Raw genomic sequence first — 139,602 nt, forward strand, 5'->3', positions numbered from 1 at the left:
TGGAGTCTCCTCTCACAGTCTGACCTTGACCATGAGTTCTTAAACCAAGGCCATGGGGACATTAACCACCCAGTGTAGCACTTGCTAAACCATTGTACACTAACTCTGCGCCCCTTGGGTCTTCCATAGACACCAGTCACCATGCCACGGAGAAGTCAAGTAAACATGGAGAGTTCCTGTGGAGAGACGACAGAACTGCCTGTGGTACCCACCTCAAGTGTGTTATCCATCCATCCCATCAGTGGTTCTCAACCTTCCTACTGCTCAGACCCTTTTACACGGTTCCTCGTATTGTGCTGACCCCAACCATAAAATTTTTGTTACTGCTTCAGAAGTAACTTTGCTACTGTCAGGAGTTTTAATATAAATATCCATATTTTCCAACGGTCTTAGGCGATCCCTGTGAAAGGGTCGTTTGACTCCCACTTCTCCCGCTCAGGGGTCACGGTCCACAGGTTGAGAACCACTGGTCTAGACCATCTGTACTATCCTTTTCAGCTTTGGTCGTGGTCCTGGTTGCAGTGTTCTTCCCGCCGTGGTACCCATCCTACTTGTGGTGTTCATGATGGCACCGGTACTCAAAAAGCTGTGGTACCCATCTTTATTGATGTTTTCATATTTTATAATTACAATGATCCTCCCAGCTGTGGTACCCATCCCAGCTGCAGGGCTCATCCCAGATGAGATGCTCATGCCAACTATGGTACTATCTCAGATGCGGTACCCATTCCATCTTTGGTATCCTTCCCACTGTGGTTCCATCTCAGATGTGGTACCCATCCCATCCATAGTATCCTTTCCATCTGTGGTACCATCTCAGATGTGGTACTCATCAAGGTGTGAAAACCAACCCGGCAGTAGTACCCATCCCTACTGTGGTCCAGAACTGGGTGACCTCTACAAGGTCCAGGAAGACAGACTGTGCTGAGCTGCCCACAGTTCCTCTGGTTTTTAAATATCTGCCAAGAGGGTCTGCATGCCTTCCTGACTCTTCATTCAGTATGTTGGGAGTAACAAATACTCTGCTGCATGTCCAGCTCAGAAAGGTGTTTACCAGGCAACATCTCACACCTGTACTTTGCCATCCATCTCACTGGCCCAAACTGAGCCGCGTGCCCACGTCTGAACCAATCACTTTGTGCATATGGGAGAATCATAAGATCTACTCCTGGGTTAGACGAGGTGGATGATGTGGCCAATTCCTCTGAAGTCTGTGGGTTCATGTGAGAGGAATAAACATCTAGAAACAGGTAAAATCAGCTGGGGGCCACATGAAGGGTATAACTTAACAGTAGAGGACCTGTGACCCAGGGCACACTGGCTCAACTGCCCCAACTCTTCCTGAGGTCACAGAGGAAGGCATGAGGAGGGGGTCCTGGAATCCTAGCTGCTCAGAGCATCTGCCTTCCCCAGCTGAAGTTCCTCCAGACCCACTCATGGGTTCCCATCCCAGCGCAGAGAGAAGCAGCACACGGGCAGGGCTCCGACCGGGCCTTTCTTTATTGGCAGCACTCTCCTTGAGCTTCCTTCCAGTGTCCTGTCAACTACTTGTTCTTGGATTTGCTCCTTTCCCCATATTTCTCTTCCAGCGCTTTCTGCAAGTTCATATTCATAGCATTTTTCCGGTGCCACCGTCCTGCAAGGAGCAGAGGAGGAACCATCGTTGGGGACAGTAGCTTCTAGGAGGTCCAGCCCCCAGTGTCTGTAGACCCATGCCTCTTCAAGTCCACCCCCAGGACCCCACCTCCGGCTCTGCACCTTGCAGCCATCTCCCCTGCCCATGGAGGAGAGGGTCGCCCCCTCAGCCTAGCTCCCACTTACCCAGCTCATCCGTCTTCCTGCCATGCCAGTGTTCTACATCCCTCACTGATTTCTCAATCACCTCTGGTGTGTAGGAAGCCTTCATGAGGCTCTTCGTCTCCTGGGGTGGGCCTGTAGACACCATGGAGAAATCCCCAAGTCACTGAAGGTACGGCACCCTATGCTGTATCTCAGTGTCAGTTTCCTCTGTGGGTGGTAGGGATGGAAGAGACAGAGAGTGGGAGGGCCTAGTGTGGCTTGTGTTTAACCTCTCTGAGCTTCGGATTATTTACCCACATGAGGGGATAGGGTCTTCTTTCAGCTTTGGGAGGGTTAAGCCCATTTTTAAACTCAACTTCCCACAAAGTCTCAGGACATGGACAAAATGTAGACACATTCTTTGTCAGACTCTGGCACAAATGGCCTTTAGCCCAATTCCCAAAGAATCCTTGTTCCCTCCTGAACACACCAGAACAGTCCACTGTTCACATCTTCATTGGTGGTGTTGGCCCCTCAGCTCCTTCGAGAATCACCCTTTAGTTGAGCTCATAGTTCTCTGGGATGTCTCTAGTTCAAAACTCCTAACTTTTCCAAATTCCTCCCACAAACTAGTTTCAGAATTCCATGCTCAGGTTTAGTCACAGCAAGGAGCTCACATCTCTGGAACCAGTCTCCATGTCGACCAGTTTCTGTGTCACTGTGACAAAATACCTGAGCCAAAAAACTGAAGGGAGCAAAGAGGGTGTTTTTGGCCCATGGTTCCAGAGGTTTCAGTTCAAGGTATCCAGAAGGGTGTGAGAGGAAATGAGCTCACACCATGGTAGCCAGGAAACACAGAAGGTACCACCCTCCACACACACCCCTCCACCCTATCCCCACACCCCTCCACCCTACCCCCACACCCCTTCCTACCTCCACACCCCTCCACCCTACTTCCACACTCCTCCACTCCTCCACCCCTCCCCTACATCCCTCCCCCCTCCCTCCACACCCTGACACACACTAAGTTGATAACTCTGGAAACTGCCTCCCAGACACACCCCAGAGGCCTGTTTACTAATCTTCTTGACCTCAGTCCAATCAATGTGACAGAAAAGAACAGCACCTACCACACTAGGTCAGAGTTCTACACTGAGCCACATCCCCAACTTGCTGTGTGTGAAGATTTCCCAGGAGCTAAGGATAATTCTAGGTGCTTCCTAGGAACTTGCTCATTGAATCAGCCCTGCTGGAGCACAGACTGAGGCAGAGTGTACAAAACCCCACAGCTACAAGGTTAAAGGGCTCAGCCAGGGGAGCCGCAACCTTTTCACTTTACAACAGGTGGACATTGCCCTGAGCTCTAGAGGCAAGGAGAGTGAAAACAGCCTTCTATTGTCCTGAGACGGCTGAGGATACCTCATGCCTTCCCATGAGGACTTGTCCGCGATGCACCTGAAAATGTCAAAAATAAGTAGAAAATGAAGAGGAACTGTGGAAAAGGACACACCCCCTGCAAAAAAAAAAAAAATTCTTAAGCTGAAGAAAAACACAAATCAAAAACACAAAGAAAGCATGGGTCAACCCAAATACACCGGCAACAGAAATAAGAACTGACTACACTCACTGGTTACAGAGAACAGATTGTCAGAGTAATCATTTCCAAACCTATATTATTTAAAGCATACATTAAAAAAAGACACCCCCACGCCCAAGGAGAGGATAAAGATACATCAGACAAATGTCAGCTGAGCACACGCTGGCCCGGCTACACTTATATCAGACAAAATACCCTGTAAGTCAACAGCAGTAGGAAAAATAAAAATACTGGGGCTGGCACTATAGCACAGCAGGTAAAGGTGCTTGCCGTCAAGTCCATGGCCTGAGTTCAATCCCTGGGACTCATATAGTAAAAGCAGAAAGCAGACTCTTGCAAGTTGTCCTCTGACCTCCACAGGCATGCCATAATGTGTGTGTGTGTGTGTGTCCCACCCCTTCATATACACATTAAAAAATGCTTTTTAAGATATATATGTGTGTGTGTATATATATAGAGAGAGAGCTAATCCTTTGAGCTAGCGCCATGATGCTAAGCTTGCTTATTGCAAGCATCTGAATAGACACAGCAAGATCAAAAGAGAAGAGCCTGCTACCATCGGGAAGGACTTAGAGATCCGTCATTCACTAATCAATAGATCAAGCAAAGAGTAATAATAAAGAACGACAGGGTTTGTGCAGAAGTCATCAACAGGCCTCTCCTATTAGGCAAACACCGAGCCTCTAGGCAAAAGAAGATCCGCAAGCTTGTGAGGAAGCCTGCAAAAGCAGCGGTGGTCTGGTCTGTGAAGCAGGTCCCAGCAACATCCGTGGACCTGCCAAGTTCCTGCAGGCCATATTCTCTGAGGATGAGGCCACCAAGCTAGAAATCACTCTGCAAAGCACATTTGCAAGTTTGGTGTTTACAGCTTGCAAGGTTTACCTAAGAAAGTGAATTAGAGATTTGGTCGAAGTCCTCAGTCCTGATGACAATTGGGGATCAAAGCTACCACACAGAAGTCTCTGGACAGAACCTGCAAGCAGGCCCTAGGTGAGGCTGTAAAATGATCAGATGTATGGTGGCTGGCATCGTCTAAAAGGCTTTGGCTTTTTAGATTCCCGAGGCAGAGATAAAGCCACCTTCTCACCTCTCAGAATAAATCTAATTAGATGAGATTAGGGCTTAACTTACTTCAGGAGCTTATGGCTCACCTCAGAGTCTGGGGGACCCCATGACAGAACAACAGACGTCAGCCTGAGCTGATGGGTCAGAGCACATGTGGGCCAGCTGTGCCTCCAGTACAGGGAACCCCATGCTTCTGTGAACCAGCCACAGGCAGTAGAGTGGGCTGCAACCCCAAGACCCTGATGAGTCTTACCCCCATGCTCTCAGAGGGTGCATGCTCAAGTACCAACAGGAGAAGCACCAAGAACACCCCCAAACACCAGACAGCAGGGGTGGGGCACGAGGTGACAGCAGGACTTGGCTTCAAACCCCTGCCACACTTCATTCAGCCCCTAGCAGCAAAGTCAGTGATTGTACTGTTGCGGGACCATGCCCCTCCTCCTCATGAATCCTGTCCTTGGGGGCTGAGGTGCTTGCCAGTCCAAGCCAAAGCCAGACCCAGACTCAGGTACTCTCCCTTGCTCTGGAGCCTCCATCTGTGGTAGCTACACAATTCCAATTGAGCTGGGATGTCTGTGTGTATGCATGTGTGGGTGTGCAGCTGTGTGTGTATGTACGTGTGTGGGGGCTTGCACATGTGTTTGTATATACTTGGAGGCCAGAGGGCCATCTTGGCTGTCATTCCTCCATCACCATCCATCTTATTATTTTGAGACAGTGTCTCTCACCCGCCAGGAGCTTGCAAGAAAGCAAGTCTGGCTTAACATGAGAAAAACCAGTTCGTGTGATTTGCTGCATATATAAGTGAATGAGAAAAGAACCTGGGGGCTCATCAGTCAGCAGTGCAGGTCGTTAACTAACTCAACATCTGTTCAGAATTTAAAGGGGGAAACAAACTAGGAATAAAGGGGTCCTCCTAAACCCAATAAAAAGCACCTTCAAAATTCCCTTACCAGAATGCTAGGCCCAGAACTGTCATCCCAGCTCCCCAGGAAACTAGAGTAGAAAGATCATAAGTCCAAGGCCCACCTGGACAGGAGTGGACTCAAGGCTGGTTTGAGTAATTAGCAGGGCCTTGTCTCCAAGGAAAAAGAAGGCTCAGATCGAGTATTTATCTAGTGTTCATGAAGCTACTACCCAACCTCCAGTAACAAAATTTTATATACATATAAATGATAGATAGATAGATAGATAGATAGATAGATAGATAGATAGATACAAATATATTGACGCTTATGAATATGTGTGGTCATCTGACTATAATTATTATTCAAAAAGATCTATAATTATTGGAATTAATACATGAGCTTCTAGGTATGGTTAATATACAAAAGAAATGATTGGGCCAGTAATATAGCTCAGTGGGATAGTATTTACCTAGCTGGGTTTGAACCCCAGCACTATAAATAGATAAATAGGCAAATGGATAAAATAACTGGTGCATAGACCATTGCATAGTAAAGTAATCCTGGAGACTGAGCCTAGGCCCTCAAACACCCTGAGCAAATGCTTTGCCGCTTGGCTGTATCCCCAGCCCCAGGCAATACCTTCTACAACACCTTCTACAACAGAGACGGTGGTTTATGCCCCAAGCACTTGAGAAGCTGAGGTAGGAAGGTCATCTTGAGTTCTGGGCTAGCCTAGGTTACATAATGAAATCCTTTCTCAGAACAAAAACAAAGAAAAAAATCCATCTGCAATAAGCGGCAAAATGAGATATCTTACCCCAAATTACAAAATACGGAAGGAAGATTCAAATCGAAGGATCTGTATAGTGCATTGATAAATTAGAAAATGATTTAGTACCACACTGACAATTGCCCCTGAACTGATCCACTGAGTCAATGTGTCCCAATCAAAAACCCAAAGAGGATTTTCATGGAAATTATCTGAGTGATCCTAAAAGTGGTATGAAACAGTGAAGGACCTAGAAACCCAGGACCTTAGTGGTGGCGGTGTTGGGGGTGAGAAGGTATGTGTTCCCAGACACCTTACAATATCTCAGTGACCACAGTGAAATACCAGTTGGATAGAGAAGAGAACCAGAGTGTTGTAAAATATTAGTTGAAGGTGTGTTGCATTTGTTTATGCTGTAGAATATTTGTTTAATGATGCAAAGATGTGTTGCATTCTTTTATGTTGCCTTTGTTTAACTCTGAAGCTGTGTTACTGTGCCTGTCTAAAACACCTGACTGATCTAATAAAAAGTTGAACAGCCAATAGCTAGGCAGGAGAGAAAAATAGGTGGGGCTGCCAGGCAGGGAGAATAAACAGAAAAGGGAGGATTGAGGAAAGGAGAGGAGGATGCCAGGAAGGAAAGAAAGGTATGTAGAATAAAGAAAAGTAAAAGCCCAGGGACAAAAGATAGATGGGAGAATTTTTAAAAAGTTGTCTAGAAACAAGCCAAGCTAAGGCCAGGCATTCATAAGTAAGAATAAGTTTCTGTGTAATTTATTTGGGAGCTGGTGATAGGTCCCCAAAGAGTAAAGAAAAGTCAACAACACCAGAGCCTCTTGCATGTGGGAACTGGAGGGCAGACACCTGCGTGTCCCTGGGGGAAGATGGAACTCTTGGAGAGATAAATACTCCACGCAAGGGAATCAGAAAGGAATCTTCTCACTGCCAACAGAACTGGACTTGAAGTGGATTAAGGGCTTAAAGCAAGCCTGGGAAAGCAGACAGGATTATGTCCATGACTCAGCGTAGCCTGAGCTCTGCTTCGCTCTACCCGGAAGGCTCCAGCTCCACATCCAGGCAGCTATTCCTCAGGCTGCTCCGGTCAATTGCTTTGAAATAAACCTTAATCCTATTGTCACACCCAAGTCCATTCCTTAGCCTGCTCTGTCTGATCCACTGCTCCCCCACCTTTACACAAATGCCCAGACTCCTGTGCCTGGGGCTGTGACCTTCGTCCTCCTGAGCTGCCACCACATGGCACACAGTGCCATCCAGATGTGCACTGCACCAGCACAACAACTGGACCTGAAATGTCTTCCAAAGGCCAATGTCCAATGCTTAATGCCCAGTTTGCACTATTGGGAAGGTAGAAACCAAGGTAGGGTCTCCTGGGCGACTTCAGGTCACTGGGTGGTGAGGGGGACCTCGATGGGATAATGAGACCTGCCTTCTTTATCTTTCTTTTCACTTCTCAGTCATGAGGTAAAGGGCTTTGCTCCATCACACACTCCCCGCCATGATGTTGTGCCTCACCACAGCACCCCCCAAAAGACAAGAAGCCACTCATCATAGCCCAGGTGACCTCCAAATGCACGAGCCTCGAAAAAGTTTCCCTCTGTTTTTGGTTTTTATTTGTTTTTGCTTGTTTGAAAACGTGTTTTATTCTCATCACCAAGGCTAACCTAGAACTCACCAGGTAGTCTTGGCTGTCCTTGAACTCACAGTAATCCCCCTGCCTCTGCCTCCTGAGTGCTGGGATTATGGACATGTACCACACCCAGTTAACCTTTTTTTGTTTGTTTTTGCTTTTGTTTTTCAATACACAGTTTCTCTGTAGCTCTGTAGACCAGGCTGGCCTTGAACTCACAGAGATCCACCTGCCTCTGCCTCCCGAGTGCTGGGATTACAGGCGTACACCACCACCACCCGGCTTGTGGTTAACCTTTTAATAAGTTGATTATATTGGGCACTCCTGTTACAATAACAGAAGGCTAATAAACATACCAGGCCACCATCATGGGTCCCCTCCTGGATGTTTACAGTCCTTTCTCACTGCTGTCCCTGTGTCTGCCCTATCCGGTCCCACAGCTCCTTCACACGGCACTGGAGCAATCCTTCCTCCAAGTCCAGCAAGCCCATTCCTCTGTCTCCCATACTCACTTAGTCTCCTACACCACCCTTGGAAAAGACTTTCTAAAATCCATGACTCATACTGGCTTCTCTCCCCTGCCCCAATGCAGCCTCACCTCACCACCTCCATCCACAAGTGCCAGGGTGAATCCCTCCCTGTAGGGGGCCCTTGACATGGACACTGACCACTGACAGTCACATGCTTAGAGTACTTACTGCAGGTCAAAGCCCTCATTTTGGTGCCAGACGACTCCCACTTAGTTTGAAGATACCATTTATATGCCAGTCACTTCAGGAAAATCCAACAATGGCCCCCTGTGAGCCTAGCTTCGAGAGCTGGCAGAAGCTGGTTCCTGCTCACCCTTAGCACACTTCCTCTGCCTGGGCTGAGCGAGGGGGACATGGATTCTTAAGAACAGTATTCTTGTATACTCGTGTACACATTTTATAACGCTGTAGGTAAGAAGTCTACGGTGACCAATTTCAAAGAGAAAACGCAGAATCCCAGGCTCCGAAAGAGAGAGCAATTTGATCTGATCTAGCCCCCCTCCTCCCGCACCACCTCTTCCTCAAGCTCAAAGAAAAACCCAGAGAGCCTTCCAAAGTGTGTCTGGTTCCTTAGGTGACAGGGACCCACGCCAGGAAAAAGAGGCCTGCCAGACCCTGGGAGCATTGGAGACAGCTGAAAGGAGGGGGGCCATTAAAGTGAGCCCAGCTGAGAGGACCCCTGCCTGCTCACTGTACCCCATCTAAGCAATCGAGAAGAGGCCTGGGGATCCTGTTACCCCCTAGGGACCGTATTTGTGAGACCCACTTCTCTCCACAAGACAGGTCTTGAGTACTTGGCTGCAAGCCCAACTGTGACATGAAGCTCATGGCACCCCAGAGCTCAACAGGATCAGACAGGCCAAATCATCCTTCTAGAAATGGCACCCCTCCAACCCACCTGTCCTTTTCTCTAGGTGATGCCACCACCAGGTTCCAGAAAAAAATTAATGAATGGCCCGTCACCCTGACTCCCATCCTGGAATCCTGTCCAAGGCAATAAGGGCCACGCACTGTCTTTATCAACCTGGTTGTACAAGGAGGAGGCTATGGCTCAGAGAGGTGAAGGCTCCTTGTTCATAGTCATCCCTAGCCAGGGAGTGGCCAAGCTGACCTTTGAACCCAAGAAAGCTGATACTGCCACTATCACCAAAGGTGTCAGATCAGGGGTACCCAGGCCTCCCCCTTGTAGGCTAGAGAAGCAGAGGTGTCCAGTGGGGGGACTTTACTGCCAAGAGAGGCTGCATCACCTGCACAGTAAAGACACACCTGCCCGGAACTAGCTGGTCCTGGCATCCTCATAGGACAAGACAGCATGAAGGATGCCTTTGGTGCTTGTGAAGTGAGTGTCTGTGGGGTTATGCATTTGGGCCTTAAGGTCCAGGACACCCCAAAGGCCTTCTGTCTCCAATGTTCTCTAGACCACACATGCTCACAGCCCCACCTTTGCCTTTTAATCTGACCTTGAAACAAATTGGACCGCATGTGGTAGCCCAGGTCATAGTAGTCTGCGAAGATGGAGGAGATTTGTACAGGGCTCTGGGTCCTGCTGGGCCATGAGCTTGACCTCTTCTGGCCCTCAAAGATTTCACCAATGGCCCTTCGAGCCTGACAGAGGAGGCAAGTACAAGAGACAAGTGATGGGCAGGAAAGGGTACGTCCTCTCCCTCCTACCCTGCCTTCCTCTGCAGACTGAATCCCCCAGGGCTAACTGTGCACCTCCCCGTTCATTTCCTCCTCCCAGCAAGCAAAGCCTTAAGTGATAGCAATGATTCTGCACATATTGAGCTCTTACTGTGTACACCATCAGGGCAATGATTCTACACAGATTGAGCTCTTACTGTATACACCATCAGGAAGAGCATCTTCATAGGGTGAGCCTGTCCCCACCATTTTAGAAATGAGGAAACAGGACTTTGAGAGGTCAGACTCCCCCAGTTCACACAGCTGGGGAACCCCAGGCCCCCAACTTGTGACTTACTACCAAGGCATCCCACAAGCCAAACTTCTCAGTTTACACTGCGGCCAACTTCTTCCTCACGTCAAGAAGGAAACTGGGGCCCCAAGGAGCAAGTCTGGGCCTGTGAGTCATGAGCTCATGACACCTGAATATGTGCCCCAATTCTGACAAAGCACCTGGTGACTTTGGCAGATCTTAGAGCCTCAGTTTCTCGGCTTGTAAAACAGTGGGGTGGGGGGAGGCAAACCAGAGGGCCTGCAAGTAGCTTTCAGCTCAGACGCTTCCCACTTTGGTGGCACCAGGGACCTGTGCCTGGAAACGGCGATGCAGAGGCCAATGGTGGCTAAACAGAGCTGCATGAGCGACCACACCCATCTCCAGTGGAACAAGTCCCTCCAAGTAGGGAGGGACACTTGAGATTGTGACCAAGCCCTGAGAGTATCTGATGGGTGGGGTTGTTGTACCTTGAAATGACATGTGAAGGCAAGCCCAGAAGGCCCTGACCCTTAGTCTTTTTTTTTTTTTTGCATTGATCTACTGGCCTTGTAGAAGAGTCCACACAACACACACAACACTTCTCCTGGTCCCAGTTACCCTCTGCTTAAAAGGAAGCAATAACCACTGCCCCCCTGACCACAGACTGCAGTTGCTACAAGAATTGAAATGGTGGCCTTAACATATGTCTCAGAATACCGGAGTAGGAAGAGAGCTTACCCTTTGACTAAAAATGGCAGGTGAATCAATTGCCAGTTGATAGGTAATGGCTGTCTAGAGTAATAGAGCAGGTAGGAAAGAGTGCCAGGATTGATTTATCATGTCTGCCATGAATCGCGCTAGACTTGTGGTATGCATGCCATGGATTTATCAGCCTGAACAGTTTGGGTGCAGATCTAGAGACCGAAGGATAGAACCAGCAATTTAACAAGAATCACCTGGCCTTTGGAAATAGAGCCACTGGGGAAATAGATCCAAATCTGGGTCTCTGATACCCAGTAAGTGCAGTCCTTCCACAGATGCTGACCCCCTTAGGAGATGTGTCCGGATCAAAAATGTCTAATGCAAGCAACAGACTTGTAGCTGAAAACTCAGTAGCAGCCAGGGCTCTAGAACCCGCTCTAGATCCTCATCCCATGCGGCTGGGTAGATGTGGCTCACTTGCTTAGCCCCTCTTGCCTTGGACTTCATGGGAAATGGTGGCAATGCCTCTTTCCTCATAGCCATCATACACGAAGGGTTGAGAGCACACAGAGCCCCATGCACAACAGGTCTCAGTAAACGCTGCTAACAGTATGGGGACCATTTCCAGGAATGGGTGTTGAACCCTCATTAAGTCTCCAAGACAACCCTCTCCCACCCTTAGTCTCCCACCTCTCTGCTTTGTCACCTGTTCCTCAGAGACCAGATGGTCCACCACCTTGCTCCCAAACTTGTGGCGGATGTTTTCAGGAATGACACTGTCCTTCTGGCTCAGAGGCACTGTCCTCTGTTCTGAGCTCTCCCTGGCTTCTCTCGAGCTGGATCTAGATGCCCCCTTCTTCAGGTCCTCAGGCTGTGAGCCCATGGCCAGAGAAGTCCTGCTGGCAGGAGATGGCGGCGGAGGTGGCATCTCCAAGTGGCCCTGGCTCAGGGGGCTGTCTCGGGGGCTCTGGGAGAGCCCTGGATGGTGCTTGAATGTGGAGCTGTCCAAGTTGCCAAGGGCCGCTCTCGACAAGTCCGTGTCCTGCCGGCCCTCCTTGTTGTTTGGGTGGGTCCTTGTCAAAGTGGTCGTACCTGAGCAGGGGGAAGAGGGGCGGAGAGAGACAGGAAGGCACAAGATGGGTGTGAGAAGCAGAAGCAGGAAAGGGAAACCAGTGGGAGGTTAAGTAGACAAAAGCCAGACAGCCAGAGACAGACAAGGGCATGGGGCGAAGACATCACAGGATGCCAAGGCAAGGTGAGAAGAGAGAGAAAAGGCAGAGGGAAGTCAGTGAGATGATTTCCACAGAGCAGGGTTGTCTCCATAATGCTATGACCACAGGGGCTCTGACTCAGGCCTGTCCAGCCTTAATTAGACCTAACAGCATGGCCTTAAGCCTGAGATCTGGCCTTGGTGTCCCCTGGCTCACTTTGGTAAGTTCCCTTCCTCCCTTTGAACCCCAACAAACCCTTATGACTCCAATAGGCCTGGGGGTGGCAGAGATGACTCTTGGCCAAATTTCAGGTCTGCAAAGTGCCAGAATGGGGTCGGGAGCCTCGGTCCTTGCTCCCCATCCCCCACCTCTTCTGCCATCCATCCCAGCCGCCTCCAGGATCTCAGGGACACGAATGGCTCCCTCTCCTCGTGCCCACTTGCATTACTCCAAACCTCCTTGTATCAGCAGGACTGCTAACCTCATCCTGTGGACCCCCTCTCCTCTCTTCCCTGGCTCAGAAACAGGACAGTTGCCTCCCTACCTGCACACCCTGAGACACTCCATCTCTCAGCCTCAGCCAGGGTGCTCCACTACCTGTTGGGGAAATCCTTTTTTTTTTTTTTTTAATTGTTTTTAACCTTTATTTTTATTTTTATGCATATGGGTGTTCATTTTATGAATATGGGGGTTTTATGCATACTGCCTGCATGTACATGTATGTTGATGTACCACATGCATACAGTGCCCACAGAGGCCAGAAGAGAGTGTTAGATTCCCAAGTACTAGAGTCACAGACAGTTGTGAGCTGCCATGTGGGTACTGGGAATAGAACCTGGGTCTTCTGGATGAGCAACTATGGCACTATGGCTCTTAACTGCTGAGCCATCTTTCCACTGCCCACCATCCTTTCTTCAAAGTCAAATCAGACCCTTCCTTCAAGTACACACATATGCGCAAACACACACACACACACACACACACACACACACACACACACACACACACCCTGTCACTGGCCCCATGCTGGTTGTACCAGTTCTGCTCAACACCTGACAATGCCCACAGTCCATCCTCACAGCCCTGGGTTTTTCCTTTCTGCCTCACTATGACTTCCATGACACCTCCTTTCTCCTCCTAGATAAGGGGAGAGGGTCTCACAGGTGAAGTCCATGTAGGGGGCCAGCCTCAGGCCTTCCACAATAACCCAAGGTACCCAGAACATGTGAGTCCTTTAGTAAGGGAGAAGACAAGTGGCTGGCTGTAGAGTCTGACCATGAGAAACACCAACACCTCATCCAAGCAAAGACACCTTTCTCCTCTCGTTCTGACTACAGGAGTCCTCATGCCCATCATGGCCTGCCCCCATCCTCAGCCCCAGGAGCCAGCTAGAAATGTTTGGTTAGCTTCCCCCTCCTAAGTATTCCAGAAGAGTCTTCCAGCCTACAACAGACAGTTTGTTTGGCTTTTGTGTATAAATGAAATCCAACTTCATGCTGCATTCAAACTTGCTGTTTAAAAAACATCCCTGCAACTCAGAGACCCAGTCCACACCGTAGAGAGGGAGGAAATGGTCTTTTCTACTTCACAGACCCTGGCTGCTACCCTGCTGCTCAGCGGCCACCAGGCAGGTTTTTAGGGCAGGCTGGTACAAACATCAGGCTTCACTGTTGTGACTTTCTTGCCCCTTTGAGAACCCCTCTCCCCCCACCATCCCCAGGGAGAGGGCACAGAGAAAACTAGGCTCTCTACCCATTTCTCCCCACTTCCTCCTGCCTATCTTCCTCCACTCTTTGTCCCCACCCTTTTATCACCCACAAAAGGCAAAGGGAGAAACTGTCTCCTAGAGCCAGATGGCCCTCCCTCCCCACTTCTGGGTTCTGCCCAAAGCAGCCAGCAGCCAGGCAGTGGGGCCTTCAGGGACAACTCAGGCTGCAAGAGCAGGAGTCCGAGGTGAATACACAGCACCTGCCTGGTCGGCTGAAGTTTCACCTGCCCCCAGGAAGACAAAGCCAGTGCAGGGCTGAACTCCACCCAGACCCCTTTCCAATCCAAGGTTCAGGGATCCGAGTCCCCAGCCTGCCCTCCTGGTTGCCTCCTCTGCTGAGCCATTATGAAGTAACAATAACAGCCTAGTCTTCTGCCTCCCTTCAGAGCTAGTAAGTAGCACTTCAGGCCTGGGTGTGTCCTGTGTTCTTGGACTCAGCAGAGATCCATTTGTCCACTGTGTGTTTTTCTACTCTGTGTCTGGCAGTGGAGCAGGCTCTAGGGTGACAAGAGGGAAAAGAGTCAGCCAGTTCCTGAGCTCCAAGAACAGAGTTCTTGGATGGATGGATGGATGGATGGGATGGATGGATGAATGGATAGATGGGTGGGTGGTGGATGGATGGATGGATAGATGAATGGATAGATGGGTGGGTGGGTGAATGGATGGATGGATGGGTGGGTGGGTGAATGGATGGATGGATGGGTGGGTGGGTGAATGGATGGATGGATGGGTGGGTGGGTGAATGGATGGGATGGGTGGGTGGGTGATGGATGGATGGATGGATGGATGGGTGGGTGGGTGAATGGACGGATGGATGGATGGATAAATGGATGGATGGATGGGATGGATGGATGGGTGGGTGGGTGAATGGATGGATGGATGGATAAATGGATGGATGGATGGGATGGATGGATGAATGGATGGGATGAGATGAATGGGATGGATGGATGAATGAAGAGGATGGTTGGATGAATGGGATAGTGTGGTAGTTTGAATGTAATTGGCTCCCATAAACTCATAGGAAGTAGCATCATTAGGAGTAGTAGTTTTGTTGAAGTTGGTATGGACTTGTTGGAGGAAGTGTGTCACTGTGGGGATGGGCTTTGAGGTTGCCTATGCTCAAGCTATGCCCAGTGTCATAGTTTACTTCCTGTTGCCTAAGGATCAAGATGTAGAACTCTCAGCTCCTTTCTCCAGCACCATGTCTGCCTGCATGCTGCCATGTCCCACCATGATGATAATTGTCTGAAACTTTGAAACTATAAGCAGGCCACCCCAATTAAATGTTTTCCTTTATTAGAGTTGTTGTCGGGGGCTGGAGAGATGGCTCAGCGGTTAAGAGCACTGGCTGCTCTTCCAGAGGTCTTGAGTTCAATTCCCAGCAATCACATGGTGGCTCACAACCATCTATAGAGGGATCTGATGTCATCTTCTGGCATAAAGGTGTACATACAGATATAGCATTCAATCATGAAAAAAAAATCTTTAGGGACTGGAGAGACAGCACAGTGGTTAAGAGCACTGGTTATTCTTCCAGAGGGCCCCAGTTCAATTCCCAGCACCCACATGCAGCTCACAACTGTCTGTAACTCCAGTTCCAGGGGGATTTGACATTCTCACACAAATGCACATAAAATAATTTTTTTAATGCCATAGTCATGGTATCTCTTTATAGCAATAAGAAACCCTCACTAAGACGGATGGATGGATGGATGGATGGATGGATGGATGGATGGATGGACAGATGGATGGATTAATGGATGTCTGCATCTGGCCTTCCTAAAATCCCATTGCACCTCTGATCATTCATTCATCAGTCAGATGGACAGAATAAGGAAGCCCTGCTTTGTTTACTACCATGAGCATGGAAGGATTGTGAACAGAATTTTCTAACTCTAGCCTTTTTATCAAAATGCCCCTCACACTCACTAAGAATACAGATTCCTGAATCAGAATGCCCCAGCAAAGGTCCAGAACCCAAGGATTTAAAATAGCAACTGGAGTGACTGGGGTCACTGGGAAGCTGGAGGCAGATGATGCTCCTGATGTACTTTCCCTCACCCACTTGCCATCCCTGCCTATGTTGGGTGTTGGAGCCCACCTAGGTTTCCTAGTGGCTTTGCCCAGCAGGTCTGCATAAAGAGGATGATTGGACCATGGTCCTGAATATCAGGTGTTTGGAAGGGTCTACACTTGGCTGAATTGAGCAAGGGGGAGGTCTTTGCTCCTCCCCTTGATATTGTTATAAAAAGCCCTTTGGAATAAAGTTCAGGGTTGGCGGGTTCGGACCCAGGCCCTCCCGAGGCTGTCCTGTGTTTCTGTCTTTCCTCTCGTCATCTAGGTTTCTCTTTCTAGCTAATATTTCCCACTTCTCCCTGCTCAAGAGTTCCCTGGGTCATAAAAGTGGCGGCTGGTCCTCCACACTTGGAGGAGCCTTCCCAGAGCTGATCTGGTTCTGTAACACCTGCATAAGGCTCCTTTCCCCTTCGAAGCTGGCATCTCTGTCCCCAATACCCAGAGCATAGATGCACACCCTCTCTGCCACCAACTCCAGCCCACATACATCATCCCTGCCCATATTCTCACAGCCCTGCACTTTGGGTGCATAGAAGTGACTGCCAAGTTCTCCAACAACCCCATCTTAACCCAGAGAAGCTCCAAAGCTCTTCCAGCTTCTTCTGTGCTTAGAGTATCCTGGGTCAGTGAGGCCATTCCATCTGGAGGCCTCAGCAAGACCAAGGGAGATAAGGGAGTCCCTCACCTCCACCCACCCCCCCCCCCCCCCGAAGCCTGGCTCGGCAGGTAGTGTTCCCATCCTACCTGGTCGGTGGCCCAGCTCCATGGATTCTGGCTCTGAGACCCACAGTTTCTGAGCTTGGCCCTGTAGACAAAGCAACCCACACTGAGTGGCTTCAGGTGACAGTTTCCATAAGGGATAACAGCTGAGAACTGATCGGGGAGACCCCAGAGATCCAGCTACACTGCAGCCGCCACTGCTGTTTCAGCATCCATTACACCCCAGGTCCCATAACCTCCTGCCAATCACCGATGCTTCTGGTTAGCCAGGGCCACCACCTGAGTTCCCATGGCCTTTCTCACAGAGCCACGGAACTGGGATTCTCTTACTCTTTCCTAATCTCCTCCCATCTCTTCCTCCTCTCTTCCACCAGCTCCAGGAGGCCCTGGCTGTGGGACCACTGCCTCAACCTTCATTGTCATTTGTCATCACAAGAGGTACCTGCCTCTACTAAACACTGCCACACAGTCCTTCACAGATGCTGGGATGAAGGGTCTGCACTCCTGAGCTGCCTGTTTCTCCCACATGGCCCCTGCATAAGACAGCTTAAAACATGGCATCTTGAGGTGAGGGGAGCATGAAACCCAGGGGACTCATGGTAGAGCCTCACCCCAAGCCCATTTTACCCACCGAAGGAGAGGGAAGTTCACTAGGAGATCCTGGAAAGGGACCCAGGACCCAAGGGTATCAGCTCTGCATCTTTTGCCCCTGTGTCTTGTTCTCCTAAGGGATCATTTCCTTATTTCTATTTCCTTCCTTTGAGCACATAGGGAGCTCCCTACGTTTCCTCCAGTTTCTACGAAGGTAGTAATGTCGGGACAGAGAAGACTGGCCTGATGGCATCTTCCAAATAAGGGAGGGGCAGAACAGAAGCAACAAGGGAGAGCCGAAGAATGACCTTGCTGTGTTTAATTTCTGTTGCTGTGATGAAACACCCTGACAAAGGCAATTAGGGAAAAGAGCATTTCTTTTAGTCCACAAGTCTATGCTACAGTCCATCCTTGAAGGAAAGAGTCACTGTGGCAGGGGCTGAAAACAGCCACTCACATCCCGCCCACGGTCAAGAGCAGAGAGATATGAATGCCCGTGTGCTTACTACTCAGCTGGCTCACTTTCTCCACTGTTATATGGTCCAGAACCCAAGCCCAGGGAATGGTACCACCCACAGTGGGCTGGGCCTTCCCACATCAATGAACATAATCAAGACCATCTCCCACAGACATGCCCAAAGGCCAGTCTGAGCTAAATAAAGAACCTCTCAGTGAGATTCTCTTCCCAGGTGATTCTAGATATATCAAGTTGACAAAACTAGCCATCAAAGGGTCTCTGAAGGCTGAGACAGAGAGAGAGAGAGAGAGAGAGAGAGAGAGAGAGAGAGAGGAGAGACTGTGTCTGTCTCTGTGTCTGTCTCTGTCTCTCTCTGTCTCTCTGTCTCTCTGTCTCTGTCTCTCTCTCTCTCTCTCTCTCTGTGTGTGTGTGTGTGTGTGTGTGTGTGTGTGTGTGTGTGTGTGTGTGTGTAACTGGTCTTAGATCACCCAGCAAACTGATTGGCTGATAACTGCAAATCAGGTAGGAACCAGACCAATTTTATCCCCTTGCAAAGTTATTAGTCAAAACTCCTTACTAATTTTGACTAAATTACATGGGCCAAGGCTCAGTTGGAGAACACTTGCCTAGAATGCATGAGGCCCTGGGTCAATCCTCAGCACCACAAAATAAAAATTATCATTTGTAATTGCGTATTTTCTGATATGATGAACCCTATCCCTAGGGCTCACAGGCCGGTCAGTCCTCGAGTATGGACTGGACCCAGCAACTTGTTTCTTGATCAAAATGATGTCATGAAAGTGGTGTTTCTTTCTAATCCTGACACTTCCAGGATTAGGTCCATGACAGTTGCCTTACTGGTATTCTCCCTGGCTCTCTCCAGCTGGCTTGCTCTGACCTGCCATTTGAAAAGCCGACCCATGCAGAAGCAGGATTGAGGCAGCCTCTGGCCAGCAGTTCCTGAGGAGCACAGACCCCAGGTCCCAGTGTCCTCAAAGAACCAAGTGAGCCTTGTCCCTGGAAGAACTTGTACTCTCTTCCAGCCAACCCTGAAAATTCGGTCCATGTGACACGTTACATCCACAGGACCTGACCCACGGTGCAGCAGGCTGTGGCCATCAGTGGCCCTGTGCTGTGGCCATCAGTGGCCCTGTGCTGTGGCCATCAGTGGCCCTGTGCTGTGGCCATCAGTGGCCCTGTGCTGTGGCCATCAGTGGCCCTGTGCTGTGGCCATCAGTGGCCCTGTGCTGTGGCCATCAGTGGCCCTGTGCTGTGGCCATCAGTGGCCCTGTGCTGTGGCCATCAGTGGCCCTGTGCTGTGGCCATGCCATCAGTGGCCCTGTGCTGTGGCCATCAGTGGCCCTGTGCTGTGGCCATCAGTGGCCCTGTGCTGTGGCCATCAGTGGCCCTGTGCTGTGGCCATCAGTGGCCCTGTGCTGTGGCCATCAGTGGCCCTGTGCTGTGGCCATCAGTGGCCCTGTGCTGTGGCCATCAGTGGCCCTGTGCTGTGGCCATCAGTGGCCCTGTGCTGTGGCCATCAGTGGCCCTGTGCTGTGGCCATCAGTGGCCCTGTGCTGCCCACACTGTGTCTCCTACTCTCACTTTTCATGTCTATGCTCTGGCCAGAAAACTTGCTGACTGGAATACCCTGACCTCAGACAAAAGGATGCCATCCATGAGGAATAGCCCCCTGCTTCTGGTGCGTGGCTGGGGCTCCTAGGCAAAGTGTTCTGAATGCAGACAGTAACTGGACCACATACCAACAACTTCCTCTTCCCGGAAGCCCTGGAAGATGCTTCTTAAGACATTTCATGTCTGGTTTCCTCCAGGTCATTCAATAAGCCCACATTCTTTCTCCTCAACACATCTCTTCGACACGAGTTTTTCTACATGAGACCTTCCTAATTGGTGTCTTCATAGCCATAGAAACTGTGGGACCATAACTTGGGACCTCTGAAAACACTTTGGGGAAAAAAAAAACTAGGACTTTTGAAAATTTGAAGCCACTATGCTTTCTTGGTGTGTTGTACGGCAATCTCTCACCAACACGCATTTTGATACTAAGATTTGGATGTTGCCAGGACAAACAAATGAGACTATTATGGAGAGGTACTGGACCAAGCGGTGAGTACATCCAGGAGGAAGTTGGGCTGCAGAGTATTAAAATCCTCCATTGCCTTAAGTACCAGATGAGCAGGAACCAAGAGATGGATGTTGCTATCAAGGGCACACTGGGCAGGGAGACACCATCAGGAGGATTTAGGGGAAAAGGTTCCTTGACAGACAGCGGCAGAAACTTGGTCACCATTGCCTGCAGTGACATGGAGGGAGACGCTGAAGCCGCAAACCGAGGGATGTGATAGACAAGCCAGCCATGCCTGGACTCGGTACAGCTTCATCCTTCCTGCTGCTTGTAGGGAAAGACCATGAAACACAAAGGATCCAGGCTTTGAAAGTTCTCATACTTGGGCCAGCAAGTTGGCTCAGCAGGTAAAGGAGCTTGCCAACAAACATGACCTGCGTTCAATCCCTGAAACCCACATGATGGAAGAAGTGAACGGATTCCTACAAGTTGTCTTCTGGCTTCCACTATGCACCTTAGTGCACACATACGTGTGTGTGTGTGTGTGTGTGTGTGTGTGTGTGTGTGTGTGTGTGTACAATAAATAAAATGACATTTCTTTTAAAGAAAAATATATTTATTCTTTACACATGCCAAAAGATGTACAACTAAGAAACGGTTCCGGGGACTAGGGAGACAGTATAGTTGGTAGCACGCTTGCTATAAGCATGAAAGGCCTGAGTTCATACCCAGCGCCTATATAAAATGCCAGGTATGGTGGCACATGGTTGTCATCCAAGAGTCAGGGAGGTAGAGGTAGGAAGAGTCTTGGGGCTCCCTGGCCAGTTGGCCTAGTCTCCTTGGTGATCTACCAGTCAGGGGAGGAAAAAAATGGTGGGTGGCCCCTGAGATAAGGCTCCTGGAGGCTGACTTCCGGCTTCCACACATAGATGCATAGATATGCACACACACACACACACACACACACACACACACACACACACACACATGAAAAGATTCAAAGTGCTTTCAGGAGAAGGCCAACAGTGAAATGTACAACCTGTTAACACTGTGGGAAGATAAGGAGATAAGAACATTTTTTTTTTCAGCTATACAAAGGACTCTTTAAGGCAGTGTTTCTCAACCTGTGGGTCATGAAGCCCTTGCAGGCCAAATGACCCTTTCACAGGGGTCGCCTAAGACTGTCCTGCACATCAGATGTTTGCATTATGATTCACAACAGTAGCAAAATCACAGTTACGAAGTAGCAACAAAAATAATTTTGTGTTTGAGGATCACCATAGCGTGCAGAACTGCAGTAAAGGGTCACCGCATTAGGAAGGCTGAGAACCACTGGGTGGGCATGAAGGGCACACCTCACAGATGCTCTTCCTGGAGCTTCCTCGGATAAAGAAGACAGAGCCTCTGTCTGTCCAGAGTGACTCACGGGCTGTACAGCGTGTTACCGAACTGTCAGCAAAGCCCTGTGTGGATGCAGACTGTGTGGAATGAGCAGACACCATGGAGCAAAGGTTTAAGGCATCACTTAGCCTGGAAGTGAGTTCACAGCGCAGGACTATGAGCGAGGGAGAATCATTCCCTGCTTTGAAGCCAGTTCAAGGACTATCTGATGTCTATGGGACTCAGCATCACTGGGGACCCGCGACATTGTGTGTCTCCTTTGTCCTCTTTTCTGAACAGGAGCGTCTGCAGAATCCCTTGTGCCTGGTACTTCCCAGAAGCTGGTGACTTCAGGAAGATCACTGGTGGTGGACTCTGTGAAGAGCTGCACCGGAGCCCCACCCATGCCTGGACGCCAATTCGCCCACTCTCCAGTTCTCTGTCATCACTCCTCATCAGGTGAGCTGACAGAGATCTCAAGACGTGTGCAAGTGTGATCCATGTGAGAGGGACACGTGTTGCTGTGGACAGGCCCAAAGGCTCCCAGGGAATCTCTGCTTCGAGGTGTCGTCCACGCCCCTTGAAGCAGGCAGGACCTAGTGGTCTGTTCAAATCAGCAGACTGCGGTGGGAACTGAGGAATGTCACCTCCATGTTTTGAAGGACGAGCTTCTGTCTTTGTTCACATGCTCACTCAAGCTCTTCTTGCCTCCCTGGCTCTGATAGAGGCCAGTAACCACATAGAAAGGCATCGTGTAGAGAAATTAGCCTCTGCCCAACAGTTTATGAGGAGCTCATTCTTCTATGTAAGAGGCCTTGGGGAAGGATCCTTGAGACCAAAGTCTCAGTCCATAACTGCAGCCTGGGAGAGACACCGAGACAGGACCCACCACTACTGTCCCTGTATTCCCAACCCACTGTGAGACCAGAAACAGCAGCATTCTAAGATGCTAAATGCTGGGGTGCGGTTTGTTACACCCCAGCAAGAGCTGACCGCTACAACTCATATTAGCGCTCTGTGGTGGTTTGAACAGGAATGGCCCCCTCAGATTCATGTATCTGAATGCTTCCTCATTAGGGAGTGGCTCTACTTGACAGGAATTAGGAGGTGTGGCCTTGTTGGAATAAGTATGGCCTTGTTGGAGGAAGTGTGTCTCTGGGGTGGACTTTGGGGTTTCAGAAACCCAAGACAAAGACAAACCCAATCTCTCTCTCTCTCTCTCTCTCTCTCTCTCTCTCTCTCTCTCTCTCTCTCCCTGCTGCCTTCAGCCCAGATATAGGACTCTCAGCTACTCTCTAGCACCATGTCTGCCTGCACGCTGCCATGCTTCCTGTCTTGATGGCAATGGACTGAACCTTTAAACTATAAGGCAGCCCCCAGTTAAGTGTTTTCCTTTATAACAGTTGCCATGGTCACGGTGTCTTTTCACAGCAATAAAACACTAAGACAGAAGTTGGTACCAGGCACCAGGTACAGCCATAACAGGCCTGACCTTGCTGGTTTGTTGACAGAATGTGGACTTTGGGACCTTGGATTAGGAAAGCAGTGGAGTGTTTTAAGTAGGGCATAATGCGCCATACTAGAAGGAGCATGGAAGACAGTGTCACTGAATAAGAACACTGTAGATTATGACAGCTCAAGAGGTTCCAGAGAAAAAGATTATTAGTAAATTGCCTAGAGATTGTTCTTGTGATACTTTGGCAAAGAATGTGGCTGCCTATTGCCCTTGTCTGAAAGGTCTGCCTGAGGCTAAATTGAAGAGTTTTGGATTATTGGTGTTGGCAGAGATTTCAAAATAGTCTAGTACACAAGAGCCCTGTCTGCAAGATGTGTGTGCATCTTCCATCATTGTAAACATGCTCTGAACACTGAATCCTGTCATCAGGCAGAATCCAACTAGGGCAAAGGCAGGCCCTGTGCAGACTAAAAACACAAAAGATCGTGTTTCAAATGTACCAAGAGTACTGCAGACAAGCTGAGTAACACTCCACCAGCATGGAGAGCCCAGAGTGGGAAGAAAGAAAAGTGTCCCCGAGTGAACCAACATGAAGTCTAGGATGACCAAATTCTTAATCTACGCACAGAACTCTGACAAAGACAGGCAGAAAAGACAGCAAGTATGTTATGTGAAGAGATTAGAAACAGCTTGTGTTAGCTTTAGAAGATAGTACTAGCTGTTGGTAGTCAAGACCTTTCCTAACAGTCCACGCCCTTTTGACTTCTTAGAAGGTAAGGGTGCCTTAAGTCTACAAGCTCTGTGAATTTTCACTTGGATTTATATAGATAGAAAAGATGTTCTCCCTACATGCACCATATTGTCATCACCCCACCCACCAAAAGTTATGTCAACAAAACTGCCAGTCTAGCAACCATGAGGCTCAATGTAGTCCATCAAGTTGTTCACAAACCTAAAAGTGAACCAGATGGGATCACATGCTTATAATCCCGAAGCCTATAAGGCTGAGGCAAGAGGATTCTAAATTCATATCCATCCTGGGCCTGAAGTAGCAAAACCCTTCTTCAAATCCTCCTCCTCCTCCTCCTCCTCCTCCTCCTCCTCCTCCTCCTCCTCCTCTTCCTCATCCTTCTCCTTCTGGCACTATACTGTATGTACACCTTCCTTGCAGGCAGATGGGAACCACATCTTCTGGGGAAGCACTACCCACACCATAACTATCTTGATTGTCAGGGCAGGGATCTCAGACTCCGTGCTCTCTGTCTGGTTAACCCTGCCACCAGCATCCAGCTTAGTTGGATATTGGTCCTGCCATTTGAAATTGAGACGAAAGCATCCTGCCTCTTTCATGTAGTGTTTTCTCCTTTTTTCTAATCCATGATTTCAAAATTTTATTTAATAAATATGTTTTATATTAAAATGTAATATTTAAGCAATGCTACAAGTATCAAAAAAACCAGTCTAGTTTTGACTGTGTTTCATGATTATTAGTGACCAGTCTTAGATAGATCTACAATGACAAGGAGCAAACTGAACAAGACAAAATACAAAATGTACAGATTAAGGAGAAAGGGGACACCAGGAAGTGGAATGACGCAGCTTTGGCCACGTGATTCTGGCTTTAGAGTCAAGGATGGAAGAAAGGGGATGTGGGATCTCCCTCCATGGTTAAGGAAAGCCACTGAAGCCAGATGTGTGTCAGGGGTGTCCCTGCATGGAGGTGCAGAAAGGCCATTCCATGAAGTGGTGAAGGTGGAGCCAGGAATGCCTTGGAGACCTGAAGATGTTGGAGATGCCAGAGTCATGGGATACCTGCCAAGGAGAGCTGCTAACAGAGAGTGGAACCAGCCCAAGAGAAAGAAGTGTGTTTCAGTCCACAGAGCTGAACAGAGTTGGAGATCTGAAGAGCACTTTGACATCAGACATAGAGATACAGAATTTGGAGTTTGTCCAGCTGGTTTTTGTTCTTGCTTTGTTCTAGTATTTCCTCACTATGCTTCCTTCCCTTCTAGAAGAATAATTTATGTCCTGTGCCATTGTGTGTTCAAAGTATGTGATCTGTTTTTTTATTTTTATTTTTACAGGAGTTACAGTTAAGAGATTGCCATGAGTCTCCAAAGAGACTTTGAGCATTGGACTTTTAAACTATGTTGAGACTATGATAGACTATGGGGACTTTTGAAGTTGGACTGAATGCATTTTTTGCATTATGCTATGGCTACAAACCTTTGCGGTCCAGGGAGTGGAATGTGGTGGTTTGAATAGAAATGCCCCCCAAAGACTCATATATTTGAATGCATGGTCATCAGGGAATGGTTCTACTTGACATGGCTTAGGAGGTATGGCCTTGATGGAAGAATTGTGTCACTGGGGTGGGCTTTGGGATTTCAGAGGCCCAAGCCAGTCCCAATCTCTCTCTCTCTCTCTCTCTCTCTCTCTCTCTCTCTCTCTCTCTCTCTCTCCTGCCTGTGGGTCCGGATGTAGAACTCTCAGCTACTCTCCAGCACATATCTGTCTAAATGCCACCATGCTTCCCGTCACAATGGCCACGGTCTAAAGCCCAATGCTTTCCTTTACAAGAGTTGCCATTGGTCATGGTGTCTCTTCACAGCAATAGAACATTGGCTAAGACACACTCCCATAGCCAGCAGATTAGTGTGTTTTCAGAAGGACCCACAGAGACATTGAGAGTCTCTGGGAGCTTACCCTCTGTCATGAAGGAGAAGATAGGAGTCAGAGAGGAAGCAGGATTGAGGTGAGACTAAATAGGAAAGTGAGTGTCCAGCATGTGATAGGCCCTGTGATCCATCTTAAAGTCAAAATGAAGTTCAAGTCCGTGCTTTCAGATTAACTTCCTGGTCATAGCTGGTCTCCCATCCCCAATCACAACCTGACATGCCCCTATGGCTACCCCTTAGCCTAGAGGTACAGCCAGTCAGAGCAGTCTTCGCTGGCTGACACAGAAGGTGGGTTCACAACCAGTCACTGACCTGGAGAGGAAGGTCCTAGGAGGCACTGGCCAAGGAGGCGGGAAGATGCGTGCAGCTGCAGCCTGGGCACCTGGCACTCACAAGCAACTCTGCATGGGGAAAAGGAAAATGTAACTTCAGGAGGCGATGGAGGCCCCAACCACCTCACAGCTACCTCTGCCTCACCTCCCCAGGTGAACCACTCTGGAGGGTCAGATAGAGTAACACTGATACCCTAGAGGACCAGTGGGTTACTAAGGAGCAGGCTTCCAAGCTGATCATTGGAGTTGCCATGGTGACACTGTACACTGGCCTTTGTTACCTCAGAGGCTGGTAGGTTCACCCTACCTCAGTGAAGGACCAAGACTGAGAGGACAGGAGAGGTTTCATGTGTTACTTCCCAACACATCCTCTCAGAAATGCTCATTGAGCAGCCGCCAAGGCCAGGTTCACAGGGCTCAGACCAAGCACAAAGGATGCTCTTATAAAAGCAAGGGAATAGTAGACGATATGACCAAGTCTGTCTAGGGACACACACACACACACACACACACACACACACACACACACAAAGGGCCATTTGAGCTGGGTCTTGAAGTATGCATAGGAGCTCGCTGGTTTAGACAAGAGGGCATGAGAAGTACGAAGGTGGCTTGAAGTAAGAAACTCTTAGTGCCCGAGCTGGATGGCGGGAATCGAGGAACAAAATTAAAGCATGGGTGTGACCATGAGGGTCCTCTCTGCCTTTAACTACAGGGCTAGCTGTAGATGAGCTCAACAAAGTTGTGATTTCTACATAGTGGTGCGGACACAGAACCATGGGTGTGTGTAGCAGGTCGTATTAATAAAACAAACCTTGGGCCAGGTATTGGGGTGAACGCTGGAAGATCAGAGAAGCAGAACAAGCCACAACCACCTCACCTCGGCAGTTCCTCAGCTGATCCTGTTTCCTCAGACTGGAAGCTTCTGTGTCCTCATCCAGAATAGATCTCAGCTGAACTGTGCTGCTCCAAAGCCTAAAAGATTAACCAGCCAAGAGCTTCTAGTTTCTGGTCTTCACGCCTCATATATCTTCTCTTTCTGCCATCACTCCCTGGATTAAAGGCATGATTACCAAGCTTGGCTGTATCCTTGAACAGATGGATCTCTGTCTCTGGAATGCTAGGATTAAAGGCATATGCTACCACTGCCTATCCTCATGTTTAATATTGTGGCTGTTCTGTCTCTGACCCCAGATAAGTTTATTAGGGTGCACAATATTTCGGGGAATACAATACCACCACAGGTGCGGACACTAGCTGTGCCTCCCAGCAGGTGCAAGGTGGAGGTGGGCATCTTCTGTCATCTCCCCAGGAGACAGAGACACGTAGCTAAATCTGGGGTCCTAGGGGTCTACTACTTATTAGATGATTTTTTTTGTTCCAGTTATGAGGCCCAGGCTGACCTCAGATTCATCACAGTCTTGCCTTTGCCTCCACTGAGGTAATGGGTGTATGCCACCTCGGGTGAGTAGCTTGCACTACACTCTTCAGGGATCCTACTGTGGCACAGAGCTGGCCCACTCACAAACCTCTCCGTTTATGATGCATTACTAGTCCACAGTTGCAGGAGTAGGGGTCTAAGAATGGCTACCCGGCATCTCAGAAGGCTAAAGGGGGGTGGGGACCAGGGCCAGTAGGGCTCATCCTGAGACTCCCTTGGGGACAGATATGCAGGCACACATGGCTGATGGTGGGGCACTACTTTGTGTTCTGCTGGATAGAGAGGCTTAGGGTCCTGTCGGATTCTCAGTCCCTCACCATGTGAGTCCCCAAAAACCATTTCATCAAAGTCAGTGGAGAAAATAAGCATTAGACATCAGTCTTTTTTTTTTTTTTTTTTTTTTTTTTGCCAGAGCTGAGGACCGACCCCAGGGCCTTGCGATTGTTAAGCAAGTGCTCTACTACTGAGCTAAATCCCCAACCCAAACATCAGTCTTGTACTGTGTGGTACTGGGAGCAGCTTCCCATCCACTTTATCCTGCTGTGTTGGCTATAAACAAGTCACACACACACACACACACACACACACACACACACACACACACGAGAAAGAGGTTCCCACAAGACAGGAAGGTAGACACCACAGGAGGCCTCTGTGAGTCAGATCCCCTTGAAGGTTTCTCTCACTATAGGTCCTGGTCAAACCTTGGCCAGGTGATGTCACCCCTTTGATCAGAACCTTCCAGAAGTAAAAACTCAAGTCTTCCTCTTGACCTGCAAAGCCCTCCCTGACATGCTCTCTTCCCTGTGCTGTGGACCTTTCCACCTCTGCCCATACACCCCACCCATGGCCCCAGCTAAGCCCAGTGGCCTCAGGCCCTTTGTATTAGCTCTCCCTCCAACGCCTCCTCCTTTCTCCAGACACCTTCAGGGCCTGCTCTTGAAAGCTGCTTTGAGATTGTGCTGGCAGAGCAGTTGGGATGGGAGGAGCAGGAGAGGGCCACTTGTCCTTTGTCCCCAAAGTTGTATAGGTCCATCCAGGTTCTGAGAGGGGGAAACTGGCATGGGAGGGGGAGAGTGATAGAGATGAGGTCTAGCCTGCAGCCTCAGAGCCCCTCCCCAGGAGCCCTCGTCCCTTCTTGCTCCAGCACTGTTAGGCTTCCTCCTCAACAGACATAGTTCTGGCTCTCCGGGGCCCCTCTTTCCCTCTGCAGAAAGAGCCAGATCTCCAGTCAACGGGTCCTGAATTCCGCTCAGGACCTCAAAGCTAGTTTTTGTAAAACTCAAAATGCATCAGCAGTGGTCCTTCTGTGTCTTCAGGAAGCCCTCACCTATGGTGGCTTCCTGCTACTATACTTGCCAGGCTTGCAGAACCCTTCAGTGGAGCTGTCCCTGCCCCCCCCCCCCCCCCCCACCGCCATCATCCCCAGAGGGTCTATTCAGACTGAGCAAGTGATGGTGCTTCTTTGGAGCCTTTGAAAGGCTAGCTTCTTTCTCCCTCCCCACTCTCGGGGACTGAGGCCTACAGAGAGGGCTTGGTACTGGGCTAGTCTTGGTTTCACCCCTCTGCCATCCTCATTCTCCTTCATACATCCTCTCAGGTAGGTCCCAGCATCCTCTATGGCAGAGCATCCCCGACTAGTGTTGTATGAAAGTCTCCGGGAGTGGTGTGTGTATGTGTGTGTATGTGTGTGTGTGTGGGGGGGGGGGGGGGGGGTCTCCAGAGGTAAATATAAGACACATGTTTGGAATAACAAACACTTGAAAGGTCCCTAAGCCCCTCCCCAGCAGTATAACAAGGAGTCAAAAGTGCTGGGGACGGGCACTCGCTCCATCAGAGCTGCAGACTTTCTTAGACTGTGGAGCTCTCCACAAGCTGTGTGGAGAGGTCCAGGGCCACAGCTCCCGTGAGTTGTCATCCATGTTGGGGCGAGCTTTGGTGATGCAGCAGCTGCTGAGTTATCCCTCCCAAGTAACCCCTCACCCATGCTCCTGTGAATAACCCCAATAAAAAAACCCTTGGTTCACCCAAGTTGGACACCGGTGCAGTGGTTACTTTGGTGTGACGTGGGTTCCCTTTCTGGGATGAGTAGATGTGCGTGTCGTGTCTTCTTAGGGAAAGTCTGCCATATAACACAAGAGGGGGCAACCAGCTGCCTTGGCCAAGACCAAGTCCAGGCAACAGTGTCCTCTGCACAGCCAGCTCGGGTGAAGGTCAACGAAGGTAGGGGATGGAACCCAGGGCAAGGAGGCAGACACACTTCTGAGAAAAGGCACTTTATTCCGGTGTGGTGGGAGGAAGGCACTCACAACAATTCTAAAATCTTGTCAACCTGCATTGCCTAAGAAGGGTGAACCCATAGCAGGTCACACTGGCCTCACTGAAGGGAACTGGCTGAATGTGGTGTGCAAAGGAGGAAGCCTTGCACACTCAGGCCTTCCCACTCTTCCCCTGGGACACTCGGGTCTCCGGGGGTGCCCTACGGAACCACTCCGACCAGGAGCCATCGTAAACAGCCACATCAGGCTTGCCACAAAGGTAGGCAGCCAGGGCAACATGGCAGGCAGTGACGCCCTTGCGGCACGTGGCGATGAGGGGCTGGGAGAGGTCCACCTTTTTGTCCTGGAATATGGCACGCAGCTCCTCTGGGCTCTTCTCAAAGCCATCTTTGGTCAGGAAGTTCATAAAGGGCATGTTGACTGAGCCGCGGATGTGGCCCGAGTCCAGTCCTGAGTAGCAATAGAGGACATGGGTTAGGGGAGGTAAGGGAGTGGGAACTAGAGTACCCCGGCCAGCGGGGTTTCAACGGGGGCAACCCACCTGTGGGAGTGAATGAAAGGGAAGGACAACACGAGAGACTGACAGCAAGACAGTATTCTGATCAAGCCGCCAAACTTTATTTTCCTCCGCATGGCTTATATAGCATAAGAGGGGAAGGGGTCGGAAGGAGGGAAGGGGAAGGGACATGGAAGGCGTGCAGAACGCGGGAGACGTGCAGGTCATGCAACTGCAGGAAGTCCGCTAAGGTGACTGGTCAGGGGCCATTTGTTCTGTTGCTAGGCTACTTGACTATGGAATGCTCTTATCTTTGGGAGCCTCCGGTTAGCAAACAGGTGTTATTGTTCTGGGGGAGGGTGGTGGGCTTATGACTTGTTCTCTGGCTTAGCTAGTACTTTCCATGGTTCATGTTTGGTTCCTGAAATCTTGGTCCCTAACATCTCCCCTTCTATACATATAGCAAAACAAAGAAAGGAGGCCCAAATGTTTTGCTGTGACGGGGGAGGGGTGACAGAGGCTCCATCCTTGATACTAAAGGACCTGGGGCCACCACCAACAAAAATAATGTCTTTGCTCTCTTAGCAACTCAGTGTCTTGCCTGCTCTATGTATATCCAACACGCAAGCTGTAAGACCCAGACCTGCAGCCCCTGTCCCATGACCTATCTCAATGGAAGGATATCCCAAGTCACCTCTGCTTGAGTGGACATCTGCACACATCCTGATTTTTCCCTACCTCCTGCAAATTGCCGCTGCTCTCTACACCTCAGGTTTTCTCACCCGTGGAATGGGCTCGGTGTAGTGAACATCTGTCTCCTGGGATTACTGGGTAGAGCAGGTGGGATGAATTTACACAGAAGCTACACACTGTGCTGACTGCTGAGAACATGGTGATGAGAAACTATCCGGGCCCTCCTGGACAGCGGTTTGCAAGAGTATATGGAAGCTGGCTGGCTTTGTGAGCCATTAAAGAGACTCGCCTGTAAACCTATTTCACAGGTGGAAACACTGAGGTGTGCTGACATGAAATGGCTCCGCTAAAGACACAAAGAAGGACAGGCAGACCCCAGGACCACACCCAGTCTTGATGCTGCTGTGAGGCACTAGTTGTGAAAAGAGAAGGGACCAGGTATTAGACATGTGTTCAGGTCCTAGCTCTGCCACTTACTACATTGGTGACATTAAGTAAGTCCTATCGGCTCTCTGCACCTTAGTTTCCCTATGGGGAGTGAGTGCTCCTGGGTGAGAATAAAAGACATAAAGACACTATTGGACCAGGTGGTGGCGGCAGTGGTGGCGCACACCTTTAATCCCAGCACTCGGGAGGCAGAGACAGGCATTTGAGGCCAACTTGATCTACAAATTGACTTCTAGGACAGTCAGGGCTATGACACAGAGAAACCCTGTTTCGAAAAACAAACAAACAAACAAGACAAATATTGAACCCTAATGGATATCTCCCCCCTCTCTGTGGCTCCCAACGCTGTGCTCCATCTAGGTACAGGGGTTGTGCCGTCCCCTCCACACACCTCTGAAGCTTAAGCAAGAGCAGAGCAGAGGTGGGGCAGGCTAGGGTCCCTTCTAGAACACACCCAGTCCTAGAACACACCCAGCATGTGTGGTAGATATGCATGCTAACACACATCTGCAACCCCTGCGTGCTGGAGGCTGAGGCAGGAGGATCGATAGTTTGAAGCCAGCCTGGTCTATACAGTGAGTTACAGGTCAGTCAGGGCCATAGAGTGAGACCTTGTTTGAAAACCATCAAACCAATAAAAGGGGAGGGCCCTTGCAAACAACAAAGATGGACCGTGGCCGGCTGATAACACGTTATCAGTCCCTGCATGCTCAGCCATTTCTCTCTCCCTTGTGCACCCTGCACCCCTCCACACTGAGACAACACTGAGAGCGAGGCCCATGACACAACCGCTCCATCTCCTCAGCCTCCCCAAATCCCCAGCACCTTTAAACTTGGGCCATGGGGCAGGACAAAGACAGCATGGTGGGCATAGAGGGAAGGGGAAGAGAAGGCTTTGATTGCTATGAGCAAGTCACATCCCAGCACTGAGCTGCATCAGACAGACAGGAAGGCTGGCCCTCCGGGCCTCAGTCTCCCCTCCTGTAGGTAAAAGGTTCCAGTGAACTCTGGAGCACAGTGGGTACACGGTTGGTCAGTGCAGCAATGTGGGAACCCTCTCGCTCAAAAGAAGATTCTAGAATCACTAGCACAAGCAGTCCTTGCTTGCAAAGGGCATTGACATCTAGAGATGTCTTCCTGCTGTGGCCTGAAACCAGCTATGTGTAACCCTGCTAGTGGGGAGCAGCTGACCTATGAACATCAACTGTCAGGTTACAGCAGTTTCCCACAGGCGTTGGGGAGCAAGGCCATTTGTACTCAGGCCTCTGAATGCTGTTTTCTTCTTGTCCATGACACACCAGTTTGATTGTTTTCTTGAGTCTATAAAGGGGGCCTTGTCTGAGTAAGGATGAAGCCAGGGATGCTGGGAAGCCTTGGCTCCCGCCTGAGGAGGCAGCAATGGCCAGCTCTGCCAAGAAGGCTCAGGGCTCATCTGGGTTTTTGTTTGTTTGTTTGTTTGTTTTGCTTTGATTTGCTTTGGGGGGGGGCAGCTTAAGGACTACACCCATGTGGACATGTGCATGGAGATGAGAGGATCACCTAGGCTAATGCTCCCCATTGGCCCATCTGCCTGGAATTTGCTGTTTGGGGGAGGCTAGATGAAGTGAGCCCCAGACATCTGCCTGTCTCTGCCTCCCCAGTGCTGTAACAAGCGTTAGTCACCTGGGTGGGCTCAGAGGATCTAACCCAGGTCCTCACACTCCTGAGGTAAGGACTTTACTCACTGAACCATCTCTCCAGCCTCTGCTTGGGGACTTTAAAGGAACAGAAGCCACAGCCTGTGGGAGAGGGAGAGCCCAGGGAACCCATGGGTGGGGCCAGAGAGCTCTGGAACACTGCCAAATGGAGGAAAGGGCTTTCGGCCCTTTTGTACTCCCTCCCACCCTTCGTTCAGGCATCCCCTCCCCACAATGGGCCTGCCACTGTTCAGGCAGCTTTGGGCAACCAGCACCCCAAAAGTGGGTTCTCTAGAGAACTATATCTCCCTCACCACACCGAAGAGACTTTCCTCCTAGCTCTAATGGGAATCCCAGGCTAGAGAGAGGCAGTAACTTCCCCAGAGGCACACAGCAGAGGTATGTCGGATTCCAAAGCCTTTGTTTTTCAGTCACTCTAAGCTCCCCTGGAAAAGAAGGCTGAGGCAGGGGAATTAATGAGATAACTTCTTGTGTTCCTCAAGAAGTCTAGGAATCTGTGTTCCAGCTTTGTTTTAGGAGATTCAAGTCAGCAGGAGTGTTAAGATCCCTTAAACCATGGCTTAAGATAGGCATGTCTGTTGGAGGCCAGGAAAACCTGTTTGGACCTTTCTTGCTCCCCCCACCCACCCATCCTCGAGTTTGCTCTGGCTCACCCCACCCTCCACAGCAGCCATAGGCAAACCTCACTTTGGTGCCTGTAGCCCTGAATGGAGCGGGGCCAGGCCCTCAGCAAGGCTACTGCACCCAGGGGACTGCAAATCAAAGTACTCAGCACAGATCAGCACCCTCCCCCCCCTCATCCACTCCCAGGGACATGAGGATGGGGGAAAAACCAACACACTCACCACTACACAAGCTGAGCAATGGAGAAATGAGTGATACCAGGCCCAAGCCTAGCATTCCCATTTTATAAATGAGGAAAACTGAGGCCTGAAGAGGGGGAACAGTCTGCTACTGGCAAGGCCTCCAGAGACCCCTGAATTCTAAAGTCCCTCTCTTTCTCTATGATTCTTCCTACTTACTCTGAGGAACATAGGTTACTTCTCTCCTCAAAAGACTGGTTTTCTCTCCGGTGGTCACACACAGCTGCACCTGAATATTCTTTTATTCTGCACACTCAACTCAGGACCCTGGAAGGCACGTGAAGGCCCAAGGGGAAGGTGATTGCTCCTAGAGGACAGGAAGTAGTCATGGGGTCTCTGAAGACTTGTTTTCCATTTCACTCCCTTTGGGAACATTCCAAGTCAAGGCTTCCCCACCCCACCCCCAGGTTTTATACCCGGACTTCTGAACCTACAGGAACCTCGCTGAACCCATCCCAGGCAGCAAACCATGACCTTGGCAGCATGCACTTATGTCCAGCAAATCCTCTAATAGAAGGGGGCAAGTGGCCCATCCCCTACCCGTCTAGATGGTCCTGAACTTTGCTCGACGCCTTCCCCTCTAAAGAGTCCCTCTTCCCACTTGCTGCGTGGAATAAAAGCCGTGAGCGTGTGGCGGGGCTGGGGACCTCTAACTGTTTATGACTGGGAAATGCAAGGCCAAGCATAGCTGATACCCTCCACATAGGAGTGGCTGAGCTGGAAGGAGAAGCCAGGCTCCCTGGCACTCCAGAGCAATCAGAAGAGATAGGAAGTGACATAGAGAGGCACTTTAGAGCCCAGGCAGGTGTTCCTCTTTCCAAACCTGTTTTCCTGTCTATGAAATGATGGGAACGCTATGTTTGGGCCCTGTATCACTCATTTCTCAGTTTGCTTTCCAGGCTGCTGGGAAAGCTCCCCAGCCAGCTTCCCTCTCCCTTCCCCCAGCATAAGTTCCAAGAAGAAAAAGCGCCTTGAGCCAGGATCAGGAGGGGCTGCAGTGATTCCATGTCCAGGGTCTCTGGAAAGTACCTAATGAGTGTGAATCTTTCTCTCCTGACCTTCCCAGAGCAAAGTAGGCAGGGACATCAAAGGCCTGGAGAGGGACGGGGGAGCTCTGCCCACAACTAGATGTGTGGCCTTGACCCGCTCCTTCCTGTGTGCCTCAGCTCTCCTCTGCCCAAAGGGGTAAGACGGTTAAAACAGTGTTGCCGACATTGGCTGGCAGAGAGGAAGAGACGTTTTGCAACAAGTTAGGCAAAATGTTACCCAGAGTTAAGTCATACCCCGCAGGACTAGGAAAAACTAAGAGCTGGGGATGCAGGCCACCAGTCCTGTGCTCAGAAGCCTCTGGAAGACAGCGTTTCCCCCCGGAGGCTTTTTCTGACTCCTCAGCTGTGCAAAGTACTGGGTTCAAATCCTGACTCTGCCATTTAACTGACCAAGTAACAATGTCCTGGTATCTCATCTTCCCATCTAAGTTAGGGGTATTTCCTTGTATCGATATCCCTGGTACAAGCTAGCAACTGCTGTAACAGCTCCACAGATAGGCTGCAGCTGCTTGTTGAGGTATGAATGGGAGCTGCCTTTCAAAACAATAGTCAGGGGCCCAGAAGAGCTCAGGGAAAGTCCCTGTTGGTGTTTGAAAGGATTTCTGGAATCCAGAGGGTGTGAGTGTACTTGTAGACCTCTGTACAGCTCTGCAGATGATTGCTTGGGGGTAGGACACACTTTGATACATCCTAGTGCATGTGGGAGAGCTGGGAGAGCTGGTTCTTGGGAGTGGACATGGATGGATGGCCCCCAGTCACCTCTCCTGAGGCAGACAAGCTTCTTAGCAGCGCACGGCTATGGGCACACTGGGCCCTCCCGTCTCAGAGCTGCAAAAGCCTCCAAGGCTGACTTCCATTTTACAGATAGAAAGACAAGTCTACCTGGAGGGGCTGAGGGTCCCAGCTATTCTGATTCCCCATCCTCTTGTTGACAATCCTCTCCCAAAGGCCACAGGGACACCTACCTACTATATCGGGCTCCGGTTCTGTGCCCAGGTACCGTCCTTGGGCCCGAGAGTCCACCAGCTGGAACCTTTTAGACTGGAGGTTCTCCAGGACCTGCTCATAGGTCTTGAGCAGGGAACGGTCCAGTGTGGCCTTGAAAACGGCTGGCTCTGGCCGTGAGGGCTCAGATGTCACTGGGTGGCCTTCCTTCAGCCAGTTCCGGAAGCCACCATTGAGCACTGATACCGTGCGGTGGCCGAACACACGGAACATCCACCATACTCTAGGTGCATAGAAGCTGCCCAGGTCGTCTCCATCGTACACCACCACGTGTGTGTCGTTGCTGATTCCCAGATTGCCCACGTAGTCCCCAAAGTGGGCCTCACTGGGCAGCATCATCTCATAAGGCGAAGCAGTGTCCCGGCACTCCTCTATATCAAAGAAGGACGCTCCAGGCACGTGGCGTTCCTGGTACTCTTTGCGAGCCTGGCGGGTCCCTGGGGAGTACCATGACGCGTCCAGCACCCGAAGGCTGGGCCCCAGGCTGCCAGACCGAATGGACTCCGCCAGCCACTTGGTGGAGACCAGCGCCCGGTAGAGCACTTGGTGAACCATAGTGTCAGCTCTGCGTGTCACCTGGCGCGGGTGGGAACCAGGAAAGACACAGGCCTGAGAGGACTGAGTGCGGGGGGCGGAGCCCGGGAGGCGGAGCTGTTGTCCCCACTACACTTTCCCAGCGTGCAATGGTAACTATACACAGAGCTAGACTTGGGGGACTGTGGGATAGCTTTGTACATTCCCTAGGGAAAGCCTGCTCCGCCCCTCCTACCGCCCCGGCTCCCTCCCAGTCTGGTCTCAAGAAGAGCAGGTGGGCGTGGCCAAGAGCTTCTGAGTGCTCTTATGGCCTCAGCTGCTGGGAGGGCCTGGCTCAGGACCCTGTCTGCCAGGATGGGGAGAACACAGGTCCTAAGTAGGGAAAATCGCCCTTGGGCTTCAAGTCCCATCTCCGGGGCGAATTAACCACTCGCTAGCCATACTGTTTCCGTCCCCTACAGCCTGGGTTCTCTGGCTTCTAGAATGCCCAAGTCCGCTGAATGGGTCCCAAGCACCCTGCCCTGCTTTCTCCGCCAGGATCCTCCCCTGGGCCGCAAGTAGCCCAGCTGGCAGCACCATCCTGAGCAGCCCGCTGCATTCACTCTCCCTAAAAGCTTCGCAGGCACTGGCCCTTGCGTTCCGGAGAAGCTGAAGGGTTCAAACTCAAAGCCGGGAGTGTCCCCCAGTGGCCCGCACCATTGTGCCGCCTCCCATGGGGGGACTTCTCTTGCAGACAGTTGGGACTTCGAATAGCCTCTACGCCTTCTCATGGGAACTCTGTTTACTCCCTCTGGTGTCACATTTTTCACACCCATAGGGACTATTGGAGGCTAGAGGTGACATTGGGGCAGTGCACAACCCCGCTGCAGGGAGAGTGCGTCCCCCGCAGCCCCGGGAATGGAAGGTGCAGCCAGAAGCGGCTCGGAGTGGCCGAGGCAGTGGGCCGTGCCCAAGTCTCCTCCCTTTGGCTGGCCGCAGGTTGGTGGCGGAAGGAGGGGACCGCTGAGGGCGCGGGGAGGGGGTGACATGGCGGAGCTGGGAACCGGGGAGCTCGGAACCCTGGTATCTGCTGCCCAACGCGTCCTATTTGCTTTTCTGTGAGGGAGGGTGCTTTTCGGGGTTGCATAGCGTGGTACCACGCGGGAGTGGAGGAGGGGACACAGTCTACGAGAGAAGAGTTTCCAGGGCGCCCCTAATTTGCCTTAAGGGGAACTGTCTGCGACTGCTTGTGACCGCCTGTGGGTCGGGGTGGGGTAAGAGTTAGGTGGGTAGCAGTGGCTGGCTCGGGTTTGGGATGACCTGGTGTCTCCTGAGAAAGTAGGAAGGCCCGCGAGAACCAACAAAGCCATTCCGAGGGGCTGTGGTGAGAAGACCCAGTGTCCCACCAGGCGAGAAAGTAGGGGAACACACTGGAATGAAATGAAACCAACTTTTACCAGGCCCGCCTGCGGTGGCACGGCCTTGCCGACCCTGCGAGTTAGGGCTGAAACTCCTTCCAACAGGGGAAACGGGTACAGCCGGGAGGTGCCTGGGCGCTGTGGTGGAGTAGCTACTAATTTCAGACCCGAAGCCCACAGCGGCGAGAGCTACCTTGGTTTACCTGCCTGTCCTTGAAACTTTATGCTTTATTTATTAATGGCCTTGGGCTTCAATTTTTACCACTTCATTGTAAATTTATGTAAATGCCAGTTGGCAAAATATCTGGAAACAGATCGTGGCTCTTGCAAAACGGCTGGACAATACCTCTACAGGCTATTCTATTCCCCTGGAATGCTTTTCTCTTGACTCTCCTTCCCCTTTATGGAACACTGATCCTGTCCTGAAGTACTGTCACTGTAGTGTGTTGCATATATTCAAACACTGCTTAGCATTTTCCCAGCATCCCCTGAGCCTTGAGCTTGTCAGTGGGGAAGAGAAGATGCCAAGTGGGTCCAGGTGGGGAGATGCTCTAGAGCCTGAGCCCCCTTCATGGGTGCAGTGTATAGACTCACACTAGCCCTAGGGTGGCCTGGGGCAGTACTGTGTGTTCTGAAAGTCCTCCAGAGAACCGCTCTCCCCTGGGATCCTGGCCCACAAAGGAACATAGTCTCTTTCCGGTTTCTGCCCCTCAGGGACACACATTAGCCTAGCCTCTCTGACCCTCTTTCTGCTGCCCAGGGTCCTTTGTGAGAACTGTTAATTGTGTTAATTATCTGTGTCAGTTAATCGGGGAGGTGGGGTCAGGGGACCTCAGACCTCTGAAGCCTAACCTAACCCCCTGGAAGTCTTAAGAATCTGCGCTGTAGATTAAAGAGAGTAAAGGAAGAAATTACAGGTTTTCATTTCACTGCCCTAAATGTCACTCAAAGAAGCTGTATATGTATATGTATATGGTGGTCCTTCCATTTTCATTTTTAAATCTCATTAAGAGGTGGGTTTTGGAATCTGGTATAAGCTTGCAATTCCCCTACTCTGGCAGCTGAGGCAGGAGGGATGGTTTCAAGTTCCAGCATAGTTTAGGATACAGAGTGAGACCCTGAAGGGGGCAGACACTGTGCTGGGGACATAGCTTGCTCGAGTGTTTGCCTTGGAAGCACAAGTCCCCAGAGCCTACATAAACAACACAGGCATGTTGCAGGTCTGTAATCCCAGCACTGGGGAAGGCAAGGCAAGTAGATCCTGAGGCTCAGTAACCAACCAGCCAAAGTGAGTCCCAGGCCATAGAAAAACTCAAAAATGAAATAAACTAAAATGGCTAGTGCCTGAGGACCCATCTGACCTCTGAGATTGTCCTCTGCCCTACACACGCACACACACACACACACACACACACACACACACACACACCGGTTGGAAGCTCCAATATAAGACACATGACCCAGGAACCTTCACACACCTACATGAACAGCCTGCCTGTGCCAAGGCATTTGTGCCTACTTTAGAGGGCTCTCCAACTCCCAAACCAGAGTTGAAGAGGCAAAATTCCTAAGAATATGGGAGTAACGGAGCTGCTGTGCTCCCACCAGCCTTGGCTTGCTTGCCCTCTACACACACACCCTCCTGCACCCCACTAACACATCTAGTTACGTCGCAAATGCTGGAGTCCAAGTCTACCTCCTTATTCCTGCCCATGCCATAAGTCAAAATGTGCTCTGCTCCCTTTCAGAAGTCCACCATCTTCTCCCTGCCTTCAAGGCTGAGGTAGAGGCCCTGGTGCTCACACTGAACTCCAGAATTCCTCACTTGCATTGTTGCTTGAGCTGCTCTGGGGCCTACCAGAGGAAAGGCTCCCAGCACAGGGCCTAGGCCAGTGACCCAAACCTACCCCACTGAGTATTCACGCTGCTTTCTTTTGTCTGTTTCTTTACTTTTTTTTCTGGTTTGTTGGTGGTGGTGGTTTGTTTGTTTGTTTTGTTTTGTTTTTTTAAGATGGACTTGCTGAGTAGCCCAGGCTGGTCTGGAACTTTTTATGTAGACTAGGCTGGCCCTGAACTCAGGTCCTCCTACCTCAGTCTCCTGAGTATTATCGGAGGCACAAGCGGCCACACTAGGTGACTCAAAGCACGTCTAGAAGCCTCGGTGGCTTTCAGAAGAAGGTGACAGTACCAAAATTCTTAAGGCTGCTCCTTCAACAGGTTGGGGAGAGGCTACTGTGGCAAGTGTTGTAATATATGAGGATTAAATGGCACTGGGCTAAGGGTGAATTCTGGTTATTGTTCCTATTGGACTCCTACAACCGCTCAATGAATGAGTGAACCTGATTGGCTGCGAAGCTGGTCTGCATCTTAGAGAAGGGCTGAAACTTTGGCCTTGTTTGCTTTACTTAAGGGCCAGTTTGGCCTGCCCTGGCCCGACCCTGCCCACCGCATGCTGGGTAAGGAATAGCGAGTGAGGGGTGCGTACCACCCTCCCCTGGCGCCCATGGTCATAAAGTCAATTGGAGCTGTGTATGATTCAAGGCCTGGCAGAGGGAGCCCCTGAGTGATAAAGCCTGATCCTGGCTTCACCCCGGGTCTTTCAGCATTCTTGGACTCTGCTCTGCCGGTGCTCAGGCTCCACCTCCGCCGATTAGCACACATGCCCCAGCCAAAGCCCCTGACAGCAAGCCAGTCTCTCGATTCTGGTATCTCCCCTGTCTTGCAGGCCCGCAATCCTAGCATCCCGGAGGCCATGGCCGCCCCGCAGCTTTTCCGAGCGTTTGTGTCTGCGCAGTGGGTGGCGGAGGCACTGAAGTCCCCACGCGCCTCGCAGGCACTGAAGTTACTGGATGCCTCCTGGTATCTGCCCAAGCTGGGCCGCAACGCGCGACAGGAGTTCGAGGAGCGCCACATTCCAGGCGCCACCTTCTTTGACATCGATCATTGCAGCGACCACACATCGCCTTATGATCACATGCTGCCTAGCGCCGCGGACTTTGCCGATTACGCGGGAAGCCTGGGCGTGGGCGCCACCACGCACGTCGTGGTCTATGATGGCAGCGACCAGGGCCTCTACTCTGCTCCGAGGGTATGGTGGATGTTCCGTGCCTTCGGCCACCGCTCCGTGTCGCTGCTGGACGGCGGCCTCCGCTACTGGCTGAGCCAGAAGCTGCCAATCAGCTCCGGCAAGAGCCACCCGGAGCCCGCAGAGTTCCGCGCACAGCTAGATCCCTCCTTCATCAAGACTCACAAGGACCTCCTGGAGAACCTGGAGGCCCAGCGCTTCCAGGTGGTAGATGCCCGCGCAGCTGGCCGGTTCCGGGGCACCGAGCCAGAACCCCGAGATGGTAACACGCTGGGGAAACCCGCAGAGCAGGGCGTGGGGACAGGCTGGTGTGTGCCCCTACACAGCCTAGCCTTGTGCTGGCCTTTCAAAACACACAGAGCAGGAGACAAGGGTTGGTTACTGGGCGCCTCATCCTGAGCCTCTTGCTTCCTTCTTACAGTGGAGGCCACAACAGTACCTCATGGTTTCAGAACTTTGAGCACAGGTTGCCTAAGTACCTTGAGAATCCAGGGCGCCCCTGTATGAGTGTGACAGCCCAAATAACTCTGCAATACCCTGCTTGTGAAAGGCCACCGCAAAATAGCAAGATGCAGCCCCCAGCTGGTTTAGGACGGACCCAAGCTTGGTCTTGATGAGGTCTGGCCTGCAGCTCCTGAGTTAATGGGGTGCAGGATGTCTGCAACTGCCACCAGAACTGCTAAGAGATTCCAAGAGGGGAATAGGGGGTGTATTGCCCAAACTGAGTCAAGCTGAGTGGTTGGTGCTCTGGGTGAGGGCCAAGCCAGATAGATGCCTATGGCCTAGGCTCTTCCAGAAAAAGCCCCGTGTGGTGTGGGAAGAGAATCCACAAAGCAGACAGGGCTAGAGCCGTGCTGGTGTGAGCCTTTCAAAACTCAGAGGAAATAGGTACGGCCAGCTTTCAGTACCTGTAGACACCACATCCCTGTGTGTAAACAACCTCGGAAAACAATTTCTCTTCTCTCTGTACCGAGAGTGCTGTTCCTTTTCCTGTCATTATCCCTGAATGATACAGTGTAACTGCATATGTTCGATGCTATGATAAAATGGATATTGAAAGTAATCTAGGGATGGGTGCAGCGGCTCATGGCTGTGATCCCAGCATTTGGAGGCTGAGGCAGGTGAATCATGAGTTTGAGGCCAGCCTGAGCTACATAGTGATTTCCAGGTCAGCCTGGACTACAGAGTGAGATCCTGTCTCAAAACTTAAAGGGAAGAGAAAGGAGTGGGCGAGAATCTAGAGAGGTTTTAAATGTTAGGTGTGTGGAGGTTGCATGACAGGACGCCATTTCATATGACTGGGTGTTCTGGGGGTCCTGGCACCAATTCTCCTGAAACTATGGAGCAATGCCTGTACTGCCATTGCACAGGTGAGGGAAATAACCCTGCAATGGCTGCCTTGCCCGAGGTCTCCGGAAGGAGCTGCTCTGGATTCAGACTTCTTGCATTGTTAACCACAGCGAGCAACCAGTGATTTCCCTACCATCTCTCTCCAGCTTGCTAGGGTGTAGGAGCTGGCCATAGCCCCGGAAGCTCCCCTATGCCCTCTCTAGAGTACTTTTAAAGTGCTCAGGCTCACAGCGCAGCCTGGCAGTTCAGGACCTAGCACTGAGTCCAGAGGTGCTTGGGGACTTCCAAGCCTCCTGCCGCCTGGAGTCCTGCAGAACAGGACTGCTGTGTCTCCAGCTCCAGGAACCTGCAGACCTACCCCCACCAGTTTTGAACCTACTCAGACAGCAATTTCCCATGGTCTAGCCTAATGAGGGTGCCCCCAAACTCAGTCCCAGGGGAAAAGCCACACAAGGCAGCTGTGGGTACAGGCTTGGGTCCAGAGCCCCATCTCTGCTCGTACTTTCTACACAGCAGCTGGCAGGTCACCTAACCCCTCTGGACGGTGGCCCTTGAAGGCGTACGATGAGGGCAGTAAATGGGAGAGGCCATAATGGGTGATATGATTGCATAAAAGAGCAAACGTACCTCAATTGCCCAGCTCTGCACACACACGCAGATCAACTGTCCTCACGAGGTGGGGGAGTGGTATCATCAGCATTTGCCTCTGTGCTCAGGCTCCTTCGGGGGTTTCTAGGGTGTCCTACCATCACACTTACTCCTCTGTGAATGGGGGGAACTGCTGAGAACCTAGCAGGCTAGTTAACATGGCTTCCAGGCTGCCAGGCAGGAAGGCTTGTTAGCTTGTATCGAAAGCATCACCATTTCGACTCCACAGCCCCAGATCTGGCCAAGCACACCTGTAATTTACCTCTTCAGTCCAGCAGGGCAGGGTGCATGTTTTGCTGGGTAAAGCTGGAGGTGTGAGGAAGCCCTGACTTGATTCATCCATAGCATCCTGGCTCAATAGCTTGCTCCTATTGGGGCCGTGGGAAGGGCTGCGCAGGATGACTTTTAGGAGGCCTACTTGGCTGGCAATGACCGACCTACCGAACCCTCTCTAAGCTCAGGAGCGCTGTTTCCCACCATCCTCTGAGGATAGAGACCGATGTGGACCAGCAGCTCACACCAAGACCTGTCCCTCCCTGTACAGGGAAACCAAGGCAGAAGTTTCTAACAGCCTCATTTCAGAATCTAGGTGGCCCGGCTGTGAGGTTTCATTCTAATGGGCGTCTCAGCCCTCCTGTGGAAATGAGACATTAGTAACTTCTGGCCGAAAGAAAGACAAGGGCAAAGTGTGCATTGGAGCTCTTGGGACTTGGGAGCCGGGAGTAAAGTGACACTCCTAATTAATCCACACTTTTCTAGTTTTGCTGGGGTCCTCATCCATCAGACTGCCTTTTTTTTTTTTTTTTTCACAGTCTCACGTAGCCCAGGTTGGCTTCAAACATACATGCTGTACTGTAGCCTAGAATGACCTTAAACTTCTGATCCTCCTGACTTCACTCCCCAAGTGCTGGAATTACAGTCAGGCATCGCTAGAATTGCTTTTTGAGGTGCTGAGGGTGAAACCCAAGGCTTCATGCATGCTAGGCAAGCACTCTGCCAGCTGAGCCTCATCCCCAGCGTCAAGACTGAATTCTAAGAATAAAGTCTGATTTCCCCTATGGCCAGACCGGAGCCCAAAGTCTTCTTCCGGGCACACTGAGGTATTCCTCCTTAGTGTCTGAGCCTTGGTGGCCATGATGTTTTGTGCCTAGTTCCAGGGTTTCTGGGTCCTTCCTGCCTTCTATGTTCTCAGTCCCACTTGTCAGGCCCCCTGACTGGTGGACTTGTGCTCATCCTGGGAGAAGGCTCCACCCTCCCTAGACACTGAGACCTGCTCCATGGTAGCACGGGCTAGGGTGGGTACCACTCTGTCCACCCACTGCTAGCTAGAACTTGATACTCTTTGTGCCTTTCTCTCCTTGGGTAGGGGTGTCAGTCATTTCTTTCCGGTAGACTTTGGGTGGTACTGAAGGAGAAAACGCTGCTGAGGTGGGTCCAGGCACTGTCCTGCACAAAGCAAGCATTCAGCCGTGTCAGCTGTTCTGATGACTTCTGCTATTTTTATGCTATAGCCCTAGGGCATTTTTGTCACACACTAGCAATTATCTGGTTATTGCCTGTCTGCCCTGTATACCGACTCTAGGCCTCCAGATGCCCCAAGTCATAACTGGACAGAGGTCAAGTGTATTGCTCTGCTACCCCCAAGGTTCATAGTCAGGAAGCCCAGGATCTTCTGCGGCTCTGGCGGAGTCCAGGATTCAAACTCTAGCTAGCAATTAGCTGAGTATATCAACTTTGGATGTTACTTAGCCTCAGCTTGGCCATCTGTGTAGTGGGGTGACCTAGCACTGGTAGTTGGAGGATAAGATCAGACATTGGAAACACATTTGGCATTCTGCTGCAGTGGGAGGCTTGTTATCACAAATACCAGCAACATTAGACATCACTCACACCACTCTCCCATGTCTTCCTCTGTGCAGGCATCGAACCTGGCCATATCCCTGGCTCAGTAAACATCCCGTTCACTGAATTCCTGACCAAGGAGGGCCTAGAGAAGAGCCCAGAGGAGATCCGACGCCTGTTCCAGGAGAAGAATGTGGACCTGTCCAAGCCCTTGGTAGCCACATGTGGCTCCGGTGTCACAGCCTGCCATGTGGTCCTGGGGGCCTTCCTCTGTGGCAAACCGGATGTGCCTGTCTATGATGGCTCCTGGGTAGAGTGGTACATGCGTGCCCAGCCTGAGCATGTCATCTCCGAGGGCCGAGGGAAGACCCAGTAAGGTCAGGCAGGACACAGTACAGCTCAGGGGACATCTGACCATCATGGTGCCAGCCTGGTGGCTCCGACTCTGTTTTGCTAAGAGTCCTTCCTCAGACAACTCAGGTGGTGTTTGGGGTGACATCCAAGAGACCAGGAGTTCCAATGACTCATGGGCACCCAGTGAAGTTAGCAAAGCAGGTGGCAATAATAGGGTACCCTACCCAGGGGTGGGAGGGAGGCCAGACAGCAGACCAGCCTTCATGGTGCTAAGCTGGGCCCTCCTCCCAGCTTGTTTCACTGTTGGGAAATAAAACACCAATCACAAAACCTTTGTGGCTGTGAGATTATCTCAGTTTCATGAGGAGCCAGGGATTCATGAACACCCAGCAGAAGTTTTGGTTCCTCGGGAGGAACCACTGTTGCCTTCAAATGATGCTGGGGCCCCCGGAGACCCTGCTCCCAGACGCAATGACATACTGTCATCTGCCTATTATCCTGGAGTTCGCCCTCTGGCTTCTGGGCTCTTCATTGCTACTTCACTTGTATGTGTGTATGCATGTGAGTTTGTGTGTGTGGATGTGTGTGTGCGTTGAGATCAGAGGATAATAATCTGCTGTTGTTTCTCAAGCACCATCCGCCTATTTATTTATTTATTTATTTGAGACAGGGTCTCTCATTGGTCAAGAACTCATCAAGTAGGCTAGACTGGCTGGCCAGCAATCCCCAGGGATTCACCTCTGTCCTGCAGTGCTGGCACGGCACACACACACACACACACACCACCACCACCACCACCACCACCACCACCACCACGCCTGACTTGTTTTCCACAGTTCTGAGGATCGAACACAAGTCCCATAAGCCTGGTTGAGTCTCCACAGCCCTGCCTTTGGGTATCAGGTAAAGCTGGCTGTGACTCATCTGGGATCCCACAGGGAGCCTTCTACACACAGGTCCTTTCGGGAGAAAGATGGGTCCGCAGCTCAGGAAGCTGTTCCAACCTTGCCAGAGCATTCTGAGGAGGGGCTGAGTCTAGGAGGAGAATCAGGCCCCAAACCGTAGCAGCTTCCACTCAAAGCTGTTCTCTGAACTCATGCTATAAAATAAAGTTTTTAATGTAATAAAAACGTTTTAATGGAGCCAGTGAGATGACTCAGAGGCCATAAAACCTCATGACACCTGAGTTTAATCCCTGGGACTCACGAGGTGGAAGTAAACAGCTCTAGAACGTGATCCTCTGACCTCCACACGGGCACTGTGGCATGTGCACACACACACACACACACACACACACACACACACACACACACACATACACACACACACACACACACAGTCCTCTGACCTCTACATGGGTGCTGTGGCATGTGCACACACACACACACACACACACACACACACACACACACACACACACACACACACAGAGATACACACAGACACACACACACAGTCCTCTGACCTCTACATGGGTGCTGTGGCATGTGCACACACACACACACACACACACACACACACACACACACACATGCTATCACAAACTAATAAGTATGTAGAACTCATGCTATAGGTGGACTCAGGGCTTTGAGCCTTTCTGCTCCAGGGAACCAGCCTTACCATTGTTCCAGACTAGGGCTCCATGTGCTACTGTCTGTATTTATCCTCTGGCAGAGTTGAACACAGTTGTCTAGAAAGCTCCCTTGGTCTGTCAGAACCTGGGTCACCCTTTCCTGATTTTTCTGCCCCTTCTGGCAGTACAGGGAATTGAACCCAGGGCCTTCCCACTGTACTACTAAGCTAAGCCACAGACAGACTCCTCTCCCTATCTTCCCCCCCAACCCCGAATGCTTTCCCAGAGGCACAGGCTAGCACCATGTCGGTTGCTATTAGGAATGTGGACGTGGCACTGTCTATTTTATCTTCTGGGAATAAACCGGAGTGAGGCAGTACTTAACTGTGTACTTCCAGAAGAGCTGGACGCAGGCCTTGAATCCTGACTCTGAGTTCCCTTTCCGCCAACTCTCCTAAGACACAGCACAGGGCGAAGACAGCATCAGGCTTCTTGCTACCTCCAGCAAGAGCTCTCTAGGACACCCGGCCCTCCCTAGCCCCTGCGCCCTGTTCTATAAAGTAGGAACCCCGTTTGCTTCAGAAGAGGGGAGTCAAATGGGAACCCAGGCCAGAGACACAGCAGGCTTGCACCGCTGCTGTGAGGACATCCTATGCCCATGGGATGCTCAGCAGCATTTTGGCCTCTGCCCACTGGATGCCAATTGATGCCCGACACTCTGAGGAGAAAACACGACCTCACAAACAAAGGACACCTGACAGCAGCAGTCAGGAGCATCGCAGGGGGAGACACCCCCCAGGCCCTCAACTGATGTCAAGCCCCCTACCTTCATATCCAAGTCCCCCGCCCCAGTTCCCTGCCTGCAGGCATCCAGCAAGCCTTGCTTTCTCAGTTCTAGGAGAGACATGAGCCTTATGTCTGCGCTCCTGACCCAGTTCCTCCAGAGGAGCTGCTTGACAGACTACATGCAGACAGACTCTTCTTGGCTTTGTTTTCTTCATCTTTTAAGTGGGTCTCATTGTGTCTTAGCATCAGGATGGATAAGCTGACATAATCCACAGAAATGATTCTGCCTGGAGCTAGGCACAGTAAACATCAAATACTAGTGTTTTGGGTTTTTTTTTTAATTTACTTATTTTGTATTTTTCCATTTTTTATATCCTCTCTCTCTCTCTCTCTCTCTCTCTCCCACCGTGTGTGTGTGTGTGTGTGTGTGTGTGTGTGTGTGTGTGTGTCCTCTTAAATGCTCTTAAGATCAAAGGACAACTTCTCGGTTCTCTTCTATCACATGGATCCCTAGGATCGAACCCAGGTCACTCAACTTGCCCGCCAGCACTTTTATCCAGTGAGCCATCTTGCAAGCCCCAATACTGTTACTTTTAGTATTTAGGCAAGTTAAATTTTCTCTGGCATTGGTAGAGATAATATAAGGAGTATAAGAATTATGTCCTTGCTTCAAGATCTTTCAAACCAAGAGAAGAAATCAAAGCTTTCTAGCATTTTCCCAAGATTAAAGAGCCCTGTGAAATGATCTGCTTTGTGACAGGCTACATTTATGAAACGGGGAGGGAGGGGGACAGCTCAGAGCGGTGAAGTGATTTGCCTAAGTGTGCAAAGCCTAACTGGAGCTTTAATACCCAGAGCAGAAGTCTCTTTAGGGCATCTTGTCTGCAGTGGTTTTTCAGATTTGGAGATCCAGAGAACAGAAACATGTGTGCTACATGCACCGAGGATGATAGAGAGCTTCCACGGTTCCAGGGAAGGTCTGAGTGACAGACTTCAGCCAGAGACCCAAACTCCAGCAAGGAAGCAATGACTGAGCCCACTGAGGCCTTTCTTTCCTGGGAAAGTCCATGGTGATTGGAACAGACTCTGAGGAAACCTGAACTCAGCCAGGGCTTCCAGCCATGACTCAGGGCCGCCTCTGAGTTCTACCCTGCCTCCCACTAGGCTGTACACGGGAATAATTGACTGCACTCTGCAGAACCTACCTCAGCTTGCATGCATCCCCTCCCTCCCCCCAACTCTGCAGGGGTCCAGGAAGGACCTTGCAACACCAGCAATGAATGACCAGAGTTTTGTCTACTTGACAAATATTTGCTGAGCACTCCGCACTGAAGCCTTTCCCAGCCTTGACTAACTGGCTGCATTAAAATGTTCCAGTTCTCTGGACAGCTGCGGCTAAAGGGTCATGGTCCAAAGCACCCATCAACCAGAGGGTTGTACTGTGGATCAGAGCAGTGCCTCGGGCCTGGCCCTGTGGAGTTGGCCTTGCCCAGGAGCTCTCTTCCTGGGCCTCAGCCTTTCTTCTGAAAAAATGGAGGCAAGAACCCTTCCAGGCACAGGGGAAGCCTTGGCATCATCTGGAAGCCCCTGAGCCAGTGAGCACAGGGGAGGGTGGGGTCACCCGGAGAAAGAAAGGATTGAGCTCTCAAGGTACCTAGAAGCCTCATCATTTTAAGCATAAAGATCTTCAGCCAGCAGTGGTGGCACACACCTTTAATCCCAGCACTCGGAAGGCAGAAGCAGGTGGGTTTCTGAGTTAGAGGCCAGCCTGGTCTACAGTTCCAGGACAGTCAGGGCTATACAGAGAAACCCTGTCTCAAGAGAGAGGGAGGGAGGGAGAGAAAGGAAAAGATCTTCAATACATTTCCCTGACGGGGGTGAGGTGCTCCCCAAAGCTTTGTTTGGTGTTTTTGGTGCTTGGTGCTACCTTCAGAGGCTGACTGCTCTCAAACTGTTAGGACCTGTCAGCACCAGGTGGTAGAATTCCTGGCCACTCCCCCCAGCTACATGACCACACATGTGCTGTCCAGTAGCCAAGCAAGATGCTTAGTCATCCCAGGGCCTGCGTACGTAATCCATGTGCTGCATGATGACGTAATCTACGCGTGACGTAGCTACGTAAGTCCATATGCACATGTGGGGGGGGGCTGTAAAAGCGGGTTCCACTTGTTCCTCCCCTCTCTTCCTGCAGGGATGGGCCTATGCACACCCTTTCTATTCACTGCTCTTAATAAACTCGGGGTGTGCATGGGCCACAGTGAGCTAAGCCATTGCCTTGAGAGGAGTGGACCCAGCAGCAGGGCCAATCAGCGCCCCTCCGTCCCTTGTGTTATTCATTAAAGGGCGCTGTTTACCATGGGAGAGAAGCCAGGAGGCACAAGGAAGCCTGCCCTAAGGGGTGTCCTGCCCGCTGGAAGGAGGACCACACAGACACATCTTGGTGACTAAGCACTGAAGAGCCTCTGAGTCCGGACTCGGAGGACAGAGAGGGTGCAGGACAGCTTCGCACAGGGTGACAGTGCCGAGCATGAATTCCCTGGTCTGTGTCCCTTACTCCAGGAGACTATTTGGTGAGGGAGCTCACAACACATTCTCCAGAGTCCTAGCCTCCCCTCCCCTGAGTACATGAGTGACTTGATTTCTCTTTACTAATAAAATAACCAGTCTCTAAAATACTAATTACTAGTCAAGCATGGTGATCCATGCCTAGAATTTCTCATGACTGAAACAAGAGGACAGTGAGTTTCAGGCCAACCTAGGACAAACTGTTGTTTTTTGTTTTTTGTTTTTGTTTTTTTAAATGATAAGCGGGTCCGGCGGTGGTGGCGCATGCCTTTAATCCAGCACTCGGGAGGCAGAGGCAGGAGGATCTCTGTGAGTTCGAGGCCAGCCTGGTCTACCAAGTGAGTTCCAGGAAAGGCGCAAAGCTACACAGAGAAACCCTGTCTCAAAAAACAAAAAAATAAAAATAAAAATAAAAAAATGATAAGCGGCGCTGGTATGCGGAAAGGTCATGGGGCATGAGCCACAACAAAACCCAATATCAGAGCTTTATTGAGGGGGTGGGGACAAAAGAACCAGGCCTGGGGAAGAAGCAAGAGGAGAGAGAGAGAGAGAGAGATAGTGGGGGCAGGAGAGAACAGAGCAGAGGAGAGAGGGGAGGAGTCGGTGTCCGGCTTTTCAAGGGTTCCCGTGAACATGCGCAGCCTTCAGAACTACACCATGCATGCACTGATTGTGTGGCCATGCCTCTCACACTTAATCACCAGTGCGCATTGATGAAGTAAGACACAAGACCCCTTGCTTAGCTGCTGAACTGCGCATGTGTGGCCATGCAGCTAGAGTAGCGACAGAATCCTAGCACAAACAACTAAAAGTTTGAAAAAGAGAAGGAAAACTATTCTTGTACCTTCTTTTCAAGTAATGACTGTATTCTTGAAATACCACAGAGAATTGAGGAGTTACCTGAACAATAATTCAGTACTGCATGAAATTAACACATGCAAATTGATATTCTGCAAACACTCGAACAATAGAGAATACAAGGGAGAGAAAAACTTAATTTCAATAGCAATAATTTTATGAACTGGTTTTAGGGCATGGTGGGCGTGGTGGGTGTGGTGGGGTGCAGCAGACTTGGTGGCAAACTCTGTAGCCCTAGGACTTAGGAGGCTGAGGCGTGAAGACTGGGAGATTGAAGCTAGCCTGGGGTACATAGCAAGACCTTGTTTTACTTACGTTTTTAAGATGAAAAAAAAATTAATTGTGTGTGTGTGTGTGTGTGTGTGTGTGTGTGTGTGCCACATATATGCAGATGCCCTCAGAGGCCAGAAGAGGATGTTGGATCCCATGGGGCTGGGATCAGAAAATGAACTGGGGTCCTCTGCTAGAGCAAAGAGTGCTCTTGAGTGCTGAGCCATCTCTCTAGACGACAGACAGACAGGGAGGGAGGGAGGGAGGGAGGGAGGGAGGGAGAGAAGGAGGGAGGAAGAATAGAGGGAAGAAGTTAGTGAGATGGCTCATCAGGTAAAAGAATTTGCTACATAAGCCTAATAACCTGAGACAGACAGACACAGACACAGACACAGACACACACACACACACACACACATCATCATCATCATCATCATCATCATCATACTAACAGAAATCTTTTTAAAGAAAAGAGAGATAAGAATGAAGCCCATCAAAACTTTATTTTTTTATTTATTTTCAGCTGAACTTTTTAAAAAAAGATTTATTTATTTATTTATTTATTTATTTATTTATTTATTAAGTATACAGTGTTCTGTGTGTATGCCTGCACACAAGAAGAGGGCACCAGATTTCATTATAGATGGTTGCTGGGAATTGAACTCAGGACCTCTGGAAGAGCAGCCAGGGCTCTTAACCTCTGAACCATTTCTCCAACCCACCCCCCCACCCCGCCCCTATCAAAACTTCAAGTGAAGTCTAAGACAAAGTGTTAAGTGGAGAAAGCAAAGCAGGAAAGAGCATGCACACTACTGGCCGTGGAGCCTACTGAATAAGAATACGGAAGAACGGAAAGAGACACGAGACATGAACCTACTCACTCCTATAAAATGTCATGCCAAAGCATAACTCAGAAAGGAATGAGGCTGGCCACCAGCGGGGATGTGCAGAACCATCAGGATAGATGGGGTACTAGGGGTGGCACATTTATGACTTTTTTGCCTGTAGCTTTTTGACACACAAAACCAAACCAAACCAAAAATCATCCCAATCAATCAATCAATCAATCAGCAGTGATGAAGGGAACAGAACACAGCACTATCACCAGGAAGCTAAACACAGCTGTAATTCGGACAGACGACCACTCCGACCAAAGGAGAATGAGCTCTCCGCTCGATCAGCCATCAGCCATCCTGGCAATATTTGAATGTGGTATTTGGCTGTAAGGACTGTGTGTCTTCAGACAAAAGACGAAATGAGCAAACTCAGAAACACGGGAACCAACATCTTCTTTGCTAGAAAGGGGAAAACAGGAGGGAGAATAAAATCACCAGAGTTAGGAGTGTCTGAGCGGAAGGAGAGAGAGAAATGCACATGCTTACCTGTGTGCATGTGTGCACCAGTACCTGCCAGTGGAGATTTCTCCCAGGGTCCAGAATAGACACGACCAGTGGCGAAGAAATTAATCTGAGGGATATCAAAAGAATCTAAGCACACCAAGCTTGCTCTTTAGTCCGTTCGCTTTATTCTTCTAAGTCAATTCACCTACACGGCTTCTTTTCTGTTCTCATACTTGGCTCCTCTCTGTCCCTTCTTCTGCTCTTCTCTCATCGTTCTGTCTTAGTTCTTTCCATCTTCCTTCTCCATTCTGTCTCTGAAGTTCCCTGTTTATACACACATAGAATCAGCAAGGCCCTGGCTGCGCCGATTTCTGGTAGGGCAGAGGAAGTTTACTCGGTTGCTAGGCAACCTGTATCACAATGTGTAGTATTTGGTTAGTAAAAGCTCTGAGTTAATTGCAAAAGGAGGAATCTTTAGAACTAGGAAAAGCACGTGGGCTGAGAGCTTAATTTGCACAAGAAACGAAGCCTGGCACCTATCATCAGCTGGTCTTGTCAGTTGTCCCCTTGGGACAGTGGGAATAATTCCATTTTCTCGGTAACTAGCAGATGACCAAAAAACACCATCCCAGAATTGTAAACAGTCAGTCTCTTAAATTAGGGTCTGTGTTAATAAACCAGGGTGAAGGTAAGGAGTTAAGGATTAAATGTTAGTGGTTACTTTCTCTTATCTGTAGGTAAGATGAGCTAATGCTTGTCTGCAGCCTGTCCTTGGATGGAGGAGAAGTATCTCAGACGAAATATCCCTGGCCAGATGTTTGCTAATGAAGAATAAACACAGCTGAGGAATGGGAAGTTGTGCCTTGTAAATGATTAACCACTCTGTTAGAAATTCTTGGGAAAAGAATCAAATGGGAAAGCCACAATAGCACACAAGAAATCCACTGCAGGAAATGGCTAATACATTCAAAGGCCAGTATCCCCAAGACTCCTTGAGTTTTGGCTTCCCTCTGGAAAAGTTCTTGACTCTTCCAGGTAACAGCTTTTGCCATTGCCAGCTGAATTCCTACTTCATATTTCTGCAGCTCACAGCAGAGCCCATGGGAGCAATGACCTCAGGGATATGAACCTACCAAGTGCCCAGGAATGCACTTTAACTCACAATCCACAAAAAGGACCTGGTTGCTACTGGACCAAGGAGAGACCATGTGAGCATTCACGAGTTCATTATTTTTGTGGGGGTAGTAATGATGGTTGTTGAGTTTATTTGACGTGTTGAGGATGGAACTCAGGGCACTGCATGTGCTTAACAAATTGTCTTTTTCACTGAAATGCACTTCAAACTGATGTGATGGAGATGGGTTCAAAGGATGGGGGTGGGGGTTGTTATTAAGGATGCCAAGTTCTAGATTTACAAGGTGAAAGAGTTCTGTGATAGACAATGCTAATAGTGTTAAAGATGAGGATGATGATAGGGGAAAAAGTAGGGTTGGTGGGGGTGGTGGGGGTAGTGGGGATGTTGGAATGGTGGAATGGTGGGGGTGGTGGAGACAGTGGGGGTGGTGGGGAGAGTGGGGGTGTTGGGATGTTGGGACAGTGGTGTTGGTGGGAATGGTGAGATCGGTGGGGGTGGTGAGGCTGGTGGGAATTGGTGAGGTTGATGGGGGTAGTAAGGTTGGTGGGGAGAGCTGGGAGTGGTGGGGATAGTGGGGATCACTGGGTGGGGGTATTAGGGGGTGGGGAGGTAGGAGAGGTGGTAGAGATGGTGGAGGTATGTGTAGTGGAACTGGCGTGTAGGTGGTGGGGTAGTTGGGGTGGTGTGGGTGGTGGGCATGGTTTTGAAGGTGGGATGGTGGTGTCGGTGGGCATGTTGGGGATGGTAAGGATGGTGGAGATGGTGGTCGTGGGGATGGTTGCAATGATAGCAATGGTGCTAATGGTGGAATGATGATTGTGGTGGGGATGGAGTCAGAGGTGTGACGTCACACCACTGAGCATTGGCCTTAAAATCTCCTTAGTCATCTAGTATCACGTTTTGTGTATTTTACTACAATTTTTCAAAGATTAAATATTAGTCTTCTTTATAATTTCCTTGTTTGGTTTTGGTTTTGGTGTTTCAAGACAGGATTTCTCTGTGTAACAGCCCTGGCTGTCCTGGAACTACTCAATTTGTGGACCAGGTGGCTCTGAACTCACAGATATCTACCTGCCTCTGCCTGGGATTAAAATTGTATGTTGCCACAGCACAGCTTTCTTTCCTGTCTTTTTGTGTGTTTGTTCATTAGAGAGGGTCTCACTAGCTGGCCTCAGACTCTCAATACAGCTGAGGATGACTTTGAACTTCTGGCCCTCCTTTCTCTCCCTCCCAAATGCTAAAATGAAAGTCATGCACCACACCTGGTTTATGCTGTGTACTGGAGATGAAACCCAGGGCTCCATGTATGCAAGGTGAGCACTCTACCAACAAGATACATTTCCAGCCCAAAAATGTATTTATTTATTTATTTTTATTATTATTATTTTATCTTTGTTTTTGTTTTTTGAGACAGGGTTTCTCCGTGTAGCTTTGCGCCTTTCCTGGAACTCACTTGATAGCCCAGACTGGCCTCAAACTCACAGAGATCCGCCTGGCTCTGCCTCCCGAGTGCTGGGATTAAAGGCGTGCACCACCACTGTCCGGCCCCCAAAAATGTATTAAAAAAAAAAAAAGACACAGAAGCCATGAAGAGGTTCCATTAATCAGATCTTAGCTAGTTTGAGTATAAAAATAACAGCAATACTAACATATTTTACCCCATAGAACAAAGACTCTAAGAGTCTGTATTGATATTAATTAAGGAAGCAGAGGGAGGCTGTCCACTAGACAGACACCAGTGAATACAGAGGCAGTGATGGGATTACAAAGTCAGAGCTTGGCCGTCACCACAAGTGATTATTCCATGCAAGAATTATCAGTGAATCGTGAAATTCATGATGAGACAAATTAGCTGGAGGAGAAGGGAATCAACATGTCCTCCCCTGTCTCCTCAATGGATGATTCATTCGTGACTACACAGCTCTCTACCTCTCCGAGATGGGGTGCCCGGAAGAACCCACACCGCTCTGCAAGGCTCCAGCCAACAATACACGCGGCAAACCTTGCTGTGACAGAGGACCAGGCAGAGAAACAGGGTGGGGTGTACTATGCAGATCACCTACACCCTTCAAAAACGGAAGGCAGAGAAAATGCTGCAGAGTGACAGAGAGCAGAGAGGCTGGGTGTGGCGGTGAAGACCTGAAATTCCAGTATCCAGAAGGCTGAGGCAAGAGGACCTTGAGTTCCAGGACAGCCTGGGCTTCACAGTAGGGGTGAGGACAGGAGGAGATGCAGGGAGCTGGCCAGCCAAGTACAAGGCGGCTTGGAGGCCAATCTTTTTTTTCCCCCATGTATTTTCTTTAGTTAAGGAAGGATGTTAGATGGAAGCCTGTAGACAGGTTCCAGTTGTGTATTAGGCTTAGCACCACTCCCACCTCTTCTGGATCTTATACTGATCCTATACTGTGGTTACAAGGGAATGCCCTGCTGTCAGAAACTTTTGCTGAGTTTAGGAGGAAGAAGCTATTGACTGCAGTTTATTCAAAAAACAGTTTAGGAAAGAAGAAAAGGAAGAGGGGGGGAGGGAGGGAAGGGAGATTACAGACAAAGGTAATGAATTGACATTTAGGGGTTTTTTAGGGGGTGTAATTTTTTTAAAGGTTTGTTTATTAGGTACACAGTCTGCATGTGTCCCTGCCGGCCAGAATAGGGCATCAGATCTCATTACAGATGATTGTGAGCCACCATGTGGGTGCTAGGAATTGAACTCAGGACCTCTGGAAGAACAGTCAGTGCTCTTAACCTCTAAGCCGTCTCTCCAGCCCTAGGAGGTGTAATTTTTGTGACATTTCTTCAAGCCTGAAGATGGAGTGGTTTTTTTGTTGTTGTTGTTTTGTTTTGTTTTGTTTTTATACAGCTTTTCCGATTCCATCTCCACTGGGTCTGCTAACTAAACCACATTCTATAAACAAGGCACAAAGACCATCTTAAACTGTTATCCCGACAGAAGTTTTTAAGGATTCATCTTAAGTCCAGCGCAGAGACAGACGAAGTCCCAGAACAGTTGGAGGACAGACAGGCTCCCATTGTGATCTGGGTGCACTTGAGAACCCTCCCTCTCTGAGTGAAGGGGCTTCCTGGAGACCTCTGCAGAGACCAGTGTCCTGGATAGAGCAGGCTCAAAGATGGGAGCGTTGGGTGAGGTTTGGACAAGCCAGTAAGCCAAATAGGTCAGAAGACAGGGTGCAGACTGTCCACGGGTTTTCCTGTGGCAGGCTAAGAAAATGATGGAGAGGTGGGCTCTCTAGGGGAGCTTTGGACCAGGGCTAGGCATGGGGGGGTCTAGGCACTGGGTGAATCCCGGGACTCTTTAGCATTGTTCCTCAAGCAGTATCCAAGGACCAATCAGAGGAGGCACTGCCCTGGAAGGGAGGTCTCCAAAGAATGCCCACCACAACCACCAAACCAAACAAAAACTAGTCAGCTCAAGTCACATGTTCTGGCCACAAGAAAGTCCCACCAAAAGAAGGGCCCCAGGATATGGAAGCCTTCTCACTTCCTTTCTTCTGCTTGTATCCTCAGCTGACAGCTGGAACTGACTCTGTAGAGGGTGTCAAAGGTGAGTTTGGGGGGGGGGGCGCAGAAAAGAGCCAGAACTTCTCTCTGGGTCCTCCCAGGACGACTGCCCCTTCCAGTTGGGCTGGGATTAAAATGATCACTTACCGTGTGCCTGGCTGGGGTAGCCAGTACCGGGGCTCGGGGGGTGGGGTGGGGCGGATACACAGTGACGTTGAGAAGAGACCGATAACAAGTTGCAGGTCATAGCCTCGTTCTAGGAGCCAGGCTTCTGAAAACCCAACCACCTGGTTCCTAACGGAACTGGGACAGGTGGACGGAGGAGTCTGACGAGCGCCCCCTGCTGGTTAGAGGGAGCAGCTCCCAGGCCCAGGCTCAGGAGGCCCGGCTGGCTACCGTAGCATCACCAGGCAAGTCTCTGCGAATGTGAGCAGGTACCCCTTCCTCCTGGAACTCCCCATGTAGACCAGGCTAGCCTTGACCTCACCTCCTGACTCTGCCTCCTGAGTACTGGGATTAAAGGCATGAGTCACTATGCCTGGCCTCAGACTGTCCTTTCACATAAGTGAGCAAGAAGGCACCCCATGGAGTAGAAGACAGTTATGGGCCCTTCCTGTGAGCTCAAGGGGAGGATGGAGAGCTCTTCTAATTAATTAATTAATTGATTGATTGATTAAATTTTGAGACATCTAGCTAGCTTTGAGACAGGGTCTCAGCAGCCCATCTACCCTTATCTCCCAAAGAGCAGGATTACAGGTGTGCCCCCAACCTGGGCTTTCTCTGAAACCAAATCCCCACCCCTGAGACAGGCTTGGTGAACATCTGCTAAAATTCTAGAACATTCTAGGTAAAAACATTCTAGGTAAAAAACAAAACAAAACAAAAAACAAACAAAACAAAAAAAAAAACCTTTAGGAGCATGCTGGCCTGTGGGTCTGTTCTCTCCCCCACATACACCCAGGATGTTGTTCCTGCCAAGGCTCAGCACACAGTAGGTGTTCAGTCATGGGAGCCAACATTTACCACCTGTTAGGACACTGGGGAGTGCAATGACATCATGGCTTAATTACTGCAAATAGTGTCAAGTGGGGTTTGATGAGGTCATAGACCTAGCTAACCACCTGTCGTGAGCAGAGGGCCATGACCCTAGACTTCTGAAGCCTGTTGCTCCACACAGGAATAGTTCCTGTGGCCAGATGCGTGCACTCTGACCCACTCCATCCCAGTCTCTCCTCAGGTGACCTCACCAGGTGCTGACTCCCAGGCAGCACCCACAGCAGGATGTGCAGCAGATCCCGCCCCCCCCAGGCAGGGGTGGAATTGATATGAGGAACCAAACCAGGACTTGCAGCTCATTGTGATGTTCTGACATCCTGAACTTGGAGGTGAGGGGAATCGGAGTGAGTGACATCGTCGTCAAAGAACTGCCAGCAGCGATGACAGAAGCCAATCAGATGCTAGGTGCTGCTAAAGGAAGATGATTCAAAACAGGGCAACCCACGAACGATGTGCTCAGATGAGACCCCAGCGGCTATTCTGAGTCTCTATCATAGGGTGACTCGAGGATCACTTTAGGCCATGAGGCTTAGCACTGGAGCATTTAGGGGTGGCCTCTCTTCCTGCCTTCCCCTCCGGCCTCAGCAGAGAGTGGGTGGGAGGCTGGTTCATCCATGGCTAGTGGAGACAGCCTTTGGCTCAAGCACCAATCTTGACGGAATAGCTGGCTGGCTTCACAAGAGCTGGTACTCTCTGGCCTCTGCGTAGGTGGCATGGTGAGCACGTACCTCTAGGCCTTGCATGCTGGCTGACTGCTTTCTCACAGGCCACTGCACAAAGTCCGCGCTGTGGCTCTCATATCACAGGTAGGGAATATGGTCGAGAGAGGGTCTGTGACCTTTCCCAGGCCATGCAGCTGCTGAGCCCCAAAGCTGGCCCGCTGGTTGGCATCCTTGTCTGGGAGTCTGCACCCCTGCACCTCCCCACTCTTGCCTGTTACACTTTCCAGCTAAATCGTGGGAAAGCATCAGCTGGTCCTGCAAGGGGCCATGGAACCAGCTAGCAGTTAAGATTTGACTCTTGAGACTTAGCTGCCATCCTGGAAAGTATCTAAAGAATGTTTGGTGTCTCCCAGTTATCTTCTGAGGAAGGTTGAGGTAAGCATGCAAAAAACTCCATGCAAATAAACCACAGATGACAATACACAACTGCCTCGAGTCTAGGTTCCATCTGACCCTCTCAAACCCACCTTCTCTGAGCCAAGCAAGCCCTCAGAGAAGGGAGAAGGGAAGAGAGGGGCCACCTCTGACATCTTCATCTCCAGGTTTCCATCTTGGCACACAGTAGGTGCTCAGCAAACCCAGTGACACACAAGAGTCGTTTAGAGAGAGGGACTAAGGCCCTTTCCACAGTCAGGTGAAGACCCTCCTGGGACACTTTGCTTTCCCACCCAAAAAGGGCTAGACTGGAGCCCAGACAGACACAGGAAGAAATGCAGTGGCAGCTATTGGCTGTTTAGGGGCCTTGATCTTGTCACCTGGCTCTGGCTGTGACCCTTTGGATAGGAAGTGCCCCCACCCAGTTCATAGGTGAAGACTTAGTCCTCAGCTGATGGTACTATTGGGGGTGATTAGCATAGGAAGCCATTAGCTTCATCAATGGATTAACCCATTGATGATGAGTTCCAAGCTGAATGGGCTTGGGTTCCAGAGGTAGGACCTACTTGGAGGAAGTGGGTCACTGTGAGGCATGCCTCAGAATAGTAGATCTTATCCCTGGTTTCTATAGTCTCTCTCTCTCTCTCTCTCTCTCTCTCTCTCTCTCTCTCTCCCTCCCTCTCCCTCTCCCTCTCCCGCCTCTTCTTTACTGCCATGAGGTGAGCAGACCCCACATTCAATCCCCAGTACTGCATCCCCCACGGCCCTAAAAAGTTGGTAAACCATGGAAACTGTGAACAAAACAGTAACTCTTTCTTCTTTTAAGTTATTTTCCCCGGGTTATTTTGTCACAGTAATGAAACACTGACACAAGGGGAGAAATTTAGGTGTCTGTCTGAAGGGGTTCTGTGTCCAAAGAGATAGGGACTCTGAAAGAGGGAAAATTGGAGGTCAGCCTTCTTCTTTATTGGGCTTCAAGGTACTGGCCTAGCCTCCATCTGACACCTCCAGGATTGGAGACAAAATGGGAGAATGCCCAGAGCTGTGCTGGGCTCAGGTTGGCCTGCTTGGACCAGCTGTATGGACTCTGGTCTCTTCACCTGTGGTGTGGCCTTAAGACTGCCACTGCGGGTTGCCATAGGATCCATGGGGGCAGGACAGTGGGATGGCTTCTGGGTCATTGAGACAAAGCTTTAAGGCTGGCTCTGCTCTCCATGGCCTCTTCCAACACTGACTGGGAAGAGCCCACAGCCTCTGAGCCTCATTTTACCTACTGTAAGGTAGGCACCGAGAAATAGGATCTGTGTCTTAGATGTCCCGGAATGATGACAGCCCATGTGTGGGGTACCACCTGAACCAGGAAAAGCCCTCAGTGGACAGGACCTGCTGCTCTGGTGGCTGTGGTCACCACCATTGTAACAGAACGCCCGGAGCATGGTCTTGAGAACATCGTGGATGAAGAACTTGTCCTTGCTGAATGCTTTTGGTGTCTGTGGTCAGGCACTTATAACAGCACCCTGGCTGGCGGAGGAAGAGCTGATTCCCATCCTTACAAGGGGTTTGCTCCGCTCACCTCCCCAGTGATGGGTGAGTTTCAGCTGTCAACTTGATGCGGTCTAGAATCACCTGTGAAGAGAGTTAATGAAGAATTGCCTAAATCAGGTTAGCCTATGAGCGTGTCTATAGGAGATGGTCTTGATTAGAGTATGAATTCTAATTGGTCTTAGTAACAAAAACCCAGAGCCAGATATGGGGGTAAATCCTGAAAGATCAGTAAAGGAGCCAGCCACTAGAGAGACTTCCTACCTCTCCCAAATCCTCAGACAAAAGGCGCCAAGCTCCTGTCTCCACCCTGCCTTAACTTCCTCTCTCCACCCAGCCATATCACTTCCGGTTTCCTCCTCCCAAGTGCTGGGATTAAAGGTGTGTGTCACCACTGCCTGGCCTCCAGTGGCTAGCTAGCTCCGTATTCTGATCTCCAGGCAAGCTTGCTTTGTTAGAGCACAAAGTATCGCCATACTTGATTATATTAAGTGATATGGGAAGACCCAGTCCTCTCTGGCCCCATTCCCTCAGTATGGCTTCTGGACTGTGTAAATAGAGAAAGTGAGCTGAGCATACATGCATCCGTTCTCTCTCTGCCCTTGACTGAGGATTCGACTAGCTGCGTCAAGTCCTGCCTCCTTGACTTGCCTACAACAAAGGGCTGTGACCTGGAATTGTGAGCCAAATAAACCATTTTCCCCCTGGGTCGGCTTTTGGCAGGATGTTGTATCACAGCAACAGAAAGTGAAACTAGACCATTCCCTGAGTCAGGTCCAGTGTTTGGTACTTCTGGGACCTGCTGTGATGTCCTAAAAGGGACAACCGTCCTCAGGAGCTTGCTGAGCAGCAAAGGGAGGGGATCAACAGGGACCACATCCCTGCAACAGCTTCTCCCCCCATTTTCCCCTGCCCATCCATTTTCCCATCCCAGTAATCCTCTGGAACACCAATGCCAAGGTGACCATCCCCCAAAACCACCCCAAGGCCATTCCTCCTTTGCTGAGAGCCTAGGTGCCTCCTCAGTCCTGTAGCACAGTCCACACTCCTCAAGGACTGGGCGAGGCAGCTGGGGAAGGGGTATTCCACAACTTCCCTCCCCCCATCTTGCAAACAGACCTGTGCAGGCTACCAGCCACCTCATCTCCAAGCTTCAGTTCTATCGTATCGGGGAAGCCGGTACCCGAACTTCATCTTCTGGATATTCACTCCTTAAGCAAACTCTGTTTCCTTCAGACCAGCCTAAGGTTGGCGTCCAGAGCGCTCTGGCTCTTGTCCCTCCAGACTTAGCTCTCTTCTTGATCTCACCTGATCCACCTCTCCTCTCTCTCCATCCCTGCAGTGACCTTTGTGACCAGCCCCACACGGGCTGCCTTCATACCCCCATCTCCCTAAATCCTGCTGTCCAGGTTGACTCCAGCTGGGGAAGGCGTTGATGTACCTGCTTCTGCTTGCCCTTGAGGTGTGGGCAGCAGAGAGGTGCAGGGAGCTGGGTAGAGAAGGTCTAGGCTTAATGTGGGAGCCCTGGCCTGATCCTTGCCATCCCTGGGAAGGGCAGAGGAGACAGACTCCAGTAGGAAATGCATCACTGTCTCTTTACTCCTGTGGCCCCATCTGTACCACTGTTTTGGTGGTACCAATTTGGCAGGGCTGCTGGAAGCTTAGATGAGTAATATGTATGTTCACACAGCTTTCTGGCACACAGAAATAATGTTCAGCCAGCCCTAAATCCAACTCCATGTCCTCAAAGAATTTAGGAAGAGGTAGAGGTGACTCACTGTCATCCCTGTGGTCCTCACCACACACGGGACAAAAAGAAATATTGCTGGTGTGGTTTAGCATACCAGAGACCCTAGGTTCCATCCCCAGCAACGCATATATGCACATGCGCATGCATATGCACCTGCATCTATTAAAAAGTAGGTATAGGTAAATATAGGAATCTCTGGAGGCAGAAAGTTCTTCTCAGGTCAGGCATTCCTCAGCTGGAGCCCCCGCACAAAGAACAAATAGGGGGGAACTAGCCGATTGGGGATCACTGTTTTCCAACAGCCCTGGCCTTCTGCAAACCAAACAGTCTGGCCTGGCCAGAGCGAGAGACCAGGTGTCTGGCCGCCAGTAAAGGTAATGTGGGGCGGGACCTGCTGTCCGAGATGCACCAGGACAGACGCCGCGCATCCCAGCCCTGGCTCCAGACTACAGCTCCCGGCATACCCCGCGCCGGGTACCCGCCCGCAGCCCGCGGAGGGGAGGATGCAGACACCGCGGCTGGCGATGAGGATGGAGGCCGGGGAGGCAGCGCCACCGGTGGGGGCGGGCGGCCGAGCCGGGGGCGGCTGGGGCAAGTGGGTACGGCTGAACGTAGGGGGCACGGTGTTCCTGACCACCCGCCAGACGCTGTGCCGAGAGCAGAAGTCCTTCCTCAGCCGCCTGTGCCAAGGCGAAGAGCTGCAGTCGGACCGGGTGAGCCCGCTGAAGGCGGCGTCCGGGTTCCGCGGTCTGGGGCTGTCCGGCCTGCGCGTCCCTCGGCCTCCAGCCTGGGCGGCGTAGCTTTTGTAGGATCCAGAGGCGGGAAGCCCGGGCAGGAGGAGGGGGAGGAAGCGGAGCCGAGAGGGATCTCAGTGCCCATTGCCGTGACAACCGGACAGCACAGGCCGAGGCCGTTTGGAGCCTTGGAGCGCTGCCCTGGATCTGGGACGCTCCCTTGCTGTTGGGCGGTACTGAGGGACGACAAGCCCGGCCTGCCGTGGTGCCCTGGCTGACTCCAGCGTTAGGAGTTGATGCGGCTGCTTCTCCCCGCCCTTGGGGTGTGGGCAGCTGAGGGGTGCAGGGAACTGGGTGGAGGAGGCTTGGGTGTCTTGGAGCTGGGCTTATTGTGGAGAAGAGCCCCGACCTAGCATATACCACTTGTGGGCTCATCCAGCTCTCCCGCCAACTCCCCGAATGACCTGGAGGAGTGGGGAGTGGGACGGACTTCTCTGCTCTGACTTTGGCCTCTTCATGTGCAAGGCCTCTGGAGTTGGCTTGTCAAAGTTCCCTGGCCCCCATTCTGTGGCCCTCACACACTGTGTCCTTGGGTGAGTCCCCTGCTTCTTGATGGGGTCCTTACTGATGCCAGTTCTGCCTCCCTGCGGGCTGCAAGTGTCCAATCAGAGAGCAGCTCCTTTGGAAACTTGCAGACATCTGGTGGATAGTGGGGTTGGCTCAGGGGGACAGCCTCCAAGAGGGAAACTTTCCCAAGAGGGAAATTTCACTGAGTCCTGTGCTGAGCTAGGGGCCACTCAGAAGTCCAGTTACACTTTATGCTCACACTTAATCCTCTGATTGTGGGGGACAGAGGAGGTGCTTCAAGAGGCCACATGATTGGCTCAAGGTCACACAGTCTGGAAAAGGCAGAGGCAGGGTTGGAACCCAGTGCCTGGTTGTTCACCTCACCCCTCCTTCTTCTCTCTCTGCTGTCCTTTTCCAGCCTGTGGTGAGTTGAGCTTATGTGTGGGGCTGGGCTTGGGGGAAGCTTGCGCGCACCTCTCACTTCCTGTGGTCATTTCTACAGGATGAAACCGGGGCTTACCTCATTGACCGTGACCCCACCTACTTCGGGCCCATATTGAACTTCCTCAGGCATGGCAAGCTGGTGCTAGACAAGGATATGGCTGAGGAGGGTGAGTTGGTTCATTGGGCTGGTCTGGGGCTCTCTGGAGCCAACCAGAGCCTTGGCGGGGGGGGGCTAAAACCATTCTTACAGCCAGGGTGGCATCTACTTTCCCCCATTATTTTCCTCCTGTCCTGGAGTGGGGTCCCATTCTCCAAGTCTCTGCCAAACGGACAGACCAAAGCTGTCACTGAGTGCTGTTGGGGAAGTGATGTGGAAACAGGAAGAGGATCAAGGGAGCCAGGAAAGCCCTGAGGCTTCTGCCGTCTTTGGAAATGACCTTTCCCTCCCAAGCCTTCAGGAAGACCTGTGATGCTCCAGGCTGGCTGGGAGAAGAGCTGGGGCCTTTGCCTTATTCTGTGTCTCCCAAGCAGGGGCTTGCCATCAGCCAGTAGACGGAGTTCCCAAGGCTGGCTGCTTCTGCAGCTCAGTGGCTTGTCAGAGGAGTTGGGGTGCTGTTCCTGGTAGGGCTTCTGCCCTTCCCAGGCCTGTGGAGGCTCACATCCAAGCCCAGCTGACATGGACACAGTGTGGAGAATAGGCCGGGCATAGGGACTACAGTTATCTTCAAACCAGCTCTCCTTTGTACACTTGAGTGTAGCTCTGGGTCGGGCCAGGCCAGCTTGGACATGTCAGTCTCCTCTGGGTCTCCACTAGTGCCTACAAAATGGGCATCGTGACCCACATTCAGAAGAGTGTATGTTGGGGCTGCAGATGAGTCTGTGAAACTGTGGGTGTTTCACACAGCCCTTGCTCTAAGCAGTGATCATCTCTGGCTGACCCCAATAGGGTACAGTGATCTGAAGATTCCCCAAGGGATAGGGAGATCATCACACTCAGAGCTCACTGTAGGTAGCTCACTCTACCCAGCCTACAGCTAGCTGCCTAGCAGTCCAAGGGGAGCAGATCACGTGGATGGGGCCTGGGCTCAGGAGTAGGTCCCTCTGGGAGGCTCATACTCCAGCTGCATCACAGCCAACCCCTGTTTACAGGTTCTAGCTCTTCAAAGCTCTGGTGCTCTCACATCTTCAGGCAAGGTGGGGGAATATCTGGAGAGATGGGTTTCAGCAGGAAGCTTACTGTGTGGCAGTGGAAATGTTAGCCAGCCTCTCTGAGTCTATGAAGGGTAGTGACAGTCACTATCACACTGAGCAGTGGGAAGCATGAAGCTGCCTAGCCTGGGGTACACAGCTTAGGGTCGGATGGCTGGCACTGTTTCTCACAGCCAGGGCCTGGGAGATTTCTGTCACTTAGGCCGTGGTCCTTGCAGACTCTTCCTTCCGGCACGTATTAGTTGAGCACCAATAGAGATCAGAATGACCCCTGTCCCAGTTCCAACTGCTGTAAGGAAGTACCAGAGGCCAGAGTCTACAGCAACAGCCACTGATCCCTTTGACTCTGCAGGCTGGGATTCCGGGTCAGTGTGTTAGCCTAGAGGCTTCTGGCCTGACCCTTCTCCTGGCTGCCAACTGCTCACCTGTGTGTTGCAGGCAGGCGGGGGGATTCATTGGCTGTCAGCCACTTCTTTCAGAGCTTCCTTGGGTTTCCCATCTTCATGACTATTCCCTTTCTGCTGGCCAGAGTCCCTCTATCGTGTAGCAGTTAGGTTTCAAAAGTTCGGTCTTGAGAGGATAGTTATATCAGTCAGTGGTGGTCCCTGTCCCCAGAGAGCCCATCAGCCCCCTGCGCTGCTGGAACTTCCTGCAGTCCAGACTCCTGGGAGGTCTTTGCACTTTGCCGAGTGGAGGAGGGATGGCTGACTTGATCTCTCAGATCCATCTATAACACACAGACAGTGACATCTTGTCCTTGTGCCCCAGGACCGTTGATGGACCCCTAAAAGCTTTACCAACGGTTATGAGTGGTAGCTGGGGGTGCCCAAAAGCTCATTGACTTCTAGTGAGGGGAGGGGTCCAGGGCTCTGCAGATAGAGCTTGCCTCGGCTCTGCAGCTTACAGGCCATGTGACCTTGGACAAGCTGTTTCTCTCTCAGCCTCAGTTTCCCCGGTTGTTCAGTGGACAAAATGAAAGTGCTCACTTCTAATTCTGACAAGTGCCATAAAGAATGTGATGTTCCCAGCACAGGCCTGGTACTTAGCATGAGTTTGATGAATGAGGACACACAGTGGGTGGCCTAGGCCCTCTCTGTAGGATTCTAGGGCACAGTCCCAATGAGCCTTCTCTCTTGATGCCCAAAAGAGCCCCAGATTCACCAGGTGGTCCTGAGTCACATGCTCATCATGGCACAGGAAGACAGGGCTGGCTGAAGAGTGGTATTTCAGCCTCTCATGTGGGGACCAAGGAAAAAAAATGTTCCCTTTTGTTTGGATTGGACCAGGTCTCATATAGCCTAGCCTGGCTCAAACTTATTATGTAGCCAAGGATGTCCTTGAACTTCTGATCCTCCTGCCTCTACCTCTCAAGTGCTAGGATTACAAGTGTTTATCACCACTCATGGTTTGTGCAGTGCTGGGGATCAAACCCAGGGCTTTGGCCATGCTAGTCTGTCACTCTACTAATTAAGCAAATCCCTAGACCTGAAATGTTCCCTCTTTCTTGGCCCCTGAACTCATAGACCCTGTCTAGGAATGTGACCAGAGCAGGAAGTGGGTCTGGGGGAGAGTGGGACATGGAGACAGTAGAGGTGACCAGGCTGCTCTGTGTCCCAGGGGTCCTGGAGGAAGCTGAGTTCTACAATATTGGCCCCCTGATCCGAATCATCAAAGACAGGATGGAGGAGAAAGACTACACAGTGACCCAGGTTTGGAGAGAGGAAGCAGGACCAGTGGAGGGAAGGGGTGGGGGAAGAGGGGGAGGCCTCCCAAGCTGCTCAGCACAGTCCCAGCCTGGATATATACTGCTAGGGTTCTGTCCCTGACTGAGCTCCTGCTGTGTGTGTGACCAAGGGTTATCATGCCCTTCTTTGTTTTCCTCTGTGGAAAGTAGAGATGCTCAACGTTGCCTAGCTACCCTTGCTCACTAAGGATGCCAATAGCAATACAGTCACCCACCCGCCCCCACCCAACGCCATGCAGGATGAGTAAATGTCTACTTCATGGAGTCAGGCAGTCCCCTAGTGGGTACACATGAGCTGTTGGGGCTGGCATTTCAGAACTCGAACCCCAGGCTTCTAGGGGACAGGGTAAGACATCACCTCCCAGCCAGAGGAGCTAAAGAGGTGAGGGCCTGACTCAACTGGTAACCCAGAATGCCTCCCCCAACCCTTCCCTGCTTCCCACTTGTATTACTCATATTCCACACATGGCTCTGCCACCCCCGAGCTGGTGACCCTGGGCAAGTAACTGAACCTCTCTGAGAGCCTCAGTATAAAAATTCCATAGGAGTGAGTCCTCCTGCATGGGAAGCATCCGGCACATAGTAGGTATGCAGAGCATGGCTCCCGCCTACCTGGTGTCACTTTCTTGCCCTCCATCTAGGGTTATACGATGGGGGAAGAAGCAGCTGGGTGTCTGGGGCCCTTAGAGGTGTTCTCCATGTGACCGACCTTTCTACCCACAGGTGCCACCCAAGCATGTGTACCGCGTGCTGCAGTGCCAGGAGGAGGAACTCACACAGATGGTCTCCACCATGTCTGATGGCTGGCGCTTCGAGCAGGTGGGCTGGGCCCAAGGGACACCCTAAGCTTGTCCTTTCTGCATCCTCAGCCTCCTGTCCCTCCCCCCCAGCCCAAACTCAAGCGTCTTCTCAAATGGAACTAAGCAAGACTAGAAGAGGGTCTGCTGGGCACAGGTGGACGGAGAAGGGGGCGGGAACACTTGCCCCTGGGCATCCTGGTCACTGGGGAGTCTGCACAGGAGCCCGTCCCTGGTCCTCAGGGATCGCTCAGGTATAGGAGACCAGAAGCACAGAGTTGAGTGGCATCCTTGCCATACCCTGGGCCTGACCTCCAGGGTCTCATGACAGACATGCACGGTGATAAGCATCCCCCTTTCCTGGAAGCCCCAGGTGGTGGCTTCCCAAGGTACAAATGTGACCAGCTGTGTCTCCAGGCCATATGCGGTTCACCACTGGAGACCCCTGTTATCAGCTGCAGGGCCATACTCTGCCTCTTGGGTTTCTAGAGGCATAGAACCCCCTAAAATGAACCCAAGGTCCAATCTGCCCTGAACAGAGAACAAGAGAAGAGCTGAGCTAGTTCCCTTGCATTGTGCACCTTATTGGTGACATTATTAAGGCCACTCCACGTAGTTAAAAGGGAGGTTTATTTTGTGGGCTAACTTACAAATGAAGGGATAGGTAGGTTGCAGGATCTGGGAAAGGTATGGCGCAGTCCGGCGGTGTTCTCTGGAGAACTCTGTTCGTTCTACCTCCAGCATCCAGGGTCCATGAACCAAGAGAAGCCTCTCCTTTGGATCCTGGGCCTTCAGAGGCCTCTCTCAGCCCCGCCTTGTAGGCGTGACCACTACGGAAGCCTCAATGGGGGTTGGAACTTCCAGGCCAAGGCTGGGATGGCTACCCACTACAGCACCTAGCCCACCAGCCTCTTCCCACAGGAAGCTGGAGGAGAAGGCTGGGGTTCCAGGATAGTCATTGTGAGGAAGACCAAGCAGCCAGCTAGGACGGGAGGGCACCCTCTCTTCCAGCCCTGCCCTCTGTCACTGTCCTACTGGAGCAAGCCAGCCCCTCTCCCAGCCTCTGCATTCCGGGATGTGAGGTCATGGCACCTCCTTCACAAGGCCTTTTCGAAACTGAGAGGGACCATCGGGAAAGGTTCTAGGTTGGGGTAGGACCCCCCACATCGGCACTAGTGTCATACCCACTATTAGGAGAGCCACATCAACGCTCGAGGTAGAGGCAGGAAGTCAGGGTCACCCTCAACTGCATATCGAGTTCGAGGCCCTGAATCAGAAAACCTAGAAATGGTGTGAGCAAATCTGTAGGACCCCGGGGAGGATGCAGAGGGCTCCCTGGGCTTGGTCCCTGTCCGCCCCTTGCCAATGCGGGTCCTCCAGTAGACTACCGTCCCTCTTGCCCTCTGCTGTCAGAGAGGGTGATGAGTCCTATCCTTCCCCCAGCTGGTGAACATTGGCTCCTCCTACAACTATGGCAACGAGGACCAGGCGGAGTTCCTGTGTGTGGTGTCTAAGGAACTCCACAGCTCCCCACACGGCCTAAGCTCAGAGTCTAGCCGTAAGACCAAGGTGAGTCCCTGCCCTGTGTGAAGACAGCACCTCTCCCCCATTCTGCTGCTACGTCCTCTCTCCTGCCGCACCCACATAACGCTCATGGTCACGGTCACAGCCAACGCCATCCATCCCATGCCACTACAGTCTGGTCAGCTCACACCTTTGGCCCAGGCTGGGGAGCAGTTAGGCAGGACCATGGCAAGGGCACAGACAGGGTGGGCTTGATGCCTCTTATTCATGAGGCCACATGGACAGGTGCTGAAGCATGAGGCAGGCAGAGCACGCTGAACTAGTGGCCCAGGTGTGGCATGCTGTTCTGTATGACCTTGGGCAAGTCTCTCACGTCTTTGCTGTATTCTCCCTGAAAGGAGAGGTGAGCGCTCTGGAGATTCCAGGCTGGAACTCCTGGGTTCTCATCTGCTGGTTTATTTCCCAGGGACTAGTGACTGTCTAATGTCAGCCTAGGTCAGGATGGGGAAATCCCATAATCCTACCCTTCCCCGGGCCTTTTGGACAGCATTCCAGAATGGTGTCAGGAGCCCTGTGGGCTCTGGCGTAGGCAGCAAGCTCCCAAAGGCTCAATTGGCAGCCAGCCTGTGGGGAAGAATTGAGTAAGGTCCACTAACTACCCTTGGGCCTGCAGTGGGGCCCACACAATAGGCCTGATCCAGTTTGAGAAGGTGGAAGCTGTGCCCATGTGCAGGAGTCTTAGGAACTCTGGCTTCCTGTGTGTCCCCACTCAGCCCTGCTGTGATCCCCTTGCCACTGCCCGGCTATGCCAGTGGCTGGCTCCTCCCTGCAAGAGTTCAGGGTGCCCTGCTGCTCTGCCTCCCTGTGTCACCAACCTGGCCCAGGCCGCCAGACACTGTTGCTGGCATCTAGATCTGGCTGGTGACTGCCCTGGGACAACCCTGGCTTCCTGCTCTGGATCCATCTTCCCAAAGTAAGGCCTTCCCAGGAGCCCACTGGCTCCTCTTCCAGCCCTCACTGTGTAGCCGGGCTCTGTAACAGCAGCCTGGCTAGAGAAGACGCACCAGCTGCTTTGGCTGCAGCCCTCCCTCTCTCAGAGGCCCCTTTCATCCCGCCTGCCCCTCTGTCCCGAGGTCGGGGGTCCCTGCGGACAGCCACCCGCAGCCCCGCCCCCTCGTCAGTGTCTCCACTCTCTCTTCCCTGGTCGGCGGCGGGTGCGCAGAGCACGGACGAGCAGCTGGAGGAGCGGCGGCGGCTGGAGGTGGAGGAGGTGGAGGTGGCCCAGGTGCAGGTGGAGGCGGATGCCCAGGAGAAAGGTGCAGCCCGCCCCCAAGAGGACGATTGCTAATGACGACAGCTCGGGCCTCCCGCCCTCTCCCTGCTGGAGCAGCTGCCGCCGGGAACTGCGGGGGCGGGCCACCAGGGTTAGCTCAGCGCCTGGCGCCTCGCCCATAACCATCCCTTTCTCACTTTCTCTTGCAGCCCTGTCATCTCAGGATCCCGCTAACCTTTTCTCCCTCCCACCACCGCCTCCTCCTCCTCCGCTTCCTGCTGGAGGTCCTGCTTCATCTTCATCCACCTCCTCTTCCTCCTGGATCTCATCTGCACCCTGCCTCTTCCCTCTCTGCCCCTGCCCAGGTTTCCTCTCCGCCTGCTCCCGTCTCCACCCTGGGGCTGCCCTAGTCCCCGTCTCCCGTGCCCTCTCCCCGGGCCCCCTGGCCCTGCATCCCCAAGCATCCTCCTGCCTGCCGCCTCCTGCGCCCCTTCCGGCCCCTTCTGCCTCCTGGCCTGGGGAGGAGGGGCGTGGCCGCATCTGCTCTATGTCCTCCAACCCAGCAGGGCACCTCTGAGGCTGGCCTAGGCCACAGGCCCCACTCTTCCCGCTTGCCTCCTCACGTTTCCTCCTTGCAGGTCCCTGTCCGCACCCTCCCAGACCCAAGCCTGAGCTTGCTGTGAGAGCTCCTCGGCCCCGCGCCCGCCCCCAGAGCTGCCGCCCCTGGTTTGTAGCCTGGCAGAGCTGGAGGGAGGGACGGAGGCAAGGAGGGTGCTCATGATCTTGTCTTTGGACTTGAGCCGAGCTTTTGGCTGGTTCTCTCCACCCACCTAAGTCTCTCAACTTCTCTGGGCCTTGGGGATGAGGCCCTGAGAACTGACAAAGCCCAGAGGTGGAGACTCTCGTACCTGCCTGCCGGTAGTCAGGCGGCCTTGGAGCCAGGCCTGGGGGAGGGGAGGACTAGCCGAGCGCCTCTGCCCCAACACGCATGTCTAGAAGCTCGTGCAGCACTGCATGTGGGTACTGTGTCCCCCTAGTTCTGTGGAGTGGGTGGCCAGGCCACATGTGATGTCCCTTGGCTGATGAGCTGGCAAGAGCCTGCCAAGGATTGGAGCGTGGCAGGAAAAGACCTGATCTCTGACTGGGTGGGTGACAGTAGCCCCCAGTCAGCCCGATCTCCCTGTGTGACCTTGGGCAAGTCACTGCCTCTCTCTGGGCTACAGTTGGATTCTAAGATGGGGCAAACAGCTGCTTCCGGTGGCCCCTTTTTGCCTGGGAAAGCAGTGATCGGGCCCCCTCCTATCCCGCCCTCTCCCCCACCAGGCTGCCTCCACCAGCCCAAGACTGGCAGTTTCTCCCCTCCTCGGCCCTGACTCCACCTCCTTTGGGCCTCAGCCCCACCCCTCCTCCAGAGCCAGCCTGGGACTCACTTGCCTTTCTCTCTCCCTCTCTCCCTCCCTCCCCCACTCTCCCCAACTTTCCTGTCCCGGCATCACCCTGTCCTCACCCTCCACCCTGGTTTTCTGACCCCTCTCCTCTTCCTCTGTCCCTCCCCCTCTCTTATTTTCTAGCTATTACAAGCCAGAGGCACCCGGATGTGAGCCCCCAGATCACCTCCAGGGACTTGGGGTTCCGATCTGAAATCCTTTATTTTTGTACCACGGGGTGGGCCCCCGGCCCGAGGAGGAAGACTTGCCCTGTCCCTTGTCACTACTGCTGCCTGCATCTGCCGGGCTGGGACTCAATCCTGCCTCCAGGCCCAGGCCTGGGGCCCTCTGGGACCTTGGAAGGCCTGAGGTGGGTCCTGGGGTCTCCAGGCAGAATCGCCTGCCCAGGGCCAAAGTGAGCTCTGCCCACTTATCTCCCAGGCCCTTTTGTCCCCTCGCCTGGGTCCCTTTGCTGCATGGCGGATACACTCCCTCCCTCCTGTACCTGTCATAGCACCCCCTTGAGCCTCTGTCTCCATGGCATCCCTCCTCCCACCTACCTCACAGGGGTGTTGTGAGGACCAGGGAGGAAGGGGGTTCCTGGAAGCCCTAAGTGTCTGGGTCTGCAACTGTTACTTCTGGGGGAGGGACTCTAGCCTGGCCCCCAAGTGGGACATGATGGCTTCAGATTATGGGTAGGGGACAGTGGGAGGACTTAGCCAAGCAGGAAGGAAGGTACAGACTTGGCATCGCCTTGGCTGCCCCTCCCCCGTGCCACTGTGTGTTTGGCAGCAGAGTGCACTGGCGAGTCGTGAGGCTGCCCCGGGAGACTTGTGAAGGGGAGGGGTCAGGTGTGGTAGGGGCTGAGCTGCCCCCCACCCCCGGCCGCGTCTCCACCACCTGGGATGGGCACACATCTGTCCGTGGTGTCCCACCTGCCATGAAATAAACCTGAATGAACAGGCTGGCCTGGCTGCCTCCCTCTTTCTCTGGGCCACTTTTGGGGACAGAGCTTAAACTCAGGTGAGGCAGACCCACTTTTCCTGAAGCCCCCCTGCCACTGTCACTGTCCTGGGTGTATGACTAAGTCCTGTACCCAGGAGTCAGAGTTGAGGCTACCTGCTCTGCCAGCAACCCTGCTTGTAGCCTAAGCCCTGGGCCACCCCTCTACTTCCTGCTGGGACACCTGGCCACCTCAGCCTCTTGCCCCCACGCATTCTTCTTCCTGTCTCTGTGAAGCTGGGCTGCCAGCTTCTGAGTGTTCTTCTACCCGTCTGTGATGCACTAAGGTCAGGAGCCTGGGCGCCCCCATGCCCGCTCCCAGCTTGGAAAACATCACCACAGCCCTGAGGACATGTGCTCACTAAAGGTGAGCTCTCTTTTCCAGCCAGTTTTTCAGGAGCCAGCTGGAGGCTTGTTAGAAGAGGTGGTCTCCTTTCCCACCTGTTTTAAGGTTAATAGAGACTAGGGACCCCTATTTTAGCAGAGCCCCCTAGGGCTAGGAATTCTGGGGGCATCTGCCATATGACCCTTTCGTGCCTTATCCACAGGTGCCAGAGGCCCTCGCTAACTGCCTGGCCCTATCCCTTCCTAACAGGATCCAGTGTCTCCCACTGTTTCCTGGTCAGCCTTCCCTCCTAGTCAGTTCGAGAGCTCTAGGCACGTGACACTTATCACTGCTGCCTCCAGGGGGCGCCCCTGTGTCCTAAATCTTCCAAATCATCCCCATCTCTCCTCGCTTGTTCCAACCATCTCTGTCTTCCCCCTCCCTGGACTTATCTCCCTTCACCTGCCTCCAGCTCCCCCAACATGGTGTGGGTGCTGGTTGTAAAATGTGAAGCGACTCTGCTTTCCAGCCTGCCATGACTCCCATAGCCCCCGGGGACAAATCCTCTGCTCATTCTTGGGTCTCACCTCCCTGCAGCTCCCTGAAGTGCTTCTCTCTCTGTGTCTCTGTCTCTGTCTCTGTCTCTGTCTGTCTCTCTGTCTCTCTCTCTCTGTCTCTCTCTCTCTCTCTCTCTCTCTGTCTCTCTGTCTCTCTCTCTCTCTCTCTCTCTGTCTCTCTCTCTCTCTCTCTCCTCTGTTCTTACTGTATCCAGCTTGCTGGTTCCATGTGTGCCCTGCTATCTGTGGCAATATGCCCTTTGCCCTTTCCTTTCCTCCAGAAAGCCCTTACCAGCCTTTGAGTCCCAGATCCCGGGGCTCTCCACAGTGGCCTCTGAAGCCAATCTGTTCAGTGACAGGTGACGATGTGTAGGGCCGCTCAGACAACAGCATCAGGGCTTGGTCAAGTACTTTATTTTCAGAACAGACAGTGGGCCTCCAGTGAATGGCAGGGAGGGCCCTGTAGCGGGCAGAGCTGCAGGAGGCACCTGGGCCTGCAGCTGGGGCCGCCCCATGGTTTGGCTTACAGTTTGGCCCACTTGGCAGTCTCAGAGGCTCTGAGGGTTCTTCTGGGTAGAGGCACCTTCTTCCCACCCATCCAAGGTACACAGGGGGGCCTCCTAGGCTGGAATCTGCTCTCTGAGCCAGTTCCCTCCAAGTGGCTTCTGCATGGGGAAGGAATCTGACTTCTGTACAGAGACTGGGAGCCAGCATAAGTGCCACAGGACCCCACCCCCAAAACAGTGGTAGAGGAGAGAGAGGAAAGAACTGGGGTGAGAAGGGCTAGGTAAAGCCGAACTGAGGCTGGCTCCTGAACCTCAGGAGACAGCCCGACCACCAGCTGACATCCCGCTGGAGTAGGCCTGAGGGAACAGGCCTCAGCAGGGTCACTCGCCCCAGAATACTTGTGCCCCGGCTGGGTGGGTGCCCTGAACTTGGGCCGGAGGCAGGTCCAGCTCTGTAGAACAGCCCCTCAGGTCAGCACCTGCTGGATCCAGTGGATCACACGCGTAACACGAGTGTAGACGCCGAAGAAGTTGGGTCTGCCACAGCCCAGGCCCCAGCTAACCAACCCTGCCAGGAACCAGCGGCCGCTGGGCTCCCTGCAAACCAGGGGACCTCCAGAGTCACCCTAAAAGAGGAGTGGGGAGACATGACTGCCTCAGGGTGAGGGCCTCCCTTCAGTGCTCCCCTAGATAACTCCCAGGACCAAGGTCTCAGGATAGCAAGGAGCCGAGCCAAAGACCTCCCACCCCAAGGTCTGCAGCTACCAGCAGCCCCTTCCCCTCTGAAGGCCTCAGGGCTCCTCTGTCTGTAAAGTGGGGCCAGTCGCCTTCCCTTACACAGCCCGCACCCCACAGGTAGTTACCTGGCAGGCATCCTTCTTGCCCTTGCGGTAGCCAGCACAGAGCATGCGCGGGGTCACCTGGTAGCGGTAAGCCTCATTGCACAGGTCTTGGGGGACCAGCTGCACGTCCACCTTTTGCAGGGTGCTGCTGCTGGGACCTGCAGGGAGGGCGGCAGCAAAGAGAAGGGGCTAGGAGTCTGCTCCTCCTGGGGTTATCCTCACCTCCCAGGAGTCTTTCCTGCTCCGCCCTGTTACTGCTGACTCCTCGGCATGGCTCGTGATGACAGAGCCCTCATCTCTATGCCCCGGAAAAGCCTGTTAGAGCACATCCCCTACCCCCTTCCCCTGAAGGGCTTCCAGGCTCAGGCGGACCCCCTCCGCTCTATGGTAGCCCCAGGGAGATGCTATCACTATACTCCTAACTCCTTAGTGGCCCTCGCTGTCCAGCCCAGATCTTGTCCGGAGAACTACGGGATAGTAATCCACCAATCTGGTGCTGGACCAGACATTGGAGTTTTGAAGCCCCTTTGGTTCTAAGATGTAGGCAAGGAGGACTCCTCACCCATGAGTCCTGGGTTGGCCTTCAAGGCCCACCAGTTCTAAGGCCCTCCCCTTGGCATGCCTGTCCTGACTCCCCTCTAGCTGGTAACTGCTGGTATTCTCAGGCTTTTCTACCTGATGCCTGTGCCTTCACCACAAACACCTGTTCCCAGGAATAACTCATAGTCACTCCAGCCTCAGTGGAGACCCGTCCTCTGGTGCCTTCCTGGCCAGGGCGGGCAGGTGCTTTCCCAAGTCGTTTTGTGGTAGCTCGTACCATAAGAGTGTGCTCATCTTCATCCCCCTTGTCTGCCTCTATGCTTGACACATAGTAGGTGCTCATATGTGTAGCTGAGCAAGCGGCCAAGCGAGGAACCCTTGCTTTGTCTTGACATCTCTGCCAAGTCACCTTTCTGAGCCTCAGTGTCCCCATCTTTAAGCTATCCCTGCAGAGGTCGGGGTGTGACTGGGTGGTGGAGCAGTTGTCTTGGTACACATGAGGCCCTTGTTCAGTTCCCAGCACCACACCATACCAGCCGCTACTTCCGGGTGGTAAATCCCCATGTGCCAAGGTTGCAGTCTAGTCTGCGGTTAAACCAGCCGAGCCGAAGTTTGCAGAACTGAGGGGCCGCCTCTAGAGACGGCAGCTCCTGTCAGTTAAAGCCAGGAGGAGAGAACACCCTTTCTAGCAGCAGATGCAGATAACTCTGGGCCCTAGAGAGAGGGCAGTCCTAGATCCGAGTCCCTACCAAGATCTCTTGACTGGGTGGCTTTCAGTAACTAAGGGACCCAGCCTCAGCTTTCTCACCAACAAAATGGGGCCACAGTGCCCACCCCTAAGGCTGAGTGGCTTATATGACATTTTCCCCTCAATCTAGTCTGCAGTAATGAAAAACCCCATCCAACCCCCACCCTTCTCCCAAGGTTCATACAGCCAACCTGGGACATTCCTGCCTATCCCCCATGCCCCCTGCTTAAGTTCTTCAGTGCCTTCCAAAGCAAAGGAGGGCAGGAGCCACAGGCCCTCTTACGGACTTTGTCTTCCAAAGTTCGGTTCCACTGATCCCAAAGTTGGAGGGCCTGGAGGTGGGACCCTGACAGGCCTCCTCCAAGCCTGCACTTGATATCCCAGATCCCGCTGCCTGCCCCTGCTTACCACCCTCTCGCAGGGCTCCCCAGCCTGTGATCCAGCACTGCTGGCCGGACTCAAAAAAATGAGAACGTGCAGGCAGGCAGACGGGGCGCACGGTGGCCGAGTAGACCACAGGGTGGTCCAGCTGCAGCAGGGCTACATCATAGTCATGGCTGTCCTCCTCGTGATATGGGTGCAGGAACAGGCGGTTCACCTTGAAGGACACCTCGCCTGGCCAGCGTGAGTTCTGCCGTATCTTGCCCAGGAACACAGTCCACAGCCTTGGGGAGGCCATGCTGGGTGGGAGGCAGGGGAAAGGCATCATAGCCCAGCTGCTTAGTCTCCTATCCAGAGACCCAGTTGGCAACAGCCAGCTTTCCCACTGGGGCAGAAGACCCTGTCTCCCTCTACATGGTCTCTCATTTCTCCTTTCAACCCCCTGGCTGGTCTACAGTGCTGACTGAGCACATGCTTGGGTTCTCCCACCTCGGCTCCACCCCCAGCCTCATCCCTCTTAGCGGAGCCTGGCCTTCTCTAGGCCTCAGCCCTTCCATCTGTGAAATGGGAACATTCTCTGCTTCCATGTTCTTGGGAGACTCTGTGAGACACATAAGAGGATCCCTAGTGCCAGGATCTCTGTTTGTAGCCCACTTTGCAGACTCTGGGATGGGGGTGTTGGGGGTGGGGTGGGGTAACACGCCTTGGGGAAGAAATTGGCAGAGAGGTAAGAAGAGCAGGTGGGCAGGGCAGAGTGTGCCTGGGGAAGACAAACAGGTCCCCAGAAGCCAACAGAACAGTTGGCTTCTGTGGGAAGGGCCTGAGGGGTTTGGAGCTCAGATCTGGTTAGGACTGGAAGGGGGTTGGCTCACCAGGGAAAGAGGTTTGGGGGCCAGTGAGCTGTTCCCAGAGAGCTTCCCTGGTCCCACCACCACCACCACCCCCATCACAGCTCAAATTACGGTGGGGTTATGGCTGTGAGCAGCTCAGGCAGCTGTCTCCTCCACTATCTCCCTAATGTCCTGCACAGCCCCTGGCATGGAGGAGGAGCAGAGCTGTTGGGTTAATGGAAAGAGCGAATGCTATGGAGCTCAGAAAGGCTGAACAAGGAGTCTAGCGACACACAGCATATCTGGGTGTGTGTGTGTGTGTGTGCCAGAAGACCAGATCCCTCATATCATGGCAGCCAGTCTGGGGCTCTTCTCTACCCACTCCTCTGTCTGAGTTCGGTTGGCACACTCTGTACCTCCCGTGGCCTTCCCTGTGCCCACCTCCAGTCCCTCTGTCGTCTCCTCACCTGTCTTCCTGGAAGCAGTGGGCGGCTGTTATGACCCAGCGGTCAGCGATGAGAGCCCCCCCACAGATGTGCCGACCCCGAATCTGGAGGCTGGCCTGCCATGGCCACTCACCCTCGGAAGACACGGACCCGCCCACAATGCGGCTGGAGGGGCCCTGGAGGCCACAGTCTGGGGATGGGAGAGGGCCAGGGGCGGACAGAGGAGGAGGAGGAGGAGGAGGGGAGGAAGAAAGGCTAGTGAGAAATGGAGACAGAAAACAAAGGAAAGTGACGGAGAGACCTGGGGGAAACGGAGAGACGGGCCCAGGTGACAGAGACAGATAGGCACAGAACAGAACACGGTGACACTCCCCTCCTGGGTCCCCACGAGGATCCCTGCCCCCACCCCCCAGGCCCGGTCTTCACACACAGCTGCCACTGGCAGGCTCACCGCAATGTTGCTCGTCCGAACCATCACTACAGTCTAGCTGCCCGTCACACTCTGGGTTGGGCTTCTTCACACAGCTCCGGTCCTCACACTGGAAGGTGAATGTCCCACAGGGCACTCCTGGGATGGAGGGGACCAGGCAGGCCACCAAAGGTGGGTCTCTGAGCCCCAAGGGAGTCTTCCAAAGTGAGACCCGGAAAAAAAATGGCACCAGGAGAGGCCAGGAGACTAAGGAGGGGGTCTCAATCACACCGAAAGCTTTCCTAAATCTCCTCTGGGATCTTCTCCCACCCACATTCAGCCTGGCCCCGTTGGTGGTGACTCTGTGTTCCCTCCGCTCTCAGACGAGAGCTGCTTGGTCTCACAGTCCCATGAGGCCCCTGAAGGCAAAACCATGCTTCTGCTATCAGACTAGAGAGCCAAGAGCATGGCCATGTTTCCCCAACAGTTGAAGACCACCACCCACTCTTTGTTATAATGGACATCCCAATGCCACCTGCTCTGCAACTGTCCTTGCTTCCTTCCCTCCAGCCTGGTTAAAGTCCAGCTCTCTGCAAAGACCCAGCTAAAAGCATATACCTACAGCTGGGCGTTGGTGGCACACGCCTTTAATGCCAGCATTCGGGAGGCAGAGGCAGGTGGATCTCTGTGAGTTCGAGGCCAGCGAGGTCTACAAAGCAAGTTCCAGGAAAGGTGCAAAGCTACACAGAGAAACCCTGTCTCGAAAAACCAAAAAAAAAAAAAGCATATACCTACAAAGCTTCCCAGGCCCCCATCCTTCCCACAATACTGCATATGGTGTCCCAAAGGTTTTGGGTCACCTGTCGCATGTCCTCTTACTAAGAGGTGACCCCTTGAAGGACAGGTACCACATCGCTGTCATCTTATTTCTACCCCTGCACTGCCCATCACTTGACAGCCTTCCAGTCGGTATTGACTGGTTTGTCAGTTGGATGGGTGGGTGGATGACTAGCTGGTTAGCAGACTGGATGGAGGGAACAATGGACTCCTAGACAGGTAGCTGTGTATACAGAGAGATGGTTGCCAGGTCAGTGGATCGACAGATGAACATGCGATTGTTTGGATCAGTGGACGGAAAGGGCGATTCAGAAGCAGAGATGGAAGGGAGGCTGAGGAGTGAATGGGTGGATGGATAGCTATTAGACAGTTGGATAAATGGGTGTGTAGATGGCTGGATGGGTGCCAGAGAGTTGGGTGAGTGGACAGATGGATGGGTGAGTGGACAGATGGATAGACAGACCTCTGAGTGGACAGCTGAACATGCAGACGGAGGCACAGTGGGTTGCCGGTATTTGAACAGGAAGACAGAGACGTTTGTAGTAGAACGTGTGGGTGTGACCCCTTTGATCTCCTTGGAGACCCCGGGCAGGGTCCCCCTACCTTCCTGACACCGCTCTTCATCACTGCCATTGAGACAGTCAGGCTTCCGGTCGCAGACTCGAGGCAGTGAGATGCATGTGCTGTCCTCTTGGCACTGGAACATAGCTCTGCAGACTGTGGGTAGAGAGGGCAGTGGCTGTGGGGCCAGAGGGCCAGGCTGGGGCCTTACGGTGGCAGCAGAGGCTCCCTGTGTCATGTGTCCACCGTCACAAATCCTTCTCACGGCAGTTCTGGCAAGACCCATCTCAATGGTAGGAACCGATAGGAAGGATGTGTCCAAGGTCCCCAGACATTCAGGGACTCTCGTCACAGACTGAGAACTGACAAGGCAAGTGTGGAGCATCACTGCCCAGATGCCTTAGTGCTCCGATGCCTAGATGATGGGTCTAGGGGCCAGAAGCTGGCATTTGCTCAAAACTATTCCCGAAAGTCCTAGTCTGGGGATCACCATTTCCTGCCTCAGGCAGGAGGAATGAGGGCCCCATTCAAGGAGAGAGATACAGGATTCCTACCCTGGATCCTGTTCCCTGACAGTCCCAGGCCACCAACCATCCCTACCTGGTTCTGACCTTCCCTCTTGATTATTTTTCAGAAGACTAGCTAGGACAGAAAACTAGTGTATTTGCCTGTGATGAAGGGAGAAATCTGAGCTGAGGGTCACAACTTGTCCCAGACATTACCTTAGGAGTCAGCTCTGGGGAGGCCGGTTTCCCATACTGCCTCCATCTTGCCATCCTGACACAGTACAAGAACCCTGGGTTCTTGGGTGCTCCCAGGGAGACTACTCATGGGGCAGACTTAGATCAGTGCAGGAAGCAAGGAGAGAGGAGAGATGGTGACAGACTGCTCACCACAGTTTCTCTCATCCAGGCCATTGGGGCAGTCCTTGATCCCGTCGCAGGCAGGGACACACAGTCCGTTCACAGAGCAGAGGAACTCTCCAGGACAGGCTGGGGACCCACAGGAGGCCATAGAAGCAGAAGGGCACCATTAGGACACATGACATGAAATACATGAATCTACATCCTTACACACACGTGATCAGTTGTCCATACACCTGCTCCAGTGCCTATGTCCATGGCCCATGCAAAACCACACCCAGGCAACACACACAAAAGAGATACATAAAACTGCCTGCCCAGTACATGCACATGCATGTGTGCACACATATACACACAGCACCCTCACTGTGGTCTAGCCTCGTAAATGTTTGTGCACATCTGGGGACAGCAAAGGGGCATGGCAGCCCCCTCAGTCCCCCCCATCCCCTGCCCCCATTGTACTCACGGTCTGACTGGTTGTACAAGCTGTAGTACACTTGCACACCAGGGCCCGTAAGGGAGATCTGGGAGGTGAAGTTGATGGTGACACCAGCTGAGGCCACCATGGGGATCCTCTCCGCATATGGCTGCAGGGTGCGGAAGCCACACAGCCTAGGAGTGACCAGGGATGGTTCAGACACATGGACTGGTTCCCCAGCCAAGAGAAGGAACAGCCTTGGCCCCTATGCACAGACAGGATAAGGACCAGGCAGCCAGAAGCAATGGACCCCACCCACACCCCTTCTATCTTGATTTTCCTCTGGGTGCATCGCTGCTCAGCCCAGAGTCATCTTCTAGAAAGGACCCTGTTTATGTTACTTCCCTGCTCAAGAACCTGCAGTGGCATCGGGTGGTGGCGCACGCCTTTAATACCAGCACTTGGGAGGCAAAGCCAGGCGGATCTCTGTGAGTTCGAGGCCAGCCTGGGCTACCAAGTGAGTTCCAGGAAAGGTGCAAAGCTACACAGAGAAACCCTGTCTCGAAAAAAACAAAAACAAAACCAAACCTGCAATGGCTCTCCATTGCCTGTGGGATAAAATTCAGTCCAGATTCTAGGCCCAGTCACTGTCAGCTCTGAAAATCCTGCAAGTTGGCGGCCTCCTCCGAGTCTCACTTTCCTTCCTTGTTCCATAAGGAAAACGAGCATTCCTGCCAACCTCAGATCTACAAAAGGCTTCCATGTGTCTGCTGAGGCAGAGGACCTCAGCCGGCCCACTGTCCGTACCCCACCACCAAACACAGAAGTGTGGCCTTCTTGTTTACAGACAGTTGGCCAGACAACCGACCAGGCAGGCAGGCGGCTTTCCGGTGTATCTGTGGCCTCACACCCACCAGCAGTTCTCAGTGCAGAGACCCCTGGGGGCCTAAAGGTCAGCTTTATAGCACTCTCTCACACCACCACAGCAGAGTTTTCCAGACAGGTCACTGGTACCCCATAACCGAGGGCAGATAGGGGGGTGAGGGTGCCAATCCTAGACAATTAAGCCAGCTATCAAATCTTCAAGAGAAATTGAAGGTCCTACATTCGTGTCATTAGATCTTGGGGTGCTCCATCATGTCAATGCACATGAAGGAGTCCTGAAAAGGAGCGTTTTGAGAACACCAGAGCGCAGCTGCTTTTCATAGAAAGGATCACCACCAGGGGGTGCTCTGAGTAAGCCCTTTGTGCACCACCCCCACTCCTTTTCAAAAACATTGGTTCTTGTGGACAAAATGATAGCATCCTAGATTGTGATCCTCAGAGGACAGCCCCCTCACAAAATTCAGGCTCCTCCTGCCTTGTAAGCTATACCTGCTCCTGAGCTGGGAGGCACACACCTGTCAGCCCAGCATTCACCAGGCCCAGGTGAGAACATGGCAAGTTCAAGACCAGCCTGGGCTACTTGGTCAGACCCATGGACGCCAGAAATTCCAAGCAGTGCCAAATACTACCTGTACTATGCTCGACCGATTACATGCGTCGAAATTAAGTCTCTCTTTGTCAATCAGGCTCCGAAAGAGAGCAGTTGCTAATGAAACAGATTCGCTTCTGGAATTTTCCACTGAAGTATTTTCCGATCACAGGGTACCGTGAGTAATTGAGGGGGAACTGATGAAGCACGCATTTCTGAACTCCTGAGGTTTAACTCCTGACACAGGCATTTAACCTGCATAAATAAGCAAAGATGCTGGCCTGCGTGGTCGAGAAGTGAAGAGGTCTCCAGAGAGGGAAGGACCACCCAGAATCCCTCAACAGAGATGAGTACCACCAGGGGGCGTCCTGGAGCAAGCCCAGCCCCTTCCAAGCTAAGGGAAACCCCACTGTGTCTTAAGGAGGGTTACATATATAACTCATGTTACACTCATGAAAGCATAGTTATTACTGACTGCCATCCTTAGGAAGGGCTCCAGGTAGTGAGCGGGGGAGCTAGGAGCATCTCTGAACAAATTTAAGATGCAGTCAGGTGGGGGCATGGATCCCATGCATGGCCCTCTGAGTTTCTGGCCATTCCTTCCTCCTGTATACCAGCCCCTCTCCCCTCAGCAACTAAGTGCTTGACTCAGAAGGTGCTGGGGCCTGTGTGGCCTGCCTTGCTGTCTCATCCCTCTGAGTTTGGGGTGAACCATTCCCTCAGGATGCTCAGCGAGCACCCTGTCAATCTGACACGCCGGGAGCTCCCCACAGAGGAGCTGGGGAGATGCTGGGTGGATGGGCAGAAACATGGCCAAGAGGAAAGAGGAAGGGGCCCGGCCTCACCTCGCACGTGCCCTCTACTAAGGCCAAGCAGAAGGAAGGAGGGCCGAGGGACAGCACTGAAGAAGGGACAGTGGCCTGCTCTGTGGTGGCCTGGGCGTCTGGCTAGCACTGCACAGCTGAGGTCAACTTAACTTTGTCACCTGAGAAGCTGTGTGACTGGGAGTGGGGGGGGGGAGGCAAACTTCAGGCCTCAGTGTGTGTGGTGGCGGCACTGTAGTCAGGAAGACAGCCCCCCCCCCCCCCCCCCCCCGTGTGCCCCCACCTCCTTGCAGACATTTCCAAGAGGACCTGGAAAAATTGTTTTGTGGAGGAGTGGCACCTGACACAAGGTGACAGATAGCACATGGCCCTGGCCACGGGACCACAGGAATACAGAAGGGACACCTAGAGCCAGGCCAAGCCACAGGGGGCCACCATGGGCCTCTGGAGCTGGTTCTGCCTTATCTCTTGGCTGGAAGCTAGCTAGCAGAAAGGGTCAGGCAGGTCACAGGAGAGTGACATCACAGGAGAGGAAGTGAGGGCAGGTTCCTGGAAGGGGGGAAGTCGTCACTGCGGTAGCACCCAGTGAGGAGGTTCTGCGAAACCCAGCAGCCGGCAGCCCGGATCTTACAAGGACCAGATTCCCCACCACCTGCAGGCCACTGGAGGATCCTGCCAGGGCATAAGGACATCCGGAAGAACTGAGAGGAAGTGGTGGATGGGGTGGGGGCCAAGGGTGCCCAGCCAGTGGGAAGGCCCCCTGTCACTAGACTGGCACCTGGGGACAGGGGTTCAGCCACCTCTCAACTGTACCCCTCCATGGCTGGGCCAAAGGACCTGGTCTCCTCCCCTCCCCCGCCTCTCAGGCCTCTGCTACCCACACAGTAGATTTTCCAAGACACGCTGTTCAGAGGATTTCCTAGCACTGATATATCATTATCAGCCCACAGGCACCAGAGACCGGGCCCCAGGCTCCGTTGTGTTGTTCCCATCATGCCTTGCCTTCCACCAGGTGTGGCATGGAACAAGGAGATCGTTCTCCACTGGGAGGACCCTTCATCCCAAGTGAGGGGCTGAGGTGAGGTGGGACGTGCCCAGCTGCTCTCAGAGGAACCAGTAAGAGCCATAGAGATGGTGTACCCTCCCACCAGCCGCCGGGTGTCCTGCCTGGGAATGGCTCCCCTGAGAGATAGCTGTCTGAGCTCAGTGGTGATGTCACAAGCCACGGGGGCTTTTGGCAAATGACTCATCCTCTGGGCCTCAGGCTCTTCTCTGCTGTCAGGCTCTGGGCAAGTCCCTGAAATTTACAGCTGGAAACCCGGTTTGGAGGGAGGACATTTGGGGAAGTGATTGGGTCAAGGGCTGCACCTCATGAATGCATTGATCTAATCACAGAATTAGCAGATAAAGGAGTAAGAAGTACTGATGGGTGGTCTCAGGAGTGGCGCTGACACGTGAGCCAGTTTGACACTACCTCATCACATGACCCCCCCCTGCCGTGTTATGACTCAGCAGAAAGCCAAACGGATTCTGACACCATGTCAGACTTCAGCCTTCATAAGCACGAGCCAAGCAAACCTCTGTTCTTTATAAACTACCCTGCCTTGGGGATTTTGTTATAGCCACAGAAAACAGGTGGAGACATCATCTGAGTATAATTTCCTTGCTCGATTGTGGGATGCACATAATCCCTTTCCATGCCTGCCTGGCGCAGAGTGAGGGCCAGTTAGCAATCTCCACCCGCCATCTTATTTAGGCTTCAGTGGAAGGGGTCTGTTTCATGCTCTTTGTTTTGTTTGTTTCTGTGTGTGGTGGAAAGGCACTCCTGTTTGCCACAGCACATCTGTGGAGGCCAAAGCACGTCCTTTGGGAGTCGGCTCTTTCCTTCCCCCATGTTGATTCTAGGGATTGAACCGGGTCCTCAGGCTTGTCGGCAAGCGCCTTTACCCACTGAGCCATCTTGCAGGCCCATGCCTTTTGCTTTTATGCTTGTTATTGGGGATTACAAGGGTGGAGCCTGGGACTGCTGTATGCTAGGTGAGCACTCCATCCTCAGAGCCCATGCAAGCCTCAGCATACTGAGACGGGTTCCTGAGACTGGGAGAGGTAAATCTTGCCCAAGGAGGAGGCTGGGGAGCCAGGTTCTGGGCCCCAGTCTTCCTGCCTCTAGCTGGTGACCGCTGGGAGGGACCTTACTGTGACCCATCTGGGTTACCCCAATGAAGCTGGTGCTTGTGTTGAGCACCGAGCTCTAGGTCTCACAGCACTTGGCACGGGGCCAGCCTAGATAATGGGATGGCCATGGGCACAGGATACAAGAGGGTGCCAAGCCCTAGGTTGACCCCTCTCCTTCTGGCCTCTCAGAGGTAGAGACACCAATCAGGGAGGGGTCATGCCTGAAAACACAGCGTCTTCATTCGTGGAACTCCAGTGCCAGGGTTACCTGGGCTCTGATGAGGAAGCGAGAGACCAGCTACTCTCAGCGTGGGCAGGTGGCTGAGGGGGCTCTGTGAAGGAGGAGGGCAGCCATGACAGCACCCTCCTCCATGTGATGGGAGACTCCTCTGTTCCCTAGATGTCACAGGCTTATGTCACAGTGAGCCTGTCACCCCAACAGCACAGGCCCACATCGTAGCGTGGACATTTTATCATCCTTCTTGTCACTGTCCTGATACAAGCATCGCTACTCCCTGCCACCCTCTATCTAGAAGGAAATCAACCAACAAGCAAATGGGGCCTAGCAGTGTTCCTCAGTTGCTGGCCCCAGGGGACTGTCCATCCTCATCCTCCTGGCCGACTCCCATGCCTCACATCACAGCTCCCTCTGTCCCCTGAAAACTCCCAAGAGGATGCTCTCAGCTTGAAGCTTCCTTGCAAGAGGCCAAGGACAGGAACGGGAACAGGGTGAACACTGCACGGGACACAAGTGCACGGGGCCACCCAGAAGACCGCTGTCCCTGTGGAAGCCAACAGCACCAAAGACAATGGCGTCCTCTGGCTGTCGGGGAGCGAGCGGAAGAAAGGCTAGCAGTACCTCCGTGTGCTCTCAAGTGCCCTTCCCCCCTCCCCCCTCCCCCGGTTGGTGACTCCATGTTAGGGTGCCAGATACATGGTTACAGAAGCCAAGGTAGTTCCACCATGTACTCTCACTGGGATCTCAGGATAGGACTGGTTAGTGTCTGAGGCCTGCAGGGCATCTGGAGAAGCTGGGCTAGAGCGGGCTTGGTCAGGACAGCGGGGACAGTCAGCACAGTGGGCTTTGCCAGCTTCAGCCTCCAGCTCATCTCCTCTGCTATCTCCCAGGCCAGGCAGGGGTGGGGGTGGGGGGACTTGAGGTCCCTAGGAGGGAGAGGGAGGGAGGGGAGGGAAAGCTACCTCCTGTTCTGGATCATCCACTGGCCTTGAGTACACAACAGGTTGTACTTCTGCCTCCTCAGGGCGTAGGCATCAAACCAGAGTGCCAAGCCGTAGTCCAGAGAGGGTACCTGGGGAAGGAAGGCAGGTAACCACGTGTCTCATAGGGTAGGGTCAAGCTGGGGCACCTACCCCCTCAGATAAACAAGCTACAGCCACCACCCTCCCATCAGGCTTTGTACTTAGCCTCTGAGTACTTACTTGGACAGGACAGGATGCAACCACCTCCCATCCCTCCCATCCCAGGTGCTGAAGCCCCATGGATTGCTCTGGGCAGAGGGCAGGCTGCAGGTGGGGTGGAACTCACGGTGAGGTGCCAGGAGCAGTGGGTGCTAGGTGAGTAGTAGCTGGGGTAGTAGGGTGTGCTCAGGAAGCCCTGGAGATCCAGCCGGCCCTCCAGTGTCAGGTTCACCTTGCAGTCTGGGTCCAGGAGCAACTGTCAGACTGGGTCCCTTGGCCCTCCCACAGCGCCTCATTGCACTCCACTACCTCTAACGGCAAAACTTGGAGCCAAACATGACTATGTAAATGTGCCTCAGTTCCTCATCTACAGAGTGGGGAGAAGAGTGTTCACCCGGCGGTGAGCAGATGCCATGGACATAGTGCGTGCCATCTGCCTGCCAGGTAGACCTTGCTGTGTGACCTGAACACTGCACTTAACAGTATGTCAGATATGCTCACAGCAGGCCTCACAGCGCAGCTGTGGAGGGAAGGCTGCTCCCTCTGCAAAGAGGTTAGGAAGGGTGAGGGCATGACTCCATGCTAGAGCATTTGTTTAATATGTGTCAAAGCCCTGGGGTCCATCCCAGCACCATACACACAGACACACAGACACACAGACAGACACACACACACACACACACACACACACACACACACCCACATATATACACACATACATACAGACACACCACATATACACACAGACACATTCACACACTCACTCACATACACACACCACATACACACACACACACACACACTGATAACATTTGGACCAGAGGAGGAAGGCTTGGCCCAGTCATGCAGATAGAGGCTCAGGGCTCAGAGGGTGGAATCACAAGTGAGCTTAGGTTCTCTGGTCACCTTCCCCTGGGGCTAAAAGCCCCAAACCCTTGGTTTTCCTGTAGACTATAGTGCCTGAGACCCCAAGAGAACAACGGTTGTCGCACCCTGCAGGGCCTTTTGGAGGTATGGGTCACTGTGGGAGAGCCCAGGCTTGATCCAGGAGAGTGAGAAGAAGCGTTCAGATGTGACAGGGAAATGCAGTATAAACAGCAAGGACCCCAAAGAGGCCCCGGAGTCCTAATGTAGGCAGGGTCCTCAGGTTTAGTTCTGCTAACCCAGAGGGCAGCCAGGGGGCAGGGTGGTGTGGGCTGGGAAGAAAGAGGCAGGAAAGGGTGGGTGGGGCTAGGGAAGAGCCAAGGGAGACCTCCTGGAGGAGCCCTGCCAGGACACCTTTGCTGGGGGCTGCCAGGGCCAAGGCCCTACATTCTCAAACTTGCTAAAACATGGGTTGGCCTTAGGAGGAGGGTGAAGGAGAGAGGAGGAGCGAGACAGGAAAGGAGGGGAGAGGGAGAAGCGGGTGCTGAACAGTGAAGGCTTCCAGACCCATCCCATCGCCAACAGGGAAGGCATAGGGCATGCCACCGGAGACCAGGGCTCATGTCCACGCCCCCTCCATCCTTGGGAATCCTCACCCTGGAAGGCCACAGACTTCACCGAGAGCATGAAGGGGTCATAGTAGCTGTGCAGACCCTTCTTCCACACCACTGCCATGACGGAGCCTGATGCCAACACCTCCATCACGGGTTCCTGGCGGCTGCACCCATAGACCCTGGTAGAGCAGAGAAGAGCGCAAGATGGCATGACCCAAGAGACACTGAAATGATGCCACCGTGTCCCCAGCACAAAGTCAGTCCTCAGCAAACAATGACATAACTCAGCACTGCCTGTCCTATTTCCTGAAGAGCTTTCCAGGTCCTTCGGCCCACCCTGGGAGAGAGGGTCACAATGGCCGCATTTCTTGGATATTCTCTATCTGGTATAGATGGTGAGATTTGGAGTCTCACAATCTCACCAAATGGTGAGCAAGAGTATACACCCATTTACAGATGAGAAAAACTGAGGTTCAAAAGGGCACACTCCCCACCCCCCACTCACCACCCTCCATCCCCCACCCCGTCTTAAGGTACACAGCTAGGGTGCAACAGAATGATGGCTGGAATACCAGGCTGCTGCCAGATTCTAGAATGTTCTAATAAGCCACGTGCCTTCCCAGAGTGGACCTTAGAGATCACCTACCACAACTGGTTAGTTACATCTAGATAGGGAAACAGCCCTCTAGCCTCCTCCTCCATTGCCTGAGGCTGCAGCACCTGGGTCCCAGCATATGGAGTGTGACCTTTGACCCTGCCCGGGTCTCCCTCTGCCCTCCAGGGACTCACGAAGTGACGAGTCTCTTCTCCAGGGGCACAGCTGCGTCGTACATCACCACCCGGTCTCTGCAATCAACCTGGGTCCACTCGAGCCTCACTTTGAGCATGAGCTCCTCGGGCCCCTGCAGGTGCCACAGGCAGCTAGAGGCCAGCTGGTCGGGCCCCCTCAACCGGAGGACCTGGCCTGGCTTCACGTAGCTGTAGCGGTAACAGCCTGAGATGGAGAGGGATAGAGCCCTTAGCCAGGAAGAGAGACTGGGAATGGCCACAGAGTCTTATCCAGCTGTGGTGGGGGACTGGGAAGGGAGGGACTGGGCCGGGCTTGGGCCCCCACATTTCTTTCCCCTGTTGCTTCCCTGTCCAGCCCCTGGCTCATGCACTCACTCACTCATTCAACAAACTCACTGAGCCCTGTGTGCCAGGATGAATGCCCATACAAATAGCCTAGGCGATGAAGGCCTTGGACTCAGTCCAAGGTGCACGGATGGCAAAGAAAATCACAACAGGAGCAGAGAGGCCTGGAGGAGCTTTGCAAGATCTCATCACAAGGCAGGCATTGCAAGGGAACAAGGTAGAGACAGAGAGGCAGGCCAGGGTCCTATCAGGACCAGCACTGCTCTAGGTCCTGTGGCTATAGGGAGCCATAGAAGGTTAAACAGGGCTAGGCCGTACAGTATGGCATGGACTCCCCCTGGAGTGACAGTGAGCAGGCTATCCACGGAGGACAGTGGCCCACACTCCCAGGGCCACCACAGGCTGAGGACAGCCCATGCCAGGTTACTCAGCTCGGAGCCAGAAATGCCATAAGCAGTGAGTAAAAACAATGACTGTCCTTGTGGCCGTGAGGAGAGAAAGGTAGAGGAGAAAGCTCTGTGGCTTGTCACCCTGCAACTGTCCTCCTTGGAGGCTCTGCCCCAGCCAACCTCACAGCCACCCTGACTTCACACCTCCTCTTACATCTCACCCCACAGACCCCACACCCCAGGATATCCTCCCTGTTACATTCAACCTAATTGGATACAATCCGTTTCCTTATTAAGTATAATAAATTAAATGCACTTAGAAAAATCTAATTTACTAAAAGCTCATTTAATCCGCGAGCTTGAATACCATGCCAGAGCTAGCTAAGATGTGTCTCCAGAGAACCCAGTAAGCCTGGCCCTAAGCTTCATGAAGCGAGGAGGCCAGGTGTTCTGCCAGCAGGCTCAGGGAATCTAGTTCTGAACCCAAGATGGGGTCAGGCAGTCACCTTGGTGCCATGCCTCAGCTGTGTGACTCTAGAGTTCTGGCATACAGAAATAGCCATAATCCCTGGCCTACCAAGGTCCAGGAATGGTCTGAGTCTACAACCTGTCCCTCGGATCCCTCTGGCCACCCAGAGTCCAGTGAGATGCAGATCTCCTGGGTACAGGGGCTGCTCAGGCATGTGCCCAGGAAAGGGAGAGACCTCTCTGCTTTCTGGCTTTTCGTAGATGTACACTCATAGTTTAAGAAGCCATGTCTCCTCTGGCCAAGGTGTTCTTCCGCTCTAGACCCAAGGAACTCCCAGCTCCCCAGGGCTCACACCTGCAACTGAAGCCAGGCCTATAGGAAGGCTTTGGATACTGGATCAAGAGCTGTTTCCTCCTCCCTTCCTGGATTCCCTCACATGGCTCCTTTCTCTGCCTTGCAGCCCAGTCCACCTCCATTCCCTGCACAGAACCAAGTTCTCATAGCCTGTCTGTTCCGGTGGGTGCTGGCACCCGGTCTGTGATGCTCTGTATGTGTCTGTCTCCCTGTGGGGATCAGAGCTCCTCACCAAATGTGTATGGAGGGGATCAGTCGCCCAGGTGGTCACAGTGCAGGCAGGGGCCTGGTGTGGGGGACTCAGTCTACTTGAAGGGTTCCAGCAGGCTGGATATGGTTCTGCCCACACGACTGACCTGCAAGATCACTGGGTTCAATCCCAGCACTGAAAGAAAGAGGGTTCAAATTCTCATCCACCTTTTGGCCTCTGTGCCCTGGAAGGCAGGGGTTCTGCTGGGCACCCCCACAAGTGGAAAGCACAGCTCCACCACCAGAAATGAAAGAGTTTACATCCGAGAAGACATGGCCTAGACCATGGCCTGAATGTGGATGATTGCCCTCAGAAGGCTGGTTATGGCCAGCAGCAGTTGCTGCTGAGGCCCAGCACTGTCTATCCTGGGGCACCCAGGGTGACCAAGCTGACATTGACACCTTGCTGACCATGACCAAAAAGCTGATAAAAGGAGGGTGGTGACATATGTGGGGTGTTATTTTCATTTTGACAAGGTCTCACTATTGTAGCTCAGGCTAATCTTAAAGTCCTGTGATCCTGCCTCAGCCTCCCAAGTTCTGGGGTCAACACATGTGCCACCATACTCAGCTGTGTGATGTTACAAAAGCCATCTCCTGTGATGAAAAATGAAACCACCAAGGATATAAAACAGAAAGAGGGTTAAGGCAAGAGCCCTTTCCGACCACACACAGAGTTCTCAATGTGGAGCCCCCAGGTCCTGGTGGGTCAAGGTCAGACTCTTTTTTCATATTCACACTAAGACCCTAGTTGCTTTTGTCTCTTGGAGAGAATAGCAGAGTGTCCCTTAGTCCTGTGACCTGTGATGTCACAGCAGACTAAATACAGACACCCACAGGAGCAGCCATTCCTGACACCAATGAACGGGTGTCACAATACCATTCTTCAAAGCAAATTGGTTTTAGGTAAATTCTTTCTTATAAAAATTAATTTCTCAGGCTGGAGAGATGGATGGCTCAGAGGTTAAGAGTACTGACTGCTCTTCCAGAGGTCCTGAGTGCAATTCCCAGCAACCACATGGTGGCTCACAACCATCTGTAATGAGATCTGGCGCCCCTCTTCTGTATACATAATAAAAAAAAATAAATCTTTAAAAAAATTCATTTCTTATAAAAATATTTTGTTGATCTGAATGGGCTTGTTATTTTAAAAATAAAGTCCAGTGTGGTGGCCCTCACCTGAAGTCCCAGCACCCAGAAGACTAGGACAGGACGATTGAGAATTTGGAGCCTGCCTGGGCTACCTAGGGAATCTTTTTCTTAAAAATAAAATTTAGCCGGGCGGTGGTGGCGCACACCTGTAATCCCAGCACTCAGGAGGCAGAGGCAGGCGGATCTCTGTGAGTTCGAGGCCAGCCTGGTCTACAAAGCTAGTCCAGAACAGGCTCCAAAGCTACGCAGAGAAATCCTATCTTGAAAAACATCATCATCATCATCATCATCATCATCATCATCATCATAATAATAATAATAATAATAATAATAATAATAATAAATAAAATTTAAGCCTGGGCAATGGTGAATACCTTGGATTCCAGTATTCAGGAGGCAAAGGCAGGTGGATCTCTGTGAGTTCAAGGATAGCCTGGTCTACAGAGCAAGTTCCAGGATATCCAGAACTCTGTAGAGAGACCTTGTCTCAAAAAAAATGTATAATAAATAAACAAAAATAAAATCTAAAAAGTTTTACTGTTCAATGGATCAATGGATGACTTCTCGATGTTTTGGTTTCAATTGGTAAATGTGCCTACAGCTCATGGAAATGAACTCTTTAAGGTCCTCAGCAACTCCTGAGGGATCAAGGAGGCTTGAGGGGCATTGCCCTAGGTTGGACAGGAAAAGTCTAGATAGAAATGCCAAAGGCTTTTCAAGTAAAGAGGCAAAATTGGGGCTCTTCTGGGGGAGTTTCTAGAACAAGAAAGAAAACACATTTGCACAGACATTTTCCCATCATTTAAAAGTGTGAAATCACTGTTAGCTCATAGACCCTCCAGTGCGGGCTGCAACTGCAGCTCACTCACCTGTCCCCAAGCCACATCTAGCTAGCAGGAGGGAGGGCTGGCCCAGACTCATTGTGACTTCTGGGCACAGGCTTTTGAGGGCTGTGTGTTAATGAAAAGGCTGCTAAGCCACGAGTAATCTTGGCTCTCTGGAAAAGTCACCCTAAGGTCAGAGTGCGCCTGTAAGATGGCAGCCAGTTTGTATCTAACTCTGAAGTGTCATTTCGGATTGACTTGCCACAGATGACAGATAAATGGATGGATAGATGATTCATAGATAGAAGATAGATATACACATAGATGATAGATACACAGAGAGAGGATAAATACACAGATAAAGGTAGATGACAAATGGGATGATTGCTAGATGATAGGCACATAGGCAGATGATAGATACATAGATACATAGATGCATAGATAGATACACAGGTACATAGATAGACAGACACATAGATACATACATAGATACATAGATGCATAGATAGATACATAGGTACATAGATAGACAGACACACAGATACATACATAGATACATAGATGCATAGATAGATACATAGGTACATAGACAGACACATAGATACATAGATGCATAGATAGATACATAGGTACATAGATAGACACATAGATACATACATAGATACATAGATGCATAGATAGATACATAGGTACATAGATAGACACATAGATACATACATAGATACATAGATGCATAGATAGATACACAGATAGATACATAGATAGACAGATGATGGAAAGAGGATCTGTGTTCTTACCCTCCACAACATCCCTCATCAAGGTAGGTATAGTTGACCCTGCTCAGCATAACAACTCTCCATGAGAATCATGGCGTTAACTTTTGAAATTGTACTTACTTCTACCAATGAAGTAAGTGTCTGGCCAGCAGGGCAGGAGGAAAGGGGGTCCGAACAGGAGTAACTGGGATTTTAAGCCATCCTCCTCCCTGAGAGGACTCTAGGCACTCTCTCCTACCTCAGCTCTAGGTGGAAACTGGTTCTCAATGTTCTTAATGCCGCAACCCTTTAGTACAAGTTCCTCATGTTGTGGTGACCCCCAACCATGACATTTTCTTTGTTGCCACTTCCTAACTATAATTTTATGGCCGTTATGAATCATAATGTAAATATCTGATATGCAGGATATCTGATATGCAATTCCATGTGACCCAGAGGGGCTGCGACCCACAGGTTGAGAACCAATGCTCCAGCTAGTCTAGGAGGAATCTTGAGGGCCTGTGTTCAGAGTCATAGTGTACACTATCTTAGATAGCACACTGCACAACTCCAGAACTCACAATGTGTACAGTACTCCTAGCCTTGCACAATAGGGTGTTCCAGCTAGCACCTGGCTTCTCAGGGTTCAGCAGGAAGTCAGTGGGGCCTCTAGGAGAAAAGCAATCTAACAGTGTGGTATTGGGCAGAGAGAGGAGGGCAGGTTAGCCCAGCTGAGGCAGGAAGGGTACAGAGAGAGTTCTTGAATAGGCCAGAACCATCCCTTCCAACAGACCAGTTTAAATGCTGAGTGACCGAGGTACCAAGCGTGGATTGGTAAGACTGTTTCAACTTTCAGTAGGAAAAAGGGTAGGCGGGCAGGTTGAGTTGAGTGACAGGCGGCTGGGGTATATTTCCACATAACTGATCTACAGCTCCTCTCACACTCACATCCAAGACACAGGCATGCAAGCACACCCCTATCTGGACCCCACCGCCACCCCTCAGCCTTACTCAGAGCCCTCACCCAGGCCCCCCTGTGACATCCCCCAGTGTCCCTAGATCAGGGCACCCTGCCCCCACAGTGGAAGCCTCAGCACCCCAGCAATGGACTAGACAAGAAGACTCGGATTCAAAAGGAAAGAGACCAAAGCAAGGACCCAGCAGCGTACCCAGCGTGGAATTCAGTACGACTATGTCATTCACGCTGGCTTCTGTCAAAAGGAAATGAACAAACAAATAAACAAGGGCAAAGCCAAATAAATAGAACACCGAAAATAAAAACAGGCAAGAAGAGCTGAGCCAGGAGCATCCGAGGCCAGCCCCCCATGCCACCTGCCCCCACCCTCTGTCCTGGCTCCAGGCTCACAGGGGGTCACCTGAGCATCCCACCCATCCCTGGTGGCAGGGGATAGCCTCCCCCAGCCCTGCTGGTCTCACCATACCAGGATTCCCCTCCCAGTACTGACCTAGGACCACCAGGCCTCCAGGGTCCATCTCATATTCGGTCCTATAGGAAGCCAGGGTCGAGCTGTTGGACAGCAACTCCCCCACCAGGAGCTCGTGCACCACCTCGGGGCTTAATGTCAGTCGCTGGTACTCAGGGATGTCAAGGATAAACCAGAAGAAGCACGTGAGGGACCCCTCCCTGTGCAGACAGAAGTGAAAGGGACCTGTGGCCCACTACTAGGCTTTCTTCCCATTCTCAACCCATAGGAGGAGAGACCGAGTCACAGAAGGTCATAGACCATTTGGTAAGTGGCAGAACCAGCTATGACCAGGCAAGCCAAGTCCTGACCTGGGTCCTGGTTCACGTGCTTTCAAGCATACCCCCAACCTGGACCCACCTATATCAGGCATCCCCAGTCATGGTGTGGTGTGAACCCTGTCACATCACACCACCATCTGCAGATGACAAGACCAAGTTCACACGCAGGAGGCTAAGTCCCTACTCTGTGCCTTGGTTTACCCAGGTTCTTTGCCTTCTTTCTGTCTTTTTTCTTTCTTTCTTTCTTTCTTTCTTTCTTTTTTTTTTTTTTTTTTTTTGGAGTTTTGAGGAAAAGTATGATTAGGGCATTGGGCATTGTGTCAGAGGCCTACAGGACCCAGCCCTTCCTGACCTTAGAGTGGAGGCTCCCATTTGAGCTGCGACAACTCACCCAAAGGAGTAGATGGAACTGGAGTTGTAGTAGGCACCTAGGCGGGTGCTGGCAATCAGCTCTTTGAGCTGTGAGAAGGGAGACAAGGCCCTGGTTACCCTCCATGGCGGCATGGGTGCTGGCTTCCCAAGCCCTTTCCTGGTCTTTTACTCTTTCCAGCCTGGCACCGGAGCCCTGGATGAGGGCTTGCCACAATCACACGCACAAGGTTAAGCCAGCCACAACCCTCACACCTCGTCCCCTGCCCCACCCCTCCCCACCCCACCACCTCCCCTTGCCACAGTCTCATCCAGATCCTGCAAAGCCCCACTCCACTTTGGGTCCCCCTCTTCTTCTCCCAGTGACCCCTGGTATAGCCAGCCCACTCTGGGAGTTCAGTTGGCTTGCTGTTCATGAGCAAGGTACAGCTGAAGGGCGATGGAGGTGCTATTAGCAGGGAACACCTGGGACGGAGTATGAAGAGCCCTGATGCTGTCCCTCTCTCTCAAGGCTGAGGGGTGCCTCCGACATTTCTACCTGTCTCATGAATAACAGTCCTGTGCCTGGCTGAGAGTGGAAGGGGCTAGCAACCCACTGTCCTTAGTGCAATAGCCATCGCATTGCATGAGAGGGGCAGAGCCTGGACAATATGAGCTGCACAGTTCCAACTTCTCTGCTGCACTCCTGGCAAGAGGCAAAATCAAGATTTCTTTCTAGACAGTTGGATCCTGTGCATGATCCTGCTGCCTCCAGCACCACCCCTTCCCATGGTGCCCAGGACAGGGTCTATCCCAGTAAGCACTCCCTGCGAATTGATGGACCGATCCACCAGACTCGCCCACACCTGCCCTTGCCCTCTCAACCTCCCGCATTTCCCCCTCCCGCCTTCCTATCCCCCCTCCCTACCATCTTCTGGGCCTTGGCGGTTTCACTGCGGAAAGCACTGGACTCCCGTCTGGCTAGGTCCTGGGAGAAATGGCGGTTGAGTACCCGGAAGCTGCCAGAGTACACCTGGCTAACAGTCACTTCTGCCTTGTACCCTGGTCAGAAAGGAATGGGTTACCAAAGGAGCATGTCCAAAGGTCTCTGCCTCTCTACCTGTCACTCCAACTTTCAGCATGTCCCCAGGGTCTTGTGTCTCCAAGCACTACTGCTCCATATCTCCATCGACCAAGTTATACAGGGATCTCCTGTTGGGCAGTCTGGAAGCAGGGTAAGTAGAAGAAGCGGCTGCATGGCCAAAATGGATGCCTGCAAGCACCTGGACACAGGGAAGCGGGGATTGTAGGGACTGGGGAGAGCCGTGTTCTGCACAGTTGGGGTTTGAGAGGATCCTTGGACATCCAGGTGGAGAGACAGCAACAGTGATGGCCCATCATCCCTCCAAGATGGATGGGGTGTACCTCCCACCTGTCTCCTCACTCAGTGCTGGCCTGGGTAGGAGAAGTCATCCTAACAGTTCCCCCAGGGGCTTCTTCCACCCTGAACCCTTTTAGAGAGTGGTGTTTTCTGGTAGGTTCTAGAGCACTGGCCCTGTGCCCTGGTTCTTCAGCCCCAGGTAGAACCCCACTGGGGCCCAGGAAGAAGGGTTAGAAAGATGCTTCCTAGGTGAGTCTAACTCTTCAGCCCTGAAGACTAATTTCCCAGTAAGACCGTCCTCCAGCCTGCAATATTTGGAGTGCTGCTTTCCTATTGGTGGTGAAAGGCTGCTCTTTGCCTGTATTACTCAGCTCTGAGAAGAACCCATGAGTCATCATTAGACAGTCCCTGTTTGACACGGGGACTGTGATGGTAGTTTTATGTCAACTTGACACAAGCTACAGTCTTTTGGGAAAAGGGGACCTCAACTGAGAAAATGTTCTTAGCTTGACAGTGGTGGCGCACGCCTTTCATCCCAGCACCTGGGAGGCAGAGGCAGGTGGATCTCTGTGAGTTTGAAGCCAGTCTGGTCTACAGCCTGGTCTACAGAGTAAGTTCCGGGACAGCCAGGGCTACACAGAGAAGCTCTCTCAAAAGAAAGTAAGTAAGGAGAGAGAGAGAGAGAGAGAGAGAGAGAGAGAGAGAGAGAGAGAGAAAAGAAGAAGAAGAAGAAGAAGAAGAAGAAGAAGAAGAAGAAGAAGAAGAAGAAGAAGAGAAGGAAGGAAGGAAGGAAGGAAGGAAGGAAGGAAGGAAGGAAGGAAGGAAGGAAGAGAAGAGGAGAGGAGAGAAGAGAAAATGTTCTCACCAGATTGGCCTATGGGACTTTTTTTTTTTTTTTTTTTTTTTTTTTTGGTTTTCGAGACAGGGTTTCTCTGTAGCTTTGGAACTTTGTAGACCAGGCTGGCCTCAAACTCCACCTGCCTCTGCCTCCCAAGTGCTGGGATTATAGGTGTGTGCCACCACCGGCCGGCTAGGGACATTTTCTTAATTGATGATTGAAATGGGAGGACCCAGCTTACTATGGGAGGTGGTCCTGAGTGCTATAAAAAAGCAAGCTGATCAAGCCATGGAGAGCAAGCCAGTAAGCAATGTTCCTCCATGGCCTCTGCTTCAGTTCCTGCTTCCAGGTTCCTACCCTGACATTCCCAGTGATGGACAGTTACCTGGAAGTGTAAGGTGGAATAAACCCTTTCCTCCCTAAGTTGCTTTTGGTCATGGTATTTTGTTACAGCAATAGAAACCCTAAGACAGGGATCTTCAACATGGCATCTCTCTCTTAGCTGAGCTAGACTAGGCGGATCTATCTCCCTAGCATAGTTCCAAGTGAGTAGTTTCCCAGGTCCTGTCAACAGACCTGAAATTTTACTGGTAAATATGTCCAAAAATAATTCTATCCAAATGTTTAATATAAAGCCTCTGATCATGTAAGTAAGTTGAAATGTCCCTTTTGGGGTTTCCCAACCCCCTTAGCCTCCAAGGTCATGACAGATATGTTATAATTGTATTTGACACCATAATGGATTCATAAGGACAGAAGCCATAACCAGATGGCACAAAGCTCTGTGCCTGGCAGTGGATGGATGGATGGATGGATGAATGGATGGATGGATGGATGGATGGATGGATGGATGGATTTATGGATGAATGATGGATAGATGACAAATGAATGGCTGAATGGTTAGATGGTTGAGTTACTGATGGATAGATGGATGGGTAGGTGATGGATAAATGATTGAGTGGATGGCAGATAGGCGGTTGGATGGACAAAGAATGAGTAGATGGATGGATGATTGGATGGATAAATGGATTGATCAATGGATGGATGGATGATGATAGATGGATTGTTGGATGAAATGAATGGTGGGGGATAGATGGATAGATGATAGATTGATAGATGGATAAATTAATGAATAGATGTTGGATGGATGGATAGGTGGATGAATGAGTGGATGATGCTTGGACAGATGAACAAATAAGTCTTCTACATCATATGGGATCCATTTTCACAGGCACAGACTAATCTTATCATTCTGCTTCCTTCCACGACCAAGAGCTGAAGGTGAGCTATCTCCCAGCCCCATATAACACTCAGGAACATTAAGCCATGAATGTGTGGATGGAAGGGTTTCTCTGGACCCAGAGTATGGCCAACTGCTCCTGAGACTCCATGGATTGCTTGAGAGCCATGATATCAGGGCCAAAGGGGCAAAGTCAGATATGAGGCAGAGGTTCCAAGCTTGGGTGCTGTCTAGTGGTCCCCTTGATTCTCCATGCTTAGCCCTGGAGACACAGAAGTGATGAAGCAGTAGTCCTCTCCCCATAGGAGCACCTGGGGCTCAAATGAGCAGAGGCACTAATTGGTACCAGGTCCCGTGGGCACTTCTGGGCCTCCTGCAGCAGAGCATGTTGGCTTTGAGCCCAAAGGATAATTCAAGAGGGCTGTAGGCAAAGGATGGCATGTGCACACACCCTGGCTTGTCCAGATCCAAGAATTGCATGCTCAAGAGTCCTCCCTCCCCAGCTGAAGGAAGCAGAGAGCAGACTACACTATGGGACTTAGCAAAGGTCCAGCCAAATGCCCACCTTGAGGGACATGAGGTAGGGCGACTCAAGAGGTAGAACATGGTGGCGTAGAAAAGCAGCAAAGAACTTAGAATCCTGGTCCACCCTACTGTACCCCTGCCCCCCCCCCGCGCCATGACAGTCCTCCCTACATCCACCCTGAACCCTCCCAGGGTGCCAACTGCGCCCTTATTATCCATTACCTAGGAAATACCAGAGCATGACTCCTGCTGAGGCCAAAGCAGCCAACACCAGCAATATTGGCGAGAAGCGGACATAGTCCCGGCCTTTTCTCTTTGTGTTTTTGGGGGTCTTGAACATCCCCTCTGGATCAGCAGCTTCCTCTCCATCACCTCCATCACCCTGCCCATCAGCTGCTTGAGGGATCTCAGCGGTGGGCATCCTGGTAGAACAGGGGAGCTGGAAACACTTTGGCATCTGCAAGGGAGCTTTTGCTGAGACCCAGTGGTGCCAAGAAGCAAGGCAGGGTCCCTGCCCTTTGCACGGAAGGGCAGGGACCTGGCAAGTGATGACTGAGGTTGGCTGCTGAGCAGCTCACAGGGAGCAGAGGTGGCCTCAGGGGGACATCTCAGAGGAGAGGCTGCAGAGCGAGATAGTTGGACTCCCTGTGGATCCTGAGGCAGTCAGTGCCCACAAACAGATGGGATCCATGAACACAGACTTCAGCCGCCCTCCCTGCAGCTTCCCTTCCATGTGGGGCACACTTTTCCTTCCTTGGGGTGTCCAACATAGCCAGTGTATGCAGCCCAGTCCCCAGACACCCCAAGCCATCCCTGTCCTGGACCCAAATCCTCGCCCTGCAAAGTTTCACTGGCCTTTGTTCTCCTTGCTTCCCAAAATCTCCCGGAACTGAGGAAGGCCACGAAAGCTCATGATTGTTTCATCCCTTCCTTTGGGAGACATTTTACATAATACTTTATTTAACCCACAGGTTGCCCAGGACGTGGACAGCTGTCCCCATGTGTTCTTCCCCGGTCCTCTCTGTGTGAGTACTCCGTCTAAGCCTCTTTGAGACTTCGCACCCATTGGGCAGATGAAGAAAGTGAGACTCAGAGTGGCCTGGGCATGGCTCGGGCCCTGCAGGATTTGCCTACCCTTATTATCTGGTGTGTTTGAACGCCCGGAATTTACTCAAATGAAAACAAAATGAGGCTCGGAGAGGCTACGCCCCCTGGTAAAGATCATACAGGAGCAGCTGAGTGACTCTGATTGTGTCCTACTCTGGCTGTCTCCTATAACTACCAAGTCACAGTCAAATGACAATGGGAGATCACCCTTCCCAGTTCCTTCTGTCGTCTACCTTAGATACCCTCAAGCAAACTTTGGACACAAAAGGACACCTTCCCCCCTACACACACACACACACACACACACACACACACACACACACACCAAAGCAAGGATTCCAGTTCACTGGGATATCACTTTCTCTCCTTGTGACACCATCTAGATGTCACTGTGACCCCCAAAGTGCATCCCCAGAACATGTGTTGGTAGGAGGATTCACCTGGACTCTTAGAACATCCTCCTCGCTGAGCTGCCTGCTTCCTGTCCCCTCCTCTGTCCCATCCCCCACATTGTCACCAAAAAGGTCTCCTGCCCCTGGTCTCACCGACCTGCTGTGAATCTCTCCATGGCTCCCAACTACTGTGCCAGGGCATCCAAGCCTGCTCACTCTCTCGAGTCACACATGTCACCCTTCATTCAAGCCCATGCGGCCTTACCCTAGTGTGGCCACACTGGGATTGGATGGAGTGTGGGGACCCTTCCTGTGCACTGTCTGGCAATGGGTTCAAGGGTTCAGGGTCCCTGGTTAGTTAAGCTGCTCACCTGCTTTCACCTCTGGGCCACCTTGGTTAAAATCAACACGCCTGGCTTTGGGCCTTGCTTCTCTCCATCTCTCCTTTTAGAATAAGAGTTGGGGCTGGGGAGGTGGCTCACTGAGTAAGATGCTTGCTGGGCAAGTGTGAGGACCTGAGTTCGAATCCCTAGAACCCATATAAAAACTGGGTGCAATAGTGGGTATCTGTTCACAGCTCTCCCACGGCAGGATGGGACATGGAGACAGGTGAATCCTCAGAAGTTTGCGAGCCAGATTACACAAACAAGACCCTGTCCCTAACAAGGTGGGAGGTGAGAATCTTTAACTGTCACACATATGTCGTAGCATGCATACACTTTACTCACACACATGCACGCGCACGCGCGCGCACACACACACACACACACACAAAAAAAAAAAAAAAACTTTAAAAAGAAGCAGAACCATGAGGAATGCTTGGTAGGATACATCCACAATCCTAGGCCTCAGGAATCTGAGTCTGAGGCAGGAGGATCACCTGTTCCAGACTACTCTGGGCTTGCTTGTCCTAAACAAGCCAGCCAGCCAGCAAGCAAAAGCAGGCAACCTTTAGCCTTGTTCACCTCTGGGGCTCCTCTGGGAGCCCAGCTCAGGGTTTTTCCCTCAAATGAATAATGGGTGCTAGGGCAGGGCAATGGGGCAGTCATGTTTCTAGGCAGAGTGTCCCCTCCTCATCTCATTGCCTATGGGAAGTAGGGCCTGGGTGGCTTAGAACCAGAAGGGATGCCGAGTCTGCCTCAAACCGCTCAATTAGGTGACTAGTTGAGTCACCCCATTTTGTTAGAGCTCTCACTTAAAGCCAAAATCTCTACTGAGCACAGGCTTGGGGTCCACAGTGAATGCAGAGCCCCTGTCTCCATCTTCTGTACCCACTAGGAGGGTGGCCACACCACTACCTTTACTATTAGACAATGGCTCTCTCATTGTTCTGGGGTCCAGCCCATCATAAAAATATGTGGCTCTACCTTCCCACTACACTAAGAACTCACAGCCTTGCTGTGTAGCCCAGGCTAGCCTTGAACTTAAAGTTCCCCCACCTCGTCTCCCAAGTGCTGGGATTTCAGGAGTGTGGTCTCCATCCAGCTCTCCCCATCCTTTCCTGGCATCTCCTTGGCTCACCCAAGCCCCTGTCTCCACTCTACCATCATCCAGCCCACTTCATCTGCCCCTGCCAGACCCACTGTCACTATAATGGCCAGTCAGGACCACTTCCATCAGCGAATTCCCATACAACTGCCAAGATGATGTCATCACCATGTGCCCAGCTGGCAAGCCACACATAGCTCCACACCTAGAGCACAGTCTCCAAGGGCCCCATATGTCTTCCTCTGCTCCTCTTCCTTTGACTAGAGACACACTCACTGTTATCTGGTCTGATAACGCCTACCTCAGGGCCTTTGCACTTGCCGCCTCCCCTGCCAGGAACGATTCTCCTTCGGTTTTCCTTGTGACCCATATATCTCCTTCATGGCCCATATATCTCCTTCATGGCCTGTATATCTTCTTTGAGCCTTTCTTGCTCCTTTCCATGCTGACATTTTCTTTACGGCGTTTCTGGAGCCCTACTCCCGTGATATGCCTATGAGTCTTCTGTCTGCCCTACAGCTGCACCAACTCAAGGCTTTCTCCATCACCACTGGGTGTCCTGCTCCCATGCAGAGCCTGGTGTGGAGTGGGCCTTCACTTCCTGTCCAATGGATGAACATAAGATTCCAGGTCCTTCCCACCCAGCCTAAAAGGGCCACGCTCCCAAGAGGCTGCCCCCCCCCTTTCACCACTTTCTTTCTGACTTCTTGACATGGGTCTTCTCTTGATTATAAACTTGAGCAACAAGGACAGGAGTAAACTTGGTGGACCAAGTGCCAGTCACCATCCTGGGGCATGGTGTTGGTTGGATTATAAGCCCCTGTGAGTTCTCGTTCACTGACAAGCAAGTGTCTCCTTCCCTAATGTCCTCTTCCCTGATCTCCCTCCGGACCCACAAGCTCTGAAATAATCTCTCTCCACTCAGTGGAAACAGCAACCTCTCCTAGAAGCTGTCTCAGAGTGCCCGTGGAGGGGTGGTGGCCCCATCAGTGCAATGGACTGGGTGGGTGTGCTCTCTGTCTGACCCATGACATGGAGCTCCTGAAAGGGGGCAATCTTTTTCCCTAGCGAAGCATCCGAAAGACCCAGGACCTGCTCTACACCCACTCCCACCCTCTTGACAGTGGAACGTCCCAGTCCACCTTCTGCAGGCTGAGTTCACTGGGGCAAGGCCGCTAGGCAGCACAGTGTAGATCTGAATCCAACCACAGTATGAGAGGTCTGCTCCAGCCATGGACTGGATGGTGACACACAGGCCCCATTCCACCTCCAGCAGCCTCGACTGTTTGCTTTGTGGTCTCTGTTTAGTGGTTGTAGAACCAGAAGTACCAGGAGATGAACTCCCTAGGACTGAGCCAAAGGGCCCAGCTAGGACTCTGACCCAGGGACATGGGAGGTACATGCTGGCACCCGGAGGAGCCCTGCTGTGAATGGCTGAAGCTAGAGGCTTGTGTGTGGGCCACGGGGAGGGGACTGTTGGGAGCTCCTGCCACACATATAAACCCGCAAACACCCACTCCCAGATGGGTAGAGAATAAGAGACATTGCAGAATGCATACCCACCTGTTCATTACACAGACCCCTAGGCATACACCCTGGCCTCCTATGTATTGGCAAACACACACACACACACACACACACACACACACACACACACACACACACACACCAGCTGCAGCCTATAAGTCAAGGGCCCTGTGTATAAATCACTCATGGGTGCAGAGTGGGGCTCTGGGTATGTCCTGCTCTCCAGAGAGCCCAGAGTGTGAAGTTGTATGTGGAATGAGAAATAAGGCAACTAGCCCCATAAACTAGGCCTCTCCTGTCTCAGGACACCTGAATCCCAGGTCACCGAGTCCCTGGAAGCCCTTCGGTACCCCACACCTTATGCCCACCCAGCTAAGTCCACTCCACCTACAATTCCCCAATTGCAGCTTGGTACACCCCGTGGCCTCTGCTCCCAGACACTCTGGCCGAAGAGGCCCTGCAGGCCCAGCTCAGAGCAATGCAGGCCCCTCAGAGCTCCAGGGAGCCAGGCCTGACTCTGAGAGACAACGTTTCACCAGGCCATTCATAGCTCCTGATCCCCTGTCCCAGAGGCCCCTCACTTACCTTCAAGAGTGGCAGGTAGGTACAGGGCCTGCACACAGGCCTAGAAGCCTCTGTTTATCCAGGCCAAGGTCTCTCCACCCCCAACTGACCAGCCTAGGCTGGATCAATGGCCTGGAGCCATGGCTGCAGTGTCTGGCCCTTGTCCCCTACGGCCTGTGGCCCCGAGCTCCATGGGCCTCCTGTCAGGTCCAGGGTGACAGTGTAACTGAACACAGGTAAACAGTCAGGAGGCAGGAGGCAAGCAATGCCCGCCTACCCAGCCCCGCCCTGCCCCATGGGTACCCAGGGGGCAGGCAGGCAGAAGCAGGAGACCTGAGCTCTCCCCCGGGGCCTGTTGCTTGGTGACATTCCTGCCTTGTTACAGCCCCTGGTCCCCCAAGAGCATGAGTGGGAACAGATTCTGCTGGGGGACTGCAGAGGCCCACTCAGGTGAGAACAGGGGCTCACACATCCTACAATAGCCAGAAAGGCTTGGGTTCATGCCTTCTGGAGATAGGAGAGAAGTGGGGGCGGGAAGTTGACACCCTCGTCCGTTAATCTAGGAATTATCCATATTCTAAAAAGCCCCGTTGCCCAGAGCAGTGTCCACTGGCTGTGTGTGCCCTTGGTCATGAAATAGTATGAGCAGAGATGGGCTCATGGGTAATATATACCCCAGATTTCCCAGGTCCTAAGTGAGAAAAAAAAAATGGTCAGTTGTCTCATTGATCATTTGGATAATGGCTGTAGATTGAGATGTGAGTTTGGCTGCTATCTTGGGTTAGATGAAATGCACAAAAGTGAATCCCACCCACTTCTTTGCATTTTGATGGGCCATCCAGGAAAGCGAAGCTGCAAGGGAGGCCCACATTAGAATTCTACACAACAGTGCTGCAGCAGGGGAGTGGGTCTCACCCAAGCATTCCTCAAGTCATGTGATCCGAGCCAGGCTTTCCTGCAGAGAGTTGTGTGTATCTGAGGTCCAGTGTGCTGTGGACATGTGGTTCTCAGGGTGTGTGTGTGTGTGTGTGTGTGTGTGTGTATGTGTGTGTGTGTGTGCCAGGCATGTAGGAAATATATGTGCAGTGTGGAATGTGTGTATGGGTAGATGATGTATATATAGTTGGAAATGTATATGGAGGCATGTGAAAAATATATGCATGAAGCACATGTTTGTAGGGTGGAGTGGATATGTGTAAAGCAGGCTGTGGAGCATGGGGATGGGGTCTGTGTGTGGGTATAAACGGGTATTCATGCTGGGTGGTGGTGTCACACACCTTTACCTAGCACTCGGGAGACAGAGGCAGGTGAATCTCTGTGAGTTCAAGGCCAGCCTGGGCTACAGATCGAGTTTTAGGACAGGCTCCAAAGCTACACAGAGAAACCCTGTCTCAGAAAAAGAAAGAAAGAAAGAAAGAAAGAAAGAAAGAAAGAAAGAAAGAAAGAAAGAAAGAAAGAAAGAGGGTATGAGCATGAGCATGTTCACAGTGTGACGGACATAGTTTGTGAGGCATAAGGTATGTGTGAAGCTGTGAGGAAGAGATGCACATGGCTGTGAGGTGTACAGCATGCAAGGCTGTGGGGTGGGAGGGTGCTGTGTGGGAAGCTGTGGAGCGTAAAATGAGTGTGAAGAGTGTGAACACATACCTACTCTGTGACGCCAGCTGCAGGTTCAGTGGGCATAGTCCCTTTTGTGATGGAGGAACCAGGGCAGGTCCCTGGCCCCGAGTTACGATCCCTGTGTGATTCATTGCAGCCATTAGCCCTTCCTGGGCCTACAGAAAAATGGCTGGCAATGAAAGCCTGGCGTTGTTTGGGGTGGAGAGGCATATTCAGAGAGTGGGTAGCTCTTCTTACTGTCTCCTGATCTCATCTCATCTGAGTGCTTGCCCCCACTTACGGGTCTGACCCTTGACCCTACGGGGGAAGACCCTGTTCTTGCCTAGCCACTCATTCCCAGCCCAGCTCATTCTCCTCCTCCTCCTCCAGGCTCCAGCTTCTGCCTTGCAAACCTTCCAGGAACGTGAACTTCGGGTGGGAACAGGGTCCACATACCGCTAGGACACAGCCACCCTGAGCCCCTTTTCTGTGCCATATCCTGTCCTCTGGAATGCCAAGCGGCCTGGGCCCTGGCCCAGGCAGGACGGCAGCTGGGAGACCTGAGAAAGACCTTACACAATTGGTGGCCTCTCCACCTGGTGACCACAGCCATTGATCGATCCATTCAGCCAAGGGGAGGGGCTGGCCCCGGCAGGGCAAGGGCCTGGGATCCCCGAGATCTCAGAGCCTGGATCTATGGCTGAGGTGTCTGGCCCTTGTCCTCTGCTTCTCTCTGCTTGTCCTTGCAGCAGAGAAAACAGGGGCATACTTCCATATACATCCCATGAAGGTCTTACTGCTCCTGGGAATCTGTTTGTCACGGCACTACTGGCCTTCAGACTCCTGGGCTCCTAGAATCGGAGAGGCTTGGCTGCTGTGGTTCAAAAGCTAGGGGTAGGCAGGCGAGTGGATATAGGCCCTGAAATGCCCAGCATAACCCGATGACAAAAGTCAACCCAGAGGTTGGAAAGTCAGGCTGGTTAAAATCCAAGTTCTCCCACCTGACGTTGTCAAGATGTATCACCTCTCCAGACTGCCATCTCAGGCTTGACAGAGCTCAGTTGTTGAGGGCAGAAAGATATGAGGTGGCCCCTGATGCAATATGACTGATGTCCTTATAAGAGGGCTTGGAGACAGATACACACACACACACACACACACACATACGCACACGCACGCGCGCGCACACACATACACAAATGCCGAGTGAAGGCAGAGACAAGGTCAGATGCTGTCTCTACAGGCAAGGACATCACGGGTCGGCAACTACTGGATTCTGGGGAAAGGCCTAGAATAGATTCTCCTCCAGCTCCAGGAGGCAGCAACCCACTTAGATTCTCCTCCAGATCCAGGAGGCAACAACCCACTGGCTTGCAGCCTGCAACACTTGCAAGGCACGCTTTCCCAATGCCAAGAACCCATGCTGTCTCACCAGCCTCACCCAGACTTAACCAACCAGGGCTGGGCATACGCTATCCCTTCCCAGGGCACACATGCAGCAGGGTTCCTCTTCCCAGGCCCATGTGCAGCAGGGTGCCCCCTCCTATGGCCAATGTGAAGTAAGATGTCCCTTCCAAGGGCTCACATGCTGTTGGGTTCTCCCTCCACATACAAGAGGGGTTCTCCTCCCAGGTCTGAATGTGTCAGAATGCCCCTTCCCAGGGGCCACACAAAGCACCTATGTAGCAGGTTGTAATTACTGTCCATAAAAAGATGAAGAGTTGAGATTGCCTTTTTTTTTTTTTTTTTCAGTCAGGAGCCTTCCTGCCATGGGATGATGTAAGAAGCTGGCACTGTCCCTCAAGGACATCGCAGGAAGTAGGACAGTTGGTCTTGTTGAGACAGATGAGTGGGGCCCACATTTCCCTAGGGCACTGCGGAGGAGGGAGAACCCTGAATTCCTGTTAAGACACTTTTGATGATAAGACTCTACGGTAAGCATCCTTTGTAATGCTTTTTTTCTTTTCCTTTAAGTAAGCTAAGATTTGGGAGACAAGGTAATTTAATTCCCAAATTGACAGGTGTTGGATGCTTCTATGATGCCCTGGACATCTTGAGCAAAGGATTCCCAGCTAAGCCGCCAGCTGGAGTGTCCTTATGCCAGCCACTTCAACACTCCTGGACACCTTCGGGAAGCTTCCTGGTAATCACAGCCACTTGCCGACAAAGAACGGCAACTCCCGAAGGCACTGTTTCTGCTGTGACTGTTTTGAACAGTTTGTGCAGGACTTGGTGAACTTCAGGTGACCCTGCAGCCATTTTCACCCAGACCAGAGGGGTGACACTTTGTGCGGCAGAAAATCTGTGTGATCAGGACAAAGAACGCCCTTTGTTTGCATAAAGGTTTGCCATGGGGCTGGAGAGATGGCTCAGTGCTTAAGAGCTCTGGCTGCTCTTCCAAAGGACCTGAGTTCAATTCCCAGCACCCACATGGCAGCTCACAACTGTCTGTGACTCCAGAGGGCATCTGACACCTTCACACCAGTGAGCACAAAATAAAGTTAAATAAATAAATTTAAAAAAAAAAAGGTTTGCCACGATTGGTGTAAAAATCAGTCCCACACCCCCTTATTGTCTATGTCAGTGGGGAGGGGGGGTTCTCAGCTCCCTTTCCCAGCCTGCCTGGGGACACCTTCCTGCGTGGCCCCTGGTTTTGTAACATGAAGCCCCTTAAGAAGCATTTTTGGGGTAGTCTGTTGTGGATCCTATGGTTAATAGAATCGGCTGGGAACACAAAGAGGACAGTGGGACAGCAACAGCTACAAAGGCGGCAGCAGGCAACAGCCATGGGAAGAGCGGCCGGCGGAAAGCCCAGGCGCTCTGGAGAAGGGCTGGAGCAGAAACATCAGGGGACAGGGTGACAGAGGCCATGCAGGATGTAAACAGCTGAGGATGAGAAACTGCAAGTCCTTGTCACGAGGCAAGTTCAAGGGAGCCGCCCAGTATACAGACCTTACTCATGGTAGGCCAATTGTCATGGCGGAGAAGCCTCACACTCCAGGCCTATAATGTCACTACTACAGCGGGGAGGGTCCCAGCACCTGAGGCCTGTAGGAGAGCCGTAACAGAAGGTGGTACCACGCTGCTTTCTGTTGCTATGTACTGCTGCCATTCAGTGCTGCTGAAGGCTAAGGGTTACAACAGCTACCAAGTGCCAGGGGGGTTAAAGGCCAGAGTAATAAACCTGGGACCTGAGCGTCGAGTTCCCAAAGCTGAGAACCATAGGTCCCTCGCACTCAAGGCCAGCAACTATAAGCCTCTAGTTTCGTCAGTCTAGTCTGTAACTCTTGAGCACTCCAGGGCCCAGAAGAGCCAGCATTGGAAGATCTTACCTACCCATGATTCCTCTCTGGGTAGAGCAAAGGAAGGACAGCCAAATGGTGGGTGACATCTTCACTGACATGCACCCACCTTTCCTAATACGGCTTCATTCATAGGTTCTGTAGAGGCACACTCTGCAGACACCCCCATACTCTGAAGTGGACAGGGAGAAGACTCCCCAGTGAGCTGAGCCTTTCTAGGACCCTCTGTGGTGAAGGTAGGAGAGGGATCCAGGGCCCTGGCCAGACGCCGTCTAGGTAAGTGTCTGGGAGGATGGAGCTGAGACACGGGGCTGCAAAGAATGGTTTAGAATAACAGCAATACGCTCCATCTCAGTTCTCAAGGCCAAAAGTCCCCAGTCGGGCCATTGTAGGCCCAGGGTGGGGGATATATCCCTCCTTCCTCCTCCTGGCTCTGGTGGCTGCTGGCAGAGCTTGGCACACAGGCCCCAGGCAGAGAGTTCAGAATGTCCAAGGGATCAGGGTTCAAAGGTCAACGGTTTCCTTTCGCTGATCTTTAAAAGCTACAGCCAAGGCCAGGTGGTGGCGCCCACCCCTTTAATCCCAACACTCAGGAGGCAGAGGCAGGCAGGATCTCTGAGTTCGAGGCCAGGCTGGTCTACACAGTGAGATCTTGGATGGCCAGGGCTACACAGAGACACCCCTCTCAAAAAGAACCAAATAAGTAAATAAATAGAGACAGTTCAGCCCCAGGCTTGGCTCCTTCCTCTAGGTAGTCAGGCCAAGATCATCAACACTCATATTCTCCAAGGAGGCTCCACCTTCTATTAGCCACATGCCCTCTTGTCTATTCCCGCAACTGTTTCTTCCAGAGCACAATAACCCAAAGCCCGTTGGTGGTGGGAAGACCTCGGAACAGTGCCAGCTGCCTTCTAAGTGGCTGTTGCACATCACTGTCATCATTCTGAGCCCTGGTGGCATTGTCACCTCTCCGCAGTCTCCGTCAACATCCACATGTGACATCCCGGCTGCACAAGCATCATTGCCGGGGTGAGAGAATGTTCTTGCCAGCCAGCTGGCTCTGCTCCTGGGGGCTCGCTCTGTCCTGTGCCGGAGTCAGTGTCAGGACCCATCAGGCAGCTACACCCACCCCAGGGCTGGAGTTGACCACCACCAAGAGTGTTTCATGATGTCCCAGCTCCTCCAAGTGTCATCCATCTGAAGGGTAACCCCACTGACAAATAACAGCGCCACAAGTTGACCTCACACAGGCTCCCAAACACAGCCGTTGTCTCTAATCCCTTTGGACATTGAATGTGGAGAAGGGGGAAGTGGGGGAGGACTCCTTTAGAAAATGGGGGAGAGTTCTGATGAAGGAGCGGCCTCCCCCTCCTCCCCAGGCTGTAGATCAGCCTTCTGGGCTACCAGAAACATAGAAGATACATAGAATCTCCTTTTTGCCTCCCTCACTCTCCATCATAAACAAGAAAACTGAGACTTTAAGAGGCCCAGTGGGACAGACCTGGCAGGGACACAATGACCCTGAGTAAGATTGGTAGCAGCTGAGAGGAGGAGGAGGCCCCTAGCTTCAGTGCATGTCACACCTCCGAGAAAGAACCCCACGGTCAAGATACTTGGGGCAGACGTACAAAGGAGTAAGAGCCTCAAAAGGCAAAAAGCGGCACCAGAGCCCACGGGGTCCCTAAGGGCAGACAAGAACACCAGCAGGAAGCAGGGAGTTGGGGGCTTCCACAGCCACCATCCCTGGGCCACCTGCTCACAGTTCTGTCCCCACCCATGGCCCCTTCAACACCAGCACTCTGCTAAGTATATCACATGCGCTTAATTCTTTTATACTCATGATGGTCCTGGTGTTGCCACCGTAAAGACACCGAGGCACAGAGCAGCTTTGGCATTCATCTGAGGTCAGAGCCAGAACATCACACAGACTGCCCAGCGCCAGAAGGCTGGGACCACTGTTTCTCCCTGCCCCAGCCATTAAGAGCTGCAGGTGTGGACGGCAGTGGCCTTCCTGTCCTTGGTCATCCTGCATCCGCCTTGCACATCACCACCCTTCAAAAAGGAGTGTTGAATGAACAAATGAATGCATTTGTTATTTCTCTCCATCAAGTGCTTCCAAGTCTCATTGAACTCGAGCTGAGCACCCTTGAAGGCCCCTCCAACATCTTCCCTCCTGGTTGAGCGGTCTGCTTCCCTGATGAGGTCCTGAGTCAGGTATGGGGACAGTCTTGTGAGTGCTGACTACTTGTCTGTACCCTCCACGGTCACTCCTTCCCTATGAGCTAAGCCTCTGCAGACACGCCAGCCCCAGGGCCAGCACCTATCGCATACCTACACCTGAGTGCCTGTGTGCATGCCCACACGGGGCCAGGTGCCCAGAGGGGCGGAGAAGCTGGCCTCTCCACCAGCTGCTCTCTCCCCATCACACTCTGGTTTCCTGGAATCAAGGGTGCCTCCTGGCATCCTGCGCCCCAGGTCTCAAGCAGGCCCGCTTCCTGCTTTGCTTTCTCAAGGTCCCCAGTGGGTGTGTCACATCCCTGGTGTCGGAAAATGTCAGCAGAGGGGCTGTCCCAGGGCTGACACGGGGGTCAGGCTCAGAGCTTCTAGTGAGCTTAGGTTTCATCAACACCCCCTCCCCTCCGCACTAAACCCCTGTGGCAGGGTATGTGGCAGCCTCCTCTCAGGTCTCAGATGCTCCAAGAGACTTGTTGGCACATGCTTTAAAGATCACCCAGGTTCACATCCTTTCTCTGCAGTGTTCTAACTGTGTGACCCGGAGTGAGCCGTCAAATCACTCGGAGTTCAAAAGTCATCTGTAAAATGGGGTGGGAAAAAAATCAACACCACAGGGCACATATGTAAGGCTAGAGCACATGATGCTTAGAAGAGAGAGTCTCCAGATTTGCCTTGACTCAAGAGGAGGGACTCAGAGGGTCTCCCAGAAACAGGACTTCTTGAATGGGGGTCTGAGGGATCTTTGGGAGTCTGTGAGTGGATTGCTTGAGTACAGCGCTGTTTCAACCTTAGAGATGAGCACGTGACAATGGAAATCGGTTATTTCTAGTTTCTGTTTGTAGCCACCCCCAACCCCAGCCTCATGCCACCTTCCAAGTGGTACCTAGAGCTGTAGACTGAGAACTGAGGAAATACCTAAAAGCAGTCTAGTCTAAATAAACGGTGCACTGATAGGCATGGGGCATGGAGCTAAGGGGAGCTCCCCGGGGTCACCAAGTCAAGGACAGTGACATTGAAGAACCCAGTCTTATCCTGATGACCATAGGGTGTCTCCGGAGTTCAACCAGGATGTGGTACGGCCACCTATGGTCCTTAGTGAGACTATCTTGGGAGGGCCCATGGTGGAAGGTTTTGTTCCCAACTTGCAACCTGCAGCTACATGCAAGGCAGCTATGAGTGTCACCCAACACAAAACAGTTTTAACTAAAAAAAAAAAAAAACCAGAACAAAGCCAGTGGTGGTGGTGTACGCCTGTAATCGCAGCACTCGGGAGGCAGAGGCAGGTGGATCTCTGTGAGTTCGAGGCTAGAGTGGTCTACAGAGTGAGTTCCAGGACAGGCTCCAAAGCTACAGAGAAACCCTGTCTCAAAAAACTAAAAAAAAAAAAAAAAAAAAAAAAAAAAGTATGTGATTTTTTTCTTTTTTAGCTTCATTGTGTGGTTCTCACATGTGGATTTTATAGATGACATCATGTTGCAAAGTCAAAATGGACATGCCTGGTAGATGGGTCATGGAGACAGGTAGGCTAGGGAGGAGGCTGAGCAGGGAGGGGGCAGCAGGTGCTGGTGCCTGGCCCGTGGGATGCTGGAGTGTCAGATGGGAGGCAGTACACAGAAGGAAGCTCCAGTCATGAGGAGGAGAGCGGAGTCCAAGGCCACCCCACCGGACTGTCAGCCACATCCTCAGCCCCGTGTCCTGGGCAGTGGAGCTGGGGGAAGGGCTTTTCTTCCTCCCACAGTGTGGTGGGTATTGCATCTTTTTCTTTCTTCGGGGTTGGCTACCAGGAGGCTAAGACAGAGCTTCTCTGTTCTCTACCTTTGGTAGGAGTGTCTCCCGGCAGGTTTGTCTAGGGACTGAGGAGCCTGGAGTACAGAATCTGTCTCTACCCACTAGCGGCTAGACTTCTCAACTACCCCAGCCTCGATTTCCTCATCTGCAAAGGGGGAAGCAAACTCCTGCCTCTCAAGGCATTGAGAAGTGATATACCTTTTTGGTGGGGCAGAGGGAGTTGACTGGTTTGTGGTTATTTATTTAAATGTGTTTCTCTTGGAACAGGGGCTTGTCCTGTAGTCCAGACTGACCTGGAACTCACTATATGAACCAGGCTACTTTCAAACCTGAGATGCCGCGGCCTTAGACACCGCCTCCCACCCCATCCTAGGGTTCAGACTGAGCCACAGTGCGGGCCTCCAACTACTCTGGCATTTTGGTTTTACTTTCGCTTTCCTGAGACTTCCTCTGTTGACCATCACAGTGCCATCACACCGAGTAAGGCAAGGCTGGATTTTGGCCTTTGACTTGAACAAAAATATTTCTACCATAATTCACCTGAGAATTTGGGCTCTGGAAGTTGCTTAGGCAGAGATGCGACCTGGGGAATGAAGGTACAGGCCAGGCTAACAAGGACACAGGAGAGGTCTGAAGCTCCTCCCCTCCACCCCCTTCCTTGCACCCCTAGGTACTCCCAGCTGCTTCCTGCTCTCCACTCTGCACCTGAGGCTCTCCAGAGCCTGGGCTATGCCTATTCTCCAACTGGTACCTTTCCCCTGAAATCTGACCCTGGGTATCCTGGCACCCCCTTCCCTGCACTACCCTGCCAGCTGCTCCCTCCTGGCCCGTCTCCCAAGAAATCCACAGGGCATGCTGTGGGACTGGTTCATGGTTCCATCTCCACCTGGCATATGGTGGCCCCTTTCTACACCCTGCACCAGCTCAGGTCTCCCACCAGACATGGGGAACAGCTGGGCTTCTGGGCCCCTTGCTGATTGCCCTCTCAGCTTTCCAGGCTGCCCCATCTCAGCATCTGCTCTCCCTGCCCAGAGACTCAGCCAGGGAAAGCCAAGAGCTCATTTTGTAGAAGGAAACAGAGAGGCAGCCTAACCCAGACATGTCGCTAGGTGCCAGCTCTCAGCAGTTGGGGCTGCCCCAGAACAGTACTGAAGAATCTAAAAGCAGCCTCTGGTGGAAGGAACACTATAATTATTAAGATCTGCCCTGCACAAAGGCAATTGGTTAGCAGTGTCAGCTATGTATAGCTGCAATTGATTAGCAATGTCTACCATGTATAGGTGCAATTGATTAGCAGTGTCTGCCATGCATAAGTATAATCAACTAGCAATGTCTGCCACATGAGCAGTTTCATGAATGCTAGAGATTGCTGACTATTGTTTCTCAAGACACTGCAAAAATCCTGATAGTTGAAAAGTGATCATTAAGATAACGACATGGGATGAGGGGAGCGGGGACAGAGAGATAAATGAATGATAGATCAATTCATGATCTATGATCCATTGAAACACTTGCCCAAGCCTGGATGTGGAGATACAAGAAGTTGGAGCATATCTGTGCACAGAAACCTGTTTCCTATAAATGACAAAGATGTTCTCAACATCGACGCTTTGTTCACAGAGGAAGTTTCCCTCGGTTTCCAGCAGTATTGTCCTTCTAGACTGAAATGACAGATTTCCAACAGCAATGAAATAAACATTATCCCACTATTCTCCTCCTTACAACGCCAGGGATGGAACCAGCTAGGCAGAGCTCTGGCACTAGGCTCCACCCCCGGGTCAGAGTCACACCTTACGTAGTTTTATTGTACCTGCTTTTTATAATCGCCTTTTATTTATAGAAAGATAGGGTTTTCCAGCCACAGAAGCGATATGATGAAAAGTCTTTAAATACATGTATTTAAACAAAAAAAAAAAAGGAAGGAGTTTTAAAACTTCTCAGGGAACAATTACAAAGATGGCATACACAGATCATTAAAAGAGAGAGAACCCAATCCTCCTCAGACCTCTTCAGATAATGGAAATAAGTTCTATTTCTCTTTGGGAGCTAAGGCAAAATAATTCCAAATGTTTACATTTGCCCAGGATATACAGTCAAGAGTATGGAAGCGGGACTTACAGGTGAAGACGAGGGACCTTTGCCACCTAGGATAGGCACAACAAAGTGTCTGAATGGGTGTCATTCCAGAGGGGGCCTCCAGGGGACTCTGTGGGATCCTTGCAAGGTTTTGTTGTGTATGCTTTGGGGGGGGGTGTACATGAAGGGATATCTACTTCTCCCATATATAACATCAAAGGCAGGAATCCACAAGTCCAGCTTGGTGAACCTTTGAGTCTTAGAGGCTTACTTACAGGAGCATAGGGGACTCCAAAACAGCTGCATCACAGAAACTCCCACCCCAGAACAGGTGATGATGTCGCTATAGCTACCTAGATGGAGTCCTCACTTCAATCAATCCTCTCCCCCACCCCCACCCCTGGCATATGCCAGCATCTTCCAAGAACACACGCACCAGGGACAGAATGACACATAACTGGAGATGGGGGGCAGGAGAATGGCTAGAATCTCTGGTGACAGTCTGGTGACCCTTCCCATCCCCTCCTCCTATGAGAGAATGTCCACAGTCAACAGGCTGCAACCAGTCTTATCAGGATTTCTTAGTCTGGGTAGACGCAGCTGCTCTGATTAAGACAACAGCAGCCACATCACACCCTGAGGACAGATGTTCCACAGCAGTGCTGGTGAGGCAAGAACTGGGACAGGGAAGGGTGGAGAGGGGTAGGGAGCCATGACAAGCTCAAGGACATAAGAGGAGCATGGGCACATTTGTGTTTGGGGAAGCAGGTTCCGGCTGCTCTGTGAAGTTGAGCAGGAGTAAGGCAGGTACAGGAAGCTAGTGACCTCCTGACTAAAGAGGGAGGTGGAGCTGACCACCCCTCTCCACCCCAGATCCTGCTTGGACCAGAGAGCAGCAAGTGGAGCTCAGAAGTGGATGACTAAGTGTTGGGGTGCAGATAACCAGGAACAGTCCTCAACCAGTCCCCCTCAAACCTGACCCAACCTAGTCTATACCAGATGGGCTGGATCTTGGGCCTGTAGTTCTTGAAGAGACAGATAGGCATCAGTGTTTGGAGGCAGCACAGAGGCCAGGGCCATGCCCTGACCTTGCTCACAAGAGCTTCCTTCAGGGACACTGGCTTGCTCCCCCAAGCTTTGAGCAGATAGCCTCTCTCCATCACCTCCCAGCACCAGCTCCAGAGGGTCAGGAGATGGGAGGGAGGGAGGTCCATCCTGCAGGGAGAGGGGAGGCTTCTCTTCCGGGACTACTGCTCCCCCAAAGGCAGTGTTGGGGGAGCTCAGGCTGGGGGAGAAGAGCAGCAGGTCATCTCTGGGTGGGAAGTCACAGTAGTCATCCTCTTCACCAGCCAGAGGGAGCAGAGAAGGGAGGGAAGATCCCTCAGGCCGCCCTGGCCCATCCTCCTCCACCTCTTCTTCCATGCAGGGGTCGTAAGTGAAGTACACTTGGCAAGACTCAATCTCGAAGGTGTTGGGCAGATGGAAGAAGAAGTAGCCTTGGTTGGTGAAACAGCTGGCCTGGGAGTGGCCGCTGGGTGAGGGTGAAGGGACTGTGTCCTGCTGTAGCAAGAGCAGCTGCATGGCCTTGCTGTCTCCCTCCAGCACCTCTAGTGGAGAGATCTCAGGCGCAGGGCCAGTGGGGCTGAAGGAAGATGAGGGGAAGGGCGAGGAGAGCCATTTCTGCCAGAGAAAGTGAGGAGAGTGAGTGGACCGCTGTACCTCCTACCCCACCACTGACCTCAACTACTCCTCCTCCTCCTCCTCCTCCTCCTCCTCCTCCTCCTCCTCCTCCTCCTCCTCTTCCTCCTCCTCCTCCTCTTCTTCCTCCTGGTCCTCCAACAGCAGCCCCCACCCCCGACCTAAAAGCATCCGGTAGCCTGGATATCTTGATGGACTTTCTAGACTTATCAGCCTAGGCTACATGCTAGATGAACACAGCCAGAGTACTGCTTCACAGATGTCCAGGGGATGTTGGCTACGAGCCAGTGTGGCTGGCTACCGAGCGCCTGCTGTGTACCTGGACTAAACTAGGTGTGAGGACACAGAAGGGCCGGAATCCCCACCGTCTTGTATGAAGTTAACCTGCCGGTCAGTGTCCCAGAGGGCCTATCCTGCTCAAGTCACAGGCGGCCGGTGCAGCAAGGACATGAGTCCTGCTCACGGTGATAAAGAACTGGCAGGTCCCCAAATCACCTCTCCCTGTAAGATTCTATAACTTACCTATGCTTACACAGCCAGGTAGTGGCAGAGCCAGAGTCAAGGCCGTGTGACTTAGATAGAACCATGCCAGAGCAGGGACAGAGATGTGCCCACAAAAGAGGCTGCTCACTCACTTCTACACCATGGATCCTCTTACTGGGGCAAAGCCCTTGTCCCCTGATCATATCTCTGCCCTGCAGCCTGCCTTTGGGGTGCCCATCAACCACCTGCTCTGTCTTCTTTCCCTGGCTCCTACCTGAAGGTCTCCTCCGTGCTGGGAGCTCAGTTGGGAGAAGAACTCAGAGGGGTCTGGGACGTGGCATTTGAGAGCTGTCTTCAGCCTGGCCAGGGAAGAGGGGGAGGGGTGAAGGGGCAGGCCGGGGAGGGGGTGGCATGATGTCCTACCACCAGCCTCCCAGTTCTGAGACTAGGGGATAGGCCCATCCCACGTCCACTCATTTATTCAACAATGCTAACTGAACACTCACAAGGGAGAATACTACATGGGGTACTGTGGATCCAAGAAGAGTAGACAACAGAGAAGTCCTCTGCTCCCCAGAAGCTGACACACGGACAAGACAGACCTAAACGAAACGTGTAACAAAGTTGCTCATTCTGTGGACCTGTGGTGGGTATTGTGTTCCCTGAAACATTGTGCATTCCCCAAAATAAACTTATCTGGAGTCAGAGAATAGGATGGCCACAATATTAAACATGAGGACAGGCAGTGGTAGCACACGCCTTTAATCCTAGCATTCCAGAGACAGAAATACCTCTGGATCTCTTGAGTTCAAGGCCACTTTAGAAACAGCCAGGCACAGTGACACATGCCTTTAATCCCAGAAATCCAGCTTTTAATCCCAGGGAGTGACAGCAGAAAGTAGAAAGATATATAAGGCGTGAAGACCAGAAACTAGCAGCATTTGGCTGGTTAAGCTTTTAGGCTTTGGAGCAGCACAGTTCAGCTGAGAGCCATTGGGATGAGGACTCAGAAGCTTGCAGTCTGAGGAAACAAGACCAGCTGAGGAACTGGCAAGGTGAGGTAGCTGTGGCTTGTTCTGTGTCTCTGATCTTCCAGCATTTACCCCAATAACTGGCCTCAGGTTTGGTTTTATTAATAAGACATTCTAAGATTCATGCTACATCTGGCGCCCAACGTTCGTGGTACTAATTTATGAAAAAGCTGCTAGCCTATGGCCTTGCAGGCCCCAGCTCAGTCCGGAGCTACACTCGGCTGGTTGTGATGGTGCATGCTGGTAGGATTTACTGAAGAAGGCAGAGGCAGAAGGATCCTGAGTTGAGGCTGGTAGTCTAGAAGGCTGGCTAAGGAGAAGCTTTGGCCCTGGGCCCAGACACAAACAGCAATGGGACCATGGAGGCAGTGACTGCTGCTCTGAGTTACAGGCTGCTTCTCATCGTGTTGGCGACTGCGGTGATGCTGCTACCTGGGACGAAGTGTTTACTACTGCTTGTTCAGAGAAGAATTGCCAGGCCCATCGTGTTGCAAGAGAGCATCGGCAAAGGTCAGTTTGGAAAAGTTTGGCAAGACAAATGGTGGGGGGAAATTGCTGTGAAGATTTTTCTCTTCCAGGGAAGAACATTCATGGTTCCAAGAGACAGACATTTATCAGACTGTGATTACTCCAAACCACAGAGGATGCACCAAAAATAAATAAATAAATAAATAAATAAATAAATAAATAAATAAATAAATAATTTTAAAAAGGGAACCATGACCACGCCTAACAGCAACTTTGAAATCTTCAAAAGGATGATAGGACCCAACAAAAATGAATTCATGTGGACTATGGTAAAGCCATTAAGCAGACTAAAACCACGAAAGATCTGCTTTGGACTACAAACTACTCAGGACAATTTTGAGATGGCTAGCTGAGATGATCCAGCCTGACAGACTACTTGAACAAGGACTTGAAACAAGCCCTGCACTTTCTCATTATGCAGTGGCTGGACAAATGATACAGGACTTGACAATTAACCCAAAAAATAGAGTTTTTGTTTAAAAAAGAAAAAGGAGAATATAGATATGAGGTAGATTACTGAATCTACCCTGAGAAAAAAAGATAAAGAAATAATAGGATAAATGGGTAGATCATTGAATCTACACTAAAAAGAAAAAAGGGAAAGATATAAAAATGACAAAAGGTAGATTATTGGAACTTTTATGAAAAGAAAAAAGAGAGAATATGAATATGATAAGAAAAAAATCAATTTTTGAATCTACTTTTAAAAAGGAACTATTTGTTTTACATAGGATAAGTAATGAAAATTTTTGGTCTGAGTTTATCAAATGTTACTGGACTGGACATTGTTATATATAATGGAGTTTTGCGCCTGAATCTGTCAAATGTTAATGGACTAGACATCATTAATGTAATCTTGACTGTGTATATTAAATATACTTATTGGATATGATTTTTCTTGTATTAGTTATAAGCTTTTTTAAATTTTAGACAAAAACAGGGGAAATGTGGTGGGTATTGTGTTCCCTGAAACATTGTGCATTCCCCAAAATAAACTTATCTGGGGTCAGAGAACAGGATGGCCACAATATTAAACATGAGGACAGGCAGTGGTAGCACACGCCTTTAATCCTAGCATTCCAGAGACAGAAATACCTCTGGATCTCTTGAGTTCGAGGCCACATTAGAAACAGCCAGGCACAGTGACACATGCCTTTAATCCCAGAAATCCAGCTTTTAATCCCAGGGAGTGACAGCAGAAAGTAGAAAGATATATAAGGCGTGAAGACCAGAAACTAGCAGCATTTGGCTGGTTAAGCATTTGGCTGGTTAAGCATTTGGCTGGTTAAGCTTTTAGGCTTTCGAGCAGCAGTTCAGCTGAGAGCCATTGGGATGAGGACTCAGAAGCTTGCAGTCTGAGGAAACAAGACCAGCTGAGGAACTGGCAAGGTGAGGTAGCTGTGGCTTGTTCTGTGTCTCTGATCTTCCAGCATTTACCCCAGTAACTGGCCTCAGGTTTGATTTTAATAATAAGACATTCTAAGACTCATGCTACATGGACCCAGAACTGAGCACTAGTCAAAAGATGGCTCTTGAGTGGGAGAGACTATGGTTCATGGTAAGGTCCATGATTGGCGCACCATTTCCAGTGGAGGCCTTCAAGGGTCAGACTAGAGAGGGAAGCAGGAGCAAGGTCTCCTAGGGGGCACTCTCATGGATGGTGGCCTTAGGGAGACAATGAACGGAAGTTAAATTCTACCTCAGGTTCTACTTGCTAAGCTGCTCAGAACGTAAACATAGCTAACTGGAGAAAGGGGAGCCACTTTCTGAGTGGCGCACCATCTCCAACAGAGGCCCCTCAAGGGTCAGGAGTCGGGGACTCTCTAAGGAGGGTTAGACAAGGGTGTGACATGGTTGGAGTGGATAGGAGGGGGCCAAGAGCAGCAAGACAGACACTCAGAGGCTCCTGTGACCTTCAGGAAGGCCCCAGAGGACCTGCTGCGATCTATCTCCGCTTCCCATACCAGCTTCCACCTTTGGGGATGGGGCCCAGGGACAAGTTAGCTGTTGGAGGAGGGGACAGAGGGAGGCCAGGTGTGAGGCAGCAGTGTTCAGCCCAGCCCAACCTGGAAAGACGCACATGATAGAGATGGGGTGGGAAAGGAATCCTGGTCAGGAACATCCTTACCATGGGCCAAGGTACTGGCACTTGACTAAAATGTAGACACAGGCCAAGAAGCCAAAAACACAACCAAGGCTCAGTAAAAGGTGTCTGAGCCACGGTAGGGCTAGGGTCTCCTTCCTGGAATCTGTTCAGGGTGTAAGAGAAGGTAGAAGGTGAGAGGTGGCCCCTCGGCAGGTTACCTGAACCCCAGATCCATCCCACCCCACTCTGGCGTCACACCTTGCCAGGTATCAGTGTCTACCAGACTTGCTTTTAATGGGGACTTGATCCTCGGTCCTACTTAAGCCCACCTGACCAGGAAAGCAGACTGTGCTTACAAAGCAATGGCCCTGTGACATTCCCAGCAGAGCCCGTGGCTGTACTGACTGACCTCTACCTATCACACCTAGAGCTTCTGTGTCCCTTCAGCTCAGCAAGTGACATGATGAGGGATATGCCTTCAAGGGTCCCCCACCAGCATGGCAGCCCCACAGTATCCAGGCTAAGAGGCTAATACCTACTCTGTTTCTGTCAGAACTACCTCACAGCACCTGGCCTACACATAAAGCTGGGGAAAAGTAGCCCTTGGCCTGGAGAGTGGACACACTCCCTACCACACATGGACTCCTCCTCTGCACCTGCTCCTCCTCCTCAGTAGCCCTGTCTCTGACAAGTGAGTCTATGGGAGGTGCAGACCCAACCCTGTAGCTCCTAGAGCACCCTGGGCCTGTCCAGCTCCCTCCATGCTGCCCACTGTACCTGTTGGCCTTGTTCGAAAAGCCAGGGGCTGGCTCCAGGGACTCCAGGTCCTACGGTCACCTCGTTTGGCCCTGACCCGCACTTGGAGCTCGTATGAGGTGTCAGGGGTAAGCGTCTCCAGGTTGATCCACTGCTGTCTCTGCCTAAGGCTTAGCAGGGGTGCATCCTGAGCAGAGATGTGTGCTGCTCAGCAAGGTCTCCACTGTCCACCTCACCTCCCACAGCCAGATCAAGAGGCTAAGCAAGCAGCCTCTCCCTGGCCCTCCCAAAAGCTCCCTGTTCCCCCCAGCTGCTGGGGCCCTGAATCCCAGGGTCCCCAGGTAAGTATAGGAATGAGTGTGAGGATGATGAGTCTCAGCCCACCACCCCCTGAAGCCCTGAAGTCAGGGAATGTCTGGATTTGGAATGTGGAAAGGCAGCTGTTGAGCCTCACATACTGTCTCACCATGGGGTCTACATAGATGCATCCTCTGGCTATAAGAGCATGGGAGGAGCAGGCAGTTCCAAGCAATATAGGAGGACCAGCGTGAAACAGCTACACATTGGTGTGTAGAAATGGACAGGGCATGCATCAGAACAGGAAGGTGCAGCAGAGGCAGGGGATTGGCTATGTCCTCACCTTCCAGCTGTGGCCCAGTGAACGTGTGCGGGCCTCAAATTCCAAGGCTCTATCGATGTAGTGAGAGACCTGAGAGACCTCCCAGCTTATGTTGCAGCTCTGGGTTTCAATGTGTAGAACTTGGAGTGAGTGAGGGGCCACCAGGCGGACTGCAGACAGAGAGGAAGGAACAGGTATCACAGATCAGTCAGTAAGATACCAAGAACATTCGACCCCGTTTTTACCACACAGCTTCCTCAGCACCAACTCCTCCTCAGCAATGCCCTGACTTTCTCCCCTGCACCTAACCTGCTGTCCCTCCTCCCCTGCACCTGCTGTCCCTCCTCTACACCTGCTGTCCCTCCTCCTCTGCAACCTGCTGTTTCCTCCTCCCCTACACCTGCTGTCCGCTGCCTCCCTCTACACCTGCTGTCCCTCCTCCTCCTGCACCTGCTGTTCCTCCTCCCCTTACACCTGCTGTCCCTCCTCCCCTGCACCTGCTGTCCCTCCTCCCCTGCACCTGCTGTCCCTCCTCTACACCTGCTGTCCCTCCTCCTCTGCACCTGCTGTTCCTCCTCCCCTACACCTGCTGTCCCTCCTCCTCTACACCTGCTGTCCCTCCTCCTCTGCACCTGCTGTCCCTCCTCCCCTACACCTGCTGTCCCTCCTCCCCTACACCTGCTGTCCCTCCTCCCCTGCACCTGCTGTCCCTCCTCCTCTGCACCTGCTGTCCCTCCTCCTCTGCACCTGCCCCTCCTCCTCCTGCACCTGCTGTCCCTCCTCCCCTACACTCTGTCCCTCCTCCCCTGCACCTGCTGTCCCTCCTCCCCTACACCTGCCCCTCCTCCTTGCACCTGCCTCCTCCTCTGCACCTGCTGTCCCTCCTCCCCTACACCTGCTGTCCCTCCTCCTCTGCACCTGCTGTCCCTCCTCCTCTGCACCTGCTGTCCCTCCTCCTCTGCACCTGCTCCTCCTCCTCCTCCTCTGCACCTGCTCCTCCTCCTCCTCTGCACCTGCTCCTCCTCCTCCTCCTCTGCACCTGCTGTCCCTCCTCCTCTGCACCTGCCCCTCCTCCTCTGCACCTGCTCCTCCTCCTCCTCTGCACCTGCCCCTCCTCCTCTGCACCTGCCCCTCCTCCTCTGCACCTGCCCCTCCTCCTCTGCACCTGCTCCTCCTCCTTTGCACCTGTTCCTCCTCTGCACCTGCCCCTCCTCCTCTGCACCTGCCCCTCCTCCTCCTCCTCTGCACCTGCTCCTCCTCCTCCTCTGCACCCTGCTCCTCCTCCTCTGCACCTGCTCCTCCTCCTCCTCCTCTGCACCTGCTCCTCTTCAGTCCTGCACCCCTACTTTTCTTATTCTGCCCACACCTTACAGAGCGAACCGATTTGGGATCTTCTTCCTTTTGTGCCCACCCCCTCCTGGGATGTCTGAGTCAGGGACTGAGGTGACTGCTGAGCCTTTGGCACCTGGGGCACTCTCCAGGAGTGACTAATCAGCTGTTGAGTGATTGGCAAGCAGCTGTGCCCTGCTTGAATACTGGTCTGAGAGCTGTACAGGGATCAGCTCATATACTTTATTTTATCCGGGTATCTTTATTATTGATGTATTTGTAATCATATGAATACATTTATAAGTATAAAACATAATTTAAATAATTATAAGCATATAACTATAGTTACATAGCATTTAATATAAATTTATATCTGTGTGTTCCATAAATATACTTATTAAATGTAAATATAAGCCATAAACATGTCTATGATTCATTTCTCAATTATACTATATGTACACATTTATTCAATATATTTGTCTGTTGATATTTGTGAGAGTGTGTTGGTACAAGCTTGGCAAGTGTTCTAGCCACATGCCCAGCCTGTGTGGATTTTAAGTGTGATACGTACTTCATTTTCCCTGAACTAAATTGCTCTAAGTCTATAACCCTGAGATTCTGTCCACCCATAAAGCACAAGTTTTTTCCTGTGCCTAGATGCTGAGAAGTTTATGCATCCTAGCTCACATTCCTTCCCATCACGAGGCCCTCAATTCTTCCTACTTTACAGAGAAGAAAATTAAGGCCCCAACATGTTCAGTGACCTGCCAGCCAGACCGAGTCAAGGCTGGACTACAATTTGAATTCTGCCTGGACCCCCCTTCTACCCCTTCTCTTCTCTAGAGGCAGTCTCCAAGGTCACCGAGTCATTCAACAAGCCTTCTCCAAGCACTGCCTATTCAGGCCTGGAGTTCAGTGCCCAGAGAGGAGCTGCAGGGCTGGCAGAGTTCCCAGCCCAGCAAGGGAGATAGACTCACAACTAGGTAAGAGCTGAAGGGTGAGTGGGAATCTTCCAGGCAGGGGTGGGGTAGGGTGAAGAGGAGAGGGTTGGCCGGGTAGCTTTCCAGGTAGGCGCTGGGACAGGTTTGAGAAGGGCTAAGAGGCTGATGGCTACCAGGGGAGGTGGGACCCACAAACCCAGACTCCATACTCACGGTTCTCAAAGGGACTGAAATTGCAGGTCTTCACCCTGCGCCAGCCCTTCCCTTCCCAGCACACCACGCTTATGTTGAGGGAATCTGCAGCAGTCAGTGATTGGGACTACAAGAGAGGAAAGGCAGAGGTGTAGCTACCAGAAGCCCTTGAGAAGAAGGGACCATTAAACTATCAAGGCAAGGACATGCTTTGCCTCTACCAGCCATCTAAGGCAGGGGGCAGCAAACATTGTCCGCAGCCAGCCAGACTGTGAACACTTTTAGCTGCACAGACCACATGGCCTCTGTCACAACTCAACTCTGCTATCGTCTTGAAAGAACTACAGACAGAAATGTACCGATATCAGGGCCACATCCCAATAAAACTTTATTTACAAACACAGACTGCAGCTGGGGTTGGCACAGGGAGCATAATCATTCAGTAATCCCTGATATAAACTGAAGTGGGCCACCAGGGTTGAGAGGAAGTTTCTCATCATAAGACATAGGCAAAGAGCTAAGCCCCCCAAAAGGTCATCCACAGAGAAGGCAGAACTTTTGAATAGCCTTACCCCCAGCTATTCTGAAAGAAAATGGCTAGGCAGTCACTGCTCACACCTTGTTGATGAACACACTGGTCCCTCCCTGTGCTACTCTAGAAGCCTGAGGTTAGGGATGCTCAGACGTTCAGCTCGACAGCAGGAAGTGGATTCACATGAGGCCATTGCAGCCACAGCTTCCCAGAATGACCAGAGCACAGAGGATGGGTGACATGGTCCCCCAAATAGGCCACGCCACAGGCTCCTGTGTAGACAGGATCCTGCAGGAGGAGATTCAGAGGCAGGCCATGGCAAGACCTATGCTCTGGGACTGGGTGATGGTTTGCAGTCTAAGCCCTGAGGCTTAACCCCTCCGACCTGCACAAACTTTGAACGTGGCCATCAGGGTTCCCTGACCAGCCAACCAAGTATTGTTTCCTCCCTTCACTTCACTGAGGACATGGCCTTCATCTCTCACAGATGTTACCAGTTCCAGTGTACCCACTTAATAATAGCACAACTCGGTTACTATTTCTGCGGTTGTCCTGAAGAAATTGTCAGTACCAGGCTGCTGCGGACTTCTGTCCCCTCTTCTCTCACTACTCCCGAAGACAGACACATGCTCTCCCCATTCCCATCCGTTAGTCCAGGAGGCTGAAATTCTGAGAGAACTAGGGACTCGCCTAAGGTCACACAGTTAGGAAATAATGGGGCCAGGATGGAAGGCAGGTCCCTGCAAAGCCCCCATGTTGGCATAGCTAGAGATTCACTAGCTGTATTGTGTGCCATCCTCCCTCCCCTTTCTTTGAGAACGTGTGAAACCTGCCAAAGGCTGGACAACACAGCCCAGGCTCCCCAGGTCGAACCCCTACCCCTGCCTTGGCCCTTTCCTCAGAGGGTCTGAGGAAAACTTGAAGTTACATCCACAGGGTCTGGACTCAGGCCCTACAAGAGGCAGATGGGCGATATGGAAAAGCCACCAGGAGCCCACAGGCCTGGGGTTCATCCCAGCTCGGCTGCTTGTAGCTGGGTGACCCCCAGCAGACACACATCTCTCAGCCTTAGATTCTTCCTTGGTAAGGAGACAAAAATCATAGGGGTCTATTTATAACTCTCAGTATCTGCTCTGTGCCACAATGACCCTTCGAGGGAGCTTCCATTTTCTTTTCTATTTTATGGGAGGGGAAACTGAGGAACTGAAGCTGCACAGAGTCACTGAGCTGTCCTGAGGCAGTCCCAGGGCAGGGATGCTCAACTCTAGCATGCCACTCTCCCTACAGCCTCGATGCTGAGACCTCAGCCAGAGTCCGGTATGATTGTCATTGTTACTGGGATGCAAAAGGGTGTCACAACTCATAGCAGACAGTGGGGGACCAAGAGTCTGTGCAGGGGCAGCAAGGGTGCAGGCCAATATCCCATCTTCTGTCCTTCACTCTCAGCCCAAGCATCTACATCACCTGCTCTACATCACCAGGCTGATGCTTGCAGAGAGGTCCAGAACCACCCTGAGGCCCCAGCTCACAGCTGGAAGGATTTGACTACACACATGTACACACACACACACACACACACACACACACACACACACACACCACTGCCCATGCTACTCACATCTAGGGCCCCGAGGATCAGGTTGCAGGCCCAGGATGCCTGCTTCACAGGAAATAGCTCACAGGTTTTATTCCAGGGCCTTGCAGAACAGAAAAGACACCTTAGAAAGCAAGGCAGGACTACAGAGCTACCCAGAGACCCTTCTCACTTTCCCCAACCCCCGTGCTAGGGACAGCAGCACTGTGGGCGAGGAGCCCGCTGCCTCCCATGCTCCCAGGGTCCTTCCCCTTTAGAATACCTTTCCCCAGCCCCCAGCCTGACCTCCCAGCAGCCAAGGTGACCAAGGAACACAAATCAGCTCAGCCCTCACCTCACCCCGACTCCAAGAGCCCCCAAGGTCCATGCAGCTAAATTAAGCTTAAAGAAGCCTGCGGCTCCCAGATGTTTTCTATTCCCACAGGACAGCATCCCAGGCAATGGTCCCTGACTCCACAGCTGCCTGAGGGCTCTCCCAAAATACCAGATTACTCAAAAAATGTAGGAAGCACCAAGTACCCTGCTTGCCTCTGACAGCCTTGGCATCAGAGGCTCACAATGACGGTCCCCAAACTACTCAGCCCAGGACCTCTGAAACTCTCAGCTAGAGCCTGGATCCCACCCACTTTCAGGAGCCCCAATGACTGAGCGGCTAAGCCTGGTGCTAACTGTTGTGAATCTCAGGTTCAGGATTCAGATTAGAGTTCCCGTAGACTTGAGGTTCTGCTCTGTGACCAGGCCACACTCACCGGACGCTTGACTTGGCTTGGATGTGGCAGGAGGTGACCTGAAGGACTTCTTCCCGGCTCCACTCACAGGAGACATTGGCTCTCGAGTTGTAGAAGCACTTAAGATGGGGACAGTCTGTGGGCAAAGTAGGGTGTGAGTGGCGGGCTGCAGGACACACATACCTCTGGGCATGTCAGCTCCTGGCACCCTGTGCCTGCCAGAGGAGGTAGGTGACTCAGATAGGCAGAAAAGGGATTCAAGTTCATTTCATTGTCGTGTGTGTGTGTGTGTGTGTGTGTGTGTGTGTGTGTGTGTGTGTGTACATACGCATGCAGGTACACATAGCACGGATGTCATGGTGTGTGTATAGAGGCCAGAGGACAACTTTTGGGAATTGACTGTCTCCTTCCACCATGGGATCTGGGGGACTGAACTCAGATTGTCAGGTGTGTGGGGCACGCATGCTGACCACTGAGCCACCTTGCCAGCCCATTCCTGAATAGTTTTTACGTGATTATTGGGAATGTGGTCTCAAGTTCTCATGCTTGCATGACGGGCACTTCACTCACTGAGCTGACTGTCGTCGTCCCCCCCCAATTCAGAGCCATTTCAAAGGAAGGAAACTGAGCTTCAGAGATAGAAGGGACCCCAGCCTGTCCATGGCCAAACAGGGGCAATCACCAGCCTCTGCTTGTCCCTGGGAGAAGCCTGTGCAGGCCAGAGGGAGGCAGGCATCTGCCCTCTGGTCCCATCCCTCATCCCTCTTCCCACGACCCCTGCCGTGGATGACTCTTCTCTCTGAAGCAGGAGGCTGGGATGCGGCCTCCCCCCAGGAAAAGCACAGACATCATCAAAATGCTGGGTCCTCACCCTTCACCTCTGCAGATGCCCAAGGTGTAGCCAGGGACAGGAGGATGATGGAGAGGCCCAGACACCAGGACAGAGCTGTGGCAGCCATCATATCCAAGCGACAGAGCTGAAGACACAAGCCCTAAGTGGAGGAGAGCAGAGAGCCAAGTGAGAACCAAGTGAGAACCAAGTGAGACCCATAAGTAAATGTGTCCCCTAGAGGATATGTCCTAAAACCTCCAAGGATGCCTAAGACATGCGACCAACCAGTCCTAACACATACCATGTTTTTCCTATAAATTAAAAACCCTGGGCGGTGGAGGCGCACACCTTTAATCCCAGCACTCGGGAGGCAGAGGCAAGCAGATCTCTGTGAGTTCAAGGCCAGCCTAGTCTACAGAGCGAGATCCAGGAAAGGCTCCAAAGCTACACAGAGAAACCCTGTCTAGAAAAAAAATCCATCATGAGACATGAAGACAGTACTAGTGATATAAGAAGATTCCAAGGGACAGCCACCGGCCCTCCTGAGCACGGTGTGAATTAGGTATCTCCCACTCCAGCAGGTGCCCACTCTGCACAGGTGGTTGGACAGCCGAATCCGCTAGCTGACTGCTGGGTGGGAAGCATCTGCATCATGGATATTCTGAGCAAAGGACTTGCTCAAGCCCCATGTAGGATAGAGAAGGATAGCTCAAGGCTTTAGCACCTGACTTAGAACAGCGTTCAATTTAAAATGCCTGAGTTGCTTAGTTCTGGAATTTTCTGTTTAAGATTTTCCAACCGTGGTCAACAGAGGTAACTGAAACTCTAAAAACTGAAGTAGAAAACAAGAGGAATAACATGTTTATCCACTTGTTTTCATGCTTGCACACACACACACACATACACACATACACACACATGCACACACATGCATACACACACATACATGCACACACACACTTGCATACCCATGCACATGAGTCACAGATAGTCCATGAGGACAAGGCACATCTGGATTTCATTATTACCAATACAGTACCTATCCCATAGTGGACAGCTGCTGGCCAGCCATGGGCTTCCAGCGGTACCCAGGATGCTCTACCCTCGCTTTTCCTGGAGTGAACTGAAACAATGGGGTGAAAGCTGAAGTGAAGGCTCAGAAGAGGAGACTCCACAGGGCCACCAAGAGCCACCACTTCAGCCCTGAAGAGCCTGCAAGGCAAGGCTGAGCCCTGCCCTAGGGTGGCTCTTACAGTCTCCCCAAGCTGGTGGCTCAGGTCTGGTCCTCTAAGAGCCTCTCTGGAGTCATCTCCCCCCCCCCCCCCCGCTGTCCCCAAGGCTCCTGCTATCCTTTGAGGTCCGTTTCAAATTCCCCTCTCTCCTAGCTCTGTGGCACTTGCCCTGGTTCTCCCGTAAAGGAAGGATGTCCTGCCATGGGTCACTCTGTCCAACCTTCTGGCATGACAGTTGCCAACTGGCAAGGCAGAGTACCCACTCCAAACCACTGAGCTTGTTACATGGGAGGTGTTCAATACATGTCATGCACTGAAGGAATCCCATGTGTTCAGGGATCCGCAGGACAGTGAGTGACGCTGGATGGCCTGGTGACAGTGCTTACCAGGGATGTTCAGTGAGCTCTGCTCAGGCCATGCACCAAGGCCGTCAGGCTTCCAGCCACTCTCTTCTGCTCGACAGCTCAGCAGCTGTTCTGTGTCCTTGCTACACAGACAAGGAGACCAAGGCTCCCAGGGTCAAGTCTACAGAGCTGGGGTTCCACCTAGTACCTCCCTGTCCTGAAGGATCAGGTCCCTGCAGGTGCTTGGGTCAGGAGGGAGCCCTTACAGGTCCCTGAAGAATCTAAGTGAGGGGCCCCCACAGCCCCTCAGGGGCCCAACATGAGCTGAAGTACTATAGGCTTTGATGAGGGAGTCACCCAGGTTAGGCCCAACATCGGAGCACCCTCAAGCTGCAAGAGACCTGGGACGTAACCCCGAGGAAGAGGAAGAGGGGGATTAAAGAGGCAAAACCATAGGAAGGCTGGGGCCAGACCACAAGCACCAGCCCAAAGCACAGCAGGCCTTGGATAAAGCTCTCAAGCCTGCTTCCCAGCCCCCAGCCCCAGCTGAAGGGGCATAGGAGCATCAACCCATCATGGACAATGTTAGTCTCTGGGAGACTAAGGCAGCCACTCAAAACCACACAGCGTGAGGCCAGCCTCAGGCGGCGCAAGCGCAGCTCAAGACCTCAGAGTCCCAGGCACTGTCCCCCTGAGGCTCACCCACGCATGCCCTTCACAACTACCAGACGTTCCCACCCCTGACTCATCTGTCTCCACTGAGGCCTCAACAGGGCCTGTCATCCCACAGACCCAGGCTGTTCTAACTGGGTCACCTGATTTCCAGTACAGTGACAGTGGTGACGGAGTAGGGTCAGCGGTGACTGACCGTCATGATTCCTGTCCTGGACTGACCCACACATGTCACAGCATAGTCTCACAGCACAAGAGCAGGTTCTGTGATGGTTCTTTCTAGGTGGGCATAAACCATCCTGTTTCCCAGGACAGAAGGAGCAAGTCTCAGCCTGAGGCAGTCTGAGGCTCCACAGGACTGTGGGGTCCAGGGTCAGCTGAAGGAGGATGACAAGCAGGAGGTTGTCTATCTGACCTGCTGGCCTTTGACCTCAGATGTCCTTTCTCTGCCCACCTCCCCAAAGACACACACACACACACACACACACACACACACACACACACACACACACAAACGCGCCACTTACCTTTTCCTGCTCGACTGAGGGCATCTCCTGGGAGAGTGTGTGGAAAGAAGGGAGCCTTCCAAGAGAGCTCGGCCTCCCTCAGCCACCCACCTTGGCCCTGAAGTACTACAAACACAGCTAAACGTGGGAAGCTCCTACCTCAGGCAGCCTCGGAGATGGAGCCCAGTGCTTGGAGACACTCCTGACTTCTCAGCCACTCCGTAAACTAAGAGACACATCTAAGCCAGAGTGCTACCTCTGGCCTCCAGCCTAGGGCCCTCAGATACCTGTCAGGCAGCATTGCCGGCTCACAGCCAGGTCCCAGACAAGATCCCCTCCCCTCTCTCCCTCCTTCACCGCCTAAGAAGTATGCCTCAGGGGGAGGCTCACTCCACAGGAAGCAGTGGTGTCCCATACACACTATGTTGCCTCTGAGTCTAACTTCCCACCTCCTCCTCTAGCCCTCTGGGCTAAGACATCACCACGCGGGGCCCAGAGAAGGCCTTCATGGCAAGGTAGCTCACAGCCCCCCATAGTATGGGCTGGGAAGAAGCCACTGTGGCCTGACATGGGAAGGGGCTTATTCTTAAAGGAGAAACCATATCAGCCAAGCTACCCCATCCCCAGGGGATCCTAAGACAAGGTTGAGCATCAAAGCCCAGACAGAAACTACAGGAGGAACTGAGTCAGAGATGAGGGTCTCCCCAGCCCCCTGTCCCTTGGGATGACCAGCAAGAGGTGGTGGGGTTCCCTGAGCTCCCAAGAGACAACACAAGGACATCACCTGGCTGCGACATGGAGTTGCGGCGGTATGCTCCCTGCAGGCCTACTGGAGACTGGGTCCTCGGCCATCTCCTGCTCAGCAGCTTAGGTAGCAGACAGCAGCTAGGCCAGCAACAGACTGAAACCCAGGGCGAGCCCACTTCCTGTACAGAGGATGAGGGGCAAGGCCCAATGGGAGGTGGAGAGATGGGGGGTGATGAGGTAGCCTGAAACTCCACACACACCTAGCACTGATAAGATCTCCTCCTACGCCCAGGAGCAGCCACCGCATGTGGTGGCACACTCACACACAGTAGTCGTGGCACAGGGACCCAGCTATGCGCAGAACCTGAGGGGTAGGCCTTTCTTTGCCCACACCACTCCCCACCACATCTCACACATGTCACCCAAGCCTTGTCTTCTAGTCACACACACACACACACACACACACACACACACACACACACACACGTGCGCGCGCGCGCGCACACACACCCTAACACCCAAGCCGCCCACAAACACATCCCTCTAAGGTATCCCCTTAGCCAGTTCCTGTCCTGGTTCCCACTACATACCATCTCCCATTGATCATCCCTTTACCTCATCCTTCCGAGATGCCCTTTACTCAGGCTAGTATTCAGGGGTGACTGGTTTTCGGGGCTTGACCAGCAATTTGATGGGCCAGTGATTGGACCTTCTAGAACCTTCTCTTCAAAAATCATAGGTTCTAATTCTTCCTCTCTTGATGAGATGGGGGGTGGGTGGGATTCAGTTCATGGCATTTATTTACTTATTTATTTATTTATTTATATTTTTATTTATTTACTTACTTACTTACTTACTTATTTTTTTGAGACCTGGTTTCTCTATGTAGCTTTGGTACCTTTCCTGGATCTCACTCTGTAGACCAGGCTGGCCTCAAACTCACAGAGATCTGCCTGCCTCTGCCTCCCAAGTGCTGGGATTAAAGGCTTGTGCCACCACCGCCTGGTGGCTTTTATTTTTAATGATGAGAAGTCATGAATTTCTCCTTAAAGAATGGCTATTTACATGTAGTATCATGGGACCATGGACTGGAGGAGTCCATTGCCCAGGGACACTGCCCCCCCACCCCCCACCCCCCACCCCCCACCCCCGCCCTGTTTCTTCTTCTCCCTTCATCCTGCTTTAATGCCCTGCTTGGGGAAATCACACAAGTTGCTGCTGGTTGTCAAAAGAAGAAAAGCATTGCAGAATTCTGTTCTCTGAACAGATATTATCAAGTTCATCAGCGCAGCTGTGACTACTTCAAGATCAGAGCTGTTGACATTCATCCCCTCACAGACGGGAAGGAGAGTGTCCTCAGACCTCACCTGAGGGCTAGCCTCCTCCCCCACCAGATATATATATGTGTATATATACATATATATATATATATATATATATATATATATATATGTGTGTGTGTGTGTGTGTGTGTGTATGTATGTATGTGTGTATATATATATATATATACATACATACACACACACACACACACACACACACACACATATATAATTTTAGTTCCATCAAGGTAACAAAAATCCCTGGGCAAAGTCAACTTAATGGAGGAAAGATGGCTTTTGGCTCTCGGGTTCGGTCCCTGGTCGGCTGGCTCCCGGGGTTTTAGAAGAGTGGAACACCTTGCTGGAAGGGTGGAGGAAGCTGCTCCAACTTGTCAACCAGGAAGAAGGGAAAGAAGGGATATGGGCCTCTGAGGACAGGAGCATGTTCTCTGCCCAAGGCACGTTCCCAGGGACCTGCTTCCTCCAACCACTTCCCACCTCCTAACAGCCCATCCAGCTGTAAACTCATCCATGGAACAGCCCAAAGATTGCATCCTCAGGATCCCATGCCTTTCTAATAGCAACATCAGGGTACCAGACTTTCCGAACAAGATCTTTCTGGGGGCATCTCGTATCCAAACTACAAGAAAGCTTTATCGGTTTCTGCCTGGGCGTGTGGTGAGGACTGGCACACAGGAATGCATCCAGGAACCACATGAAGGCGTGAAGTAAAAGCCAGTTCTTCCTGGTGGGGTGTAAATGCACCCAAATGCTCATAAATTAGAAATTCAACCTCCCCCCGCAAAATTCGTACAATTGATTTTCTGTGGAGACAGAAACTTCGGAGGCCTTTAGGGTGGGATGAGGTCATGACGGTGGTTCCACATGATGGCCAGAGTGGCGTGCTGTGTAAGAGAGACAAGAGCCAGCACACCGCTCTGTCCAGCCATGTGATGCCTTTCATGTGCCCAGATGCAGCAGAAAGGCCTTACCCACTGCCACTGTCTGGAACACCCACAGCTGTGAGCCAGCAAGCTTCCGTTCTCTGTCATAATTATAGGCACAGAAAATGGCTGAGGATTCTCTCTCATCACACTTCCCTCCTCCCCAAAAGTTCTGTGCAGAAGAGAGTAAGAGACATGACCCCAGTGACAGGGAACATGACAGGCCAGGTTTCCTAAGCATAGAATACTTCTAGAAGCTTCTTAGGATGCCATGATGGCTGGCTCTCCTAGCGGAAACGGGAGAGGAAGGGTGCTTCGCTTCGCTCACAAACCTTGGACTTAGCTCCTCCCTCCAGATAAATAGAATCAGTTAAGAAAATTTAAAGAAATATAAAGAAATAACTTATCCCTGGGCAAAAATCAGAAACCCCAGACCCAGTTTTAAATGACCCAATGTCATCATAGCTCTGTCTGTGGTAATGACACTGATTGGCCTAGCTGGTGCTGTCCAGCCCCGGGGGAGCCCATTTTCAGGTTCCTAGTGGCTTTACCCAGCAGGTCTGCATAGAGGGGATGATTAGACCACAAGCCAGAGTGCAGGTGTCTGAGATGGTCTGCACTTGGCTGTGCTGGGGGAGGTCTTTTGCTCCACCCCTTGGTGTTTCTATAAATACCTTAGGGCAGAGAAAGTCAGGGCCCATTGGAAAAGGGTCCAGGCCCTCTCAAGGCTATCCTGTATTTTCTATCTGTTTATCCCCGCAATCTAAATCCTTCTATCTAATATTTCCTGCTGCTCTCACTCAAGAAAACTCTGGGGAACTGTGGGGTTGGTGGGTCAACGCTCCGCACAGGCCTCTTCTCCTCCACCTTTCCCTCACCCCTCTCTTCAGTCAGCAAACACTTACTAAGCATCCAAAATGCCTCAAAGGCCCTGTCAACCAGACCAGGGCTGACGCAACCACAAACTTCACCCTCTATCAGAGCCTCTGGTCTGTGAGACACAGGAGGGGCAGGTAGAGGGATGAGGGGAAAGGTGGGCTCACGCTCCCCCATGTGATAGACTCCATTTCCCAGACACCCTTGTGGGGAAGTGGAGCCTAGGACCTAGTATGGCCAGTGGGGTGGGAGATGAATGGTTTTTGTCTACAACCTGGTCCTAAAACCCCTATAATCCATCTGTGCCTGTTTTTCTACCCACCCTTTCTCAACTTCCTGTCTCTCTCCCCAGTCTTTCTCTCTCTCTCTCTCTCTCTCTCTCTCTCTCTCTCTCTCTCTCTCTCTCTCCCCCTCCCTCCTCCCCTCCCTCCCCCCCTCTCTATCTCCCAACCCCCTCTTCCTTGCTGGGATTTCTAGTCTGTAAGGCAAGAGAGGCATGAACTCCACCCTCACCTGTGCAGCTGCTCAGGGCACCAGAGGTAGCGGGATCCAAAGGCCTAGGCACCGTCCAGGTGCAGGAGAATGTGCCGGCTCTCCTCCCATCCCTGGGGCCACAGGAGCTTCCTGCCCGGCCTCGGTTTCCTTTTCAGTGACCAGAATGGGCAGCCATGATGCTGATCTTTCCTCAGCCCTAACCAGGTCATTCCACACCTCTCTCCCCAGAGCTTCCAGAATGCCTGCCACACAGTCCAAGCTTGGAAACAGCCTGACAGCCCACAGGAGTCACCAGGCCTTCAGGTCTCAAGGAACCTCCCGGCCCAGCTTCCTCCAGCTCAGGCACTCGTACTGGTATGGTCCTGTTCAGGCTTCGGGATTTTCAAGCTCAGGGCCCAGGCATGCCATGTCACAGGCAAGCCTCCAGTGTTCACAGACCATCCTAGCAGAAGATAGTAGAGTCCCCTTAGGGCCCTGGCCTGTTGTCTTGGAGACACCAGCATTTTCCCCCATGGTGTTGTGAGGAAGAATCCAGAAATTTCTTAGATGTCTGAGGTCTGACAGTACCCACCTAGTCACTCCAGATCTCTTGCTGGGAATTACTGTGTTTGGACAAGCCCCCTTACAAGGCTGTCTTTCCTCCCAGCGCCCATGCCCTTGTCCCCACTGGTGCTGTTCCTAGACCCTTTACACTCCCTGTTTCCTTCCGCATCCTCATGGGGTTCCACTAAAAAAAACTTCCCTGCATCTTCCACTTCCACAGATAGCTCACCTGCTACTGCAGCCAGCCCGACCCCGGGACCCCATTTCCACAGGGGCTGTGAGATGTCTGCATTTGGGTTTCCTGGCCCCAGGGTCCCTTCTCAGCTGTGATTTTCCCCTTTCTCACCATAGCATAGCCCCTGGTGGAGACCAAGCCAGGCTGTACCCCCCTCTGCTGCCCCTCTCCTCTGAACCCTGGAATCTCGGTTTGTGACTCTGTAGCGGACAGTTTTATGTCAGCTTGACACAAGCTAAAGTCATCCGAGAGGAGGAAGCCTCAGTAAGATGGGGCTGTAGGCAAGCCTGTAAAGCATTTTCTTAATTAGTATTGATGGGAAGGACCTAGTTCATTGTGGGTGGTCCCATCCCTGGACTGGTGGTCCTGGGTTCGATAAGAGAGCAGGCTGAGCAAGGCATGGGGAGCAAGCCAGTAAGCAGCACCCCTCCATGGCCTCTGCATCAGCTCCTGGTCATGGGGTACCATCTGAGCAAGAGAAACCTTGACTAAGACAGGCTCCAACATTGCTCATCATTCAAGCTTCTGGGCGTCATCAGGGTCTGTGCTACAGTCCCCTGGCTTCTGTGCCAGCTCCTCCTCACAAGCCCCTGTCCCCCTGCATCAGTACCACGCTTGCTCCTCCATCTCATCATCACTGACCTGTTCCAACCCAGGCCTTGCAAGCTGCCTCCCACCCCTTTCCACCACCAGCAGTGTCCCAGTTCAGCTGCGTCAACAGGAAAGACGAAAACAGCAGCTTAAAAGAAGACAGGATTTATTTCTCTCACAACTGTAAAAAGAGGTCTAGAGGTGGCAGTCCAGGCTGGCAGATGACTTTGTAAAGTAAGAATCCCCAGCCAAGATGGTTTTCTTCCTAGGCTATCCTCAACAACCACTCTGCTGCCTCCTCACAGACCAAAAGAGCTGTTGGGGTGCCACCCATCACACCCTCATTCCTGCAGCTAGAAGGCAGCGGAAGAAGCAAACTGCATGTCTCTAGCCATTTAGGACCCCTCTCTAAAATCATCTGGCTATTTCTTTTTTCATTTGGTGTGTGCATGTGTATAAAGTATGAGTGTGCATGCACATGTATGGGGGTACACTGTGCAAGCATGTAGAGAAAAATTGTCAGGTTCCCTACTCGTTACTCTCGGATTTCTTCCCTTAAGACAGGGTCTCTCATCAGACCTGGAGCCAAGTCCGCATCCAGCAAGCCCCAGTGATCTCCCTACCAGGGATTGCAATAGTGTGTGCAGCCAGGTCCAGCTTTTTATGTGGTTTCTGGGGGTTAGAACTCAGCCCTTCCTGTATGTGCAGTAAGTGATCTTACTCATTTAGACACCTCCCAGCTCTCTATCTTATTTTTACAGAAGAGTCTCCCTGAACCTGGAGCTCACTAGTTTACTATGCTGGCTCACCAGCGAGTCCCTGGGATCCTGCTGTCTTTGCCTTCCAGATCTGGGATTGAACTCAGGTCCTCAGCCTTGCACAGGAAGCACTCTACCCCGTCTGTCCTAGCTACTTTTAGCATCCCATTGGCCACCTCTAGGTCACATGACAGCCCAGCAGCAATTAGGGAAGTCCACAGCTATAAACGGAGGGCTGGGACAGTAGACTCCGGGCCCCAATTCTAACTCTGCTGCAACCCATCCTCTACCACTGTGAAGATCCCAGCATCTACTGAGCCATCACCACCCCCCCCCCCCCCCCCCCCAGCCTCACTTCTCCCTGCTCAGCCTGGATGGCATCACTCATCCAGGTGACAGTGGGACCCACTTAGAGACCACTCCCTCACTAATGCTAAGACCTGCTGTTCAGTTAGGGAGCTGAAGAGAAAGTCCCACCCCCATGGCATCAGTCTTGTCATTGGCCAAGAGCTTAACAGGTATTGACTCCAAGTACCACCTCTACAGGACTGAGGGCTGTTCCTCCCAACTGATGAAAGGTACCTCAGAGGGACCCAACTAAGGTAAGGACAGGGAACGGTCTAGTGGCTAGTTACTGGGGAGCTCAACCAACACCTACTCTTCACTAGGGACACCCCATCTGCCAGTGCTAGAGCTGAAAGGTGCCATCCTCTATGGCTCCTTTCTCACCCCCTCATCATGTCCACATTGCCATAGTCCTCATCTCCTCCCTGGTCCCCTTA

The 139,602-nt window shown here is 52.0% G+C and overlaps 6 protein-coding genes and 2 long non-coding RNA genes across 15 annotated transcripts; 2 read left to right on the forward strand and 6 right to left on the reverse strand.

Moving 5' to 3' along the window:
* Window positions 1–600: 600 nt before the first annotated feature.
* Tex33 (testis expressed 33) lies at window positions 601–26,155 on the reverse strand. Its single transcript, XM_036208875.1, has 6 exons — window positions 25,664–26,155; window positions 16,731–16,791; window positions 11,638–12,023; window positions 9,757–9,901; window positions 1,822–1,932; window positions 601–1,636 (listed from the first exon to the last, which is right to left on the reverse strand). Exons 2-6 carry the CDS (start codon window positions 16,750–16,752, stop codon window positions 1,545–1,547), a joined length of 756 nt encoding a protein of 251 aa, XP_036064768.1. The 5' UTR covers window positions 16,753–16,791; window positions 25,664–26,155; the 3' UTR covers window positions 601–1,544.
* A 3,229-nt stretch (window positions 26,156–29,384) lies between these two features.
* On the reverse strand, window positions 29,385–36,808 carry Tst (thiosulfate sulfurtransferase). Its single transcript, XM_036208408.1, has 2 exons — window positions 35,614–36,808; window positions 29,385–29,853 (listed from the first exon to the last, which is right to left on the reverse strand). Exons 1-2 carry the CDS (start codon window positions 36,206–36,208, stop codon window positions 29,555–29,557), a joined length of 894 nt encoding a protein of 297 aa, XP_036064301.1. The 5' UTR covers window positions 36,209–36,808; the 3' UTR covers window positions 29,385–29,554.
* On the forward strand, window positions 36,572–45,194 carry Mpst (mercaptopyruvate sulfurtransferase). 2 transcript variants are annotated; one of them, XM_036208406.1, is made up of 3 exons: window positions 36,572–37,165; window positions 40,310–40,931; window positions 44,587–45,194. In XM_036208406.1, exons 1-3 carry the CDS (start codon window positions 37,085–37,087, stop codon window positions 44,883–44,885), a joined length of 1,002 nt encoding a protein of 333 aa, XP_036064299.1. In that variant the 5' UTR covers window positions 36,572–37,084; the 3' UTR covers window positions 44,886–45,194. The 2 variants fall into 2 exon arrangements, with proteins under 2 accessions (XP_036064299.1, XP_036064300.1); XM_036208407.1 differs by lacking the exon at window positions 36,572–37,165 and adding an exon at window positions 37,227–37,249.
* Window positions 45,195–51,641: 6,447 nt separating this feature from the next.
* On the reverse strand, window positions 51,642–52,623 carry LOC118597288. Its single transcript, XR_004946802.1, has 3 exons — window positions 52,465–52,623; window positions 52,298–52,382; window positions 51,642–52,210 (listed from the first exon to the last, which is right to left on the reverse strand). It is a non-coding gene; the product is annotated as an uncharacterized LOC118597288 (long non-coding RNA).
* A 7,380-nt stretch (window positions 52,624–60,003) lies between these two features.
* Window positions 60,004–62,245, reverse strand: LOC118597261. The gene is made up of 2 exons (XR_004946791.1): window positions 61,721–62,245; window positions 60,004–60,685 (listed from the first exon to the last, which is right to left on the reverse strand). It is a non-coding gene; the product is annotated as an uncharacterized LOC118597261 (long non-coding RNA).
* Window positions 62,246–62,766: 521 nt separating this feature from the next.
* Window positions 62,767–73,037, forward strand: Kctd17 (potassium channel tetramerization domain containing 17). 6 transcript variants are annotated; one of them, XM_036208664.1, is made up of 9 exons: window positions 62,840–63,064; window positions 64,155–64,263; window positions 66,923–67,014; window positions 67,773–67,868; window positions 69,290–69,415; window positions 70,593–70,686; window positions 70,853–71,008; window positions 71,282–71,369; window positions 72,215–73,037. In XM_036208664.1, the coding sequence occupies exons 1-9, from the start codon at window positions 62,855–62,857 to the stop codon at window positions 72,282–72,284; spliced, it is 1,041 nt and encodes a 346-aa protein (XP_036064557.1). In that variant the 5' UTR covers window positions 62,840–62,854; the 3' UTR covers window positions 72,285–73,037. The 6 variants fall into 6 exon arrangements, with proteins under 6 accessions (XP_036064560.1, XP_036064561.1, XP_036064556.1 ...); XM_036208667.1 differs by lacking the exons at window positions 70,593–70,686; window positions 70,853–71,008 and having other exon boundaries at window positions 62,767–63,064; XM_036208663.1 differs by lacking the exons at window positions 71,282–71,369; window positions 72,215–73,037 and having other exon boundaries at window positions 62,836–63,064; window positions 70,853–71,275.
* A 1,325-nt stretch (window positions 73,038–74,362) lies between these two features.
* On the reverse strand, window positions 74,363–100,585 carry Tmprss6 (transmembrane serine protease 6). 2 transcript variants are annotated; one of them, XM_036208732.1, is made up of 17 exons: window positions 100,351–100,585; window positions 97,073–97,206; window positions 96,188–96,255; window positions 95,498–95,676; window positions 95,201–95,242; window positions 89,495–89,699; window positions 88,748–88,884; window positions 87,355–87,467; window positions 87,009–87,118; window positions 81,384–81,529; window positions 80,948–81,046; window positions 80,097–80,210; window positions 78,699–78,815; window positions 78,269–78,437; window positions 76,999–77,270; window positions 75,324–75,460; window positions 74,363–75,086 (listed from the first exon to the last, which is right to left on the reverse strand). In XM_036208732.1, exons 1-17 carry the CDS (start codon window positions 100,583–100,585, stop codon window positions 74,928–74,930), a joined length of 2,436 nt encoding a protein of 811 aa, XP_036064625.1. In that variant the 3' UTR covers window positions 74,363–74,927. The 2 variants fall into 2 exon arrangements, with proteins under 2 accessions (XP_036064625.1, XP_036064624.1); XM_036208731.1 differs by having other exon boundaries at window positions 76,942–77,270; window positions 100,351–100,549.
* A 16,510-nt stretch (window positions 100,586–117,095) lies between these two features.
* Il2rb (interleukin 2 receptor subunit beta) lies at window positions 117,096–129,707 on the reverse strand. The gene is made up of 9 exons (XM_036209014.1): window positions 129,595–129,707; window positions 128,745–128,859; window positions 128,020–128,098; window positions 125,891–125,996; window positions 123,429–123,577; window positions 122,810–122,975; window positions 122,075–122,195; window positions 118,662–118,746; window positions 117,096–117,886 (listed from the first exon to the last, which is right to left on the reverse strand). Exons 1-9 carry the CDS (start codon window positions 129,683–129,685, stop codon window positions 117,197–117,199), a joined length of 1,602 nt encoding a protein of 533 aa, XP_036064907.1. The 5' UTR covers window positions 129,686–129,707; the 3' UTR covers window positions 117,096–117,196.
* Between the last annotated feature and the right edge of the window lie 9,895 nt (window positions 129,708–139,602).

Source organism: Onychomys torridus, chromosome 16 (assembly GCF_903995425.1).
Source record: "Onychomys torridus chromosome 16, mOncTor1.1, whole genome shotgun sequence".
In the NCBI taxonomy this organism is placed as follows: domain Eukaryota; kingdom Metazoa; phylum Chordata; class Mammalia; order Rodentia; family Cricetidae; genus Onychomys; species Onychomys torridus.

Coding starts and splice junctions, on each gene's coding strand:
- Tex33 (XM_036208875.1), bottom strand. CDS start 16,752: ATGGAGCTGGGCCACCGACCAG. Junction 9,902..11,637: donor ATCTGGTCTCTGAGGAACAG/GTGACAAAGCAG, acceptor CTCCTCTGTCAG/GCTCGAAGGGCCATTGGTGA. Junction 1,933..9,756: donor GCGGTCCAATTTGTTTCAAG/GTCAGATTAAAA, acceptor TGGTGTCTACAG/GCCCACCCCAGGAGACGAAG.
- Tst (XM_036208408.1), bottom strand. CDS start 36,208: ATGGTTCACCAAGTGCTCTACCGGGCGCTGGTCTCCACCAAGTGGCTG. Junction 29,854..35,613: donor ACCGGAGCCCGATATAGTAG/GTAGGTGTCCCT, acceptor ATTGCTACTCAG/GACTGGACTCGGGCCACATC.
- Mpst (XM_036208406.1), top strand. CDS start 37,085: ATGGAAGGTGCAGCCAGAAGCGGCTCGGAGTGGCCGAGGCAGTGGGCC. Junction 37,166..40,309: donor CTCCCTTTGGCTGGCCGCAG/GTTGGTGGCGGA, acceptor CCTGTCTTGCAG/GCCCGCAATCCTAGCATCCC. Junction 40,932..44,586: donor CGAGCCAGAACCCCGAGATG/GTAACACGCTGG, acceptor TCCTCTGTGCAG/GCATCGAACCTGGCCATATC.
- Kctd17 (XM_036208663.1), top strand. CDS start 62,855: ATGCAGACACCGCGGCTGGCGATGAGGATGGAGGCCGGGGAGGCAGCG. Junction 67,015..67,772: donor AAGACTACACAGTGACCCAG/GTTTGGAGAGAG, acceptor TTCTACCCACAG/GTGCCACCCAAGCATGTGTA. Junction 67,869..69,289: donor ATGGCTGGCGCTTCGAGCAG/GTGGGCTGGGCC, acceptor TCCTTCCCCCAG/CTGGTGAACATTGGCTCCTC.
- Tmprss6 (XM_036208731.1), bottom strand. CDS start 100,549: ATGCCCACCGCTGAGATCCCTCAAGCAGCTGATGGGCAGGGTGATGGA. Junction 95,243..95,497: donor TGGAGGCCTGGTGGTCCTAG/GTCAGTACTGGG, acceptor TCCTTTTGACAG/AAGCCAGCGTGAATGACATA. Junction 88,885..89,494: donor GAGAAGAGACTCGTCACTTC/GTGAGTCCCTGG, acceptor CTGCTCTACCAG/GGTCTATGGGTGCAGCCGCC.
- Il2rb (XM_036209014.1), bottom strand. CDS start 129,685: ATGATGGCTGCCACAGCTCTGTCCTGGTGTCTGGGCCTCTCCATCATC. Junction 128,099..128,744: donor CAAGCCAAGTCAAGCGTCCG/GTGAGTGTGGCC, acceptor CTGTTCTGCAAG/GCCCTGGAATAAAACCTGTG. Junction 122,196..122,809: donor TTTTCGAACAAGGCCAACAG/GTACAGTGGGCA, acceptor CACCCTGAACAG/ATTCCAGGAAGGAGACCCTA.